The 121,896-nt window shown below is 45.5% G+C and overlaps 2 protein-coding genes across 2 annotated transcripts; one reads left to right on the top strand and one right to left on the bottom strand.

Moving 5' to 3' along the window:
- Positions 1-343: 343 nt before the first annotated feature.
- On the bottom strand, positions 344-94,805 carry LOC144717142 (A disintegrin and metalloproteinase with thrombospondin motifs 7-like). Its single transcript, XM_078592452.1, has 24 exons — positions 94,004-94,805; positions 92,068-92,525; positions 77,878-78,034; positions 68,582-68,796; positions 65,350-65,433; positions 64,851-64,975; positions 60,053-60,202; positions 59,063-59,209; positions 57,108-57,258; positions 54,987-55,079; positions 53,071-53,216; positions 51,918-52,087; positions 49,370-49,503; positions 46,596-46,716; positions 43,003-43,247; positions 42,606-42,765; positions 26,765-26,891; positions 25,860-26,079; positions 22,493-24,118; positions 21,425-21,572; positions 20,318-20,502; positions 19,562-19,726; positions 18,267-18,423; positions 344-6,257 (listed from the first exon to the last, which is right to left on the bottom strand). The coding sequence occupies exons 1-24, from the start codon at positions 94,152-94,154 to the stop codon at positions 6,073-6,075; spliced, it is 5,520 nt and encodes a 1,839-aa protein (XP_078448578.1). The 5' UTR covers positions 94,155-94,805; the 3' UTR covers positions 344-6,072.
- A 20,831-nt stretch (positions 94,806-115,636) lies between these two features.
- On the top strand, positions 115,637-118,359 carry LOC144717366 (relaxin-3 receptor 1-like). The gene has a single exon (XM_078592836.1). It carries the CDS (start codon positions 115,741-115,743, stop codon positions 117,256-117,258), a length of 1,518 nt encoding a protein of 505 aa, XP_078448962.1. The 5' UTR covers positions 115,637-115,740; the 3' UTR covers positions 117,259-118,359.
- The last annotated feature ends 3,537 nt before the right edge of the window (positions 118,360-121,896 follow it).

The following is a 121,896-nucleotide window of genomic DNA, read 5'->3' as shown; positions in this document are numbered from 1 at the left end:
AACGAGGAATAAGTCGGACAATGTGACTTTTTTGTTGACTATTTTCTGGCCATTCCATTGCTGATGTCTGCCAACTCGGGTTTCAAATTGTTATGCAAATAAATAAAGAGCATGGGTGAACATGATGTCTTGGCAGCTTTGTCAGGACATCACACGCTCACATTCATAGGAATGATTAGATGATCCAGTACGTTTATTGTTTGGAAATAATATTCTTAGGGTTAGAAGGATTGCCCCGTGATTGGATTCGGTGGACTCGGGGAGATCCCAAGACACAAAGGCTGGAGATAATATCAAAGAACTGTCTATTAAGAGAGGACAATAGATGACACATACAATGTTGTAGCGTTTATTTATTTATTTTGCATGACAAGTTTTATTTCAAACAGTGCTAGCACCATGATTTTACGTAAAGTACAGTGCAAAATAGTATGTCAGGAATACAAAAAAACATCTTTAAAAGAATTGCTTTGCGGATGCAATATACGCGTGTGAATGCAAAAGATTATTGGTGTTTGATAAAACTAAAACTAAAATATCCAGAGTAGATTGATAACAAGGCCTCAAGTATGTGAACGGAAAGTTTTAAAAAATGTAAAAAATGTTTAGTTGATTAAAATGATAAATGATGGTTGACATAAAAGTTTATTTTTTTAAACATCATCACTGGCATGAATATCACCAGATTAAAGTCATTACATTTAATTTGCATGCCATAATTACTTCAAAAGTGTGCATATATGTTTTTAAATACAAACCAATTAGGCCGTTGCAGTTACATAATTTAAATAAATGAAACATTATCTGTACGGGAATTAAAGCACACGGACAGAATAATTGCATTCTGTTGAAAAACACAGATTCCAAAAAGACATGTAATTTACAACGTCCTCATAGACACTATGACCAAGCATTTAAATGGCTGAATAGCACCAAAATATAAGTGGCCCTAAGGCTGATGATATTCACCTATAGAACAGAAGTTGGGAACCTATGGCTCTGCGTATTGAATAGTACCAGTGAATGTATTTCACGTGGCCAGGCCTACCACTGCGCAAAGGCCGCACAAACAATAATTATCCACCACTCCAAGGATTTTAGCCACACTAATCGGATGCTAGAGGGGCATATTTTTGACCCGGAAAAAGCAACAAGTTTCTATGCTTAGGTTTTTTCGGTAAAGTCACGTAGGTAAAAAAAAAATTAAAATTAATAAAAGTAAAATAAAAATAAAATAAAAATCACGACGTTTCGGAGGCAACACAAGCTTCCGTCTTCATACAGCTATTGATACAGCTATCGTGCTGTGACGGTTCCACCTGAAGACGGAGGCTTGTGTTGCCTCCGATACGTCGTGATTTTTATTTTATTTTTATTTTACTTTTATTAATTTTAATTTTTTTACCTACGTGACTTTACCGAAAAAACCTAAGAATATGAATCCTTGCATTCACGAAAGCTTCAAATCTAGAACAAGTTTCTAGTTTTAGCACGTTCAGCCGCTCTGTTGTCTTTCAAGATGTACCGTGCAGACACATTCGATGCATACAGTCCCAGCTGTTTGGTGCCAACTAATGTGCGGGCCCACCAAATGAGTTTGAAAGTCCTACTCTTAGTTTTTTGGGTAAAGTCACGTAGGTAAAAAAATGAGATTAAAATTTTAATTTTAAATGAAATTAGGTAAAAAAATGAAATTAAAATTTTAATTTTAAATGAAATTAAAATTTTAATTTTCTTTTTTTTATCTACGTGACTTTACCGAAAAAAGTCACGTAGGTAAAAAAAATTAAATAAAAATTTAAATTTCATTTTTTTTACCTACGTGACTTTACCGAAAAAACCAAGAGTTTGAATCCTTGCAGTCACGAAAGCTTCAAATCTAGAATTTGAAAGTCCTATTCGGCTCGCAGTAAGGACACGGTTCCACAATTCTCTGCTATAGAATGATTCTTGTTTAGGATATATAATTCCACTTGATCAGTGCTGGCCTGCCAGCGTCTTGCACAGCACACATCACATTCATGTCTACAAACGAAACAGTACCTTTGTACTATTTGTGCAATAGATGAACCTTCCCCCCCCCCGCGCCCACCAAAATAACAACCCCAAAACAGTAGCACAACGAATTATACATTATGTGCATAGCTTTTGCATTGACATATTTGAAAAGATTAAAGCGATTATAAGGTAATTAAAATGGTGACGAACAGAAAAACAAACGTGATGAGCAAAATAAAACAAATGTCAGTCATACTCTGCATGAAAGGCATTTGTTCACATATTTTACAAATTGCTATATTTTAGTTTCTCCTCACTTGGCAGTATTATGGTCCCTGCAATGTATGCATACATGCCCTAAGTATGAGCATGTTGTGTGTCTTGCATAGGTGCTAGCTAACAACACTTGCTCCAAGTCTCTGTAGCCCACACGGGGGATCTTTGTATGGGTGGATCAGTGGCGTCGTGGTGATTGCACTACGCTACGTACTCGGCAACCCGAGTTTGATTCCAGTCCATGGCCAGTATCAGTGGTGAATATCTAAAGCAATCCCCCCCCCCCCCTTAGTACATGAGCATATGACGTGATGCGCAAACATCACAGGGGGAGACAAAGACGGGCAGGTGTTGTTCTGACCACACAATCCTCCATTGCACTAACAGCACTTGCCCCAAATAGCCTATGTACGCTGTGTGAGGAACCTTTGTTTGTTTGTGGACGAGTGTATACACAGACACGTGTGCACGTCACTTATCTCCTTCAAGGCCACAAATGTTACCGCAGTCTTGACATCAACGCCTCCGGTCTGTGCTTCCCAGCAAAACAAATTGAGTAACCGCCACCAATGGGCCTGAAGAGAAAGCGACAATATTAAGGTGCAGCAAAAACGACAGAGCACTCAGCTCGGCACCCACCTCGGAAATCAAACGTCCCTGAGACCACACGGGAGAACTTTGACCTTCGAGAACAGTGAAGCGGCTCGGGAAGAGCGATCGTGTCTGTGTTTCGGATTTGGTGGTGGCGAATCGTGGGCTCCGGCCTTCGAGCAGGGAAACAAACTCAGCCCCAGGTGGTGTCAACTCGATACTCTGAATCGCAAAATGGTCAACATTCGTCAATCAGGCTGTGTGGCCTTAAATGGGAACTCTATAATAGGGCGATGTTTTGGACAATGGACCTTCGTCATAGCGCGTAAAACATGGCACAGGTTCTATGAAGAAGGACCATCGCCTGAAGCATTACCCATTATTTATTTGTTCCTTTTAGGGCAACAGTGTTATTGACGAATGTGTTTAGGTTTTTTTTTATTGCATTTGTGCTTCTATACCACCAAATAATTTTGTTAATTCAATAATTGGAATTTGTAGGAAGTGGCCTCAGAGCGTTTTCCCCAGCAGATTGGCTCCACTAATCGATGCAGCTTCCTCAAGAGTTCCCATCTGGTGTAAATCCAGCACCGGTGCATTCTTAATCCTTGTTCCTGCTTCTAATTACTGTAGTTAATTAAACTCCTTCCTGCATTGGGGGTGTAATGAGTCGATGAATCATGCAGATTCAGGGCATGATTTGAATCAAGAAGGTATAATTTTTGTATCTCGTTTTTTACGGTCTCGTTTGTATTGTTTTTCAATTATAATTTTTATGACGTTTGTAGAGTTTTGTTCACACCATTTGCCGAATTGAGATATTAGATTATAATTTCAAGGTAATTAGCATAAACCAAATGAACATTAATTCTTATGTGCACAATTTCTCATGGAACGTGAGCCTTAGGAATCGATACTAATCTATGTAGTTTCACTCCCATAATCCACACGTTTCGCATGAGAATTATTATGCTCACAGCAAGCACCCTCTCTCCTCTCAGACTAAAGTTACAATGTCACCAGCTGTTGGATTTTTTTTAAAGCCAGACTGGTGACTGGCCAATGTCTCGGTTGTCACAGTTTTTCAGCTTCACGTTATTCATCTTGTGTTTTGACAGATTATAAACTGTTCTATTTGATGTTATCTTTCTCGTCTGGTATGCAGGATGCCGTCAGTTCAATCCCGACCCTGGCGCCTGCTGTATTTTTTTAGTTTTACGTGTTCTCACTGTGGTCGCGTGGATTTTCTTCTCTGGGTCCTCTGTTTTTTCACTCCACATTTAGAAACATGCATTTAGATTTTTTTGACTGATATAAATTTGCACATAAGCCACTTCGTTGAGCTATCATTTGGGACCAGGTTGCTTCTGAAAAAGAACAAATAGCTCAATGGGCATTACCTCGTAAAATAAAAATAGTTTATTTGCTACTTATTCATTTATTTTCAGTAATATGCTTACCTTAACGATACTTTACACTCCTAGCGGGGGTTGTTGTTGTATATGTCTGAGCCGCCCCCTACGAGACATCTATGGCAAAAAGGAGTTTCATAGCTCATCGGATTTCTCCAGGATAAATAAAGATTCTGATTATATTTTGACGGGAATAGTTAGTTTGTGTCATCGCTAAAAACAAAACCCAAATAACACCCGGTATGATATAAGGGAGCCACTGGAACTGTTTTAAAATCTGGATTTAAAATTAATTTCTCGAGAACTGCATTTTGTGTTTAGTATTGTTGTCCCGCCCCCGCACCTCCGATTAGTGCGGTCGGCTAACGTACGGTGCGAAAGAAGTTCAACGTACGTACTCACTGCTAGCACGCTCGCCGTAGTTCGTTGTTGAAATTAACAGCTAGACTGCGAGGATGCACCGTGGAGGAATGGGCTTGGCTTCTGTGGTTGTCTTAATCTGTCGGCAGAAGAGGCTGCATCGTGCATGACAAGCAGGTGGCATTGCTTTAAACCTACGAATAATATTCCGGGTGCAGTGAAATCCGCCCACACCGGGTTTTCTTTTTGCTCTATGGAAAAATTAAATGAACTCAAACGTGTATTTAGACACTGAGGAAACAATTAAATGTTACATGCTGGTGCACACTAATATTGTTTGTTTGGCCCCCTTCCATCGAGGGTCACTGTTGATTAATGTTACGAGCTTTGAGACCACAATGATATTAGGCAGATTCCGCTGAAAATTAATTAATGGTATCACTGTATGTTGTGTTTCAGCAATAAGCAGTGTTTTTTTTTAAAGCAAACCAATTTATTTCGCCTGATTGTTATAGACTTGAAAAACAAACTCAATGTGACGGTTTAAAAAAAAAGAGGTCATCGTTGTTTGAATGCAAATGAATACCTACCAAACCGTGAAATAAATATGGTGCATTGTTCCACTGCATTTATCATATAATGGATATGCAAAGCAATGTCTGGATGTGCACAAACTGTTAATAAACACTTCTGAGGTTGCTTTTATGATTGCTTACTGCTAACGCTCTTTGCAATTGACGACAATGCATCGGTGCACTTGTATAATCGTGAAGCTATAAAAAAAAAACCAATAAAACAGCTTGCCAGTACGATTAGAGTACACACCATACGGTGTGCTCTTTTGTACGCAATATGTTTGTGATGATTGCCAAATCCCGACGATGTAAATTCAAAGGTCCCCCATGTGTACAACGCGATGTGCACCCGTGTGGCGGCACTGCCTGACTGTGCGCCTTCCTTCCAGCGTGACGAGCGGCGTTCCGCAACGAGCAGCCATCCAATGGAATTGATCGACTTTTGACTAAATCGATTGATCGATTCAAACTAACATCTCAACCGGCAGCGAATAGCGAGTGCCGGTGGACTGTGAGTGAGCGGCTCGCTTGTGGAGGAGGAGGTTTGCATGCAATGTGTCCAGAGGTCTCATTTCCAATTTATCCGAACGTCCAGGAGCACTAGTAAGAAGGCCCTCTGCGGGCCAGCGATCGTTCGTTTGATAAGATTACCGAATTTGACTATCGACTGCGTTGGTAGTCACATCATCATCATCATCGAACCGATATTTAATTGCAAAAAGTCAAGTTGAAAAATTAACAACAAATTGGCCAACACTAGCTTAGGAGATGCTTGTGTACATGCTGATGGAGGACACGTAGATTTTGATACGTACACACACACTGCTCCATCATCATCACCACCACCACCACCACCGGTGTCAAACCGTGCCCATTGCCACCCTCGGGGAGGGCTCCCCGCCGGCGTCTCCGTGCGGGCCGGCGACCGCGAACCGGCGGCACGTCCTGCAGCACTCAGAGCGCCCGCCCGGCACGACGCAGCCCCCGGTGGTCGCGAGCAGCCCGCAGTACACGGGCGGCATCGTGTCCTCGTGGCACGCGGACTCTGCGCACAAAACGTCCCGTTACGCGGGGCCCGTTGAAAGTTCACATTTTTATTACGCCCTTTTATTTTTCGATTTAAAGCTTTCGTGACTGCAGGGATTCATGTTCTTGGTTCTTTCGGTAAAGTCACGTAGAAGGGAAATAATGGAAATTAAACGTTACAAAAATTCTCACGACGTTTCGGCCACAACGCAAGCAGCCGTTCTCAGGTGAAGAACAGAGCTATCGGAAAGACAGCATCCTCATGAACACTGCTAAGCTTGGCAGCGTTTTAAAAAAAAAGTATTTTTAAATATTACTTGTTTTTGAAGGACGGGAATACCGTACACACTTTCCTGGTTTTTCATTTTTGGGCTAGCCATTGAACTCTTGGGCTGGCCATCGAACAAAGGCGGTTGCCGCATCGCGCGCTTTCAGATGCGCTTCTGCGGCCGTCTGGAGCGCTCTTCCTTCCGATATTAGGAAGCCATTGCGGAGCTGTGCACTTTAAAACCTCGTTTGAAAACTAATTTCTCTAGAACTGCTTTTTGTGTTTACTTTGTTGTCCTTCCCATCCACCTACGACAAGCGTGATCGGCTACGTACGGCGCGAAAGAAGTTCAACATACATGCGTACTGTACGGACAATGGGGTTGCCACCTCGAAAAGTACAAAAGAGATGTCATGGGAAAGAGAATAACGCACGACACCGGAAGATGGAAGAACGACATGCCAGTGCATTGTCTTGAGTGGTGAATCATGATGCAACTGACAATGTGGGGACTTTCAGTGTTCTGGGAAGACTTGAGAGATTTTCGTATTAAAATCAAGCTCTGTAGATTTAAGTTATTTTTAAATTTGGAAGCAATACAAGGGACGTGATTTACACCCCTCAGCGTTGGCCTCGGTTCATCATTATTACCGTCACCAGAGAAGAAATGTAACGTGAGCAATTGATGTTTTGACACACGCCTTTGGCACCGTTTACAATACCTGTGCTGCATGCATTCACCAGAGGAAAATCTATTTTGGCTCTCTGATTTAAAGGGCGGGATGGGTGGGCACATTGCCTGAGGAATTCGACTATTGCATTCTTTTTTGGGGGAGTGTTGTTGACGAATGTGTTGGAATGTTTTTGTCATTTGTGCTCGTGCTGACGCGACATCGCACTATGATTTGTGCTGTATACGGGTCATTACAACTTCATCATAAACCATGAAAACGATGAGGGGAAGCAGATGATTTCACCTGCTTTACATTCACAAGCGGAGAAAAATAAAGGCATTACAGAGAAAGCTGTCAAAAGATAGGGATTTTGAAAGACAAAGGGGCCTTGTAAATGCGTATAATCTGTCCGTGATGACGAATTTACAAGCGGCAAATTTTTTTTTGGCAGTGTGACTCATTGCTACTCTCCAGAGCGTCTGTACCTCTCTTCGACCGTAATTTTTTCAAGAGCAATTTACTTTCTCATTATCGACTCAATTGTATTTAATGTATTACCTTTATGCAGTTTTCATGAGAAATATTGCACGCTCGGGGAACGTATATGTCATATATATATAAAATGGTTATAAAAACATCGCGTGATTTTTTTTTTTCATGAGCGTAAAACCATTAGAGAAGCAGCAGAATAACGTTTTTGCGGCTGATGTGGTTGTGCGTGCTCGGGACTCAGCTTTAACTGAGTACCTGATGTGATGTACAAATTTCGCCACTCGGGAGACAAAGGCAGCCGTGCATGGTGATGGCCACCCACCCCCTTATGTACCGTGCTGGCCTTCAGAGGTGGTCACTCACAACATTTTCCCCAACAGGCTATATCGGGGAGCTTTGTATTTATAGGTGCATGCATGCTGTGTGACTGAATTGTTTTGGACTTGCATTTGCCATATTCGTATTGTGAATCAGAAAATGATTTAACAGCTCACACGCAGAATTATATTGCAACTTTTGCAATATCCATGTGAATTTAAAAACCAAACAAGTAATTTGCATACCTAAAGTATAAACACATGATCGAATAACTTAACAAACAAGGCTGTAACTTTGGACTCAAGATAAATATAAGTTAAATAAAAATTATACACGACTAGTGTTGAGAAACAATGATTTGTTGGAGGGATACAACTGTAAAACATAGCAAATTACGTAAGCCTAGATGAAACAAAAAGAGAAACGAGTTGGATGGACAGCTTTTGGAAAATTGATTGGCAAGAGTTAGATGGATTGTGGCATCGCAGGACTGTGAGTGATGGAAATTCCTTCCTGTAGCAGTGGATAAAAATTTACCGATGATCGTGACCACGATGATGACGATGCCATCCATACATTGAGTATTTCATTGAGCTCCTGAATACAATTGGAGTTACAATACTTTTTCAAAGGGTCATGCTACATCGAAATGTTTGGCCATTTCCATTAACGAGCGGCTTTCACGTGGGAGAAACGTGGGAGTACCCAGATAAAACCCACACACATACACACGCGAGCGGATAACACTCAAACCTCCACGTAGATTGAATTAACGGACCCAATAGATGCCAATTATTTTGTGGACTGAGCCCATTGTGCCAACCTGCCATCTCATAGCCCACAGACTTGAACTTGTTTTTCTAGCAAGAAGCAATGCCTACACAGTCACCCGTATATCTATTTATTTCCCAAAAGAATGAGGCTTGGTGCTTGGACATTGTTGCATCGTACTCTTTGTTTTTTTCGTCACGTAGGTAAAAAAAACCCCAAAGAGTATGAATCCTTGCAGTCACGAATCCTTGCAGTCACGAAAACTTCAAATCTAGAATTGTTGCATCGCTTTGTTCTTCCAGGTATCCCACAAAGTATGCTGACATATGTATGTAGATTTTAAGTTTTCGTGACTGCAGGGATCCATACTCTTTGGTTCCTTCGGTAAAGTCACGTAGGTAGAAAATTAAATTAAAGAAATTAAATCACATAAAATATATTTTATTTTATACCTACGTGACTTTACTGAAAGAACCAAAGAATATGTATGTAGGTTCAACGTCTTTCTTACCATACGTAGGCCACCGTGCTCATCCGAGGTGCGGGGGCAGGGACAACAAACTAAACACAAACATTTAATAACTCGGGCCCATGCGATTGGCAATAGCCACGCCACTGGTCTCGACGGAGCGACGCGACGCGATAATCGATGCACGTCTCTCCAGAGTGCAGGTGCAGCCAGGATTGGTCTCATCGGCCGCGTGTGCGAACCCATTGACTCTCCGTTCTGTCACTTTGACCGAACTGGGCAGTCATTGTTTAGATGTTACAGCCGTCAATGCTGCCCATGGAACATGCCATTGTTGTGCTTGAGCACTCTGTGTCTATTAATACACGGTTGCTCGTATGCCAATTTTAAATCGCCTTTTGCAACTTCATTCTATTGTTCCATTTGTGCCAGGGTCCCACCGTGCACAGCTCAATCTCCAAAACACTCAAGTCAGTCAACATCTCTGCCCACTCTCACCGGTCTGAATAAAGGCCATTACACCGAAAGTTTTATTTTTTACGTATTCTTTTTGTGCGCTTGAGTGCCACTTCAAACAGTAAATGTACACGTGTTTTAATATAAATGTACGTTGGCAAATGGTGCTTAATGTCTCAGCCAAACAACTTCCCGAAAGGAAATCTGACAGTCGACAGCAGGACATTTTTTTCCTCTCGCTCTTATTAGAGCTCACGAACATACCGTTCCAATTCATCTCCCCTGCACAAATGTGCACGTTGCCGCAAAGTTCGCTGGGTCAGCCGGGTACTTTCCGACGTTGCGTGTGGTTCGGCCACCACCAAGATGAATGAACGCACGACGCGCAGAATGAGACTTGCTGCTGTCGCCTCCATCATTACCAGCTGCAACTGCAACCCAGAGGGCCCCTCCGTGAACACAGCCTGGCTTCGGACCAAGAGTAGCAGCGCTCACCGCACCACCCGTGGGAATTGTACTTATCAGTGAGTGGCCAGGAATTGCAAATGCTACGGGGCAAAGAGAGAGAGAGAGAGACCCGCTGACAACGATAGCAAATGCTGTGAGAGCTCCTCTCCGATGTGTTTCACGGTCGTGTCGCGTGTCGTTCGGCACGTGTTCTGATGATTCGCTCCACGGTTACGGGAGGCGTCTTCGAGAACTAAATCAGAACCGACTGAGTCAGGATGTGAATGGACCAACGGAGTCGTTTCGTTCCAGAGGATGCTTGCCCCGTGCGTGCAGTGACATCAAAATCTAAATCTTTATTTATCCTGGATAAATCCGATGAGCTATGAAGCTCTTTTTCACAGTAGGGGTGGGTCAAAAAGTTAAAGTAACAAACAATACAAACAAAAACGGTTGGAGTGCAACGTATAGGAAAGGTAATCAAATCACTAAAAATAAATACGGAAAATAAATAAAGTCTATGAGTACAAATTGCAAAAGCATGTCAATTCCTGACGATGTTTCAACAATAAATACAAGGATGGGCAAGGCAGCAAAACTAACAACAGTCCCAGACATCACGCCGCACAACATGCGGTGCAGCCCAAAAACACATCAGAGAGCTGTAGAGCACAACCGCACGGAAATGTACGCAGTAGCAGTAATATACAACGTTCCTAAAGTACTCATACGCCCTCCTGGAATGTTATTTCTACCTGTTATCACATTTTTTGTGCAATTTCAATTCCAGATATAGAGAATATAGTACGAAGTTCTACCGTTGCTTCGAAGTACTGCATTGAAAATGATTGCGAGTCCATTTGCCCGAGTGTAAATATTTCACAGGATTTGTGCTTTTCATGCCCACATTGATACTGACAATATGTTTTTCAAGTCATGAAAATACATTTTTTTTTGCAGTTCTGTAATCATTGCTTTTTACTGAAGCTACATTATAACAATTTCCCAAATAGAAAAAAACAGCAATTACATTTGCATGTTCTGTTATTTCCCATCCCTCTGCAGTCAGAATTGACCAAAGGCCCAATGAATTACATTTTAAAGTTAAATATGTAAGCATCGATGTTGCTATCTGTTGTATTCTTGTCATCAATACATCTTGGAGTCAATTTTGAACCATAAATCACATTTATGTTCCAACGATTTATCAATTGCATTTATAATACTTGCACACATCAGATATGCCAGAATTATTTTTTCTATGTAACTTGTGTCATATCCAAACGTTTATAATAAACTCTCATCTGCTGCTTTTGATGCAATGATTTACAGGAATTGGACAGAGAGGTCATGCTGTAGCTCACAATTAGGCAGGCAGTGAACCTCACTTTGAGGTTTGTAATTCCAGGTTATATGAGTGGGTTAGTAATTAATAGCATGAATAGAAAAGCTGTTGCAATGTTTAATTAACTAAGTATGTCTGCTGAACTTCTTTCGCACTGTACACAGCCAACCATGCTAATCGGAGGTGTTGGCCAAAAAACAAGAAACTTAACAAAAAAAGCAGTTCTGAAACAATTAGTTTTCAATCTCGTCCATAGCTCCAGTGGCTTCCTAAAATCGGAAAGGAAGAGCGTTCCAGAAAACTAGTTGGCTGCTGCCAGACCTGTGATCCTTGTGAGGCCGATTCAATTTATTCGCTGGAAAAGCCCGAGGTTCACTGCCCGCTTGGCTTGAAGCCAAGTCATCGCAGTATTAAGATGAAATGTATTTTAGTCCATTGGCTTCTCGGCCATTCATACCCGAGTTATCCAGCAGCATTTATTTTGAGCAACGTAAACCTTTGGCCGAAGTTTTGCTCTTGTGGTGCTCGTCAGCAGTCGCATGTGCTAAACAAATTCAAATGTTATTGGGAAGTGCCATCTCCGTCACAGTTTGGATACAGTAGATGCTTGTAGTCCACGGATATTAGTGGTGGGATGTGTAGGAAATCTAACCTATTGAACAAGAAATTTCATATTTGGACACTCTGTAAAATCAACTTGCACTTGTTTTATATCTCTGTAATCTGAATAGCATACGACTGATGATGTGTGCTTGTGTGTTTTGTGTGTTGGTGTGGATGCTGTTCTGGCCTCAGGAGATGCTCAATGATATCACTTGGCCCTGCAAGAGGGCACTTGTCAAAAACACCCACTAAAGAACAAACATCTTCCATTTAACCATATAGAACGTAAGGACAATTGCTGTTAACAAGCGCCTATTAAGGCTGGCACGGAGCAACACAACACCTGCCTGGCCTTGTTTCTTTCCCCGAGTGGAAATGTTAACCATACAATGCCAAGCATCGATTTTAGGCTGAGTTGACCCAGGTCACGCACAGGATTAATTAAAATCACAATTACAATGGGCATTGTGTTTGGCCACGAATCAAAAGGTGGATAAGTCATAGGAAGTTGCAGCACGACGCATACGAGCTGGCTTGGCACAACCCCCGAGGGCCTGTCCATCACACGCTGGAAAATCACCACGTGCACGCAAATGAGAAAACTGGCAGGGGACGTCCTGTAACATCCAGCAGACTCCAATCCCTCCCTGCGCTCCCCGTAACTGCACACGCCACGGACAGAGCCTTCACACTAATGATACAAATGAAGACATTTTAACGCGATAAAATTTTTTTACCTTAAATGAAATTCAACAAGGATGGGTGTGACTTTAGGCAAATCAGCCAAATGTATTTCCACTCTCCAACACTCGCACTCTTGAGAACCACAACCCAATTATTTACAATTAGGCACGGCATCCGTTCTGCTTTTGAAAATGATAACTCATTGTTTCCCCTCCATCATTACCGTGCGCGGACATCTAATCGGTCAGCTTTTATTCATGCTTGCGATGTTTTTCTCCCCATGATAGTGAAATGTGCCAGCGGTTTAAATACAGCGACGTGACAAATCGTCTGCCACCGAATAAATGTAAACCAAGTGTCAATGTTTATCAACATTTCTACAATTACCTCTTTAAGGTCAAGTCACATTCGTGGCTCTAATCAATACATCAGCGGCGCGCTGAAACTCACACTCAATCACATCGGAACGCCTTGAAGGACAATTTAGGAAGGGTTGCCAGTAACGTTGGAATTGTTCGCGCTCGGGACCCACCTTGTGAGCGAATGAAACACAGGGAGAACGTCCACCTAATGGGATGTCCGAGGTTCTACAAAGCTGTACAATGAACACCATTGGAACCTCCTTTGCCAGTAGCAAAATATGATAATTCGGTTTTTACCCTTTTATCTGGCAACAAAACGGACACCTTTTTTACAAGGAGTCTAGGCTAGTCTAGGCTCTAGAAAAAGCTGTCTTGGGTGTGGACCAATCAATTTCAAGGATATTGCATACATTATCAGAGTTGTGTTTTTTTGCATTCCGACCGCAGGTATTGTGGTCAATGCAAACACGACTCCTTGTAAAAAAAAAGGTGTCAGTTTTGTTGCCAGATAAAAGGGTAAAACCCCAATTATCTGTACAATGAAGTTATTTTAATCATCATCGTCACAATCCATGGGCAGATAGCCCCGAGGAATCCACTGCACACATTGTCGTTTGTTTCCACTTGCCTCTGACTTGTGCCAATATGCGCACCGATCTCATATGTCGTCAAGCCGTTCTCTGTTTGGTCTTCATCGCTTTTCTTGTTCCTTCCATTTTGTCCGAACAACACACTTTTCATTTCCCTGTTGTTGTCAATCCAACGTATGTGTCCACATCATCAGAGTCTTCTTCTTCTACGTGCAACCTTTTACTTCCCTCTACGGCGGTCACTCTTTGGGTCAGGTATGTTTAAAACATACATTATTTAGTGACGTGGAAAAATGAAACAACTGCAAAATAAACTCCACGAGAAGTGATGGATAATAAACATTAGGGGGGGGGGGAGGTGTGGGGTGGTGGTGGGTGGGGGGCAATGGCACGGTGGTTATCACGCTACGCTACGACCACAACACCAACGTCAGTGGCGAGTGATACCTGGACCGGGCGTGCCAACCATTACTGGCCAGGATGGTGAAGTATGGTAAAAAAACCCAAGAGCAACACTACATTGGGGAGGCTTTCATATGAGAGTAGATTGACAGAGGGCCATTTATTTAGTGCATATATTTTTAAAAAATCTTATATTAACGTATGTACATGGAGCTTCTCTCGCACCGTACATATCTAACCATGCTCATCGATTTTAACGATAAAACTGTTAAAAAGGTCATGATACCACCTCAATTCAGAGAGGTGTTTCGAGAATAAAGTATACAAAAAATGTCCTGCTCGGTCACATGACGGGTAAGAGACTGACGTTTGCAGCATTAGGTTATCTTTGCCAATTACATCGCAATGTTTGCCATCGGGATCATGTCACGATGCAATAAACATCATTTCAGAACTCCTTCAGTCAGAAGCACATCGCCTCGTGTCAGCATGAGACGACGGCGCTTGGAAGATGTCACCACGGGACGATGTCAGATCTCACTCCGTCACCAGGCATCTCTCAGGCAACACGAGAAAGCAATCCGGCGCTGTCGTGTCGGCCGAGAGATGCCTGGTGCAATCCCGTGAGTCAATGCGGCCTGCCTGTGGGCAGTAACGTTTCTGCCCACAGGCAGGTGCATTGGAATGACGTGAAGACAACACGCGATTATTCGTTTGCAGTTTTACTGACGATCAAGTTGAGGCCATCAACCTGCTGCACTTGATACTGGTAGGAACCTCCTGGTTACACCAGCCCACAGGGGATTATTGTGTCCGTCGTGCAGGGAGGGGCTGGGTGGGGAGGGAGGGGCTGGGTGGGGAGGGGAGGGTGGGAAGGGGCTGAGTGGGGCTGGGTGGGGAGGGTGGGGCTGGGTGGGGTGGGGCTGGGTGGGGGGTGGGGCTGGGTGGGGAGGAACTGGTCACCCCGTGGTGCCCTTATAAAACTCAACGTTTAACCTACTCACGCCGGCTTGTGCCCGCCCTCACAGTCGGGTATATTTGCGGAATACACCACGCCGCCGTTGACCCTGGCCATTGACCGAGCAACCCAACGTGTTCCTACCAGCAGCTCCCTCCGCAGGAATGTGTTCATGAGCGGCTGCCCCGATTTGAACCCGGCACGTGAGCAGTGCTGGCTCAGCTGTGCTCTCTCTCTCACCCGGCTATTATGATCCCACACAGCCGCCTACAGCACCTCCAGCACTGGGCTCTTACGTTAATAGAGTTTGAGACAACAATGTATCGACCAAAAGGCAGAGTATTGCGCAAAATTGTCGATGGATTTAAAATTGCGTGTAATAATTCAAAACCCCAGCAAAGTGTGTGGCAGGCAGTGGCTTCCCCTTTGCCGTCGCTGTGAATGTGCGAAAATGAGACAAATAGAGGTGAATCAAAATAAGCGTCGTCGCAATGACGAGTAAAACATTCCAAATTATATATTGCACATGCTCGTTCGATGACGTCTTTAGGTTTCGTCCAATTATCTGTCCTTTGTGAGGCGTGGGTGGAGAGGTGTGCGTGGGAAATTGTGAATATTCATGATTCTCCCAGAGAAGAGATAGTTCTCCGAGATTCTCTGTCAACATGCGACGGCAAAAAAACAAAAAAAAAACTCTGGGGCAAATCTACGCGTCTTTTAAATATGAAAACAATCATTGCATTGCATTCAATTCCGGTACGCTTACATTGGCTGCATGTTTATGTTTATGCGTCCCTTTTCAAGGGAGCGCAGCCTCTTCGTGTCTCTCATAATTAGGCAGGAATCAGCACTGATGAGCATCCAATTTTTCTCAAGATCTACAAGAGCCAAAATAACAGCTCGCAGATGAACAACCACGTGCCGTTACTTTTGTCTACACACTGGGCCTGGCAAATCCATGAATGTAAACAAAGTGTAAATACCACACGTGGCAGATTGAGATTTCAAGCACCCAATTTGTCGGAACGTTCAGTGCTGATTTGTCCTCTTTAAACGGTGATTACATAATAAAGCACAGGTGTTAACATTTCTTCCGCAGCACATTCTAATGATACAAATCACTTACGCGAGCACGCCAGTGTAGGCACTTTCCTCGAGGGGGTGGGCACACAACTGCCCAGCCACCAACTCTGCCAGCCATCTAAGCCTCAGCGTCTACAAACTATAAACTAACCTCTGTATCATTTCACCAGGTAAGTCCCACTGAGCTACGTACAGTGAGGGAAAAAAGTATTTGATCCCCTGCTGATTTTGTACGTTTGCCCACTGACAACGAAATGATCAGTCTATAATTTTAATGGTAGGTTTATTTGAACAGTGAGAGACAGAATAAAAACAAAAAAATCCAGAAAAACGCACGTCTAAAATGTTATAATTTGATTTGTATTTTAATGAGGGAAATAAGTATTTGACCCCTCTGCAAAACATGACTTAGTACTTGGTGGCAAAACCCTTGTTGGCAATCACAGAGGTCAGACGTTTCTTGTAGTTGGCCACCAGGTTTGCACACATCTCAGGAGGGATTTTATCCCACTCCTCTTTGCAGATCTTCTCCAAGTCATTAAGGTTTCGAGGCTGACGTTTGGCAACTCGAACCTTCAGCTCCCTCCGCAGATTTTCTATGGGATTAAGGTCCGGAAACTGGCTAGGCCACGCTCTTTTTCAGAAGCCACCTGACCATCACAAATGATAGCTCAACGAAGTGGCTTAGCATGTGGACATTTAGAGCAGCAGCCAAAAGGTCTAGACGCACGTTGATGATAAATGTGGAGGGAAAAACCGGAGGACCTGGATAAAAATCCATGCGACCATGGGGAGAAAATGCAAACTCCAAATATACAGGCGTCAGGGTCGGGATCAAACCACGCCCTTTTGTGGCAGGGGAGGTAGTTAACATCTCGCCACCGTGGCGAAAATGTTAACTGCGTGTGTACTGTGTGTACTGAACACAGTGTGAGGCTTTCCCCCCACAGAACAAACAAATTATTTATACATCAGAACGCTGCCACACCCGTCGCTGTCGTGCAAGAGTTGTAAGTTGACCGTTTCGTCACAGGGAGCTGCACTCTTAAGATGACCACAGTTCACCATCAGAGAGCGATTTGCGGCTACATGGAGCTGCCATAAATTGTGATCAATTTGCTCATGCGTCAATGCATCCCTGTCCTTCACTGACAATTGTCAGTCGTCAGTCGTGCAACGAGACGGCTTTCTCGGTCACCATTTATAAAGATGTAATTGTCGAGTCATTTAAGATGAATTCAGGACATTGGATTGTCACTGTGAAATGTGCAAGATACATATATGTTGAAGCTTTCGTGACTGCAGGAATCCATACCCTTTGGTTCTTTCGGTAAAGTCACGTAGGTAGAAAAATAATAGATCTATTATTCTATCCACGTGACTTTACCGAAAGAACCAAAGAGTATACATATATGCATGTATGTTGAACGTCTTCCGCACCGTACGTAGCCAACCGTGCCTAAGCCTCATCTTAAGCCTCATCTTAGGGTTATTTTTAAATGGTGTAGGTATCACGTGTGCAGGCGGTGCAACTGCCCCAGGGCTGCCCACAGGCTCGACAGGCCTATGAGCTAGGCTACAAAGAGCGGCAAAGGTGAACAAAGAGGGGGCACGCTTTCATTCCTTCCATCTGAGGGCCATGCCGTGTGTTTAGTTTCCCCTGCACCACCGATTAGCATGGTTGGCGGTGCACAGTGTGAAACAATTTCAACATTCATACATGCTACACCACAAGTGTATACATCTAAACTAATACAGTCGATGTACAATTGTGGCTCGTACAAGTTGACAAAAAAAGAATCTGCACTCATTGGTCTTTTGGGTTTGCAAATCTTATTTCCCTTAAGAGAACACAGGCCAGCTTCATTGCAACACTTTACAGTGCACTTTTGATACTTTCAATGATATCATCTCCTCCCAGATGGCCGCAACAATGAACTGAATAATTCACTTTTTTCATACACTTAATAAGCCCATGTTCAACAAAAGCCTATTTTCGGGGCAAATGAGATTCTGTCAGTGATTGAGCTTATCCAGGACACCACCTCATTTCATTAGAGGGGGGGGAGTGCAATTTATCTAACACACAAAATATATCCCACTGACCAGGTATCGTGTCGCAGGCGTGCGTGCCGCAGGCTCGGATCGTCTCCGGACGCGGCAGAGTTCCGCACCGCGTCCCGTTTCCTCCTTGCTGCTGCGTCGCCACAATCACACACTGCACCATCCGCTGCTGAACCCCTCCATCGCAGGAGACGCTGCACTGCAATAAAAAAAAAACATAAAACATAAACGAATCAGGAACGCTGCTTGGTTCTTTCGGTAAAGTCACGTAGAAGGGAAATAATAAAATAATAAAATAAAACATAATAAAATAATTCTCATAACGTTTCGGCCACAACGCAAGCAGCTGTCCTCAGGTGAAGAACAGGGCTGTCGGAAAGACAGCGTCTGAATGGTGTCTTTCCGACAGACCTCTACTTACGAACTAACATGTACGTATGTCCAGTTGCAGCTGTTCAGGCCGAGAGTTCGTAAGTTCAACCGCCGCACAATATATGGTGGTTGTGGCATCTACATTTGCAGAACATGAAGAGCCAGTGGCATCTACATCTACAGGAGATTATACAACTTTTAAAGACATTCTCCGTGTTTAGTGTATATGCCCGCACAACATGATTGGAATCGACAGGAGTAAAGATGGACTTACGAACAAATTCACTTCCGAAAAGACCTCTGGAACGTAACCCGTTCATAAGTAGAGGAGTCCCTGTATTGTATAGTATTTAACCAACATCATAACCCATATCCCACATACATTATTTAATGCATATTTACAATCTGTGCCAATACATTTTTAATACTTCGATTTGCCTTTCAGCTTGGATGGGAAATTTAGCAGATTACATTTGTGAACGCGTAACCCCGCGTGTAAATGTGTGCTGCTGTGTGGACCGGGCAAAACGACCCCAACGGCTCTCGGCAAAACTCAAAAGAGAAACTCATCCAGTTAACCATCTACTGCACACGCGCAAAAAAAACTCAACACATCCGTCAATAGCACTCCGCACTCAGGCTCTCTTGACAAAACGCTCGCGGGTCTCTCAACAGACGGATGCCTCAAGCGCCAACGACACGGCACCGGCATCTCTCGCAGCGCAATCGAGAAAATCGAGTCAGCATGGCGAAGAGGGCAGATGAAGCACAGAAGCATTTACAGCCACCACATATCGTTGCTCCATGAACCGCCTTCAAGTGCCATTTGTCTTCTGCACTTAGCGACCTCTCTTAACCACTTTGGTTAAACTCACGCGGTTGGATGGCCAATGCCCTTTGACGTGCGAAGATTGATCCGAGACACCCTATATATATATATTTTACTCCCCTGCGCCAGAGCTCACCTCTCCCCACCGCCCGACCATCCACTCGAGACACGGTTGCGGATTGCAGGGGCGGAGGGCATTGGGGGGGAGCTTGGGCCTTGCGTCGCCGTCATCGTCACACCGACGTCCCGGGGGGCACGTCACCGACCTGTGCTGCCATCCTCCGCCGCACTCCCGCGAGCACTGGGCCACGGGAGCGGAGAAAAGCGAGGGAAGGCGTAGCGTTGCTTAAGCAAAAGAAGACACGGGTGCTAAAAAAAAAATTAATCACGTCCTTCGGCAACAGACCCGCCGAGATAATGCATCAGCTTTGTAAAGTGAGATCGTAAGAGACGAAACAAGCAAGCTTGGGATCGAACACAAGAGGTAAGAAAAAACAAAGCAGTGACCACAATAAACTAATGTACGTTTCATAGGATACACCCACTTCAAATTCAATATCCACCGACACAAGAATAATTCCTCTTCCCAAACAATTCCGGCGCAACCGCAGGGTGCCGCTTGATCAGTACACAGTACACAGTTAACATCTCGGCAAGATGGCGAGATGTCGGGATTGAACCCACAAGGTCCTGTATACTAGGTGAGATAGTTAACATCTCGCCACTGTGGCACCCCAAACAAACCACTGTGCCCCTGTTAAACCCCTGCACAGCTTTTACTAATACAGCATCCACAGGATGACAGGCAGATGGACAGACAGACAAAAACAACAGAAACAGCAAAGACAAAACTCGTTAAAAAAAATCAATGGTGGAAAATCCAAATCCATACTTGGCTCCAATTGCCGGTGCTCCACTCGGGGCAGGGATGTGAGTTGCAGGCGAGGCTGATGGGTGGCGTGTATCCCCGTGAGTGGCAGTGGAACGGACGCAAGGCCCGGCCGGGCTTGTGCGCATCCACGCACTGCACCACACGCATCTTCACCCCGCCGTCGCCGCACTCCTCCGAGCACTGCGCTTCGATCGAGACCAAGATACCGTCAAGACCAAAGCGGTTGATGCCACCGCACCGCACCTCGCCGAAGCTTTCTACCCCATGCCATATGCCGCCGTGGCTTAAGACTCCCCGCAGAATAGATTTAAGAATCCATCGCCACGTGACCATGTCATCAGTTCACGTGCAGGCACTGCATAGATTTTTGCATTGCAACCATTGTAAAAAGGCGGCGGTGGCTCAGAGAAGGCCTTCATCCAGCAGTGGATTGATCATGGATGATGATGATGATGATTTTCATTTCTTGGCCACCTCGCAGCCCAACTCTACAATACCTGCTTTTCTCAGAAAGTCTCCCATCTAAGTACTAAACTAGGCTCAATCTTTTACGTGTGTGTATATATATATTGAACTTCTATGGCGCCGTACGTAGCCAACCATGCTAATCGGAGGTGCGGGAAATGTCGATTAGCCTCCAAGACCGGATGAGACTTTCCACCACTGGGGCTCAAGGCTGCCAATTTCATTGAGCACCAAGCAAAAAACACCATGCGCATGCGGATATATTAAAAAAAATCAGAGCTGCACAAAATGACCCATGCTTTGGGCATCTTGGCACACTGTGACACATTTTCCTCTCCACAAACCCTTATGAGAGCACCGCGTTTGTTACGACATTTGTTTTGCTCGTGAATAACTGTGCTGAGACAGTAAACTCACATCACTTTAGGACCTTGTTAAACCTTGGGTGGCCGCCCACATTCATAGCCATGATCTCAGTGGTGCTGGCTCAAGAGTCTCTAATGAGAAGGATTGTAACAATTCACCACCACCCCCCACCCCAAAGATTAGATGAATTGTAACTCTTCACGGTCGTGATTCGATTTGATAACTGACTGTTCTGTTCCATCCTTTTATCATGTCGTTTTGCACGACTCGCCTTGCTCCAGTTGCCCGCGATCCAAACGGCACAGGGGCGAACGTGGCAGCGGCGTGCCGGCTCCGGCCGCTTGGCAGCGTCGCAATCGTCGAGCCGGCCAGAGCTGCACCGCACGGCTCTCCACATGGCTCCCAGCCCGCAGCTCACGGAGCACTGAGCGAGACGCAGGGAAGCAGCAGCAGCAACAGCAATAGGCCTTTGCAATGTAGGCTCCACAAACACAGCTTCATTCAGCAATATAGTATACAAGATAACTGGAGATTTGGGGGATCTTAACACTTTAAAATAAAAATGTATATCGTTTATGCATTCGATCCATCTGTCTGTTGTACGACGGCAAAATCAACTCTTGTAAACGTGATCCAATATGAACAAAACATTACTGTAGCGTTATATTTCTATGAGGGCACTGAAATCTGGCCAGAATTATCAAAGGATTTTCTTAAACTTGGAGATATAAACTGGAGCACAAAGGACATTTTCCATATGTGCAAACGCAATTTGCCCTAACAGATGCTCTATCAGCTTTCGTACCATTGATTAAGTATTTTTGAGGACAAATGCATATTGGAAAGCATAAACCGTGCATGATTTTTCTGAACTTGTTTTAATGTCAATATAATGAACTATAATAAAACTACTGTGCTTTTCAGGCTGCTGTTTAACTGCTACCAATTATCTAGGAATAGAAATTGTCACTCTCACTAATCTCACGCTATTGCACAAATAACTACACTCAACATATTATTTAGTGGAGTTTGTTGTCAAATATATTGGAAGTCTGAAATGAATGTAACAAAAATAAATGATCTAAAAGCCCCTAAAGTCCTTGAAATGAATTTTAAAAATACTCGTGCAAAAATTAAATTTGAAAAATATGGAAATACGTTATTCCTTTGAGATGTAATGTGTTTCTTATCTTGTACTCTGGAAACGCATACTTAAAATTGTGTTTTTTCCCCTCTACACCAATTGCATAAAAGCCAATATCTTTTTCACTAGTTGCGGGAAATATTTCACTCTTGACAATATAGTTCGTAACAAAAAAACACACACGCGCGTGTTGTTTTTACCTCACTCCAGACACCAACGAACCAGTGTCCAGGCAAACCAGGACTTTCGTTTGCACGATTGGACATCTCAAACGAGGAGGTAGCAGAATGTTGCTTGGTGGCCAAGGGCGACGTTGTGGATGTGATAAATTCATCCGAGTCCATTTCCATCCACCAGTCTCTTTCTGGAGGACTAGAATCACCATCAATTTGATCAATGTCAGTGCCATCACCACCACCACCCTCATCATCATCATAGCCAATGATGTCATCAAATATACTTTTTTGGTTTAAAGAATCTTTAGTTGCACCAACATCCACACTTGCGTTAGTGAGCGTGACTTTATCGAAGTCTTCCGCTGGTTCCTTGGGCCCCACTGCGAGACGTGAATTTGACCTTTCTGTTGTGGGGGTTTCATCTGTGCTCTCATCGTCCACGCTCTCTGCCATCGGCATGGCGCCCGGTGCTTCGATTTGTCCGGGGATTTGTGATGCAGCTGACCTGAAACTGTTGCCGTCAGGCGCCGATGTGGCCACATCGTGCAGCCCTGCCACTGTCGTGGCTTCTTTCCCTGTACTCTTAACGGCAACGCTTCGAGAAACGTCAAGGGCTGGTAGCCGTTTACTTCTGGCTATCGGTGTGCCGTTCGGTAACGCCATCTCAAAGGTGTGTGCGCCTGAGCTTTTCTCTGCCGTGGTTTGAGTGGGCGATGCTGGAAGGTAACCATGGGAATGCATGCGGCTGGGGCTCTCTAATAAAGTCTTCGCAGTGGCAGAGTCACTGAATTGGGACTGAGCGGTATATTCATCGTTAATAATACGGACGGTAGAGCTTGTTTTTTGGGATTTTCGCGCTACATTTGTCACTATGTCGGGCGGCGCAGTTCCAGATGCTCCGAGCCTTTCTTCCAAGATGAACATATCATCCGGAGTGCTGCTGATAATGAACTGCTCCTGAAAACCATTTCTCTGGTTTCGCTCTAAGTGGTCTGGCTTGGGAACAGGACCAGAATCCCCAGTGGGTGATACGGCTTCATCTCTCAACAGCATTAATGGCGCATCTGACTGGAAGCCTTTCAACGGTGTCAACTGCAAGGCCGTGCCGGCCCCGGGTCCGTTCTTATAAAAGTCTTTGATGAGCAGATCTTCGTGAAAACCAATGAAGTTGTAGTCATAATCGAAGAGGTCCACCAGCATGTTGTTCTTAAACTTGTTTTTCCCAATTCCCTTTTGATGCTGGTGGTAAAGCCTTCCTTTGATGGAGTTGTCGCCCTTGTCTCCCGAAGACTCCGGTTCGGCAGAAGGCAGCTGGTTCCTCTCGTGAATTTCCCCCGACCCATGACCCTGGCCGGTGCTCACCGGTTTGCCGAAACTATCGAGGGGTCCGCCGTTGCCACTGGGCAGCAGCTGGTCTAGTGGTGGGACAAAATGTGGGCGCGGTTGCAGCTCGTTGGACATGTCCCGATGACGCCCTTTGACGCCATGCTTTGGCACGCTTTGGTGCCTGTCACTGGCGGGTGGGCACTCGGTGAGATTGCATTCTTCCATAGCGGCAGGCCGGGCCTTGCCCTCGCAGGCTGTCCTGTTTCGGCGATTGTCGCAGTAGATGGCACGTGTCCTGTGGCCCCCACCGCAGGACACGGAGCACTGGGGGGAGACAAACACAGAGGTTGGCGTCACCGATTTTTCACCTTTGTTAAAAATGGGTCATGTGACCTTTTGTGCCATTTATCACTTTTCGTTTACAGAAAATAAATGTGTCGATGAAAGTAACAATGATAACCCTGGTGTATATGCAGTGTCGTTGATAAAGGAGGAATCTTTCGGTGAAATGTAACAATTTGGGTTTCTGAATACAACTAAAAATATTTAACAAATTCGCACGTTTATGGCACCAGGAACAATTTAGAGTTATTTTAATAATAACCATTGTGGTTGGAAGTAAAAATGAATTTTAATCAAGAGAGATTAACGTTTTTATAAATGCGTACATGATTAAAAATGGTTATTAAAAATGGCACATTCCCTCTCAGAGATTTCATCAGCATTCATTAGCACAGTCAATAATTATATTTGCCTCCCTATTTGCCTCCCCGGCGTACACATTCACAGTTCAGTGAGAGATTGGGAGAGGCAGAGGCTGGGTAGCTCATGGAGCTCAGCCTAGAGCACAGAGCCCTGCATCTTCATCTGAACATAGCTGACCTAATAAAAACATCCACCTCGAAGATGGAGCGATGAAATCAGTTCGTCTGCATGCCCTGGGTGGGTTGATGCATCGCATGTTCATTAGAGGTGGTGGCAGCTTGGGCAGGCTTTCATCCTGCAGTGGATATGATCATGGCTGATGATGATAATGATGATCTTTCTTACGCCGTAACTTGCCACATTAAACACATCCCACGTTAAACGCTAAAAAATTCGCCGCTATTGGTTTTGAAACACAGTGGCACATTGCCGAGCCCGTTGAACTCAATCGTGCCCCATGTCTATAATCATTAATTAGGTAAAGGTTGAGAACCCCAGACCCCATCCTCCACGCTTGCCTGAGCAAACCGGCTGAGCGTGTCTGGCACGGGATATAGGAAAGGAAAGGTGCATGCTTGGCCTATGAATAAAAAAAAAATCGAGACATTTTAAACAAGTAATTAAGGTGCAAAGAAGACAATATAAGGATCATAAATGTGGTGGTCTGCTCAAATTATACAGAAAGATTGTTTCTATTTAATTTTTAAATATCTACAAGCTTTGTATTGCTGCTGGGGTCCACATGAACAAATTACATGCAACATGTAAGCGTTGAAAATTATGTAATCTTACATGCACAGTTGGAAGAACATATTGCAAGCATAAGAATCGAAATTGATCTATGCATCGATGAATTGTCACACGCCTCATGTTTAACCTGGAGAGAAGATGTCACCAATAGGAAACATCTTAAAATTAAATAACTCCAAAATTAACAATTAAGCGCTGGAACATTCCAATTCCTGTACATGAAGTTTGCATGCATTTAGTAAGGCAATATAAAACCAGGCCAGGTATTCAATTTTTTGATACAGCGAGCGTGCTGTGACGGTTCCACCTGAAGACGGAGGCTTGTGTTGCCTCCGAAACGTCGTGATTTTTATTTTATTTTAATTTAATTTTTTTTACCTACGTGACTTTACCGAAAAAACCCAAGATAGAGGAAAGGAAAGGTGCCTGAATCCTTGCAGTCACAAAAGCTTCAAATCTAGAATCAAGGTTAAGGTTGGGTTATAAGGTCAAGGCATTATTACTGAGCCACAGTAATGTATCCAACCAGGGACATGATTCTCATAAAATTACTAAAACCACTTCTACTTCTCCATCAAATTTTGTTAAATCGCTGCAATATTTCCAGCACCTGGGACCAGTCGCCGACGAGCCAGCGGGCAGGGCAGGGCATCCCTCGGTTGCAAGGCGTGCGCGTCTTCGGCTTGGGCCTTTGGTAGCAGTGGGAGTCTGGGAGGCTGGGCTCGTGGGGCCCAGCCGCCCTGCCGCCACGCTCACACCGCACGCTCCGCTTGCTGAGGCCCAGCTCCCCGCAGCTGGTCGAACACTCCTGCCACTCTCCCGTCCACCAGCTGTGCTCCTCGTGGAGGGGGGGGGAAAAAAACCGCCCACGATTCAAATTCAAAAGTTGCAGAGGTCAGCCGCTGATTGTCTGCAAGATGTGCTCTTTTAAACTTTTTTGACACGATGAAACGTGTCAGTTTTGTGACGGAAACAAAGGCTAACCAGAGAATGTTGTAGATTTCCCCCCCAGAACCATTATTACGAAGTAAAAGGTCGGTAATTGGGGCCAATACGTGTTATTTGCAGTCTTCGTTGGCCAATGGGGAATTCGATAATAAAATAAAATAAAACAATTAAATTACCGCGTAATCATTCTGGTCTCCCCCCCCCCCCCCATTGCATGGTCTAAAAGCTTTACTTTAGTACTTTAGATATTTTTCCACAAATGAGAGAAGTAAAAAAAAACAAAGATGCACGAATCCAGTAAACAATTTTGTGAAGTAGCTCCTAATTGTAAAACCAATTTGGTCAACCGAATTGATTGCTTTACGTCAAACAAAGCACAGCACTCAGTTGTATAAATTGAAAAATTACGTGAAAAAACAAATGAGCATTAATCGTCAATTAAAAAATTTCGGTACCTCCTGATAAATGGCTTTATGCAAACACTATGATTGATGCAAAGCGAGCACGCGCGCTTGTAATATTTGGCAAAGGCACGAAAAAATCATTCAATGCCACGCAGAGCCTCACCGTGCCGGGCAGTCCTGCGTGTTGCATTCCTTCCGCGTGTCATTGGGCAACGTGGCGGGGTCACAGAACCTTTTCTCGACAATTCCCAGCGACGCCTCCGTGCAGTGCGGCTCCCTGTACTGCACACCTACAAAGACAAAGACCCATATAGCCTCAACAGACCGCTGGGGCAAGTGGCGTTAGCGAGTAAGTTACCTATGAAGGCCCGACACGGCACACGTGGGGGTTGGGTGGCGAGCACCACGCCCGGCCGCCTTTGTCTCCCCAGCGGCGATGTTTACACACCGCACCAAGTACTCATTTGAGCCTGAGTCAACCTAGGGGAGGCCCAGGACCGGTTCAGATAATCGTCACTGGTGTTGGTCGTGAGCGGGTATCGATTTCTTTGCGCAGCGTGCTAACCGTTACACAACCACTCCCCACTACGGGTTTGCACACACACACACAAACACGCGCACGCACATACGTACGAGTCCAAATACAAGGCGTAGGTCATCAAGGGCAAAGTGTCTCGTCAAACATGTGTCTTGTATAGGTAAGTGAATTCAGTTTCTCTTTAGGAAATAACTTCAGTTCCTCAAGAAGCTCCCAGCATGTGGAGAGAAACGTCGGACATCATGCTGAACACGAGGGCACAACCCAGAAAAAACCCACACTGGATAGCTCTACAGCACAATCGTGAAAACCTACGCACGTATGTTGAACTTCTTTTGCAGCCTAAGTAGCCAACCATGCTCATCGGATGTGCAGTAGTAGCAACGTGTCTCGTCTTTGATCGGTGGTGTAGCATAGTTGTCATGTGCCCTGGCATATGGAATGAAATGTGGTCCCCTGTCAAATTCCCTCCCTATTCATTGCCTGCCACTTGCAAATGGCCCGTGATCCCCTGATGCAGTCGCATCGTCTACGCACTCGATGGCTACACCGCTGACTTTGATTCTGCTCGGGGAAGATTACCACCACATCCTGCTATCGGAATACTGAACTGTGTTGTGCCCCGCGCAGATGTCGTTTGTCTGGTTGCAAGAGCTCGAGACCAGAGCCTACCACCACGCTTACGGATGTGTGCGATTGCACAGCATCAGGTGTGTGCAGTCTTCCATTGCCTTACTTTGCACATACATGTATACGGGGTGCTTAACATTTTTTTTAACACTTCTAAGAATTTGCAACAATACCACGAGAAATGTGCCTCCGGGCTTTGGAGACCACCTGGAAAAGATTCCAGGCGCGTGTTGACAACGATGGCGAACAAGTGGAGACTCTTTGACTTTTTGAAGCTATTAACATAGCCACCGCTGCTTCCTTTTGCCTCGATGTAACGGTAGAATAGGCTGCATGTCTCACTGGCACGGCCACCGTTAAGGTCGTTCTCTTGCGTTGATACTCTGGCCTCTCAACGCCACAGCTTGTGTTGCCCACGAGGTGGCGGTATGCCCGGTCCTCCGACACAGACACGCTATCTTCTCATTAAACTTGTTTACATTGACATGCCAATCTCTCTCCCTTTGACGCAGCTGATGTGCGTGCGTGCGACGACGGGACTCCTTTCCATCTCTGACCCCGCCTACTTTCCCTTGGGTGACACCCACCTCAATCCTATATATATATGTAACCTCTTGTTGCAGCAGCCCTTTCTTGTTCAGCAGTTCTACTGCTGTATCTTTCCACCTGATGACGATTGTTTGTGTTGCGATCGAAACGTCGTGATTTATTATTAACTTTTCCTACCTACGTGACTTTTCCTGAAAGAACCAAAGAGTATGGATTCTTGCAGTCACGAAAACTTCAAATCAAGATTTAACATACATTTGTTATTCGGTTACAGTGTATTGTCCGTTCTTTTTCCATTAAAAACGATAGTCCCATGTAAGTTGGGTTGAGCTCACCATTAGGTTGAGCCCACCAAAATCCGATATAAACTCTTGTTGCAGCAGCTCTTTCTCCAATGTCAGCAGTTCTCCCGCTGTGTCTGTTCCACCTGATGACGGTTGCTTGTGTTGCGATCGAAACGTCGTGATTTATTATTATTTTTCCTACCTACGTGACTTTACCGAAAGAACCAAAGAGTATGGATCCCATGTAAGTGTTAGCATTTTTTTGAAGCACCCTGTATAACAAGTGGTTGCCCGCGAGGACTGGAGTTGAGACTGCTCTCTGGTCTAGCTGTGGGCATCACGTGTGTTCTCTTGCACGTGTCTTGATATGCCGGGGCAGTTGACTCTGGTGAGATGTTCTTTTATTAGTTTTGGTTGCTGGCTGCTTTGCATTATAGACTCGCGGGCTCGGGATTAGCAACTGACGTTCAAAAATGTTTTAAAGTAAAAAGCAAACAGAATGCACGCAACATGTCAAGAGCCACGAGCTTGTGTTCTTCAGCCAGGCAATGTTGGCAGAAGGAAACGTGAATGTGTTTATCGGTGCAATTCTGAATTCAATTATGATTATCTACAATACTTTGTCACTCCACTGCTGGATGAATGCCTTGCTATGCTGTTACAGGTCAAGGGGGGCCGTTACCTGACCATACTTGACCGCACTGGTCAGTGCAGGCTGCTAAAGAGGTGGTCCGGAATCTGGTTGAAATTTCACTCGCCAATGAAAATATCCCTGGCCTTGATAATTGGTTCTTTACCCTTCTATCTGGCAACAAAACTGACACCTTTTTTTTGTTTTGTTGCCAGATAGAAGGGTAAAGAACCAATTATCATATTTTTTACTGGCAAATGAGGTTCCCATAGTGTAGATCCCTGGCCTTGATTCTGATGTCACTGGATTTATAGCGCAGTGCGCTCACCACCGTGCCACACGAAGGAAGTGAAACGGAGGGAGGGCAATGAAAGGATAGAGGTTAAAGAGGCGCATAATGGTTCCATCAATCAAGCAATCAAAGTTCTTCATTTAAACAGGTGAAAAATCATTAAACTGCATTCAAGGCAAACACGGGTAGCTATAATCATGTAGGGTTATCTATTAACTCCTGCACTTTTGGTTATGACGTTGGCCCATGTACAATGATTAATTTCCAATTACACCATGCCTCTCTAATGAGTGCACTTTATTCCAGTAATGTTTTTTTTAATGTTTCAGATGAATTCATTTGCGTCCTAAACTAAAATAGATTATGCTATAAATTAAAATATCATTATCATCATTAGCCACGATGTACCTACGCCTGCATGAAGGCTTCCTTTCCGCAAGCCGTCACCGTCTCTCAGGGTCTCGCGATGCAACAATACATCCAGGTCGCTGTGCGATTATGAAAGCCATGCAAAATGCTGCGAAAAGGATTTTAGAAGATTAATTTCCTGGGTTTCCAATTGTAAGTGGGGTTAAGCATGTTACTAATATAAATATACAGTATATATTAAAATGTATTACATTTTTTTTCAGTGCCATAATCTCTGGACTAACTATAAGATGCACTTCCCCCCCGTGTGTTTTAAAATAAAAGTTTGGCTGCCTCTTATGATCCAGCTGCTGTGTGTGACAATATCTGTATAACTTTTTTGACAATAGGCACACATTTGGAATGAGTCTTACTTTCCGGAGCATGCTATAACCTGGAGGATGTGGTACTCTTATTCATGTCAGGTAGAGTAATTCACTCTCTCTCATTGATTCCTCCAACCCATACTGAGGACTACCAGGCAGACTTACTCTCTTTGTCTCATCCACACTGCTGTGGAGGTCACACCGGAACATGCCAGGATCGATTCACCGCAATCAACCACCACACTGCAGGGGCAGAACACTTCTCTCTTTGGGCTTCTTCCATCACACTGGCTCCACTTTGGAATTCCCACCCACAATCTCGTTTTTTACCAAGTCCTTATAACCATTCTGAATTCAAGAAAGTAATGAAATCACCTTGTACAGATTGAATAGTGCTGTTTTTTGGCTGCCCGCTCAGCATCGTGGGCCTTTGGGCCCCTGCTCTGCTCAGCAACAGTGATTTAAAAACAAATAGATATATATAGGCTCAGTTGCACACGTGTGCTGTCCACGAGGTTGCAAGGTCACCTGTCCACGCTTTTGAACATGACAAGAGGACAGGACGGCAGTCATCGTTGGGCTGAGCACTTGGGGTTTATTCCTCCCATGGTAGTTGCTCAGCGGGGAGAAGAAAAAAAATAAACCTCAGCAGATTTGACAGGAATTCTTCTTCTTCTTACTCGTGTTGTTTTTTTTCAGCGGCGCACAATGTGAGCCACTCGTAACAAGGCTGGTGAAAACCGTCACACTCGGGCTTTGTCCGAGTGCTTCGAGAAGACGTCATTTTGCCAACGTGCGCGTCGTCCGCACTCCGAAGGCGGCGTCAAATTTTCCCTGCGCCGATGTCGTGAACGCAGCTTCTGCTTACTGGGAACGACATCGGCTGTGCTTCGTGCGATGCAAATGCAACACAGGCAGCTTGCGGAGCTTACCGAAAGGTTCCTGTGCCAGGAGATTAAATTACATTTATGCATAAATAAACGTATTAATGTTTTTCAAGAACGTCTGCGTATATTGTGAAAGTAACTCGTGTGGTTTGTTTTTACCTACAGGATGGATTAAAACAGACACCATTGTATTTCTTGTAAAAGGGTGGTCAAAATGTTTTACATATACTTAAACGCCTGTACTAGGCTACTCAGAGTGGTTCTACCGGTGTGGTTGATCATGAGGAATCATCATTCCCTTAAGCAGCAGCAGCAGCTGCCCTGTAAGAATTGGCTCAGAGGGCAGCTGGGTTGTGTGTTCACCCCTGATGAAGGTCCTTAAGTGCGGTGCTGATGAGTGAATAAACCCACGTTGTTCCACAACTGTCTGGGACTAAAAGACAATGCGACGTATGGACATGCACTTCTCCCTTCTGCTGATGTTCTGAGATATTCTATTTCCCATTTGTATGGCCTGGTTTTGTTCCTCACAGGTGGCAACCCTACATCTGAGGCCTGCAACTCTTCTTTTCTTATTTTATTATTTCCCTTCGACATGACTTTACCGAAAGAACCAATATTATGAATCCCTGCACTCACGAAAGCTTTAAATTGAAATTCACGATCATGTTTTCGAAGCTACGGATGAACCTGCGCTTTTGCAAATTTTCTTGCTGTGGATTTCACACCTGATGATGATTGCTTGTGTTGCAGTCGAAACGTCGTGAGAATTGTATTGTTTTATATTTTTATTATTTTATTGTTTCCCTTCTACGTGACTTTACCGAAAGAACCAAGAATATAATGTCATTTCCCTTAACGGCAATACTCAGCGTGGCATACGATTCACACGTACACAGATTGGCGTTCAAATCAAGCCCTCACACCATGCGAGTGCAACTTCTTAACATTTCAAAATACGCCTCAATTATATATTAATTATATGAAAATTTTATTAAATTATTACGAATGCATTTTGGCCACGTTTTTGCTAACATTGTGAATAGCCACGTATTTTGCTTCTAGATTTGAAGCTTTCGTCACTGCAAGGATTCATACTCTTAGGTTTTTTCGGTAAAGTCACGTAGATAATAAATAAAATTAAAATTAATAAAAGTAATAATAGAAATAAAATACTAAAATAATATAAAAATCACGACGTTTCGGAGGTAACATAACACAAGTCTCTGACGGTACCACCTGATGACGGAGACTTGTTTTGCCTCCGAAACGTCGTGATTTATTATTTTATTTTATTATTTTATTTATATTATTACTTTTATTAATTTTAATTTATTTTTTACCGACGTGACTTTACCGTAAAAACCTAAGAGTACGTATTTTGCCTTAGCTTGTGAAGGCACAGTGTTTACGCACCCGTGCAATTATTGACCGCCCATTAAGAGAGCTTACTGCTTAGGTCACTTGATAGAAGTGGAACAATGGCTTCTAATGACAACGCAAGGGAGCACGGCTCCTTTAAATGAATGGCCTGCTCTAGTTTACAACGCCTCTTCGCCATTCCCCCCATCCAGAGTAAAAATTGCGATGATTGAAAATGTCACTTAAAAAAAACCTTTCTGCTCTGGTTAAACAAAATGCTTGACTGTCTCTGACAGTTACCTAATTCTGATAACACATTGCGTTCATTTTTGACCCACAACTCTAGCCGGTGGCGTCACGGTGATACATTCACTCAGCACATTTCTCCATAAATACTTTACGACGTAAATGTTTTATTTAGTATACATTATTTATTTGACTGACTTTCTTTTGGTGGTGAAGTGGCATTGCAGTGGCTGGTGCACTGCACCATGAACCCAGTGACCTGAATTTTGATTTAAAGCCACGACTAACACCACTGAAAATTATATCTATACCAGCGTGGTAATGAACGGGTCAAACATCTCCTATGACCTATAACGGCATGCAGAGGCCTTCATCCTGCAGTAGATCTATCCGGGCGGTGGTTGTGGCGCGTGCCTGCAATCCAGCACTGTGGAGGCGAAGGTTTGTGGAACACACAAATGTTGGGAAACCCCATTCCTGTGGGCGTTGAGGTGCCACACCATGGCTTTTTGAGAAGGAGTACAGCAGAGTGCAGAACTGATATCATATCCCATCTGTATGGGTAGAGTGTTGCTCCCTAGCACTCGTTGATTTTCTACAGGTGCTCTAGTTTCCTCTTGCGTGTATAAACACTCATTAATTTGCTGAATATTCCTTAATCTACATGCGACTGTGTGTGTGTGCGTTACGATTTGTGTTGCGTTGTGAGATTCAGTTTGCCTACTATATAAACAAGTTTGTCATTATTATATTCACAAAGGGCTACACATAATTACGATAACTATCATCACTGTAATTTGAGTGGAGAGTGTATTTTTCTACGAGTTTGATGTATTTCCATTTCAACAAATGTCTTTTACAAATTACCGAATTGAAATTTCGCACCAAAATACAAGAATTTTTTATAGGGAGAAAAAAACACATATTACAGTTAACCTTTTAAAAATGTCATTAAAGAAACAATCAACATTCCTTGGCAGAAAGCAGGACACATTTGTATTTTGATTACTGGATAAGCACAAGCCACGCGTTTTGCTCAATTTCAGAACAATTTGTGAAACCAGTCATTGAAACTTCGAAGCCAATACTTGAAGGTCAACAACATTTACTGGCAAAAACAAAAAAAACCCAATCTCCTTCAAAAACACCTGCGCTCGCTAAAACACGAGCTGAAGCCGAATGCAATTGGCGCGTTAGTTAAAATGCAGTCCTCTGATGTTTGCGGCATACTAAACATCGGAATAACGATCAAAGCAAACTGCCAGAAGCCGCCCCCACTGCTCATGGGAGTTCATCGCGGAGGAGGCCACCAGCAAAAAGAGGGCAGCCTTTCCGGAGGAGAACCACAATCTTCCCAGCAGCCACTGCTCATCAGCCTACATTGCCGGCGGCGTTACAAAGCCCCGCGGATAATTTGACATCGATAAATAAGCATTGCTCTTGTTATTATGTTCATTTGTTTGTTTCAGCTCCTGGCCGCTGACCCCCCTTTTCGTGTGTTTCCTTGTGGGCGTGGTTTGTGTGTGGAATGGTTGGCGGAAGAGCAAGAAAGAGAGCAGTGGCTGTGGCCTTCACGGTATTGACAATCGGTCAGCCTTAGCCAAAAGCCATTTGTCCCAGACATACTGAGCTCCGACACACTTTCTTTTTACTTCTTAACAACATTCCTGTGGATAAATTGGAGTGGTGGCGCAGCGATCAGCGCATAGCGACATTAAACTGGCGACCTGAGAATATGGATAAATGGGATGGGAGCAGTTGCGCAGTGATGAGGGCACTGCATTATGAACTAGGCAACTTGAGTTAAATTCATGGCCATGGCTAATATCAGTCGCGAGTTATATCTGGTGGGCCCCTTCTTTACCAGCCCTCACTGACAAGCATGGTGAAGTATGGTCAAGCATGCCCATGATCGACAAGAAGTAGGAAGGGCTTTTATCCAGCTGGTGAATAACCATAAGGCAGGGAATTTATATTTGTGTTAGTTATTCAACATATATGACACCTGTGGTGGTAATACATGAAATCTCTGCGTGATGTTGTGAAGAAATTGAGTTCTGAATTAACACAAAAAACGTCTCACTTGGCATGGGGTGGCCAGCAGTGGATTGAGAAAAGGCTGCACACACACATCCACATTCCCTTTAGTTAGCACCGTGGGCAGGAGGCTTGGGAGATTTCTGCCCACGCTGGAATTTATTGTGTATGATGGAACATGCTGAAAATGGGATGTCTAGTTTTGATAAACCACTGAAAGAGTAAACATCTTGACTTAAAGCTTTCGTGACTGCAGGAATTCATATTCTTTGGGTCTTTTGGTAAAGTCACGTAGATAGGTTCAAAGGAAATAACAAAAAATGACAAAAAACTACGATGTTTCGATCGCAACACAAGCTTCTTAAGGTAAACTATTTATAAAGGTTTGAAATGGGCGTAGCCCAAATGTCAGCAGCCAATGTTAATGTAACACCGAAAGACCCAAAGAACACTCAAAGAGTTTAAATACAATTGGCGGCCACACGCACAAATAAATGTTGAAGATTAAGTTGGACAGGTTGATGGTGGGCTCGGCCTGGTCACCATGACATTGTAACAAAGAAAACATCACTTTTGAAAATAACATTTAAAAACAAGAATTAATTTTTAACGACTTGTAAAATGCAGTGAAGGTTCATTATTATTTTCTGTTATAAACGAAAACCGAAATTACGAAACAATGTTGCTTTATATTATTTCACAAAGAAATAATATAAAAACCAAATGTAGAGAATTCCATTTTCCCTGCCAAGAATAAAAGATCATTCCGTTATAAAAGCCAAAAATTACACGAGTAAAATATAACTGCTATGAGCCAGTATGCCAAGTCTTAAATAAATGCAAGGTTATGATGAACATTTCAATAACGTTGTTTGCAAATTGTAATGATACGCGAGAAAACTTTCCACCATTTCAGTCGCAAATACATTATACATCGCCTGTCTGCTTGCTGTCTGGTTTGGTGTCGGGGCGGGATGACAAATCGTTGATTTTTTTGTGGCCGAAGAGACTAAGAGCCATGGAAAAAAAAACATCCGGAGCGGAATTCTCCCGCAAGCCACCCGGGCAAAAAACAACAAAGAAACAAAAAAAAGAGAAAAAAAAACCCCTTCTAGCTCAATACCATGCCCCTGTCTTTTTGGAATTCTCTATCCCTGTACTCGCTAAGCATATATCAATAACCCCCTAACACTCTTGACAGGCAAGGTAATGTGAGCTAGAAGACGGCTAAAGAGTGATGATGGTCTACCCTCTAAGCGATGGGACAGTGGCAGTAGGGAGGGTGATCCACGGATGCCCACTGGGGGTGGAGGTGGGGGAAAGCGTGGGGGTGTGTAAAGTGTACAGTATAATGAGCCGGTGAATAGCGTACAGTATTTTAAGGGTTTTTCTCCTTTTTGTTGTGTTTTGTGTTTTGGGACGGCAGCCTCTCCGACCCCTAAATGGCGAGCTGCCACTGCTCGCTGCGAAGCCACCACGCAGGGGGGTCGCGCGAATTAGAAACGTGAGAGGAAAGAGAGAAGAAGGCAGCGTGGGTGCTGCACCATGTGTGAGAACACCCAGAGCCGTTACAAATATACAGGGCGCCGCAGTGGCGAGATGTTAACTGCCTCGCCTAGTATGCAGGAGGTCGTGGGTTTGATCCCGATCCCGACCCTGACGCCTGCTGTATATTTGGAGTTTGCGTGTTCTCTCTCTCCCTGTGGTCGTGTGGATTTTTCTCTGGGTTCTCTGGTTTATCCCTCTACATTTATAATCAACATCACGCCTTTAGAGTATTAGGCTGCTATACATTTCCACATGATGATGAGCCACTTGGTTGAGCTATCATTTGTGGCCAGGTTGTTTCTAAAAAAAGAGCTATATAGCTCAGTGGGCCTGACCTGGTAAAATAAATATGTGCTGGAAGAAGCCGGTTATCAATTATGAATTTGAGTTTCATGGATCTCGGGCGGCGGGTCTTAAAATTCGACATCAAAGTGGTGTTTAAAGTTGATGGGGTGACAATGCAGTGAGGAAAGGCAAGTTGGGGTGGACCTCCTCGTGTACAATTAGAAAAGGACAATTTGCGACCCTTTGTCGTCAATCTGATGCAAGATGAAGGCCCCCCCATGCCGTGTTGGTCATCGACGTCGCTTGATCAAGCGTACACAGCCAGCGGCCTGCTATTTACCCGTGGGCCACAACAGCATGGCTCGTTTGCAACCCCAGACGCGATATAGGTTTGCCAAGGAAAACACACGTGTTCGGTTGTTTTTGCGGAGTGATGTGGGTCGCATTGTGTGATAACACACGGCCGTTTGTTCATCAGCTGCTGGATGTTAGGCCTCCCCGTGTCGTTTCAATCGTGGGGGTCGTTTTGAGAGTACTTCACTACGCCGGTTGGTGCAAGCAGGTAAAGGGGAGGGGGGGCAGAAAGGTCCAGAACCTGTTCAGATATCACCTGCCACTGTCGGGAATCGAACTCAGCCCGTCGGATTCGTAGCTCAGTTGGCCAACTCTTGCGCCCCCCCAAAATTATGTTTTTAGCCGTAGAGAATTTGCATCTATAATTGAATGATATAAAGGTCAAATGCAGAAGAACTTGGGGCCTGACCCGTTGGGAACCAATGATGAGGCCCTCAGCTACTTTACATCTACATAATAATCGGCTAATCTATATGTATGTATGTTTGCATGTATGTTATAGCGGAGAATTCCTCCGAGACCACACCACCAGAGTCACGGTCATTCATGTCCGTCAAATATTGTGCACGTTATAAATAGCGTTATAATTTATTTAATGACGTGCCTTTTGAAGGCTTATAATATGTATGGCATGCGAACAAGATAAACGTAGCAACAACAAACTTAAACCTTTCACCAAATTATTCTGGCTGATTCATCTTGTTGTTCCCCAGCCCTGTTTGTGTACAGGCAGTGATGGGTGTTGCAAAGTGGTCCGTGCGTAGCGCAAGGATTCCGTTTCGAACACGGTTCAGTGCGTGGCCAATTGCGACGAGAGCGGCATTTGTTATCGGAAAGTGGTCTGCGCCTCCCCTAGATTTACTCAGTCTAAAGTAAGTACCAGGGAGTGGTTTGCCAGCATCAGCAACAGAGAGACAAAAGTAGCCAGACAAACACGGTGATTGCCCAATGCTGCCTTCCCCCCCCCCACCACGGCGCCCCCCCAGTATGTGACATACTGGTCTTAACACGCACTCGCTAACTGCATTTGTCCAAACACTTCTGTGCAACATTATTCAACGAAATTCTAATCCACAGTTTTTTTTTAATGAGAAATAAGAGACATCTGTGAAGAATTTCGCAGCAATAAACAAAATGACACACTATTCTCGAAGATTAGAGATAACACATTGGTCAGATTTATGGATAAAAAAACCCAATCACATCTGCAACTCACAGATGGGTGCTATAAGCTTCATAAATTTGTGACAGGTCTTTTCTTAGAACTAAAACAATGAAAGGGGTAAAATATATCCCAGCTGTTGCCATGATCACCAATGTTTGAAGGTAATTCAATCCCTGCTGCTACCCAGTCATTTTCCAAGGGATTAACAATGATCAGCAGTTGCTGAAGAGTGGCTGTTAACATGCTGTGGACGTAATTCACAAGATAGAGTAGAACACCGTTTGCTGGCGTCTTAGCCCACCTTCAAATTTTAACAGAAGATTTCGTGCATTTAAAAAGGTTACATTATTAAAGCATGCTATGTTACTCTGAATAACCAATACTATTTTGTAAAAAAAAATATGAAAGTAAACGGGCTTCTCCCCTTGGCTAGGGTTAAAAAAAGACATAAATCAACAACCAATTGGCAGCACCTTCTTCACATCATATTACATCCGTGTTGGCCTCCCTGCACTGGCTTCCAGTTTCACATAGAATACCGTTTAAAATCCTACTGTTAACTTACAAAGCAGTACATCATCTTGCCCCAGCCTACATCACTGACATGCTGCACCCATGTGTCCCCTCAAGGTCCCTAAGATCTGCATTCCCAAGTCGAGGTTTTAGTCTCAGGGTGACCGAAATGTTCCCCATGTCGCCCCCAGGCTTATGGAACGCTCTTCTACGAGATATCAGAGGGATCTCTGAGTCTGTGGATATTTATAAAAATGCGTCTTAAAACCTATTTATACGTTTCCGCTTGTTCAACTTTTAGTTCATTTAGTAAATGATATCTTCTTAGGTTCTTTCGGTAAAGTCACGTAGAAAGTAAAATAAAATAAAAACAAAAATCACGACGTTTCGGAGGCAACACAAGTCTCCGTCATCAGGTGGGACCGTCACAGCCAGATTAGCTGTATCAAGTGAGGCAATGATTCAAGATGTAATCCCTTAAAAGCGAGTTGAGGGGGGAGGGAGAGGGAGGGGGGGAGCTCATCAGACTATGGTAGCCAATGAAAGGAACGTATCGGGAGGGAGGGGGGGGCGAGGCCAAAAGGGTGGGCGATGGACGTGGAAGCGCTTGTGCGCAAGCGGCCAATTACTGCACACGCCAACACAATGGAGCGATTGTGCGCAAGCGGCCAGCCACTGCACCCGCCAACACAATGGGCAGAGAGGAGGAGGGGAGGTCTAATACACATGATAGACAAAAGAACGAAAATGATGATGGGTACAAACTTAGGGGGAGCTCATCAGACTATGGTAGCCAATGAATGGAACGTATCGGGAGGGAGGGGGGGGCGGGGGGGGGGGGCGAGGCCAAAAGGGTGGGCGACGGACGTGGAAGCGCTTGTGCGCAAGAGGCCAATTACTGCACACGCCAACACAATGGAGAGAGAGGGGGAGGGGGGTCTGATACACATGATAGACAAAAGAACGAAAATGCCCATGTTTATACCAATGCTGGCTGAACAATGAAGAGAGTACTGTTAAAATAACTGAGGATGTTAACACTCGGTAAAGTACAGTAAAATAGTGCCTGTCAGATAAGATGGTCCAAAAAAAAAAAATTTGTGATTAAGTCTTTTTTGCGTGGTTGATAACATCTTTCCAATGATTACTAAGTTTGTACCCATCATCACGGTTGAAATTATGTCTGTGTTTGTATATTTGTATGGCTTCGTGTACAAACCTTTGATGGTAGCCGGGAGGTTTGCAGAGAACCTTGGTCTCGGAAAAGACAATTTCATGAGAGCCCACCGAGTTGTAGCAATGATCGGCCACGGCAGAAGAATTAGTTCTGCCGTGTTTCAGATCTGACTTGTGCTCGCGGACACGATCAGAAACATGACGTTTCGTTTCTCCAATGTAGCAATCACCACAAATGCAACTCAATTTGTAGACTCCAGGATACTGTAAGTCAGGAACGACATCCTTCACAGATGGAATCAGATCACGGATTTTATGCACTGTACTGAATCGGACTTGGATCTTATGTTTGTTTAGAATTTTGGAGATCTTTTTGGTCACGCCAGCTATGTATGGTAACGTGATGGTTTTGGTCGGAGTTTCATGTGGCTGTTTCTGTGTGGTGGGAGAGACAGCTTGGCGGATAGTACGGTCAGAGTATCCGTTCATCCTGAGGGCCCGATGTACATGTCTTAATTCACCGGTCAGGTGGTGTTTGTCAGAAATGCCATGTGCTCTTTTTTTGGACCATCTTATCTGACAGGCACTATTTTACTGTACTTTACCGAGTGTTAACATCCTCAGTTATTTTAACAGTACTCTCTTCATTGTTCAGCCAGCATTGGTATAAACATGGGCATTTTCGTTCTTTTGTCTATCATGTGTATCAGACCCCCCTCCCCCTCTCTCTCCATTGTGTTGGCGTGTGCAGTAATTGGCCTCTTGCGCACAAGCGCTTCCACGTCCGTCGCCCACCCTTTTGGCCTCGCCCCCCCCCCCGCCCCCCCCCTCCCTCCCGATACGTTCCATTCATTGGCTACCATAGTCTGATGAGCTCCCCCTAAGTTTGTACCCATCATCATTTTCGTTCTTTTGTCTATCATGTGTATTAGACCTCCCCTCCTCCTCTCTGCCCATTGTGTTGGCGGGTGCAGTGGCTGGCCGCTTGCGCACAATCGCTCCATTGTGTTGGCGTGTGCAGTAATTGGCCGCTTGCGCACAAGCGCTTCCACGTCCATCGCCCACCCTTTTGGCCTCGCCCCCCCCTCCCTCCCGATACGTTCCTTTCATTGGCTACCATAGTCTGATGAGCTCCCCCCCTCCCTCTCCCTCCCCCCTCAACTCGCTTTTAAGGGATTACATCTTGAATCATTGCCTCACTTGATACAGCTAATCTGGCTGTGACGGTCCCACCTGATGACGGAGACTTGTGTTGCCTCCGAAACGTCGTGATTTTTGTTTTTATTTTATTTTACTTTCTACGTGACTTTACCGAAAGAACCTAAGAAGATGATTCCTTGCAGTCACGAAAGCTTCAAATCTAGAATTAGTAAATGATACTTAACATATATTTATTTTTATGCTGAGTGCCTGCTGCTGCTGTGTCCTGTACAGCGCTTTGAGACCCTCAATGAAAAGCGCTATATAAATGCAATAATTATTATTAATAACCGCGCAAAAGGACAAAATCCTCCCACGCATCATGTTTTAGCTCAACAACAGCGTTTGGTAAATTATTTGGATGATTTGGTCGCGATCTTCTGGAACAGATGCTGTTGTGGTACAATGGTTAGCGCACGCTGGACTTGCAATACCAAAATTCCCACTTTAATTCTATATCCTTGTACCTTTCTAGATTTGAAGCTTTCATGACTGCAAGGATTCATACTCTTAGGTTTTTTCGGTAAAGTCCCGTAGGTAAAAAATTAAAATTGAAATTAATAAAAGTAATAATAGAAATAAATAAAATAATAAATCACGACGTTTCGGAGGCAACATAAGTCTCCGTCATCAGGTGGGACCGTCGCAGCCAGATTTACTGTATCAAGTGGTACCTGCAGTATAAATAGGTTCACCACCAAAAGTCGGCCGATTAGCAGGTCATGTGTGGTGGGCTAAAGTGTGGCTCTTCGTAACCTCGTAGGCAAAACTACCTTGCCGAAGAGATCTCTATAACTGCCTGTGGAAAATAACCTTCTGCCAGCAGTGGCGTTATGAGATGCTAACTACCTCGCCTAGTATACAGGAGATCGTGGGTTCGATCCTGACCCTGACGCCTATATGTCTGGAGTTTGCATGTTCTCTATCCCCGTGGTCGCGTGGATTTTTCTTCGGTTCCTCCACATTTAGAATCAGCATGCATCTAGAGCAGCGGTCCCCAACCTTTTTGGCACCAGGGACCCGTTTCGTGGAAGCCAATTTTTTCACGGACCGGGAGGGGGGGTTCATCATTGGGTCTTTCCCCCTTTTCAAAGAAGCTCTCCAGAGACGTTTGTTTTTTACTCATTGTGGCTACTAGGGGTTAGCAGCTTGTGTTTGTTTGTTACTCATGTTGGCTAGGGGTTAGAGCTTGTGGGCTTATCAAAACTGTGACTGAGACAAGTGCGCAGTGCGGGAAAGAGGCGCGGACGGAAGTGATCAATAATAAAACAATGGGGGCGGGCCACACACAGACTCACCGCTCTCACCTCCTGCTGTGCGGCCCGGTTCCTAACAGGCCACGGACCGGTACCGGTCCACGGCCCGGGGGTTGGGGACCCCCTGATTTAGAGTATTTGACTGCTCTAAATTTCCACGTGATAAGTCACTTTATTGAGCTATCATTTGTGGCCAGGTCGCATCTGAAAAAAAAGAGTGGGTCTCACCTGGTAAAATAAAAAAAGATAGTTTACAGTGCGTAAAAAAGAAATGTGCACGGCTGCAACCCTTTTGATTGCATTGCGTCGCACATTACCTGATCCACAGGTGCTTGAGCATTCCGTCCAGGAGCCGTAGAGCCAGGAGAAGTTTGGACGCGAATTTGAGGCTCCCGCAGCGCCTCCGCCGCGCACTGCCCACGGGCTGTTTACCGTGTACTGGAAGCGAACGCCGGGGTTCCTCGCCTGGTACAGGAGCTGGCGCGGTTTGCCGTTTGGCCAGCCAGACGAGCCAGTGGGAGGGGGGGTGGGGTGGGGGGATTTTCACGGATTGCGAACGATCGGGACGAAAACACATCGACAAAGAAAAAAGAATAGTCGGGAGATCTTTTGTTCCCAAATAGGTGACACAGGTTGGGAGATAATGTCAGGTTATATTTAGGAGAAGTGGTCATGTTTTATGGTACGCCAGAGAGACAAATTGCTTCCACCCACCTGTATCCAGATGCGCTCTTGTGTCGGTCCCGGCGCGCTCAGCCTCTCGTGGTTCTGATGCCGCTGGTACGTGAAGGTGGTTCCGGCCAGCGGGTAGACGCCACTCCACTGGATGACCCAGCCGGCGTTGAGCAGCGGCCGCCCGCCCTCGGCGGTTCGCAGCGCCAGGAAGTTACCGGCCTCGGCTAGCTCCTCCACCAGCACGTCGTGCGCGCCCACGGGAATGAGGCCCACGTCCACGTACCCTGCAGCGGCGGCGGCGAGGGGGTAGAGCAGAGCCGTGTCCGTCATTGTGACCACACACGTACGTGTGTTGAACTTCTTTTGCACAGTACGTAGCCACCCGTGCTAATCGGAGGTGCGGGGGAATGACAACAAACCAAACACGAAAAGCAGACGGCTGTCGAAGCTCATCCGGAAGCGTGCGATACAGTCCCCGTCTATGTTCGATGGCTTGCCAGAAGCCGCTGTGAGAATGACCGGAGTTCGCGTGATGGATTATGCTCCTTGACGAGATCAGCAGGGTAACTGTGGTTCATTTGTGACAAGCACTTTGCAACGGTCAGCGGCCCAGACACTATATCCACAACCAGCGCGTCACATCCAGTTTGCCTCTCGCTTTGGCTATGGCTACTAGTCATGTGCCTACAACAGTTGAACACGTAGTAGGCTTTCGCGACCAATATTATTCATAATAAAGTTTTTTTGGTTTAGATCACGTAAAGCTGGTTGTAGTCACCAGTGGAACGTCGTACTCGAATTGCAAATGTTGTGGTTTTACCCTCTGAAGTAGTAACTAATTGACACGTTTTGTTTACGTGACAAACCTTACTGATTGGCTGTTGGGTGGTGGCGGGTTTAACGACACATTTATGCTTACACCATTTTACCAGCAACCCAGAAAATATGTTTTGCACACAGCACACCACATCCAGTATACTATCTTGCTATGGCTGTGGCTACTCGTCACGTATGTACTGTATGCATGTTGAACTTCTTTCGCACAGTACATAGCCAACCGTGCGAACCGGAGTGCCGCCACCTACTCCAGTTTACCAGCAACCTGGAAAATGTAAGTGAGAATACAAATGCTTTTTCATGGGTAAGAAGTGAGGGGCAGGGGTAAGAAGTGGGGGGCAGGGGGGCGAAGGACAATGCAGATATCCCCATGGATATTATCCGTGGCAAGGAATCAAACTCAGATTGAGAGTACAATGCGCTAACTACCGTGCCACCGCCAATTGAGCTAAAGTAGCTCAATTTTGAAGGTGGTGGTTGTTAAATTGATTAGAACAAACATTTGCGGGTGATTTTTCAAAGTTCCGATTTGACTTGTAAAATCACACCGGCTGACGGTCTTTAACATCCATGAAACCAAGGCTCGCTTTGGTGTTTCTCCGCAGAATTACCAAGCGGCCATGATGACAGATGAACCGTCGACCCGAAGAACACCTGCCCATTGGCAAGCATGCTCAGCAAAGGCTTTCCATCCCATTAGCTTGGGGAACATGTGCTACCGGTGTTTAGCATTTCAGACAATTTATGCTTGACCTTCGTAAATGCAGATATCCCACTGCTAAAAAAGGGGAAAAAAAACCTACCTCTGAACCCCCAAATGATAATGGACGACACATTTACCATATTTCATTTCCATTTTAACTACATTTTAAAGCAACGGCCATCTGATGGAAGGGACATAAATGTTTGTTAATTAGGGCACTGGTTCGCGTCTTTTTCAGCCACATTTTCTTTCGCAGGAGATAAAAAAAAATATATTTTCTCCACGGCTAGTTGTGGTGCCTATTTATATCACGTTCGCTTTCACGTTTTCTTTCTACTCCATTTGGATTGCAAAATCAAGAAGTGTCAATATCAGGGCAGTGAGCTCGGTGAAGCATTTTCTTTTTTACTCTTGTGTTACGTGATATCAGCTAGCGTCTGTGACAAAAACATGAACTATGTACCCAGTTTACAGATAACCTGTTTACGTGAATTAAGCGGGAAATAGTTGCATGCAATAGTGCAACGTCAACTGTGTAATTTGACAAGCTCTTCCTCTACTTTAATTGTATAGGAAACAGGAAGGGCCTTGTACATCATGATTGTACATTGCATTACCTGATAGCCAAGACCCAGAGCAAAATTATTCTGAATCTTGTCAGATTTCAGAAGCCAAGTCTTGGGTCGTAGGCTGCCTGGGGATAACCAGTTTGTTGTAGGCTTGGGGCTCCAGATTTGCCAGGTGGTGTCAATAAACGAAATTGATTCTTACATCTATCTGTGCAGCACTTCGTTATTCCTTCATACGTGTGGGCTTTCTCGAGGTGCTCTGCTTTCCTCCCCCATTCCGAAAGACTCATTAACGAGCCTCCTGAAAGAGTTTTTCAGACTCAGTGAGGCCTTCCGGTATAGACAAAGGGCCTTATTGTGATTGTCATGATTATATTTAAGGCATACCATGGACTTTCAACTGCATATCTTACTGCATTCATCACGTGATACAAACCACCTTGAGCACTCAGCTGACCCTTATTTCCTAGCAGGTTCTGCTGACTGCATATAATCATCTTCTATTACAGTTTGGGTTATGAATTTATACGTCTGATCTTAATCCGTGTCTCAAATCATGGCTCTTTCATTAAAAAAAAGTATCAACCTGGGCACAGATTATGAGAAGCGTGCGCATGTGGTGAGTGGTTAAAACGCAATACGTGAGAAATGTTGCATGACCGGCAGCTGAGGGTGTATTGGAAAATGTGTGAAGGATATGTGGCATTGTAGTGCTGCCGTGAGTGGCTTTTCAAGAAGAAGTGCGGCATAATGGTGACTCGCTCATTTTTGCTCACACTTACAGTTAACAGAGTCTACTGTTGTAAAATAAAAACGCATTCCGGCGAAACTACAGCTGTATTCACCATTTATTCGGGGCCTTGAATAGGCTCATTCGTTCGGCAAGGTCTCCTCCCACGATCCTTCTGGATTCAAGACTGATCGTTTATTCCAAGGGCTCCACTTGCCTCCACTCATTCACCGGTGGCTCATGGTTGCTTACAATGATTTAGTGCTGCACCACTAATAAAGAGAACTTCAGACCACTTTCACGGCCAATTTATATTTTCTGATGCCTGGCATTGATCTTAACTGTCTATTGATTCATGGCTGTGTTGAGGTCAATTTTCTGTAAGTGTTTGTGCCCTCTGCTTTCTGATGAAATGTAAAAAGGACTTTAAAAAAAAACACATTTATTTTCATTGTGACTTGATACTGTATTGAATAGTGTACATTATATATATACAATATTTAACGATTTGAAGTTAAGGTTTTAAATCTTTTGACATCTAGCCGAGAGCTTTGCGGGATGCAGAGTCAATTTCAGAGATGTCTCCGGGAAATTAGTACAAGCCAAGCATCGTTTATCGAACTCCCAGTAAGATTTGCACCAATAGATGAACGAAAACAAATCACATTAAAAAATGCATAATCAAAACCGTTAACTGCCAAAACAGAAAAAATTCTGACGTCGTTCGCAGGTGGCCATTAACCGTGAGCTATATGAAAGCCCCACGAATAACGGATAAAGGGTTGGAGCTTACCAAATCCCTCCTGTAGATCAAAGTTTCGCGAGATGGTTCTGCAGGTGGAGTTATCGCCTTTGCAGACGCCACAGCGGTCTTCCGTGGCCAGGGAGCTGATCACAAAGTCACATCCCAGCTTCTACAGCCAGGAACAAAAAAAAACACTCATTTGATTTCTCACCCCTTCACGTCTTATTTGAAGAGTAATACGGGCAGACAATTATTTATTTTGCATTGAAGTGACCGGCACTCAAAGCGAAAGATTTAACCAACACATTTGTGGCAAGAAGATAGGTGAATTGATGTTATTTTGCTACCAATTGACCGATAATTTTCCCCTACATTTTCATTGCGCGTCACCTTATAAAACACATGCGCCACCTTTTCAGATCGCAATTACATCGTGTGATGACACCATGTAAAAAACCGATGGCCTGTTATTACAACAATAATACAAGCTGTAATTTAAAGCTCTCAATCAATCCACCGCTGGGGGGGTTGTTGAGCTATACTAAACCTCAGCTAAACGGCGGTGGTTGGTGAAAGGGTGACCCAAGACCTGTTGAGATATCACGTGCCACTGATATAAGCGGTGCCTGGAAATGAATCTCCGACGGCTGTATGGTGCAGCGCATGAACCAAAACACCATCACTCCGTGCGTTAACAGCATTACGTGTCGTTTATCCTTCGTTACAAAAACTGGGCTTGTGTGAAGGACAAAATTAAAATGTGCAGAAAATAATCAGCATATTATTCTGAGTAGAGCGTTTGCGTGTGCGCGGCTCGCGTGGGTGTTAAGTGCAAGGGCAAAAACGGATTTGCCGAGCAGATCTCAATCCCTGCGGCACCTCAGCACAGGTTGCTCGTGCATCTTATGATGAGGAGGAGGCATATGCATAGCGTGCGTCATTGTATTAAATGCATCATGAGGGTGAATTTTAACATAGTCAAGGGTTGATTCATCCCATAGTGCCTTCAAGATTGATAAAAAAAAAACAGATTACCACCCTGTGGAAAGTCAACCGTGGTCGTCCTGGGGAGAGACGAATGACCGTTGTCACCATGGTGCTCATTTGTGCACGGAGACCCTTTCCAGTTTTCAGTGTGGGCAGCCGCTGGATATTGTGTGAATTAATAATTCCCGAGATTCTGTCTTCCAGTGTTGCAAAACGAACTGGTGCGATTTGTCAACGACGGACATGGCATACACTTGCTTTAATATTATTGTGCCAATCAAAATTATTGTAATGATTATCATACACATGATGAAAGGAAACTTCCTTGACGAATGATGCTACGAAGAATGAGCATGAGTTGGCGCTGCACTTATAACGAGTATGTGCACAACACAAAATACCATGCAGATGACCTCATGGTCCTGACTATAATCTCAGAACCTTCTTGATACCGTCTACGGATGTTCTTGTGTTGCATTGAATGGCACGCACGCGATTGCAGTTTAACTGGTCAAATTGGGCCAAATGAACGCTTGTTTCTTAAACGCCGGGAATATTGACGATCACTGAGCATACACATGAAGTCAACACGGCCCAAAAGCCTGCAATTACCCGTCAGTGGCAACGGCAATCGGACAGGCAAAGAGAGCAGAGCTCATTTGCAACCGCCAGATAGTGTATAGATAGTGTGTCTCTGTTTACCCAGGGAAAAACACGCATTATGCTGCTGCGGAGTAGTGTGGGTCCTGTTGTGATAATACACAGCCGCTTGTTTATCTACTGCTGGATGTATGCCTCCCCAGGCCCTCTCGGTCTTAGAGGTTGTTTTGACCGTAATTCACCATTCTGGTCAGTGCGGGTCAGTAAAGGTGGGGAGGAGGCCCAGGACCGGTTTAAATGTCACTGTGCCACTGATGTTGGCCGTGGCAGGAAATCAAACTCAGATAGCCAGGTTCATGGCGCAGCGTGCTGAGCAGGACTGGCACTAGAGGGCTGCTGGGATGGGTCCTGCATCACCAAAGTGTCCCTTTGGGCAACCCAAGTTCAATCTCCTTGGTGGTATATCACTGCTACGGTAGCCCACACGCAACAGCTACCATAACAGGAGTTGGAGCTGCGCTTGGCACGAACCACGATGGTGCCGCTGCCCTCCAGTGTGGGCAACAAGTGACGAAAATCTGTCTCGCTGCGTTAAAAAAAATACTCCATTCTAGTCCATCAGCCAATGGGTCTTCTGGACCGATGTTTACCCAAAAATGCATGAATGGATGTCAAAACCGTTTCAGGAGGGTCGTGCTTGAATAAATGTTTTCTTAAATAGTTTTGCATGTGGAAGGAATCTAGAGGAGACATACTGCCTGGATGTGACTCTCTGCACAGTTAGAGGAGTGCTCTCACCGACAACAGCCGCAATGCGGCAGTGTATGTGTCACGAGACTGGCTCTGCTCATCATAAGTTTCACAACCAATCCGAGGTGTGCATACTTTAAACAAATGCTGCCGGACCACATTGGTCTGGAAGACCAATTGGCTGCCAGGCTAATAAAATATATTTATTTTGCGATGAGACCAACGGAGGTGTTTTAATTTTGTTTTTCCCTTCCCCCCCCCCTATACCACCGGACTACGACATTATCAGCGTCCACTTCGGTAGCACAGAGCAGCACCATGATGTCCTACTTCGGAGAGGACATTCGCCACGCGTATAAAAACGCCAAGTGACGCACGCAAACCGAGGAATCGATATTTGGAACGTGAAAGTAAAAAAAAACATGATTTTTATATCTTAACAGCAGCGAGAGAGTGAGGACAGACGGTTGCGGACGTGGCGATACCTTACAGATACCGTTTATGCAGATGCTCAGGCCTTCCGAGGGCAGGCCGCACGGCGTGCCGTCGGCAGCCGAGTCCCTCAGCCGCTCTGAAAAGCGGCCATCTTTGGGGCGGCAGTGCAGCTCGCAGGGGTTATCTGCTCGCCATGGAGACGGTCGGCAGGGAACAAGGGGATCAAGGGGATCAAGGGGCTCCACTTTGCGCACAGCGACGGGGGATATTTCAAGCCCGACCTGAAAGCAACGGAGTCCGCCACCTCTTTGCATTTGTTTTCGCCAAGGTCAACTGGTGTCTAACCACCGGTGATAGGTGGGTGAACGATGGCTACGACTACTAACGGAGCTCGTGACACGCTCGCCGAGGAATTTTATTCCATTACTCTATGAGCGTGTGGCAGCAATGTGTTCGGGAGATGAATGCCAAATGTCGGGGTCAAGAGAGAGTGTGTGTCGTTTTGATATTCCTCCTCTGTTGAAGGAGCGCAGCTGACAGCGGTTTACTATGTGGTCCAAAGTTTGTGTTGCATGGCACTGTGGCTGAGGCGAGATGTTAACTACCTTGCCTGGTTTTCAGGAGGTCGTGGGTTTAATCCCGACCCTGACGCCTGAATATTTAGAGTTTGCATCTTCTCCCCGTGGTCGCGTAGATTTTTCTCTGGGTCCTCGAATGTTTCTCTCCACATTTAGAAACATGCAATTAGAGTATTTGGCTGTTATAAATGTCCACATGATAAGCTGCTTCTGTTGAGCTATCATTTGTGGCCAAGTCACGTCTGAAAAAGAGTTATATAGCTCAGTGGGCCTTACCTGGTAAGATATTTTTTTTAGTTTAGTCAACTTTAGAATAAAGGATAAGGATTTTAATTTATCATGCACTTAGATGCCCCAAAAACACAAAGCGTCTCACGTGGCATCTCATCTCAATTATTCCAATGCCCAGTAATTCTAGATTTGAAGCTTTCGTGACTGCAAGGATTCATACTCTTAGTTCTTTCGGTAAAGTCACGTAGGTAAAAAATGAAATTAAAATTAATAAAAAATAAAAACAATAAAATCACGACGTTTCGGAGGCAACACAAGCTGTGACAGTTTCACCTGAAGACGGAAGGTTGTGTTGCCTCCGAAACGTCGTGATTTTATTGTTTTTATTTTTATTAATTTTAATTTCATTTTTTACCTACGTGACTTTACTGAAAGAACAAACCATTGACATAATTCATAAATAAGCCATATTCCCTCAAACTATCATTATCTTCGAAATTATACCCCGTATATACTGGTCGAATGATTTTGAACTTATGAATACGAGATTTCGTCATTTGCGAAATTGACTTTGCAATTTTAGATTGCTTAATGACTGTGCACAAGTTACTACGTTACAACTCGACGAACTGATTCCTGTTCAATCATAAATACTTTTTAAGGGAGCCTGAGCTGAAAAGGAGGGTCCCATAATGGCTTTAAATCAAAGACGTCCGTAGTTTTATCCATCACTGGCTGACGGGAAGCTGGTGGGCGCATCCTATCACTGCCAAAGCCTCGCCAATAATCGTTTCTCAACGCAATTCAACGTGACTCCGTGCCAACGATTGGAAGGAACATTGCATGAATGTCGCATTTCGCGGCTCTTTCCGCTGTTAGCCACGAAACTTTATGCATTAAAAAATAAAACTTGGTAAATGTACAATTTAAATAAGCCGATTATTTGAAGTGCGACCGTAGAATTGGCTGAATCAAGGAGGGGAAACTCAAGAAGGATATAAATTGGAAATGTGCCGACTGGTTTTTTTTGTATTATCTCACTCCACATTTCGAACAAGTGGTGAAGCGGTAGCGTGTGGAGCTCGCGCTCGGGAGATTTTTTGAGTTGAAATCTCCGGGTAGTGGGAAACTCATCTCTTCGTCATCTCTCTGGAGCCAATAAAATAATGACAACTTAACTTTATGAGGAAGTCAACAGCGGATGTTATATGGAATAAATGCCCCCCCCCCCACCATGGGAATATGTAATTTCCAGCGCTGGGTTAAAGGTGTTAACAAAAGATGAGCATCGCGTGAAATCACTTATTCTACATCGTTCAGTTCCAGCAAATCTCACTTGAGGTATTCAATTATTTAAAATGCACGTGAACAGACTGCATGAGACCAGATGGAACCAAAGTGTGAAACGTAAATGACGAATTTCGGCTTGGCGAACTTTTTTGGAAGAAAAGAAAAAAACTGCCACGTGCAGTTCATTGGCAAAGATGTATGTACGTATGTTGAACTTATATTCTTGGTTCTTTCGGTAAAGTCACGTAGAAGAGAAATAAAATAATATAAAACAATAAAAATCCTCACGACGTTTCGACTGCAACACAAGCAATCGTCATCAGGTGTGAAATCCGCAGCAAGAAAATTTGAACTTCTTTCGCGCCATACGTAGACACTCGTGCTAACCGGAGTTGCGGGGGGGGGGGGGGAAGGACGACGAACTAAACACGAAGAGTAGTACCAGATTTAAAAGTGCACAGCTCCAAGTTGTCGGGAGACCGTCACGCCTTCAACATACCGGGGTACGGCACGGACAGCCAGGTGAACATCTGCCGCCTGTAGGGAACCTTGTCGAACTCGCTGCACTGCAGCTGGCGGAAGGAGGTGCCGTTGAGGGGGCAGGCCTCGGTGTTGCACACGCGGTACCTGCGCCAGTCGCCCGTGCAGTATTCTCCTCCGAACCGCGGGCTGCGTGGCACACGGCACCCACACGTCGCATTCACGACCCCCCCGCCACTGACATTATTTACTTTTTTTTTATCACGGTTGCTGAGCACAGGCCCAAAGAATCAAAATTGCCTGTTGTCAGCAACAAGCAGCCAGAAGGAGAAAATTACCCCCGTGACGCATTGACAAAGTTTCATGCCTGAATTTAGCTGGTCTATTTCGGTCGCCCGTGGCATTTCATGTATTCATCAATTTCATGGAAGTAATTAATTTCAAAAATCACTACACCGTGTTTATCCACATTCTGACAGTAAATAGCATCGTGTGTTTTTTTTTGTCCAAAGGCACAATTCTGTAACTGAGAGACAAACGGCAGCAGGCTTCAGTGAAAATTACGCCAACATTGACCATCAGTGTGGCCCCTTCAATTGATACAAATGCAGCAATGTGGTAACGCAATCGGGACAAAAACTAAAATCAACAAACGAAATCGGCTCCATTGGTGAGGGAATAAGGAGCGTTCGGAGTCAACAATCAGCGAGGCACCCAACAAACCTCGCAGTGTGTGGCATGCACTCACTCTGTCGCCTTGCTTCGCGACATCACTGTGGTGATAATTGTTTTTTTACCCTTCTATCTGGAAACAAAACTGACACCTTTTTTACAAGGAGTCATGTTTGCATAGACCACAATACCTGCAGTCATAATGCAAACAAAAAACATAACTCTGTATGCACTGTCCTTGAAGTTGATTGGTCCACACCCGAGACAGCTTTCCTTAGAGCCTAGTCTCACATGGGTTGGACCAGATGATGCCAAAAGGCGCCAGATAGAAGGGTAAAAAACCAATTATCATATTTTTTTACTGGCACATGAGGTTCCAATGGTGTAAATCTCTGTGGTGGTCACTGACTGCCGCCGGAAGCTGATGGAATCGGAGGAGTTGGGGGAGGTGGGTGGGTGGACGGGGGGGATGTGAGGGGGGGGTGAGGAGCAAATCTCACGTGGGGTTGTTGCAATGCCGCTCCATGCTCTGGGCGCCCGCGCCGCACGTTCGCGAGCACACTGACCAGGAGCTCCAGGGACCCCACGCGCCGCGCACGTGGATGGGCCACGTCCCCGCCGCCACGCACTCTCCTCCCACGCACCACTGGCATCGCACAAAGGCAAATATCCCCCCCGTATCATGTATCACGTTTGACACTGTTGGGGGCAAGTGCTGGTAGCGTGTAGCAACTATTAAGGCTGGCACCGGCACGCGAGGGGGCGGGTATCCAGCGCCACGCCGGGCTGGCTTTGACTCCCCAATGATGTTTACTAACCGCACCAGGTACTCATTTTAAGTCTGAGTCGACCTAAGGGAGGCCCAGAACCGGTTTAGATATTTGTCACCGATGCTGGCTGTGAGCGGGAATAGAACTCGGATAACCGGGTTTGTAGCGCAGTTCACTAACCACTACACCACCGCTCCCCACAAGCACACATGCACACACACACATGGACCAACACACCCACGCAACCACACACATATGGATGTACATTGGGAGTTGGAGTGGTGGTGAGAGTGGAAAGACATAAACTGTTCTGTAATATCTCATTGGCTTATAACACTGTATATTAACGGGCGTTGATTCAGGAACAACTGAGTGTTTTGGTTGGGAAGTGAGTTTTTAATTGAATGTTTCCATGTAAATAATATTGCTTAAAAAAAATGGATGAGCCCTGCGAATAATCTAGCGGAAATGTTCGCGTGAAAGGTTGCACCACGAACACGAGATGCACGCAGGCGGATTATGCTAAATAGATATCTACCGATTCTTTTTTTCCTGACAAATGTATAATGTAAGTAACTTTACGATATGATTGCTTTTGCACTATGCGCATCAATTAAATTGGAGGAACAATTGCTGAAATTCTAGCTTACTACAGTGTACGATTTTCAGTTAGGAGGCAGCAATGATAAAGTAACCTAGGGATCCGTGCTCCCCTAAGAATAGCAATCCTCCCTTCCCATTCAGAGACAGCTTCTCCTTGTGGCAGAAGAGGCCCTAAAATACGAATTACAGAGGTCATCGTGACTAATGTCATGCATGCCACCGTGCCTTGCGATCACTTCCTTCCCTCTGTCAAAACAATTTGACAGAAGCAGCAATTACACGGCCGACACCAACTTGACCTCCAAAGTCCGCTATTTTGAGTCTCGTCCTACTCACGCGGCGTTACACTGAGGGTGTGAATACAAATGCCCCTGCATATTATGAAGTGTTGATCTTACTGCCCTATTGTTCAGCCTCAGGTTGTGCTTTTGCACTGCTGCCCCTTGTCAATCCACTGCTTGATGAAGGCCTCCCCACTGAATGTCGATCATAACTATTTATTTTAAGCCATTTTTTATTTCACCACGTCAGGCCCACTGAGCTATATCACTCTTTTTCAGAAGTGACCTGGCCACAAATAAAAGCTCAATGATGTGGCTTATCATCTGGAAATTTATAGCAGCCAAATTCTCTCCACATTTAGAAACACGTGTTTCTTAATGTGGAGGGAAAAACCAGACCCGGATAAAAATCCACACGACCACGGGGATAACATGGAAACCCCAAATTTACAACAGGCGTCAGGGTCGGGATCGAGCCCACAACCTCCTGTATACCAAGTGAGGTAGTTAACATCTCACCACCGTGGCGCCCTATGGGGCTTGTTTGACCGTACTTCACCTTGCCAGTCAGTATGCGTTGGTGAATGTGTTGGCCTGGGACCAGTTCAGGTTTCCCTCGCCACCGATGTTGACTGTGGCTGGGAATCGAACTCGGACTGTGCCGCACAGCCTTTGGCGGCGCCGGTCATGTGATTATGGGGACCCGCGGCGTGCATCTCTGGGTGCCGTGCAGGGCAGCCTGCGGCCTAGCGGCTGGCACACCTTGTTGTCGCTGCACCACGTGCCGTCCACCGGGGCGTCGTACTTGGAGTAGCACGCGGTTCCCACTTCGCACCACAGCGCACGGCAGACATCCTGTCGGCGGGGGCAGGGGGAAGAGAGGGAGAGGGAGGAGATGGCGTGGGGAAAAAAAACCCAAAGGGGTGTGTGGAAGGCTCTGGAGAGGTGAACTGGAAAAGGGAAAAGCAAACAACAACGAAACTTTGGAGGCTGGGAAAATAAAATAAATGGGAAACCAAAGAGCAATTACAGCCACAAGCGTTCATTTATGGTTCGTTTGCAAAAGCTTGTTAGTGCAAATGGCAACAATTCAGGATCTCTGCGTGAATATATAGGGCCATATAAATTTGGGCCATATAAATTTGGGACAAAGCCCCCGAAGCTCTTGTGATTGAGTGTAAACAACAGTCACATACCCATCAACCACACACTGCCCTAGGTGGGCTTTCACACAGAGATATAATGCTCAGCAATCCTATATCGCTGTAGCACACGTGAGATAAAAGGGCCATTTCTCATTGTCACATTGATAGGGGAATAAGAAGAGACCAGCTCAGTCACACAGTCCATTCATGCCATCAAACCCGGTTATTGGATTATTATCTCCTAACGCCTTGCAGCCAAAAAATAGTGATCTCATTGGTCAAGGATATAAAATAATGAGCCTACGAGTAAGCCTGGTGGGTTGATTAGAAAATGATTCGAGTTCAAGAACAATAAATTAAATTTCACATATTACAATGAAAGGAAGGACTTAATCTCACAAATCGTCTTAAATATTTATTATGCACACTGCGTGTGAAAATCAGACGTTTAAATGTCAGCACTTTCGGATATGTCAGCTTTGGCAGCGTGCTGGTGACACATGTCAGGAATTGGAAATACAGCTGAGAAAACAGCAAGGGCCATATAGGGGGTAGGACACTCTGACAACTACCCAGAGCACAAGTCAGTGGAGGGGCTACGCCAAAAGTGTATTGGCATGAGAACATTTGTTTTTATAGTGCAGTGTGAGAACCACTGTGCCACTGCTATTTGGTAGATTATATTAATAGCGTAGGGCAATCACCCTTTCAAAGGGTGCTCTTTCTCAATCTAGGGCACCAGTTGCATTAACACCAGGCCAGAGAGTAAGAAGCATTAAGAGGGTTACATGTTATTTGAAAACGGTCACAAGGTGGGAGGTCAAAGGTTAGGAAGACGTGAGGTGTAAACATAAGTGTTCTGGAGGTTAAGTTGGCACTACTCTGGAATTCATTTCAGATAGGTCCGTCCGGATCTTCTTACGAGGAAGATATTTCCATACCTTGCACACCACGTCCGATATCCCTCTCCACTAGTGGCTCTGGCTACGAATCATATGCTTACTGCAGTCGGCACCTCAAATCAGCGCGGTTGGCTATGTACGGTGCAAAAGAAGTTCAACACACATACATAATGGCCGTCTGGAATGCTCTTCCTTCCTATATTAGGACGCCACTGGAGATAAGCACTTTTAAGTCTAGATTGAAAACTCTTTTCTTAACAACTGTGTTTAGTTTGTTGTCCTTCCTCCCCGCACCTCCGATTAGCGCAGTTGGCTACATACAGTGCGAAATAAATTCAACGTAAATACATGTTCTAGATTTGAAGCTTTCGTGACTGCAAGGATTCATACTCTTATTTCTTTCGGTAAAGTCACGTAGGTAAAAAATGAAATTAAAATTAATAAAAAATAAAATAATAAAATCACGACGTTTCGGAGGCAACACAAGTCTCCGTCATCAGGTGGGACCGTCACAGCAAGATTTGCTGCATCAAGTATTTCCATACGTCGTGATTTGTGATGCAGCAAATCTGGCTGTGACGGTCCCACCTGATGACGGAGACTTGTGTTGCCTCCGAAACGTCGTGATTTTATTATTTTATTTTTATTAATTTTAATTTCATTTTTTACCTACGTGACTTTACCGAAAGAACTAAGAGTATACATACATGTATACATAGAAGAAACCCTAGAAATATTAGGTAACAAATGTAAGCTCTGGCTGGCGCGGCGTTGCGGCGCGACGCCAGAGCGGGAGGCGCCCCGCCGATTAGCGAGGCGCTGCGCCGGAAACTCACCCCCATCCTGGGGCAGTGGGCCGAGGTGGTGCCGTACTGCAGGCGGCACTGGTGGCTGGCATCGTAGAGCACTCCGGGTGGCACCATGGGCATCCCCGTGGGGACGAAGTGGTGGCTCTGCCAGTCGTTCAGGCAGTTGCCCCATCCCCGGCTGGTGTCAGACAGAGGCGTGAAACAGCGAGAGATTTGATGTGTGTGGTGCACTAAGCACTGACTGTTGTGCATCTACATTTGCACCAATCCACTGCTGGTCGAGGGCTTCCCCATCACCGTACTTTACCACGCTGGTCAATGCAGGATGGTTAATGCGGGGAGCATTTATGTCGGAACATAGTCCAGAACAACAATTAATTTTGCTGATCTGCCTTTCTGCTACCCACCACGTAGACTCGCAGCCCTATGGGAACCTGTTGTGTGCATGATGAATGGCCATTGTCCAATGCGTCACCGAAACATATATTTTTTATTTTAAGGTGGTAAGGTGTTGTTGGCGGCGAGTGTATCGTTTGTTAATTGCGCTCGTGCACCACTGTCAGCAGCATCGCGGAATCAACTGTTTTTGTAGATGATGGTCACCACATGCCAAACGCTATCCAGGCTCAACCCTGGTGGTCTTCCAAGATCTGACAAGAATCGGGCGGATTCTGGGTGATGTGGTCAAAGGCAGTTCACGCTATATTATGCTTTACACTCGCTGTGGCGGTTTGGCATTCGCCCGATAAGCAGATGTGAGGGCGTTGACGGGTTAATTAGGCCCCAGAGCAATACTCTGCTAATGTATCAATGCTAATATTAGCACTAATGTGCTTTTATAATGGTCATTATTTTGGGACCGGGGAGACAGAGAGGGGAAATGAAGTGAAGTCCTTCGGGATGCTGCATAACATTTCCGTGCCACCTGTTTATTCTCCGAGCATGTCGGCCCTGTCAGTATCTACAAACACAGCACCGGTGGATTGGGTTTACTTGGAACGATTCAAGTCGGTTTATTTTTGTCCAAGGACAATTACCTTCGAGGCATAACAGCCAGCTGTCTAAATTGCCGTTGCAGCGTTGTCTATTGTCATCGGTGTTGCACGTGGCCTTCAAAATCGGCCAAAGCTGCTTCACACAACCTGTACCTCTTTTTATTTCACTGGAAATGACTGTTCACGTTCACGAAATTGTGTCTCCTTTGAAGTTTGATGCGGCGGGTCGTACGCGAGACGTTATGGCATCTGTTTTAAATGAAAAGATGAAAACCGTACCCCCCCCCTCCCCGTTTCAGGTTTAATAAACTGCTAGATTTCACTGCTCAGACCGTACGAACTTACAGTAAATGCTTTGTCTTCAAAATGTATAGTTCACTGATGATCCAGCACGCACATTGATTCACTCTGGTCAATTTCTCAGCAGTGGTCAGTCACATCCTTCTGACTCTTTTATCGCTACTACCACGGTTACCGTTTCTGTGAACTTTCCGCATTTCCAATGCCAATGTTGGGATCTCGGTCTACCAGACACTCACTGTTTAATCTCACCCACACAGTGTTCAACCACCCCACTGCAGGTCGCACCACTTCTCTTTCTGCTTCTTTCTGCGCGCCGCTCGACTCTCCGTGCTTCCATCCCATCGTCTCTTTCCCCGAATTCTTAGCACCTCGCTCAATTCATGAATGGTATTAACTTATTATCGATTGCAACTTCCACGACGCCATTTGTTGCCGTTTTCTCGTTATTTTTCGGCCTTTGGGCTTGCGCTCAGCAACCTGCGATTGACACGGTTGGCTACGTACGGTGCGAAAGAAGTCCAACAGACATACATAAATACATATATATACACACCCAGATCTCTCTTGGAAAAGAGAAGTGACATCTCAACGGCCCGGCGACCGAGGATTAAAACCCTTCGAATGATCGGAGCAGACAGAAAGTGGGCCCTGCGTGTGGCATGGGGGAGGAGGATGGGCTCTCACTCGAGGAAGCGCGTGATGTACTGCCGGCTGCAGCTCGACCAGCCCAGGGAGGCCGAGTCGTAGACGATATGCGGCGCCATGACGAGCGGGTGGCCCAGGGCCCCGGGCTCGCAATCGTTGCCCTGCCCGTCGTGGCGCATGCCCAGGCTGCACGCCGACACGACCGAGGTGGCGAGTCACCCACAACGAATATTAGCACTGGCAGCAGAATCGGAGCTGCAACGACCGCCGGACACGGTGCCGGTGCCGCTGCCGCCACCTGCGATTGCAACCGCCAGCAAGTGTCACCGAGACCGGAATCAGCACCGACCGCTACTGGCAGAATCGGTATGGCATCAAACACGGCCTCCGGCATCAAAGTTGTCACGACCGCCGCCAGAATCTGTGATATCAGCATCATCATCATCACAATCACCACCAACACCAAAAAAATCACTTAAACTACCACCACCACTACAACTTCCACAACTATAACCACCATCAGCAGCAGTCACCACCACTATAACCACCACCACCACCAGAGTTACTCGCATCACCAACAACACTAACACCAGCATCAGTGAGTGGTGGATGATGTTGGGTGATGTATGTTGTTGAGCTTCAAATGTATGTATGTTGACCTTCTTTCATGCCGTACATAGCCAACCGTGCTAATCGGGGGTACTGGGGACGGGGGACAACAAACTAAACACAAAAAAGCAGTTATAAAAAAATTAGTTTTCAATCTAACATATCTGTTGGAGGAACACAACTGTAAACAAACCAGAGTATGTATACTTGGCGCAGTTCCTTAAGGCAACGTAAGAATACAAATGATGATATACAGAGGACAGGAGGAGGTTGGAGTGTTTTTGGAAAACCAAAGTAAAGACGATGAGTGGCGGGTGGTGAGCGGAGGACGGAGGGCGGTAGGTTGAGCCCGGTAAGCGTATGCGGTGGTGCAAGATCGAGGCGCGGTGGAACCGTGTGGGTGATCGCGGCGTTTCTCACTTGTGCCCCAACTCGTGTGCCACCGTGTAGACGAGGGGCAGGCCCATGTCCTGGTTCACGTTGCAGCTGCGCTGCGGGACGCACATCCCCGAGAGGTGCGACAGACCCAGGGTCCCGCACGGTTCACCTCGTCCCGCGCACAGCTCCCTCCTTGGGGCGAAAGATCGGCACCGCATGTCACCATCGTTATTATCGTCGTCGTCATCATCATCATAATCATAGTTGTTCTTAGCATCATCATCGTCGTCGTCATCATCATCATCACTGTCATAATCCTCTTTGTCATCATCGGCGGCATCATTGTATTAACATCAGCATCAGAGAGCAGCCTTTTATTGTTTGCATCATCATCATCGTAAGTGTCATGATCATCAGCATAATGATCACAGTCATCATTGAATCATCATCATCATCATCAATCAGACACATCATTATCATCGTTGCATCATAATATTTCTCATCATAATTTTCATCAGCGTGATTATCACTGACATCTTCATAATTATTATGAACATTATCATAACTGTTAGCACTGTCATCATCAGTGTCATCATCGTGATACAATAACTATCTGTTCAAAACTCTGACAGCTAGCTGTGTACAACCACGAGTCAAAGTATGACCCAGAAAGATGATGGCAAGGACCTAATTATGAGTCACTAACATAATCCTGCACTGTGGATATACCTTTACATGCCCTGAATAGTGTTCGCTGCACGCCTGTCAACTCAGAAAGTGTAAATCTCAGAACTAGAATAATTAAAATCAAGACAGCAGTTTGTGACTGGACCAAGACACATCAAATGGCTACACTTCAGAATCCAGGTTAATCACCGATGGCTGAAAACCAGATTCATATCCACGATTTTACTGATCTTGGCTCACTTCTTTGAGATGATATACAAAATGATAGCTTCCAGAGCTACCCGTGCACCACCATTGTCATCTTTGAAATGGTATTATTATGCATTTTACAGCATTTTTCGTGTATTTGCTTTGAAGTGCTTTACATGCTGCAGGGAAACCTACTTCAAAGAAAAATAGGTTCGTCTTCTAATCTACCATTATGCATCTTCTTGGTTCTTTCGGTAAAATCACGTAGAAGGGAAGTAATAAAATAACAAAATAAAACATAATAAAATAATTATCACGACGTTTCGGCCACAACGCAAGCAGCCATCCTCAGGACGGCTGCTCCCTTCTACGTGACTTTACCGAAAGAACCAAGAAGATGAATCCCTGCAGTCACGAAAGCTTTAAATCAAAATTCTACCATTATGCGTTGTTTCTTTTTCCTTTCATATAAACAATTGTCCTCATTTCAAATATGGCAGTGACTGTGGTGGGCCGGGGAACGGAACTGTGCACCCAACAATGTGAGTTCAATTCCCAGCCACGGCTAACATTCGTAGCGAGTGATATTCGAATTGCCCCTGAACCTCCTTGGTGTGGCATCGTAAACATTCGCACTGGGGAGGCAAAGGCCGGCCAGGCGTGGTACTTGCTAGGGCTGAATGATTAATCGATTTCAAATCGAAATCACAATTTGAAACAATGCGATTAGCAAATCTCGAAGGCTGCGATTTTTTGCGATTTGAAAAGTCCTATTACTTTCTTATTGGAATTGTATTTTTTTTGTTATTAATAACTTTATTTATTTAACTTAACAATCGTTCTATCTTTGATTGTTTTATCATAATAAATATGCTTACTACATGTTGGAAGTAATTCATACCGTTTAAGTTCTCATCCTTGCATTAGCATATATAGAGCAGTTCATATTTTGATGGTATCACGTGGTAATGCTCCATCACATGTTTTTAAATCTATTACACAGTGAATATTGAACTGAAGCTTGACTTAAAAAAATGTAATCGCAAATCGCAATCGCAATATCTGTCAGAAAATCAGCTTCCCAGCCCCGCTTGCTTCCCCGCCCCCACCTCCGCTCCTGCAGTTGCCGTTCTCCCTCCCGTCCCCCTTTGTTATCCTTTCCCCCGTACGCGAGCAGCCTCACCATCCCCCCCCACCTCTGCCTCCCCTCCCTGCCTCCCACCCCCCCGCTCATATATAACCTCTAGTTTTGCAGCAGCTCTCTTGACCATTTCAGCAATTGTTTCTTGCTGTGGTTGTCCCACCTGATGACGGGCGCTTGTGTTGCGCCCGAAACGTCGTGATTTTTATTTTTTATTTTATTTTTTTATCACCTACGTGACTTTACCAAAAGAACCAAAGAGTATAGATATTTTCCCCAAAACGTTCAGGCCTAGTACTTGCCACACTCCATCCTCGAGCGCCATGCCGGCCTTGCAAAGGAACACTTGCGCCAACACTCAACGTAGGCTATGAGAGGATTCTTTGCCGCCTTTGTACTCGTGTGCATCTCTGTGTAAAAGCTATCGCATACGCATCTCTGGTGTGGTAGTGAGAAGATCCACACAATGATCCTGTGGGGTTGAGTTCAGTTTTCTGAGCATGCAAACATCTCGACCGCGCTCAAATTATTGTTGGATGAAGACCTCGCCAATGGTCACTATCTCTCATGGTACTGCCACGTAACAGGTGGATACGAAACCTGCTTGGGCCTCTCAGGAGTTCACCCAGCCAAAAATGCGTACCTTGTCCAGTGGCGTGCGCGATTATGAGCACTGGGTGACAGAGGAAAGCAATGTTCAGTGAGGTTGTTTTTTTGTGCCATGTCGCTCTGCACAACAGGCATTGCTCAGCCTCCGCTACGCAATATGTGCTGCACTAAAGTACTGTAGCTCCAGTGAAGTATCTCGAGTCAAGCACCTCCAGCAAAAAGAAAATATCTTGATTTGCTTGCCGGGATATCAGTGCCCTTCACTGCAAATAATCCCATTGCCATGGGAGTGAGTGACTTGTACAAATAAATAGGTCTGCATGAAGGTGTCAGAGAACATACATTGCAACCCGTAATCTGATCCAGAACGGTCCTGACAACCCGTCCACATGTATATGTTGCATGAGGAAATTTGCCGCATATATTATAAGAAGAACATTTTTCAAAAAACACTTTTTGTTTTAAGGAGTACGTTTGCGGCGGTAATCTGGGCAAGAACACACTATTTGGATTGGGAATGAATCGTGAGGCGCCTCTTTGCACAGAGCTGAATGATGTAGTTTGGTCGTATCTATAACTTTGTTTTCAACGAGCACACTGCGTACAGATGTCTGAACATAACCATACACTTTCTGTCCTCTTCTCTTCAGGTTCTCGTTCATAACTGATCCTTGGGCTAGGCCACGCAAATGATCTGACCAAACCTGTGTCATTAGAAACCCTCCACCCGACACAGCCAAACAAATTCATTAGCACGTTGAACAAGCATTGAACGCGACAATTGTTATTGTTTCCGCTTAGTCGAAAAACAATCTTGACAACTGAATGCATCACTCAAATATAATGTGTGTATTTCATTTATCAAAATATGTATCAGTGGGTGAGAAGCGGTGGCATGGTGTGTAGAGCTGCAAGCTGTGAACCCAGCAACCTCAGTTCGATTACTCTTTGGTTCTTTCTGTAAAGTCACGTATAAAGATAAAATAATAAATTAAATACTAGCATATGACGTTTTGATTGCAACACAAGCAATCGTCATCAGGTATAAATGAAATAGAAACACAAATCTAGTATACTTAGAAATGGAATGTAATACAACAGAGAGTCGGATAACATAACAGTCAACACCCTACCTGGTTGTTTACGTTCTTCCTGAGAATGCTAAATTTGAGAGAGAGATAGAACACAGGACCAGAGACATATAGACAGACATATAAGTAGAGACAGATATCACAGAGATACATAGAGAGAGAGAGAACAAACATAGGCACAGAGAGAAAGCCACGCCTCTGTGTCGAGGCCTTGGCTAGCATCAGTGGTGAGGGATATCTGAATAGATCTATGGTCCCGCATTTTACCAACCCGTATTGACCAGCGTGGTCGGTACAGTTAAAGCAACTCCACTGGCTGATGTGGCATGGGGAGGCCTTCATCCTGCAGTGGATTTTCAAGGATTGTAACTTCGTGAAATCATAATCGTTAACAACCCTTGCACCTAACAACCTACGTCTTTGATGTTGGTGTACCTTGCTTTTATGTGCGCATATGTACGTCACACGCGCACACGCGCGGATTATAAAACACACTCCCACAACTTTTGCTTTAAAATACCGAGGGAGGTGGAGGGAAGCGTGTCGTATAATTCCGAGAACACGGAATACAATTCGTTTCATTGCTTACGTATTGCAATACTCTACACTTGAGCTCACACAATCATTTGTCCCATAGCCACTGCATAGTAAACTAACAACGACGGTCACATTGACCCACGCTGACCACATTTTTGGGGGTTTTTTGTTACGAGCCCCTCACGAGCGTGTGTTTGTGCGTGTGCAGTGATGGCCCGATGCTTTGTGCCACTGCGCTATGAACCCGGCAAACCGAGTACCAATTTCCCAGTGTCGGCTAACATCAGTGTTGAGGGATATCTAAACCAGTCGTGGGCCTCCCCTAGGTCCATTCAGCTTTAAATAAGTATCTGGCGCAGCAATTTGGCAACACAGGTCAGGCATGACGATGGTTACATGACTCCATCATGCAACGTGCAGCCCTTAATAGGTGCTCGCAAACAGTAATCATCTTCATCGATGCAATGTACCGGGGATATTGGGCTTGTGTGTGTATGTGAGTATACTGCCATTAACAAGTGGTCGCAAGCAGTGCTTGCTCCAACAGTGTGTTAAAGGCTACATGGGGAAATATTTGTCTTTGTACCTGGTGAGAAGAATGGCCACATCGTGATGGTTTGGGTGTGAATCATCTCCGACATTAATGTTTTTCTGCCACTTGCAAAAGCTGGCCAGAGTTTTCTCAGCATTCGTGACGATCTTCAGGTCTTGCTAATTGCACACAAACGAGAGGCATGGGAAATACAGGGGGATAAAAAAACACCAACCAGTAAAATACATATTTTTTTGTTCAACCGGTATTACCAAACTGCATGATAATAAATTAAAGAGTGGCCAATTAATTATTATTATTTTAATACAGAGCACGCGCCCACTTTCACGTCCGTTCAGATTTGCAAACGTGAAACAGGAAGGAATTAAATAAATAAAAGCATGTAATTGGGTGGTGGCGAGAGAGAGAGAAAAAAAGGGATGGGGGGGGTGGAATTTCCTCTGGGAAATCCGAGTGCCGTCGTCTTTGGTGCGAAGAGAAGAATATTTCCCCTCCTCTTGCCTCCACTGGTCACACTGCGTCCGGGCCTCACCTCCTCTTGCTCAAGAAGGATCACTCGCACCAGGACCACCTTGATGAGGTTCCCGATGCTCGGTTCACGAAACAATCCGGCGACCTGCGGGGGCAGCCCCAGCTCCGCTCAATCACCGGTCTCATTAAAACTCTCTCTCTCTCCTCCCGTGCCGTATGCCAGCCGTCACTATAGGCACGCCCGGCAGAAGACAAATGGCGAGAGAGCGGTTCTGCTACACGCTCTCAAGGAGTCACAATTTCTGAGGGCAGCTGAAATTTAAAGGCTTGACTTTGATTAAAATGATTTTTTACAATGACATGTTCCCTGGGATGGAGTCTCAGCTAAGGTGAGGTAGGGATTCCAACCGTGTCGTAAAATATGCGATTGAAACTGGCAGCAAAAGGCATCAGCTGGGGTGACGACAGATCATAACACTAAATATTATTTTTTTGGCATCCTCCAATATTTAAGTGAAATCCCTGCGTCTGTAATTTTTTGTAAGCATCGCTGATATAAAATACCGCTTCAGTGTCGTGCCTGAAAGGATTATTAAATCACTCCACCGCAGTTTAATACTATCGGTGGAAATAGCACTTGATGAAACATTCACTCACGTCGGTGTAATTGGGGGTGCGATTTAGATATGACATCTATGGATTTGCCCGGGCAATGACCCAAAAAGTTTCACGCAAACGGCGACCATGAACGCGTAATTAAAAGTGCCATATCAGGGCCAAAAAAGGCACGTAAAGCGGAATTTTAATTAAATCCATCTTATTCAGATTGCGGCGCACTGATGAAAATTGAAAATCCATCTCAGAATTCCGATCAGGGTTGCTCGCTTGCAGATTCACCGCCTTCATTCGAGCGGCTGCACTCCATCAATGGTGTTCGAGCTACCCCTCGATGGCACGCCCCCCCCCCCCCCGACTTAGACCCACGCCCGCATTTTAACCGCAAAACACCTTAAGGTCCTTACATACCTCAATTGATAGAATCGAATGGCAAGATAAGTTAATATCAGGTTATAAGAACAAGTAATAGTGTGCAGTTTATGGACTAAGCCAAAATTACTATTAGGGCTAGTGATATTAATTCTGCCATTGAGCCTACAAAGGGATCTTACCAGGCCTTTGACGGAATGTAATGGGTGGTTAATCTTGCCCCTCAAGCTGTACAACTGTTAGTCTGTAGAAACGTTGGCCAATTTAAACAACTCTGTCAGGATCCAAATCACTGCTCTGGCAGTTTCCATCAATCCGAGGCAATCTGTTGCTTTCTCTGTATGGTTGACAATAATCTGGGCACTTGACCATCAGGTGGCTCTATGTGATGTTTTTCTCTACGAGAAATACAACACATCAGAACTCTATATACCCATGAAGGTCATTGTTCAGTACGATTTGAGCAACTTTTAATGAAATTCATGGAATATGTTCTCGCGGTTTTCCCTCACAGGGTTGATCCGATTGTGAGCACTCCATGACCCCCGTAATCGTTCAAAGAATGTATATGAAAGAGTGGGAGGAAAAACAGCCTTTTAAACCTTTTTTTTTGCAACAAAGCACCGCCACGTGTGACCCATTGTATGTTTGCACAGGTGCAGCGTAAATGACGAGGCCTGTGGTGTTTCTTGTGTTGTTTTAAGTGCTTGTGAAATGAACCAAACCTTCGCTACGATACCACCCACGGAGCGAGCTATGGATCACTAAGATTCGATCAGTGGTCCAGCAGGGATTTAAAATAAATGCTTTCAAAATGCAGAGGCTTAATATTTAACGGTGATTGGTTTGAGTTATGCTGGGGGATGAGTGTATCAGTTTTTCTTGAGGTGAGGGTTAAGAACAGTGGTTCTCAACCTGTTTGGTCTGGCAATTCCCCAAAAAGGACCACTTACCTCCACACCTAAAAAAAACACAACTAAGGCTACTTTGTCCACAGTACAGCAAGATCCCTTGTGCACCCCTCCAGTCGGGGTGGTGTTAGCAAGGCAGGCAATTGTTTCAGTTGTGTATTAGTGTGGTTGTCGTCACAACGTGGTGTTGACGTTCGTGTTGACGTTCCCCACGAACATTGCAATGTTCTCTCGCACAGTATCAATGGCGCAGCCTGCAGGCGCCGTTTGCTTCTGTCGTAGAAAAATAGCACCAGCAGATAAGGGAAACCTTTCGTTACTTCCAAATTTGCCTTTGACCCCGACTCCTCGCGGGTGATTTTTTTAAACATGGTCTTGGCATTCGACCAAGGCTCCTGATTTTCAAGTTAAGTTTTCGTTGTTAGCGCCTTTGATTCACCAATGCACCTGCTCAGCTGACTGAGTGAATGCATTCCACGCCCATATGAAATTTTGTGTGACTTATGAGAAAACGTGGAGGAGCGATCAAAACATGTTGAGAGTTAGTTTATATTACGTATACTTTATCTATTTACAATGTAGCGAGCCCCAAATTCAATTCCCTTGTTCCATCGCATTCGTAAAAACAAAAATGTTAGGCTTTTATGTATGTCGGCGTTCATGTTTATTACTGTTTTTCTGTCTCTTAAATGTAAATTCCTCATTAAATTGGCAAAAATCCTTTGAAATCTTTCTCAAAGTCGAATTTGGCAGCGCATCATAACTTATGCACAACTGCAGAGCAGTGATTAAAAAAATATCTAAAAACAACAATGGAAATTCTTCTCAAGCAGGGAGTGAGGTGTGATGAAAGGCAGGGAAATATAAAACACTGATGCCCCATTTAGAGACGGAGAGGGGAAAGTGCTCTTATAAAGCACCTATTAAGGCAGTATGGCACACAAGGGAGTGGTGTATGAAACAAAAAGACAGAGATCCCTATAGACCTTAATAGACTCTTGGGGCAATTATCTGAGTAAGCATTTATTTAGGGCAAAATGGCAGCTGCCTCTAACTAGCCACTAGTGTCATTTATAAGCCTTCTCCACAGAGGCCTATCTTGACACCGCTGGTACCAATCATCAGCAAGTCCACCCAGCTCCACATCCTCCTGTACTACATCAGCCCATCTCGTTCCCTGCCCATGTCGTGCCTATTTAGCCCCCTCTATCCAGCCAGAAATTGCTCGGGCATGTGGAGATCGCACATGCGGTTCATATGACCCAGATAACGCAACCTCATCTGCCCGGATGTATCTCACACGCACATACACACAAGACACACTAACACGACCTCCACTTGCCAAACAAAAACAAAACACTCAGATCAGCACTGCCCTTGCTCCTGGCGCCGCACCATATTCATGACGGTGAAGACGTAGGCCTCGGTGCTGCCCTTACGGTGGTAGTCCACCATTTTGTCATCGGCGACGACGAGCGCCTCTACCCAGCGCTCGTGGCTGACCTCACGCGAGCGCCCAACGATCTTCCTCCCCGGCACCATCGCCCGCCTCCGCCGCTCCTCCCAGCGCTCGCGTTGCAGCTCCACCCGGCTCGCCTCCACTGGTGAGTCTGGCGGACGAGGACAACGTGGCGAGATGTTAACTCCCTCGCCTGGTATGCAGGAGCTCGTGGGTTCGATCCAGATCCATGACGCCTGCTGTATAATTGGAGTTTGCGTGTCTCTCTCTTCTCGTGGTCGTGTGGATTATTCTCCGGGTCCTCCACATTTAGAATCAACGTCTGTTTAAAGTAGGTGGCCACTCTAAATTACACGTGATAAGCCACTTTGTTGAGCTATCATTTTTGGCCATATCTCAGTAGGCATTACCTGGTAAAAAAAATGTTTAGTTGTAATAGTTTAGTTTTAATAGCTGCGCGCGAATCCTGAGTGTGGAAGATTGTGCTGAGATTTCTTATGTGTGCTTGTGTACCATTGCCAATGCAGTATCACAGTTGTTATGTTTTATGGATAGTGGACAACCATCCAAACAATAGCCAGGCTCAAACCTGCTTAGCTTCCAAGGTTTGATCAGATGATTTGGTCAAACACAGACATCTACATAAGCACAACATTTTGATGCATCCTAATCCGTCTCCGTTTACGTCTTTAGATATTTTGTTTAAAGCGACATTCATTCACTTTCACTAAAAATATATACATTTAAAGTGAAAGCCACGTTAAATTGCTTATTTCTATTATAAGTTATGTTAAAGTAACTATCATTCACTGTTGTTAAAGAGAATGCCATTTACTCTCATAGAAATCTTCTCAATTAAAAGCGAAAACCGTTCACTTCCATAGAGATGTATTTAAATGAAGTCTGTAGCTATCTACTCCGGTGACGTGACCTCCACAGCGTCGCATTGCATTGTGGTGTGGCCATGACACTACAGTAATCCCTCGACACTTCGCGGTTCAAGTTTCGCGGCCTCAGTGCATCGCGGATTTTTCGAACTGATTTAAAGGCCTCATTATACCTGTGCAGTAACACCACCATCATCATCATCATTCATCATCACATTCATCGAACTGCACAGGTCTGTCATCATCGTCATTGTCATCGTCATTGTCATCGTCATTACTGGAGTCAAGTCTCAAGATACTACTGTCATTGGTGAGTGTAGAACACCATAATACGTATCGTATGAGAGAGAGAGAGTGAATGTATAATATTAAGGTTTTAAAATTAAATAGATTTAAGTAAAATATATATATATAAAGTATAAATATACATATTTTAAACATTATGGTACCCACACACACATATACGGAAATTCCTAGGGGGCCAATCCTACTTCGCGGATTTTCACCTATCGCGACGGGGTTCCGGTCCCCATTAACCACGATAAACGAGGGATCACTGTAATCCAAAGGTGAAGATGGCTTCGGACTGCAAAATATAGACCGATATGGCAGCTGCTGTAATCAATCTGTATGAAAGCAGATAAGAGATCGGTAAAAAGCAACAGAAGTGTTGATTTTGCACATTTGTTTTGTCCCACGGTGTCATTACCAGACGGGGATTCCCAGCGGTGGTTCTTGTCTCGTGGGGAGATCTGATCCCCTCAGAAACTCACTCAACCTCTGGCTGTTTCCAATGTTCGGTCTTGACACCCCCTCCTTTTCCTCATCCCTCCCCCCTCCCCATACTTTTCCCCCTACAAAATGGTAAGTTGGTATCGCAGGTGATGATATGGGAGGAACCAAACTGAAAGCTCGATTTCCCGCCAACATGTATTTTTTTCTTCTTGGTTCTTTCGGTAAAGTCACGTAGAAGGGAAATAATAAAATAATAAAAATAAAACAGAATTATTTGATTGTTTTATTTTTTATTATTTTATTACATCCCTTCTACGTGACTTTACCGAAAGAACCAATAAGATGAATCCCTGCCGTCACGAAAGCTTTAAATCGAAATGTATTTTTTTACTGGTTCAGGTCTCTTGTTTTCTTGGGGGGCTCAGTCCACGTCGGCCATCTTATTGCCACCCCAGCGTGCCCACACACACTGAGAAGTGCTTCTTCCACTCTCGCTTGCGCAACTCTCCTTCATTTTGGTTGGAAATGTTGATGAATAACTCATATTTTCACGGAGCGCCAGCACTCATTTTCAGTGAGGCATAACCTAAAAGAGTGGGGTTATTTTTTTTGTCTTCTTGGCTCTTTCGGTAAAGTCACGTAAAAGGGAAATAATAAAATAATACAAATAAAACAATAAAATACAATTCTCACGACGTTTCGGCCACAACGCAAGCAGCCGTCCTCAGGTGAAGAACAGGTCTGTCGGAAAGACAGCGTCTGAATGAACACCACCAAGATTGGCAGCGTATAATATACGTATTGTATTTTATTATGTTTTATTTTTATTATTTTATTGTTTTCCTTCTACGTGACTTTACCGAAAGAACCAAGAAGATGAATCCCTGCAGTCACGAAAACTTTAAATCGAAAAATGTTTTTTTTGGTTGTTGCTGCTGCAAATATTAAACTTGTATAGCCCGCGTAGCTGTGTCTGCGCGGAATGGTGGCACAAGTGGAGTCACGAACCCGGTGACTTGCGTTAAATTTCAAGACATGGCTACTATCCAGTGGCCGACAACGAGTACTTGGAGCGGTGCATAGTACAGTATGTTAGCGTCAGCACTGGCTGGCCACATCACCGCCTCGTGCGAACGTGATGGCCTCAATATGTGTTCGCGAACAGCACTTGCCTCAACAGCGTATATGGGTAATGTGGGAGGACCTCTGTAATTGTGTTTATGTGCAGCACATTACCAATAAGGTGGGGGGGGGTGCCTTGCGTGCCACAAAATAAACACCGGACCTGAAGGAAACTGACAAAAGGAGGCTGGAAGTGGGGGGGGGTTCAACAGCTGACTTGATCAAATTCCACCTAAATTACCCCAATTACAGCCACCGGGTTTTATTTTTTAATTCCCCTGGGTAAAGTGGCCACTTTATTACACCCAACAAGCGAGTGGGAAATGACTTGATTGTTATTGAAGTCCACGCTAACATCTCCGGTGTTGTTTTGAGTGGCGCAGTTTTCATGGAAGTCGACCGGCGACACACGATGCCCGCAGATATGAACACCAACAGTGCGTGACGCTTCCAACACCGCTTGGCAGTTATGAAATCCGTGGCTAAACATGCAACGTTATTTTTGGTTTGTCCAGAAACTTCACCCCGATTGTGATATCGCCATTGCGTCATACGAGAAAGAACCCATTTGGCACTCTCGCAGGGCAGTTCATCTGTCTCACGTTAAGAGAACGCTCCACGGAAGCAGACATCAGAGAACTACTTCTAGATCTCATAAAGGTGGCCTTTCATCCAGACGAGGTTTGATTTTAAATGCTTGACAACAGAAAACAGCAGTGCAGGGCCTGTGCATGTACAATTGTATACTGTTCATAAGGTCTGTATGTATGTTGAACTTCTTTCACACTGTATGTAGCTAACCGTGCTAATCGGAGGTGCGGGGGGAACGACAACAAACTGAGCACAAAAGCTGTTCTTAAGAAATGAGTTTTCAATCTAGATGATTTAAAAGCGCATAGCTCCAGTGACTTCCTAATATCGGAAGAGCGTTCCAGAACGCCACAGAAGCGCATCTGAAAGCAACCGATAACGATGTACGACCCTTTTGTAAATCCACTGCTGGTTTGGGCATGAAATTCTGTTTGACCTTTCTTGTGAATCATTGGAGGCACCGGTTCAGATTGAACTCTCTACCCGTCATTGACATCAGGTCACCAGGTTTGCAGCTGAGTGTGATCTTATTTCATTGTCATTTATTCATTCATGCTTGTTTACCCAGGAAAACAGCACGGGGTTTCACGTTCCAGAGGTTCACGGTTCAAATTCAGTGGCCGCCGCCAGCTATTACTTGGTCATTTCTGCGATTTTTTTTTTATTGGAAAATTTGGAACATGAGGCTGGCACACAATGGCCTACACTTGGCGAAGGACGTCACGGGATGTTTAACGTCCACTGGGAAGCAGACAGAGCATAGCATTTTTACAGTTAATTACGCCGCAGTGATAACCAGGACAGCCACTGGATTCGAACTGTGAATCTCTGCAACAAGCAGCTACCGCTAGCCATGTCTCATGTGCGTAATACAAAGAAGTTTTCCCATTTAACGTCGATGAAATGGACACAGGCTTGCACAGCGAGTGCTCTTTCTCAGCCAATCATAACAAGTTTGAATTCAATGGATAATAGTAATTTGTTTGCAATTTCACGAGGAATGGGGCCCAGACATTGTGATAGTGACACAACAAATTTATATTGACAAGTAAATTATTGTCACACTAAAAAAGCCACACACACCCTATCAATGGTGCCTCACACTCGACCATACAATGTAAAAATAATTTATCCGGGGTGCACAACAAAGCTTTCTTGGATGATCGATATAAAAAATATATTTTCCAGGCAAAATAACAACCTTGTCGTGAATTTTGATTTAAAGCTTTCGTGACTGCAGGGATTCATCTTCTTGGTTCTTTCGGTAAAGTCACGTAGAAGGGAAGTAATAAAACAATAAAAACAAAACATAATAAAATAGTTCTCACGACGTTTCGGCCACAACGCAAGCAGCCGTCCTCAGGTGAAGAATGAATGGTGGTGTTTCATTCTTCACCTGAGGACGGCTGCTTGCGTTGTGGCCGAAACGTCGTGAGAATTATTTTATTATGTTTTGTTTTTATTATTTTATTACTTCCCTTCTACGTGACTTTACCGAAAGAACCAAGAAGATGAACCTTGTCGTGTTCTTATAAAAAAAACGTCCTGAAACTGAGGCTTATATTTTTCTCTTAATTGATAGCAACTCATAAGCACTGTTTATACAAAGATAATGAGACCTTATGCGGGGTGTCTGATGGGTTTCATATGAAGCAAATCATAATTGTGACAATTGTTTTCGGAGACTCGCAAAATGAAACATGTCTATTCTTAATTTTAGAACTTTCGTGACTGCAGGAATTATTATTTGTTTCTTTCGGTTAAGTCACGTCTAAAGATAAAATAATAAATTAAATTAAATAATAGAATACGACGTTTCGATTGCAACACAAGCAATCATCATCAGGTATAATGAAATAGCGACATAAAATCTAACCAGAAAACTATAGACAGACATATTAGCAGACAGATATCACCAAGATACATAGCGAGAGCAACACAGGTAACAGAGAGGGGTGATCGTCTCTGTGGGGTGGCCTTAAATAGACAGAGGGGGGGGCGGAGGCAGAGAGAGGGAGGAGGGTTAGAGAAAAAATTAGCATATCAATGAGTGGTCAACAGACGTGGTGCTGCGAATGCGATGGCACGGCAAAGCAAGCCTGAAAATCAGGAGAAGGACACACTAAAATTAAATAACCTAGTAAAATATCGAAATGTAATGTAATACAACACAGAGGGTCGGTCAACACACAATTAACGCATAGCCTGGTTGATTACGTATTTCAAAGATTGCTAAGTTAGAATTTAAGTGTGAACAATCTAAAGAGAGGACACAGGCAGAGAAAACAAGTTGCCAGAGAGAGAGAAAAAAGATAAGCTTAAAACTTCCCCGTAGAAATGGTTCAATCTTAATTTTAGAACTTTCGTGACTGCAGGAATTATTATTTGTTTCTTTCGGTTAAGTCACGTCTAAAGATAAAATAATAAATTAAATTAAATAATAGAATACGACGTTTCGATTGCAACACAAGCAATCATCATCAGGTATAATGAAATAGCGACATAAAATCGACTCTTTAGATTGTTCACACTTAAATTCTAACTTAGCAATCTTTGAAATACGTAATCAACCAGGCTATGCGTTAATTGTGTGTTGACCGACCCTCTGTGTTGTATTACATTACATTTCGATATTTTACTAGGTTATTTAATTTTAGTGTGTCCTTCTCCTGATTTTCAGGCTTGCTTTGCCGTGCCATCGCATTCGCAGCACCACGTCTGTTGACCACTCATTGATATGCTAATTTTTTCTCTAACCCTCCTCCCTCTCTCTGCCTCCGCCCCCCTCTGTCTATTTAAGGCCACCCCACAGAGACGATCACCCCTCTCTGTTACCTGTGTTGCTCTCGCTATGTATCTTGGTGATATTTGTCTGCTAATATGTCTGTCTATAGTTTTCTGGTTAGATTTTATGTCGCTATTTCATTATACCTGATGATGATTGCTTGTGTTGCAATCGAAACGTCGTATTCTATTATTTAATTTAATTTATTATTTTATCTTTAGACGTGACTTAACCGAAAGAAACAAATAATAATTCCTGCAGTCACGAAAGTTCTAAAATTAAGATTGAACCACTTCTACGGGGAAGTTTTAAGCTTATCTTTTTTCTCTCTCTCTGGCGACTTGTTTTCTCTGCCTGTGTCCTCTCTTTAGATTGTTCACACTTAAATTCTAACTTAGCAATCTTTGAAATACGTAATCAACCAGGCTATGCGTTAATTGTGTGTTGACCGACCCTCTGTGTTGTATTACATTACATTACGATATTTTACTAGGTTATTTAATTTTAGTGTGTCCTTCTCCTGATTTTCAGGCTTGCTTTGCCGTGCCATCGCATTCGCAGCACCACGTCTGTTGACCACTCATTGATATGCTAATTTTTTCTCTAACCCTCCTCCCTCTCTCTGCCTCCGCCCCCCCCTCTGTCTATTTAAGGCCACCCCACAGAGACGATCACCCCTCTCTGTTACCTGTGTTGCTCTCGCTATGTATCTTGGTGATATCTGTCTGCTAATATGTCTGTCTATAGTTTTCTGGTTAGATTTTATGTCGCTATTTCATTATACCTGATGATGATTGCTTGTGTTGCAATCGAAACGTCGTATTCTATTATTTAATTTATTATTTTATCTTTAGACGTGACTTAACCGAAAGAAACAAATAATAATGTCTATTCTTAGGTTTTTTCGGTAAAGTCACGTAGGTAAAACATCAAAATTAATGAAAATAAAATAAAATAAAACAAAAATCACGACGTTTCGGAGGCAACACAAGTCTCCGTCATCAGGTGGGACCGTCACAGCCGAATTAGCTGCATCGTGATTTTTGTTTTATTTTATTTTATTTTCATTAATTTTGATGTTTTACCTACGTGACTTTACCGAAAAAACCTAAGAATTTGATTCCTTGCAGTCACGAAAGCTTCAAATCTAGAATGAAACATGTCTCTGAACAAGAACATCCTGTGCTATTTAGCACGGCTGTGGTGATTATTTATGCACTTACAAATCTACATGTTTATCTAATAACGTGACGTGACGTAGTGCCTGTTAGGCAACCCGACAGATGTTTACAGTGGGGCCAAGTGTGTTTTGGGGAGCGTGTCATCGTATCAACCGGCGGTTGTTGTTGTTGTTGTTTTCAGTAAAACCCTAGCACCAAACGGTTGCTCGATCGAACAACACGATGGGATACAACTTGCCGGAGGTTTTTTTGCGGTCGTGCTGAATAGCTCTCTCGTGTGTTTCTCGGGTTGTAATCTGCACGATGTCACCAGAAGCAGCCGCGGTGGCGAAATGTTCATTACCTCGCCTGGAATACAGGAGATCGTGGGTTCGATCCCTACCCAAACGCCTGTATATTTGGAATTTGCATGTCTCTCTCCCCATGGTGGTGTGGATTTTTCTGTTATAACAGGACAAATCACTGTTGGCTACGCTTCCCCAAATGGTGCGACCTCAACAGGCATTCCTCATTTTGTCATAACAATAACAATATGAATGTCCTTTAATGAGCAAGGGCCAGACTGGGTTCTCAAGACCCAGTTTCAGGAGAGTCTTGCAATGGGATGTTTGGCCAAGTTCTATTTGTAAGAGTTTTGGCATGTCGGAGGGAAATGAGACAACTGAAGAAATGTCACGGATATGAAAGGATAAGGTTCAATGCTCGGCACAGATAGATTTAAGAATGTATTGCTGTACTGCCATCTCATGGCCACCTCACAGCCGAAGCCTACATCACCAACTTCTTTGGGATAATGATGATGGGTTGTGCTATCCCCTGGGCAGGAATCGATCCTGCTGCTCAAACCAAAGGACACGAATGGTGGCGAGATGTTAACTAACTCGCTTGGTATACAGGAGGCCGTGGGTTCAATCCTAACCATGACGCCTGTATATTTGGAGTGTGCATGTTCTCCCCGTGGTTGTAAGGATTTTTTTTGTGGGAGGCTTTGTAGAGTATTGTTTGTTTGACAATTTTTATAAGTTATCTATGTGTTTGTGTGTCTCTCTATTAGCCCACTCCCACCATAATCCGGACACAGAATGATCACTCGTAGCCTGAGCTGCAACTTCCTGTAATTCACTGGGTCAATGTCACCATTACTCTTGGCCGAGGAATGTTTATTAATTTCCTTTCCGAGGGCAAGCAGTGTTTGTCCCGTGGCTGCTGGGCTTTAGTTTCTTTGTCTCGGACACCCATGTGGGCTGCGATGTTGGCTCCCGGTCCTGATTAGGAGTTGTTGACGCGCCGCCTGGGTTATTAAACGGAGATACGGAGTACCCTCACACTCCTCCACATCATTAAACAGCGATGCTGAAAGATGCAAAACCCTTGACAAAGCAATGTCTGGAAAAAATCAAAATGTTTAAGAGAGTAAAAACAACCACCCCCGCAGTTTACACGATTGGGACACAAAATTTCTAAATTCAAAGCTCATCATCATAAAATAGACATGTGCATAAACAACAACATTATTCAACATGTTCACGTGAGAAGTTACATCGCTTCTAAATTACACAAAAACTGTTCTGATACTGCGTTGACAGCGGTGCATAAGCACAATTAACGAAAACTCAACACAACCGTCTTTCAACGATTGTGCGCGTAAACCGGCGATGCCGCGGCTCGCCTGCTACGCAGAGCGACGAGATCACGTGGCGTGTGCCACGGCAGCCCAGCAGACACACGTCTCAAGAGCTCACTTGGCGCGCGCTTTGACAACCCATCCGTTATGCGGTGACATGACGGCTCACCTGCCACAACAGTGTGGGCAGCTTGCGAGCGGAGGACCAGCATGGCCGGCGGTGGTCACGGTGTGAGGAGCTCACCCGATGACAACAGCTACAGCTGCGGTGCAGTGGATGTACAAATCTCCACATTTAGGATGTCACCTGGCACGGCGCACGTCCCGTTGGCGCGCGGGCGGCTGCTGGCCCCGGCGTGCCGGCGGTAGACGGCGTGCGGCCGCCCTTGGCCGGTCCCTTGGCCGGGAGGCTCCGTGAGAGGCTCGATGAAGTAGTCGCCCCGAGGCAGCCGGATCAGCCCCGTCTGGTGGGGGACAACAGCACGAGGATGTAAGGGACAGGGGAGAGCTGGGTGGCGTGGCTAAGAGGCCCCGACGCATGCCAACTTGCAGAAACAAAGCGCTGGGTAAAGGCAAAGGTGCAGGTCCGCACATTTTTGTTCACCCCACCACTGACAGAAAGGCCTTCACTTTAGGGAGCTCTGGAGAGCCCCTCTAGAGGGTATTTGACATCTTGGAAGAAGTGAGAGTACCCACACTGTACCCCTACGTGCTTAGTTTTGTTGTCCTTCCTCCGTACCTCCGATTAGCATGGTTGGCTACGTACGGTGCGAAAGAAGTTCAACATACATAGGTACAATGGATGAACTGCGGTGCACCCATTTATACTGCTCGTTGGACAGAGAGAGGGCATTTAAGAAACTGTGTTTTAACTGCTTCACGGAGAGATCGAATCTTTGGATTGAAATCCACAATATTTTTTTTGGTGAGATCGCGTAAATATAAATGTCTCGTTATATTTAGGCAATCTAACCCAAAAAACCTATATTGTGGATGATATTGGTCGCGAAAGCCTACGTCGTGTTAAACTATGGTTTGAAAGTCCACCATGCTAATCCTTATGTAAGGGATGCCGAGAGGCAAAACTCTATTAGGAGACAAATAAATGTACACCCAAAGCGTCTAACGGTTCGTGAGTTCAAAGAGCGTGCTCGATTCTTATTGGTGACGAGCTATCACAGGTGGAGCCGACGTCGGGCATGTCCAATTGGATTTGAATGTGGAGAACATTCAAATCGGATTGGTCGTCAGGGAAAACTAAGTGGAAATGAGGAGTCGGCTGGGAGAACGTGAAGAGAAAACGAAGGAGATTGGTGGAGAGGCAGAATTTAGAAAAATTGGATAGTCTTATTTGAACAGATTCTGGTCAACCCCCTCCCCGTTCCCCAATTCACTAAAATCCACATTGACGGGCGTGGTGAAGTATGGTCAAACGAGTCACATGACCACGGTGTGGAGAGGCCTTCATCGCCGAAGGGGAATTACATTTGGAAGCAAATGTGAAATATTTATTCACTTAAAAATAAAAGTAAAAATAGCGTGCAAAACATGCTTCTTCAAGTTTTAAAAGGCTCATGTGGCCTTTAGCGCACTGTGCATCAGTTATTTATACTGAACCTAAATGCATGTGATGTTTGCGACTGAAGACTGTATAAAAATGATGTGCATGGCGTTTACAGTGCCTCGTCTAAGATGAGGTTCATGGTTTAAACAACAGCTGAGCTGTGGTGGCTACTGTGGCGGTAGTGGCTACGCACTGGGCAGGCAAAGGTCGGTGGATCGCACAAATGTTGTGAAACTCCCTTCCCGTGGGTGGAGAGGTGCCGCACCCTGCATTGCTTGCCAGGATAATTGGGTAAAGCGAAAACGTGGAATAATATCAGAATCAGAATCTGTATTTATCCAGGAGGAATCCAACGAGCTATGACGCTCTTTTTCATAGTTGTCCATTTGGGGCGGGTCAGCAAGTCACAATAACAAACGATACAAAAAACTATAGGAGTGCAAAGTGGACAAAAGTCAAGCATGTCACAAAAACATAACTTCATATTATCTGTCTCTTCTGTATGGGAAATATTGCTGTCCCATCACATGCGTGGATTTTCTCGGTGTGCTCCTCCCACATGTATAATTACTCATTCATTGGCTGAAAGCATCTTAATATATTTAGAGGAACACAGAGCTTGGAAAATGTTAGCATTAATATCATATCATTTTGGAAATGCGGTTTTGTGATGCGCACATGTTTTGTTTTTTCTTCCAGAGAAAATTGATATTTGATCCTGGCCAATGTCACTATTGGTTGAGCGAACTGATCGGTTGTACTGTGCGGCACGTCGTTCGGCACGATGTTCGACGTTTCGCTTCAGTACCCGAAGTTCTCGAAGATGTTTGCGCGCACGTCGAGAGAGACATCCAGACAACGCGCCCAACAACATGCAGCACAACTCGAAGAAGAAAAATACACATCGGAAGTGATGCTGTTAAAATTGCCCATCGCTTTGAACGCAAATGAATTCTCATGAGGACAAAATGTGTCCTCGTGTCTGATTTTCACACCTTAATGGATGGCTTGCTAAACAGGGCCCGCTCAGACATTCTACGGCGTGAAATTAAATACGCGCAAACACCCCCTGCATTACCTAGATAACAACTATCAAGCTTTACTGAAGTTAATTCGTACTTTGAAATGCGTGGACCGCGAAAGAAATTTAATTATATAAGTGGGACAATTAACTTTACACTGTTAATATTCCCTCGTTAGAAAACATTACATAAACATTATATAAATTGCATTTCCCTTTACTTTGTTTGAATATATTATGAAATTCGATTTATCGCATTAATGTAAAACATCGTCTGCTCTGCTTAATATGTATCATTCCTCACTTAATGGCTACATAAATCATTATGTGAATAAAAATTTTGCGCATAAAACAAGTTACATGTTGCAGACGTGCATTGTTGTTGTTTCAAATTGCACAGATTAGCGAATGTAAAGAACCTTCATTATAACCACTTTCAGGATGGACAGGCAGTCCTCGTTATAAGTTACATAACACACCTGAAAATGTGTGACGTGGGCTGCTGTAGCGTAGCGGCTAACGTGCTGCTCTACCACCTGAGTTCGATCCCCGCTCACGGCCACCAACACCAGTGACGAATATCTGAACCAAAACCTGGACATCAACGAGGTCAACCCAGCAGTAAATATAGACCGAGTGCGGAGTGTTGAAAATCATCACTGGGGAGATAACAGCGGCCGGGCGTGTGCCGGTGGTGACCTTCATAGATGCTCCACGTTAAAAACACTTGCCCCAATTATCTGTTCAGGCTACAGCGGGGGAATATTTGCCTTTGTGAGTGTATGAATGGTAAGCAGTAGTGTAGTTGTTAGCACACCGCACTATGAACACAGCAATCTGGAAATGTTTTTCACAGCCTTGGCTAACACGAGTAGCTAGTGGTATCATAATTAGTGCTGGGCCTGCACTAAGTTGACTCAACCATAACTATCTGGTGCGGGATGTGAATGAACATCAAGTATAGTGCTGGCCACATTACCCTCTCGTGTGCTCACAGAATTTGCCCCAGCAATCTGAATTCCTAATACCGTGCAGGAAATCTTCATTTTAATCTTTTTTTTTATTTGCGGGGTAGTGATATAGCGGCAATTGAGTGCGCTGCACTCGGGATTCCAGAAACCAGGGTAAAGTTTCTACTCATTCGTAACACAACTCGCAAATCGACATTTAAACCCAGCCTGGGAATTTCCCCGAGACATCTCAGCCTAAAATTAGTACCTGCTGCTGCAGTATATGCGCATTAGTAATGGGGAGACAAAGGTAGCCTTGTGTACATGGTGAAAGGGGGTTACAGTACAACGGTGGTGGAAAGCCTTTATTGCAGGAGCTCAATGAGAGAACATTCACATCCATGACTCTGAGACCCGGGGACCTTTGTAAGTTGCCTTGACTTTGTTTATAACGCACCACTGCGGAAATTATCGCTTCGAAGGCAACCGCACGCAACGATCACCGCAACGCATTTAGTTAACACACACACACACGCGGTCTGAAATAAGCTTTGCGGAAACACACGTTGGGGACGTTACATCTCGCGCATTAAAATAGCGACATGTGTCGTTTATTGAACACAAGCACATCGTTAATCGTTTTCGTACACACTTTGCTATATTCCGATGTAAAGCTTCTTTCGTGACTGCGGGGATTCATCTTCTTGGTTCTTTCGGTAAAGTCACGTAGAAGGGAAGTAATAAAATAATAAAAAATAAAACATAATAAGATAATTCTCACGACGTTTCGGCCACAACGCAAGCAGCCGTCATCAGGTGAAGAATGAAACACCACCAAGCTTGGAGCGTATATTTAAGCTGGGTTGGAGGTGGGAAGAAGGCGCTCTTCTTCCCACCTCCCCCCCCTCCAACCCAGCTTAAATATACGCTCCAAGCTTGGTGGTGTTTCATTCTTCACCTGAGGACGGCTGCTTGCGTTGTGGCCGAAACGTCGTGAGAATTATTTTATTATGTTTTATTTTTATTATTTTATTACTTCCCTTCTACGTGACTTTACCGAAAGAACCAAGAAGATTTGCTATATTCATTCACTTTGGCCGAAACTTTGCTTCCCTCGGTATTACCATCGTTAGCGTTATCACAAACCGCTGTACTCTTGCGCTCGGTCTAAAATAGAGCGATATCCCACAGACGGGGGTGCGGGTAAACGCGCGCCTGGCATAACGTGCCAACAACTGTGGCCTAAAATTGATGGAAGGCAAAAGTGGAAGGTCTCCCGTAGCGGTTTATATGCCCGCGGGCGCTTCGCATATCTCACACGCGCCTATTTTTATCCGCAGTATTTTCCGCAAAGCCAAACTCCGCGAGTGCCGAGCGTTGCCACGGCCAAGGGGGGCCCTGCAAAACCGCCAGCTGCCGTGGCGTACCAAGTGCTCTTCATCACGAACAACGACGGGAAACGCAGCACACGCACAACACACGCGGCACAATAAACCGGTCGGATATATTTTTCCAAAAACTAATAAAATCGGATTTTTTTTCTTTTCGGAAGATAAATAAAAGTATGTACCCCCGTAGTCTAAACAATGTGTGTGTGTGTGGTGGGTGGGGTGTTTAGAAGCCTACAAAACAAATTGCAAAAGGAACTTCAGGTTCATAACATGTTTAACAGCGAGCCACAAAAATTGAGTGCGGCCGTTTCGTTGGGGTAGGGATTGGTTTTTCTTCTTCCTCTAAACGTGGCTATAAATATGCGCGATGTTAAAGCGTCACGTGTTTTAACCGTCGTGCTTTTCGTCGCGCTTAAAGAAAACACTCATTGCCCCGGTTACTTGAATTGTAAAGGGAGGGAACAATATACGGAGACTCCATAAGAGTAGCACGGTTGGCTACGTGCGGCGCGAAAGACGTTCAACGTACATACATGCAGAGTAAAAGCTCTAATGCAAGAAGATGGTTTTGCTTAACATTTGGGCCATTCCAAAAATGTATCTGCCATAAAAAAATTTTTCAAAGGGAACTGCAGCCCGCACTCATTCAACTTGTTGTTCCCGCGAAGGCAACACAATGACCTCATTGAGAGTGAACTCGGGGCGCAATGAGCTTTGATTCTTAATTAACGCAGACCCTCTAACCTCACGATACGCACATCGAACGGTATGCAATCGAGTTTACATCGCCCCTGCAGCCGCTAGAGGCTGCTACATGAATTGATTTTTCTTTTTTCTTCTTGGTTCTTTCGGTACAGTCACGTAGAATGGAAACAATAAAAATAATAAAATAAAACATAATAGACCTGGTCTTCACCTGATGACGGCTGCTTGCGTTGTGGCCGAAACGTCGTGAGAATTATTTTATTGTTTTATTTTATTATTTTTATTGTTTCCATTCTACGTGACTTTACCGAAAGAACCAAGAAGATGAATCCCTGCAGTCACGAAAGCTTTAAATCGTGATTTTTCTTTATGAATCACAACCCTGAATTGCAGTAATTAGCTGAATTGGAACACGGGACTCTCTCACAGAGCGTGAAAGTTCACTCTCCAGTGCTGGATGATAGAGGTCTATTGCAAAGCAATTGTTCTTATTGTCATCTTTGCGGCGCTCTACCCTTGTTAATAGGCGATGCTCTGGAGTTACACAAGTATGTTTATTTGCCTTGTGCCCCAGTAGCGCTCTGTGACTCCTCTACTTACGATTATTCGACTTACGAATTTACGGAGATACGAACAAACCTGTTTGTATGTCATGTAGATGCCACATGAAGAACCATTGGCATCTACATCTGCAAAACATGAAGAAGCAGTGGCATCTACATCTGCAGAACATGAAGAAGTAGTGGAATCCACATCTACAGCAGATTATACAACTTTTAAAGCCGTTCTCCGTGCTTAATGCACACGCCGTACAACATGTTTGTAATCGACAGACGTAAAGTTGGACTTACGAACAAATCGGCTTATGAACAGACCTCTAGAACCGAACGCGTTCGTAAGTAGAGGAGTCACTGAGTAATTAAAAACAAACGGATTCACAGTCGTGAATACAAGACAAAGATCCCCCGTATAGCCTTCATCGACTTTGTTGGTACAAGTGTTGTTAGCGAGCAACTATGAAGGTTGCCACGGCACATGACGGAGTGGGTGGCCAGCACCACGCCCGTCCGCCTTTGTCTCCCGAGCGGCGATGTGTATACACACCGCACCGGGTACTGATTTATGGCTGAGTCGACTTACAAGATGCCCATGACCGGTTCAGATAATCGTCCCTGGTGTTGGGCATGAGCGGGAAACGAACTTGGGTCGCCGGATTCGTAGCGCAGCGTAGCGCTAACCGCTCCTCACCATGAGTGCACAGAGCTAGTTGTCCCACCTTTGTGTTGAAAAGCAAAAAACTCTTTGTTGCAAGGCGGCTTGCTCAACCGCTGCTCCCCGCAACCTTGGCGCCGGCCCAAGTAGGCGTCCACGTGGTTAGGAGGAAATATACTTTAACATAACAAAGGGGAAGAAGGAAGAAGAAGAAAGGAGAAACACGTTGCCCAAATTTGGATATTACCAAATCTGCAACCAGTGCAGGATTTATTGTGGGTTGATCACGGCTATAGACTGCAACCCATCTCATAGCTATACTCCTGTGGGCCCCATCGTCAACGGTAGCCTCTCACAGTACACCAAGACCAATTCAGCAGCAAAGGTTGTAAAAAGAGCGACGACGTCAATTTGTTTTTATATTCCCCCTCCCCCCTGGGGTTGCTTGCCTCTCGCTTGGAAATGGGCCTGCTCCGGAACATTTTTGGAGAAAATAAAAATGCGACTTTTGTGCCACTGGAAAATGAAGGAAACGGCGTGCGGGAGCGCCGTTTCGAAACGTGTGCGAAGTTTAATAATTTGTAAGAGGGAACGACAAAACGTGTTAACTGAAGGCGCTTTTCTGGCCCGAAAATGCATTCATCGCCTGTTTTGATTCTGCGGGATCCTGCCGTGGTGTGATGGTTACCACGCTTGTTGCTCGTCCGATCTCCTGCCGCTCATATCCACCCAGCGGTATTAAACTAAACTATATTTATTTTACCAGGTAAGGCTCACTGAGCTATATAGCTCTTTTTAAGCGACCTGGCCGCAAAATGATAGTTAAACGAAGTGGCTTATCACGTGGAAATGTATAGCATCCAAATACTCTAAAAAGCATGTTGATTCTAAACGTGGAGGGAAAAACCGGAGGACCTTGAGAAAAATCCATGCAACCACAGGGAAATAGACATGCAAACTCCAAAGATATAGGCGTCAGGGTCGGGACAAACCCACGACCTCCTGTATACTAGTCGAGGTAGTTAACATCACGCCACCGTTTAAATGGGGACACAGTCAGTCTATGATCGGGCAGGCCACGTGTGGTGGGGTGAATTGTGTGGACTCCCACCTCAAGATATCTGATCAGCATGGAAGGGAAGGCCAGAATAACCTTTAGAGGGGCTCTCTGGGGCTTCCGCGAGTGGAGGCTCTTCCAGTCAGCAGTTGTACGAGCAAGACATTTCACGGCTGCACCTTTAACGCTTCATATTTTTGCTAAGTCATGTATATGCATAAAGAAAAGTATGGACCTAGTTTTGGAGAAAAATATTAACCGAAAACATTGCTAATTGTTGTCGTAAGACATATCTCAAATGCTTGCTGTTTTAAATCTGCCCATGCTCTCAAATCTTTGGCTATAAAACTGGGTCATAAACCAGACGCATCATCATCATCATTATTTTTCGCGTGTTTTTATCATTGTGCGGTTGCAAATGCTACAGTATTTCTTTGTCTAGCAGCCCAAGGGTGCTTCTCGTAACAGTGATCTTATCGTGCTATGCGCATTAGACCTTAAAACGTGTTCTTTCTTTCAACTACAAATCACGTGGAATAATTTCCCGCAGAACTTTTTTGGAACACTCGCACAATACGGAAATACATATTTTGTTAAGCCCGCGGACACGGTTGTTTAAAAATGAAACGTGTTTGCATGGAAAAAAAGGCGAAAAAAATGCTTTCCTCCCTGTTCTGGAAATATATAAACAGGCGAGACCAAACAGAAGTGCTCTTTAACGTAAACACACGGTGGCTGCATGGCGGCAGAATGAGGACTGGGGTGTTCGTGGCGGTCGTGGTGGCGGCGGTGATGGTGGTGAGTGATGGTGGAGAGGGGAGCCTGATGTGGCCAGCTGCACACGCCTGGAAATCTTTTCTTCACCCCCCCCTCTCCGCCTCCGCTCATGATCGTAAGCCACGTTCTATCCGCTGCTGATGAAGGCCTCCCCAAGCCTTCCACCATCTCTCTTCTCGCATTTGAACGCGCTGCGAACTGTTCCCATCACTTCACTTGCACTCCATCGTTAGCCTCGACTGGTGTGGGATGCAAAAAACTCGAGCCAGTGCGGACTGCAGCCTTGTCACCAACTCCTTGGTTTCCATAACCAATGGGAACTGCGAAGCTACTGGGTCTACATAGCAGCCCCTTTTGGCTGGTACGGATCACGATGGATTGTAGAAACCTGGTCATCGGGCTTCCTGCTCAAGCCCAACCACTCACCTTTATATCTGGGCCAGTCCGCAACCGTTTGCGACATCACGCGGCGTGGAAAAACCCGCCTCGTGCACCGCCGCAAATTTACAGCGTCACCGATTTGACGTTTGTTACGGTTTTTTGGGTGCGTAACGGGGAAGAGCGTGAGAACGTTGTCCTATACATTGCCACCACACACACGCGCGCGCGCGCTTTTGCAGGAGGTAGAATTGGAATCCACCTGGCAATCCCGTATATCGCTGAATGGCTTCAAACTCAACACACAGTTAGAATTTCAGTAAAAAAATGGCTTTTCAAACTCCGTGCAAAAAAAAAGACAGCCTTCCCAGCTGAGTTCATAAAAAAAAACACGGACAAAATAGTTTTCAAAAATAACTTAAAATGCAGCAGTTTATAATCGAACTCATGCCTATGATGAAAGTGCAATTGATAATTTTTTCGTCGATCAGCTCATTATGCATCGCCATGGAGAATTACGAGTAATAACGTATAAACAGACCTCCATTCTGTGTCCACGTACAAATTAAATGTTTTAGTCCATCGGCCTATTGACTTCCTATTGGCTTACCTATAATGTACCATAATAACACATAATGAGTTTGTATCCAAAATTGCTTTTGGCGTTGAACAGAGCCACGTCGTATTACACTAAATGCTCTTGTCAATAACACCTGAAACCCAACACCATCTGTTTAGCAAGCCTGATGATCAGACCCTGAAGGCTGAAACTGGTCCAGCGTTTGCTTGCTTCAACAGATGCTGCTGGATAGCGTTTGTCTGGAGAGCCAATAAGCGGACGACTACAACGTATTTTATATTATATACATTTAAAATTTTCTTGCTGTGGATTTCACACCTGATGATGATTGCTTGTGTTGCAGTCGAAACGTCGTGAGAATGTTTATTGTTTTATGTTTGTAAATTATTTTTTTTTTTATAAATTTTCTTGCTGTGGATTTCACACCTGACGATGATTGCTTGTGTTGCAGTCGAAACGTCGTGGGAATTTTTATTGTTTTATATTTGTATTATTTTATTATTCCCCTTCTACGTGACTTTACCGAAAGAACCAAGAATATGAATCCCTGCAGTCACGAACGCTTTAAATCAAAAGTATTTTATATTGTACGTGGAGACATAAAATAGGGGTCTGAATAAATACGTTATTAACCGTGTGTTTAGAATTGATTTACAGTCATGACTCAACCGTGGAGGGTTTGGAGAGGGACGGATGAAGAGCACGTGATGGAACAGAAAGAATGGGCCTCATTGCTCGATCTCTAAATGATTCTCCACCCCCGTGATTGAATTGTCATGGTTCAGGGTCACTATTTGATTCAAGAATCAATTACTTATGTTATGACTGTGGTGAATGTGGCCTGTGGCTTCAAAGAGCTGTGTAATTGAAGCATAAGATACCGTTTCACTCAATGAATCGATGTATTTGTTACATGCCTGTGCATTTCCGTGTCGAGTGTAGAGACCCGGGCCTTGGCCAAGTTGCTCTGCGTCATTTCTGGCCTCTTCGTGGGACAATAGAGCTCGCTCCCAGATTGCCGTGGAAACGAGGCAAACGGGAAGCTCTGGACACATTGGCTTTGAGAAACACAGAACCACAACACACGTCATGTGACCACCAAAATTGCATGCACAGTGCTCTCACCCTTGCAATGTGGTGGTCACGTAACGGGAATGCAGCACGTGATGGGAGTTGTGTCTCCGTGCCGTTTGCGAATACACTCCATGAGATGCACCGGAGTGATTCACGCGATATAAAAAAAAATGTATCTATATTGTTATTGTCATCACACGTTTGTGCGCATGTTGTTAAATCTGTTTGTTTCCATCCTGCATGCAGTTTCCTGTCGTGATGGGTTCTCTCATCATTTAGAGAAAGTGTTGGATTTGAAGAACCGCACAGGGGCAGCAAGGGGCAGCAGTCTGAACGAGGACCCATTGGGACATCAGCAAAGACTGTTATGGCTTTCTGTGAACAAAAAGTGTCGTACATAGAAAGCCCCATTCTGCTGGGAAAAGCAAGAGTGACATTAAACATGACCGAGGAAAGTTGCTCTATGTAACTAAAGGATCTCCTGGGACCAGGGTAGTGGCTGTTGAGACAGCCAGGCCTGAGATCAAGACATGTGGCACTATACAGACCAACACAGCTGACACGCTGTATCAGGGATTGACCCAGATATTTGCGGCTTGGCAGTGAGGTTGGGGGTGAGGAGCGGGTGGCGGTCTACAAAGATCCCCCCCCCACCCCTTGTTCATTCTGGCACAATGCCTATCTTTTCTCTCCCCGTGGCACTGCATTTTCAAGAAATTTAAATAAACATGAGGAAAACAATCATACGTGTTTTTTTTCTTTTGGTCAAACGGTGCGGTCTGGCACACTTCAGGAATATATAACATGCAAATTTAAATTAGATGCATTCGAGATATGTGGAAGCAATAGAAAAGTTTAATTTCAAACTCCGCTTTCAGCCCTATATATATTAACAGGACCTGTCAATAGTCAGCAGCGCACTGTGCTTGGCAAAAGGAGCGTTCTGATATGTATCAGGCCAGTCAGAGTAAGATTGTGCCGTCATTCCTGGAGGCTTCAAAATGCTGCTTGTGGACAATACACAAAGCCCATCAGGTTAATGGAGCAATAGCCAGGGTGGAGCATATCTGGAACCATTGAAGCAAAGTACACAAAGGCACAGATACAAAATAAATAAACGTCCTACGTGAAGCAAAACGAGAAAAATGTGATTCCTGCTATCAAAAGATGCCCCCCTCCTCGTGCGAACACATCTGAAGTTCGGGAATCAAAGTCAAACAAGCCCCTCCTCATTTCTGAGCCTCGATCCAAAGGGCTGCACGCATTGGCTGTGCCTCTACATCTCTCTCGTTATTGCCAGACCAACACAGACCTCCTCCTGATGCCCTCGGCTCAGTGGGCGGTCACCCCCCCCCTCCTTTCTGATGAACATGAAACGAGTGCCGTAGCCCCTTGTTTAGACCGACCCAGGAGAGGAAATGCCACTCCTGCCGAAAATTAATCCTTGAGAGAGTTCCGCCTCAGTCGGGGGGGGTCTGGGTCTTTTAAGCTTTGATTCGTAGGCGTAAATTGCACCCTTCAAAACCCTTATTAACTCAGCCATTGGCGGTCGTGCCAACCACATTGGTCGCGGAAAATAAAATCACTGTGAATGCGCCCGAGCTCATCGGATCTAGAAAGCTAAGCAGGTTGTAGGGCCTGGTGAGTACTTGTGTGTGGTCGACTGCCCGGGGAATACCACGTCTCGTACGTACCCTTGGGCGGATACGTAATCAGGAGTAGGCGATGCAGCAATGGATTCTTAAATCTATCTGTGCAAGGCATTGAGTGCTACCTCCTAATATGTGTGATGTTTCTCCGGGTACTCCGGTTTCCTCCCACAAGCCAATTACAGTACTCACAAATGGAATTGGCCAAGCATCAAAATTCAGTGTCCACCTAAGACTCAGTGAAACTTTCCGGGATCAATAAATAGTGTTTGATATACATGCTCTACCATGGAACCAATCTCTTATTAAATCCTTTATATTAAGTTCGCTTGCTTGCTTAGGACCGTGCAAATTTTTTGGTTGTTTTTTAACCCACTTCCCGTGATTCAATCGAGCTGACATTTTGCACACAGACTCGTTGTGCGTGACAATGCATTTTCGTGAAAAAATATTTCCAAAATTTTACACTGTTTAGGGAATTTTTTTTTTATATTTAATTACCAATTGTTTAATGCTGCCAGACAATCATCTGACCCATAGGTGGCAACCATCTCAAGCCAGAGGACGAGAGGACTCTAGCCGCCACGCATATAAAGGATTTATAGTGAAAAACTTTGTTTTTACGGGTTATACTTGTTTGAGCTCAATTTCCAACTAACGGTGACAGGAGATATCAGAATCGGTTCTGGTCACCTCTCCTCCTCCTTCCTTCACCAGCCCACACTGACCAGCTTGGGTGAAGCACGGTCAAAAACTTCAGAGACCAACACGGCACCTCCGATTCGCATGGTTGGCTACGCGCGGTGCGAAAGAATTTGGACGTCCATACTTTGCAGCAGATTTGCAAAGGGCTGTGGATTTATGTTGTTGCTGCCGTTATTCTGATTACATAGCAACGTGTTTTGACCATCGTTTACACAAAATCCCTCTGCTCTACACATCCCGTTAACGTGAAGAGAACATCTGTTACATTTTCCCGGTCGCACGGTCACCCACCTCCCCTTGACCTGTCGCTCCGCTCTCTGTCGCATAGCATCCTCGAGATGCAATTGCACTTTGATTCTTTATAAATCCACGGTGTATTGAGTGGTGCCCTGCTACAGTCTGCGGATCAGATCGTTGTGCTGTCTGGCCCCGCAAACCAATTAAACTCATCCGCTGTCTAGAGCCAAATTAGAATTTCCTCTGCTCGAAGGCATCACTGGCCATGTGAAATGCCAGCTTGGGCAAACCTCTCCCCATTGATAACTCAATAATAAATCATTCATATGGAAATTATGTTGTGTGTTTTGCATTAAATAAAGGGACCGAGCTTACCGTTTAGCTACTTTAAGTATAAAGGATCAAAGAGCATTGATATGTTTGCTTGGATTAACCTATATTGTACAAGGTAATGAATAAACATCACGTAGAGGCGGGGGATTCATTAACGGAGTGATGAGATGATAATAATATGACTGCTTAATCCAGAAAAACCTCACGGAGCCTTCCAGGGGTTTTTTTTCAAGTGGGTCCCGTTTTCAGATTTCTAAACGATAATATTGTTTTTGCATGTGGAACAAAACTAACGAGGTCAGAGAAAACCGCGGCATTACGCTAACAGAATATGTATAAGTCATAAGGCTATTTAATGCAACTGGACGAATAAACGATACTGTGTTTTACCACGTAAATATTTAATCAAACAACATTTAACTCCATTGGAAAATGAACCTTGCATACAAAAATTTTCCAGCAGCATTTGTTTAAGCAGGGAACGATGAAATCGCCTTGTGTGCAGGAGCGAGGTAGATAGTTGCATCATGGCTGATTATGATGATGGGAAGAAACCGGAGTAGCTAAAGCAAACCCCCACCACGCTCTGTTTAACGCGTAGGCCAGTAATTACAACTAGCTTCATCAGGCGACAGCCAGATTGTAATGTTGTGGCTTGGCTCTCCAACACACCGGTGTGCTGTACTAGTGACGAATTGGCCACGTTCTGCTTACGTGACAACCCTTACTAGTTGGCCGTGTCGGGTGGTGGCGGGTTTTTACGACACATTTATACATTTACGCAATCTAACCCAAAAAACCTCTATTATGGATTAATTGCTCTGCACATACAGATTCAAGTATGCACTTAACACGCCACGTTACCAGGCCAGTGCAGGTGCTGATGGCGGCGTGGCCCAATTCCTTGCCTCCCTCCAGCACCCGGCCTAAGAAGTGGCACGTGTTCCCCTTGCGGGGCCGCTCCAGGCTGACCCTCGCAGACCGGTTCGTCATGACGCCAGCCGGGCCCCCCGTTCTCCCGTCCAGCCGGCGCTCCAGCAGGAACCCGGGCGCAAGCAGGCCTTGGTTAAGCTCCAGACGCAGGTGGAGGTGCTGCCCGCCCACGCTCAGGTTGTAGAAGACCGACGGAGGCTCCGGGGGTTTCGGCAGGCTCGGCGGGTTTGGGAGGTCCGTGCCGGCTGGCTGATCGCCGGAGGGCGCGTGCCGGCGCTGCGGGCTGCGGTTGTGGGGTGGCCGGGCGTGGTGGCTCACGCGGCGGGACAGGAAGGAGCCCGAGGCGGCAACGCGGACAGGGTGGACGATCTCGTAGTCGCCCAGCGCCGCTGAAGGAGAAATGAGAGCGGGCGAAGGGGAAATGTTGCGCTGTGATTAACGATGTCAACAACAGGCAAAGAACAAAGACGATTGCCGCATCGCGCACTTTCAGATGCGCTTCTGCGGCCGTCTGGAACGCTGTTTCTTCCGATATTAGGAAGCCACTGGAGCTATGCACTGTTAAATAATCGAGATTGAAAACTAATTTCTTGATAACTGTTTTTTGTGTTTAGATTGTTGACCTTGCACCGTACCTCCGATTAGTGAGGTTGGCTATGTACGGTGTGAAAGAAGTTCAACATACATATCATGATGCAGCACGGCACCAGTGCTGGCCAATGCCTATTCATAATTCTGGCAACGATAGAGGATACTTGCAATGTTGTTTAATTATTGTAATTTTGTTGATAAAATGCTTTTATGTTATTTGAAGTATGCAGTGGTTATTTTACAGATAAAAAAAATCTACTTTTTCATTATTTATTGTTAAGGTTACGTGAGTTGGCTCTACGTTTATTTATGTTTCCATGCGTTTTGTAGTTGTTGTCTCAAATAGCTGGTTCTCAATAACAGGAAACCTCATGACATTCCAACTCTCGGCATTTTTCTATATTTAAAACCACATTTTAAAGTCTCAAAAACATTCCCCGTTGACACAATTCCAGCAGTCCCCTGATTTAACGTTTTCCCACATCTAACAATTTGACTTGTCGCTTGACAAACGTGACAGATATTTCACTCTATGTCCATGACTGACCAGTAAGTAATACAAAACATACACAGCAGAAAACTAAACACATATAGCAATGCCAATATACGTAAATCTGTACTACCTGGTAATTTGGCATTCCAAAGTTCATATACACCTTGTAAACTTTTACCCTCAGAGCCAGAAACAATTCGTGTGCTTTCTTTGCAGTGGCAGCACTGAGACTTGTCAACGCACTTGAGAGCCAGGCTAATCACACAGGTGGCTGCCCGGATTAGATATCCAGCATCTCAGTGTCCCGTGATGCTCGGTGCTATCGGAGTGCCATGACAAGTCCATTATTAACTCCCCACAGCCGCCTCGTGAGGAGTCGCTCCCACATCCTAAGTAAAAACTAACAGAGAAACAAGGGAACTGCTATCACAGTACAAGAAAAGCACGCATACATATTTGTTATTTCACCAGGTAAGACCCCCACTGAGCTACACAGCTCTTTTTTCAGAAGCGACCTGGCCACAAATGATAGCTCAACGAAGTGGGCTCATCACGTGGACATTAACAGCAGTAGCAAGACACTCTAATTGATTCTAAGTGCGGAGGGGAAAAACCGGTGGGACCCGGAGAAAAAAAAAAATCCACGCGACCACGGGGAGAGAAGACACGCAAACTCCACACATACTGCAGGCGGTCAGCTCGCACGCAACGCACGCACGCACCTCAATCCAGAACGCACACGGAGTTTCCGCGAGGGTCAAAGGTGGGTGGGGGGGGGCACACCTGCTCCTGGGCTCGAGGTCGCGTCGGCCGAGTCCCAGGGGTGGCTGTCGGGGAGGTCACCTGCAGCGAACGCCCCGACACCCAGGGCGACCAGAAGGGCCACGACCAGCGGCATGACGGTCTCGTGAGCTCGGGGACCCGCGGGCCGCATGCCTGCGGGTGCGCGTGACCCTCCCTCGGGTGTCCTTTCGCCGGTCACGGTTCTCCTTTTGACCGTCCGTCCGTCCGTCCGCTCGGTCGGTCGGCCCGGAAACAAAACAGCTGCCGCCGGTCGGTCTCTCGATGCAACGAGGGAAAGTGTGTGTGTGGGTGTGGGGGGGGGGGCAATGTTAGATGAGCAGTGGTGTGGGGTTTCGGGTGGCTGGGTTTGCGGAGCGGAGCGGGGTGGTGGATGGCGTGAGCAGTCTTTGTTTTCAAAAGTTCAACAACGACCGCCGCCGCTGCTGCTCCTGCTGCTGCTGCCTCCTCTTCTTCTCCGCCTTCCCGGCGGCTCTGATGAATCTCCTGTTTGAGACGGTCTGCACACACAGAGGCTTGACGGGCGCAACCCCCAAACCGAACTCCCAGACTAATTAAGTGAGCTCCGTGAATCAGGTCTCTTGCCAGACCACAATTTTTTCACGCAGCGAACTTAAAATAACCCAGACGAGCCAGACTTGCTTGGAGGTGGGGTGGTGAATGTCGGGGGTGGTGGCTCTCTCTCTCTCTGCGAGACTCTGAAAAGCAGTTATGCACGTCGCCCCGAGACCCACAGAGTAAAAGTTTAATAAGTGTGGCTGTCTGAAGGGCGTCAGTCAGTCGGGACCCGGGGGTTGGGGGGAGGAGAAGACCAAGGGGTGTGTGCCGAGAACAGAGTTGCGGCTGGACAAATCAAGAGAGCGAGCGCTGTTTGTGAGTGGGTTGAGCTTGCGTGGCCGTTTGTGTGGGAGGGGAGGAGGTAGGGGAGAGGGGTTTGCGTGCCCTTTATGTTTTGGGAGGCTCGGAGCCTCAATGTGCCGCTTTGTGAAACGGAGCAATCCGCAGCTGGTGTGTGTTTGTTTGGAAGGGAAGAACAGGGCTGGGCTTGGGGAAGGGCTTTGGCTGTGTGTGTGTGCAGTCTGCGGTTCGAGTTGGCCCAACTTAACAAGCCAGACGTCATGTAATACCGACGGATGGGAGGTGGGGGTCGAGAAAAAAAACACAGCGGCAGAATCCGATCTGAATATTTTCATTCCCTTTGGAGTGTTTTTTTTAGCACAAGTGTTATTTTTTTCCGTTTCTCGTGAGCTGCTTTGCAGCAAAGCTCAGTGGTTGTTACCACTGCTGAATACAACAACAACAAGCATCTTCCATGAGTGCAATATTTTGTTTACTTTTTACTAATAAACAAAACATTTGCACGGTTTTGGTGAGGTTTTCGTGCAGCAGTGGGTTGACCGTGGCTGATGATGACGACGACAATGATGAATATATACAGATGTATTGGTATACAGTTTTCTTAACTGAACATATGTATGTGTGTTGAACTTCTTTCTCACCGTACGTAGCCAACCGTGCTCATGGGAGGTGCGGGTGATGAACAACAAACTTAACACAAAAAGCAGTTCTAAAGAAATGAGTTTTCAATCTAACATATCTGTTGGAGGAACACAACTGGAAACAAATGAGAGTATGTATACTTTGCGCAATTCCTTAAGGCAACTTAGAATTTAAAAAATGATGATGTACAGAGGACAGAGTTGGAGTGCTTTTGGAAAACTGCAGATAATGAAACGCAACACCCCAACGTGGCCAAAGAACGTGTCCATTTGGTGCGTACGACCTGGTGTGACGTGGATTAGAAACATGGACATTCACAGACAAATCGGAACATAAGCTGAAAAATATGAAATGCGCGTGCAGAGATCAGAGGTCGCAAACGGGTTTTGATTCCTTACCCGTACCCGGCCGCACCAGGGTCGCAAACGGGTACCCGTACCCTACCCGTACCCGGCCGGGTACGGTTAGGGTACGGGTATCGGGTACCTGATTGCGTCCTCTGGGATGAAGCCATGTTGCAGGCGCAGGTGGGTTGATTCTAGGAACTTGAATTGTGAGAAGAGACAAGACGTTGGGAAATGAGTGACAAACAGTTACTCGCCAGTGACTCACGGCCTACCCGTACCCGGCCGCACCAGGGTCGCAAACGGGTACCCGTACCCGGCCGGGTACAGGTAGCCGGGTATCGGGTAGGGTACGGGTATCGGGTACCCGGTTGCGACCTCTGGCAGAGATGCATGCTTGGGATTACATTGAGAGACATAAAACGTACACCAGTTACATATATCATACTGACTGCTTAAAAATAGAACCAGTTGCTAAAACAAACAATAGCCAGTGTTTGCGACGAACAATGGAGTTTTCTATTTATTTACATATTTAAACTGGAAAATCACACGAGGTGGAAAATCATTTGCAAGGGCATCCAGGGTAGCGGCAGTCGAAGGAGGAGGGTACAGTTTCTTAGAGAATGCGCACCAGAGAGACGGAGCGATGAGATCGGCTCATGTGCAGGAGATAAATGGATTGCTGCATCGCAACACCACCATGAGTGATGGCGACAGCTTTCTTCCAGCCATGGATAAATCATGCCTGATGATAATGATGATGATTATTATTTAAATAACATTCTCTTAGACATTGAGGGAACTGAGTATTAGCAAAAAAAAACGATTACTTACAGCTCTTATGTCAATGCACTGCTGGATAAAGGTCTTTCCATGCCCCTGTCAGTAATAGATTATTGCGGGTTGGATGGAAGGCAAGCCTATGGCCAATTAAGATTTCCCTTGCAACGAATGTTAGTCATGGCTGACAATAAGGGTGCCATGGTAGCGAGACGATTACTACCTTGCCTGGTATACATCAGGTCGTGGGTTCGATTCCAATTCTGACACCTGAATATTTGGAGTTTGCATGCTCTCCCCGTGGTTGCGTGGATTTTTCTCTGAGTCCTCCCGTTGTTCCCTCTACATTTAGAATAAACATGCGTTTAGAGTATTTGGCCGCGAAACATTTCTGTGATAAGCCACTTCGTTGAGCTATCAATTGGGGCTAGGTTGCTTCTGAAAAAGAGGATACATAGCTCAGCAGGCCTTACCTGGTAAAATAAGAAGTAATTTATAGTTTCAGTTGATAAACTTGTGTCGCTATGTTGTCGGCACGATGTGCTTATTACTGCATCACCCCTGTCCTTCATATGAAAAATGTATTAACCTCGAATTGAGCTTCCAGATACACGCCTCCATAAATCAACGTACGACTGCCATTGCTTGACAAATGAAATGGCTCCGAGAAAATGTTGCACTTTTAGGAGAAAAACGATTTCTTATATCGATGGATCAGGAAATTGCTCACCAAGATAGTTGACCTAAATCCTGAATTAAATTGATTCATCAATGCCGCCAGATGTGGCAGTTGCACACGTAAAACACTGACAACGTACCAGCGTTAATTGGGGTTTTGCCCGGGTATTGAGTCTCTGCATTGACAGCTCAGATTAAGTGGCAGGAACAGAATCCAGGCCCCGTGGACACCGAGGATTTTAACCTCGCTGGAGCCGTGGAGGTTTCTCTGGCGAGCGGGTGTCACAGATAACCCCCGCGAACGACTCCCATTAATTTTTTTGATTTAAAGCTTTCGTGACTGCAGGGATTCATATTCTTGGTTCTTTCGGTAAAGTCACGTAGAAGGGAAACAATAAAATAATAAAAGTATAAAACAATACAATTCTCACGACGTTCCGACTGCAACACAAGCAATCATCATCAGGTGTGAAAAACAGCAAGAAAATTTTCTTGCTGTGTTTTTCACACCTGATGATGATTATTATTTTATTGTTTCCCTTCTACGTGACTTAACCGAACGAACCAAGAACATGACTCCCATTCAGTTTTTGTTTTTGAATGCCGACACAATGGGTGCATTTGTGCCCCGTTGCTGCCTGTTGTACTGTATTTACACAAACCTTCGCTTGGAATTCCGTGAGTTGCGGGCTGGCCTTTGGAGAGGAATTCCGCTCCTATTAGGGTACTGACATTTCTGGCTGCCTCTCGGGACGGTCGAGTGCAAAACAATATATTCTGCATAGATGTAGACGATAGCCAATGACGAGGGCTACGATTCGATTTTGGAATGTTGATATTTAGTGGAATTCACAGCTGAGGTACGGGATACAAGTAACCTTTCACCGGTGGGGGGGGGGGGGTCATCTCCTTGCCCCCCCCCCATTCCACCCCCCACCCTTCCCCACAACGTACGGAATTTATTTAAAGGAAATAAAGGAAGTTTGGAATCCAATGTGTGTCTACAGTGATTTCCAAGATTGTACGGGCCTTAGTTAAAAGCACAATTTCCGTAACCGCCGTGCCAAGATTGAAGTCTTTCCGATGACCACTCAGTCAAAAGTCAGTATCCTGGGTAGTACGGTCCTGAATTGAGCAAGCAGTATTAAATTTCACAGTTCTACAGTTCCATTCATTTATTTCGTATCCATCATACAGACTTAGATCAATGATGCCCATTCGTGGCCACAACAGGTCTGAGCACGGATAATAATGGAGCTAAAATCATCAGCTCTGAACCGGTCCCCTTGCGGCTGACATTGGAGCAGATGAGTGAGGCATCATCTACTCTTGACCGCAGACGTTCGTGTTCTGGTCACGATCGACACAGCCGCACTTCCTACGGCTTGCTATGCCCCAGCCAACGTATGTCCCTCTGTCCCTAATGTAAGTATTCACCACTCACAAGTCTACGCTACTTGCGGTCTCATCTCAGAAGCTGCCGATGTTGCCCGCCCGCAGTGGCGCGTTCCACAGTTCGAGCCGCGTGCTCTCCGGAGATGAGCTGAGAGGTTCCGTGGCGTTTGGTAAAACCCTTCCACGATTTGTGTCGACTGACAGCAGGAAGTGCATATGCCGGTATCGTGATCCCGCAGTGGCGTGACCGTTCTGCATGGCTGGTGACCGTTCTTATGCTGTTTGAGGATGCCGATAGCAGCCAAGGGGTTAAGGCTGTCTACATTGGTCGGCTTGAGACAGCCGGTAATGCTCCTGCAGCTTTCGTTTAACACCGGGTCGATTTTCTTTGCATGTACGGACCTCTCCCGTGCAGTGCACGCGTACCCTGCTGCTTAGTAGCAGGGAGCCAGCGCAGGTGACCTGAGTGCAGATGCATTTGCTCTCCGCTTAGTGTTGACCAATTTTCGGAAGATGTTACATCGCGAGCTCACCTCTTCGCCCTGGCTATTTCGACGTGCGCCTCGCGTATCAGAAACCGGTTGAGTGTTACGCCCAGCCAGAGAGGATTTGAGCGACGAGGCTATTTTGCGCCGTTCCATGTGACCTATATATTGTGTGTATTTCGCGAACTTCTTTCGCACCGCACGTAGCCAACCGTGCAAATCGGAGGTGCGTGACGTTGACATCTCACTTAGCATCCCTATTCCTTAATTGCAAGGTGGGTTTAAATTAGGTTGGCTCGTAGTTGATTTCTGTTGGCTGAGAACAGTCAATCCCTTGGATTAACAGAGGTAATTGACTTCCCTCCAAGTGGGGCAGCCTCTTGAGACGGTGGTGTCCATATTACTGGTCTTGGAGGAATAATAATTATTGCTATGATACTTCGGTATTGCGTCGTTCACGAAAATTGCATCTCACAATCGCTGGGGAACCACAAACAAGCGAGAAAGTAGTGGCCAGGTGGTGCGAGCCAGTGCCAACCTTTTCCCAAGTTCTGTAGTCCTATATGTAACGATGTTTTTTTGGCAATTTGTGAGTGTTGATACATGATAGATCAAGCTGCGCCTGGATGGAACATGAACTCACGGACTCATGATTGGGAGCCCTACTAACTAAGAAACGGAGCTGAATTCCAGGCGAGGTATATATTTGTTACAATGGACAGAAATTGATTATAATTTAATACATTTGTATGGAGCTTTGAGAGCTATCCACTCTGGTGTGTGTGTGGGATTACTCGGGCGTCCATCCACACACACACAAAATACCCATTAATAGAATTTGCCAAACACTAAAATGCAGTAACTTCTTGCAAATAAACGTATTGAAAATAAATGTAGGTACTCTGTGAGATCCACTTACACATGAAACAGCAGGTAAAATAAGAATAATAGGGGTTTACACTTTAACTGAGAGGAGATCTCAGTCACAGTAAAACAAACCAGTTTTTTTATTCTCTTTGGTTCTTTAGGTAAAGTCACGTAGGTAGAAAAATAATAATAAATCACGACGTTTCGATCGCCACACAAGCAACCACCTGAAGACGGTTGCTTGTGTGGCGATCGAAACGTCGTGATCTATTATTATTTTATACCCACGTGACTTTACCGAAAGAACCAAAGAGTATGGATTCCAGCAGTCACGAAAGCTTCAAATCAAGACTGTGTTTTTTATATTAATTAATCTATTATTATACTTACTGCTATGCATATTATGCACCAGCCCAACAGATAGTGCACAATTCAATACGTGCGAATCATAAGACACGTTGAATTTGGAAATTGGTCTAATAATTAGATTTGCTCATCCAAAGTATGGGTTAACTGCATAGGGTACTGATTAAAATAAAAACGAATGCGCGTCTATGAGTATATATATTATTCTGATTCACCCACTGTTTCTAGTTTGCATTATATCTCTCAAAGGGTATTCTTAACCCGTGCCCTGTTCCACTAAGGTGGTATTTAAAAGCCAAAGACGGTATGAAATCTCCGGCACTTTGCGAGCATATTATGAGCCTGCTGGAAATTGCTCTCCATACATCACTGTCAGTGTTGTCGTGAACATTGCATTCATATGCGCAATGTACTCCGATGAGCCCTTTGGAATGAGTCCCATTACCTGTGTCAAGTTTGATCACAGTAGCCATCAATCTGCAATCTTCAATCGGGTGATGCTAGCCACGGCTTCAGTCGCGGCGTATGGCTTTGGACGTGGCACTGTTGCTACGGTTGGGGACAGCGCTGTTTGTCGAGCATCCCGCCGAGGCTGGCACAGCACAAAGTCAAAATCAGAATATTTATATTTCCTCTTTTTCACGATGTCCAGTAAGGGGCGGGTAAAAACGTTTCAGCAACAAACAGGACAAAAACACGATAGCAGTTCAAAGTATCGGAAAGGTGAACAAATGACTTTAAAATATACAAAATACAAATCTATTGTTTTTTTCATCTTACCAGGTAAAGCCCACTGAGGTATTAACTTATTTTTCAGAAGTTGACAGTAAGCACGTCTGCCATGGTCTCCTCAGCGCCGAAGTTTAAACACATCACCCAGGGACGTGCGGTCAGGGGAGGCACGGGGAGGCACAGCCTCACCTGCTATACTCCAATGAAAATAACCGAAAGAACCAAGAAGATGAATCCCTGCAGTCACGAAAGCTTTAAATCGAAACAAATTTTTTTATATTTTTTTATTTGAATTTTAATTTTTTTCCACTGATCTGTGTTATATCATGTATGTATGATTCCACTCATTTTCATAGTCAAAATCGCCGAATTTACGGAGCTCCGCTGCAAATGCAGGGAGAGACGGGAGGCGAGGAGGCAGCAGCGGCGTGCTAAGCCTCCCCTGTGATTGCGCAACCCCTCAGACACTGGATGTAGCGCGGGCAACAAAGACGCGTGCCTGTTCCTATCTCTCTGCAATGATTGAAATCATACAGAAATGACATTTATAACACAGACCAGTGGAAGAATCTTAATTCATCATGTTTTTCGTAACAGCTATTTTCATTGGAGTATGACAGGTGAGGCTCTGCTTGCCCGATACCCAACGTCCCTGACGCCACCACTTGGCCGCAGAGATGACCAGGATAGGTTCACGTAAGAGCCGCTCAGTGCGGGCAGAAGAATCCTGGCTAATGGACTACTGCATTGTACTCCTGGCGATCTGGATTCAATTGCTGGCCACCTGCAGCAACAACAACAACAACAAGCGCACATCGTGATCCACGGAAGCTGCTCAAAGCCCAATCTTCATGTCTCCTACACTGAGTCTCAATCCGCCAATCCCGAAAAGGTGAGCGCTACACAAGATTAACAGAGACGGGAGGCTTTAGGCGTTAAGCCATTGATCGCAACCCGTTCCTCCCAAGCTTTCATCGCCGCCGTCGCAGGCAAGTAAAACCAAAAAACGACGAACGCGTGTAAATTGGTTACGGATTTTGTGGAGGTTTTCGTGCAAAGAAAAAAACAAAGCCAGCGTGGCGGGCATTTAAAAACAACACCACTCGTCCTGATTTTGGCGTCGCAGCAAAGTCAGATGTCATTTCCTCGCTGATCGATTCGCTTAAGTAGCTCCGCAATCAGAGCTCGTCGATGACTCGGTCAACACACAACCCCCCCCCACCCCGCCCCCATCACCGTATTTGCGAATCACCGATGGTAGACTGGACATTTTTTTGTTTGCACAATGCCTTCAAGAATACTAACATTTAAAATATATCGGTGACACTACACAGTTGTCAACTGTGTAGCTCTGAGATGCAGTTGCTGTGAAGGGCAATGCAAACCCCCCACGTGATGTCCAGACCCCCAGAGTATTTCGAGGTGATTTGACCCTTCTCGGTTTACTAATTTTTCGAAGGACCTTTTTTTTTCAATAAGTTACGCTTTTTTCCTGACTATTTCCCAATTGTGCTCATTAGCATCACATAATGGAAACGTTTCCATGCGTAACTCGGAGAGGAAGCATCACCCCACGTTAAAGAGAGGTCTAAGAGGGCTTCACGTTGAACAACTTACTTCTCAGATTCCTTCAATTGCCTCTTAGCCACACGTTTCTGACTTCTTCACATATCCCACCATTGAGATGTTCATTGTGTGGTAGTCAAACTGATATACGTTGTAGTCCTCAGAGTTGGCACTTCGCCACATTAATGATTCAAAGTAGGCAACAATAATTTGGCACACAGGACAATGGCCAACGAAGTGGTGTCTATAATAGAGCTGTTTTTAGATTAGATCGCGTAAAGATAGAAATGTGTCGTTAAACCCACCACCACCCGACACAGCCAACTAGTAAGGGTTGTCACGTTAACAGAACGTGCCAACTCGTCACGAGTACAGCACACCGGTGTGTTGGTGAGCCAAGCCACAACATTTACAATCTGAGTAATTACAACTAGCTTCATCAGGCGACAGCCAGATTTCCGGAGAAGTGGGGCGGCGGGGGGGGGGATTAATGAATCAATGTACATTATGCATGCGCATTATGTGAGCCCAATGTCTCGTTCGTCACCCGAGCACAAGGGGGCTGCTACGCAAGCCTCTTGAGCAGGGCTGACCTCACAGCTACGATGCACTTGCGCTGAAGAACACAGAGTGTTTTGGAGGAGGGCAAAGCACGACCAAACATTGCTTCAACTGTTGGTTAACGTGCGATAGATATACAGAGACCACCGAAAAATAATTACAACGTAACGTCGTTGACTGCAAGTAAGCCTTTGATCCTGCTTAGCGGTAAGGGGCTACGGGAAATAATGAGAACACGCAACTCAAACTCAAGGATTGTAATGACAAACACAATCGTTCTGCATGGTGTTCGTGTATTAGCATGCATATAAACTGACTAACAACAAAAACTCAACACATTATTCACTAGCACTATGGCCTTAAATATAAATATATAATAGGCAACGTTTCGGGCACTGAACCTTCTTCATAGCACATCAAAGGAATAGGGGAAGAACAAGCAGAGCAATCGTCAAAGATTTCAAAAGGACGGCGGCATCTCACGATCAGGAAATACGCGCACAAGAGAGCAAGGTGACGATAATAGAAGAAGCTGGAAACGCACACCTGTGCAGGTGTGCAGACGATGCAATGGGGGCGGCCGTCACGGATGATGGGAGATGAGCATCGTTGGTGAAAAAAAAGGACTTCTGCAATGCTTTTGGACACATGACGCAGAAAGGAGGGAATATCCAACACGATCTTACAGGGCATGGGAAGAAGGAAAAAAAGAGAGAGGATGACCCAAGATCAATTGGATGACAAATGTGATGACATGAATTGATAAGCCAGCGCCACACCTGACAAAGGCTGTGAAGGAGTTGAGAGTTGACAGTGACCTCCCCAAGGCCGCTGCGCTTAAGGGACGAAGACGAATAAATAAATAATGATCCGCGGCCTTTTCGTCAATGTACCTCTCCATGAAGGGCCTCTCCATGCACACTGCCAGTCGTAGGGGATATTGCCCATACTTCAATGCAAGGTTGGTGAAGGCGGAGTGCATGACCGATTTTGATATCACTCGCCTCTACTGATGTTAGCCGTGGCCGGGAATGGAAATCAGCTTTGCAGATTCATAGCGCGGTGCACAAACCACTGGACTACCGCTCCATCACAGCCGCGTTAAGTAAGATACCACATTTAGCGGGATGGGTTATTTTTTCGTGCAATAATTGGTGATTTGGACTGATTACATCAACGGACTACACCGGAGAACCTGGTTTGGTCATGGGCGACTGAAACACCACATTTGAACTCGGGATTTCAGTGGTACCAGCTCAGAGTGTTCCGGACAAAGTATTGGCCCCCTGAGCCTCCAGACTACCTCGGAGTGCCACACTTTGATGATCCATTTTTCATTTGGGTCTACTGACAAATGCCTGACATTCGCTACGGATGACACTTCGCTGCATCGACAACCCCTGGTAGCTTAATTGTTTTGCGGTGCATTCATTGTAATATTTTTTTTGCCGTGGGTTAACTTGGCAAGCCGGTTGCCTATTCATAGCACTGACCCTACGCAGACCATTGTACCAAATACAAGGACACCGATTGATTGAACAAACAACCCCTGAGTGTTACAAATGTACGGCAAATATTAATGCTCCGCAATGTAATCACCGTGTTAGTAGCTTAGCGGCGTGTCTGTCACCGATACTAAGGCAGCAGCCCAAAGACCTGCACAGGCTCACACAACACTAGCCTCTCGGGAACAAATATTAGAAAAAACCTGAGCGAGAGAAAGCCGTTGTGAATCGCGCGTGTCCTTTAAAACGCAATACGAGCTGACTCGAATGTGTCCGTATCCATTTATTACATCGCACATGAGACCCCACTGCATTACAGCACTCTGATCGTGAAGGTTACAATTATGGGGATAAATTGAGATATAACGGCTGACATCCTAAACCCATTCATCGGCTTGCATTTGAAACAAACGATCCCGGCATTCCTGGGAGACGTCCCTCGATAGTATTGTTTCGTGAGAGAAAGAGAGAAAAAAATCATCCCGTAACATTATCTTGCATTGGTTAAGCGTCCCAGAGTGTCCACCACGCGCACCGTCTCAACATCATTATTATGCGTGCGTGTATGTATATCAACGGGGCTTCCTCTACGGCGGTCCGTTCAGTTTAAAGGGGCCCCTTTGCAGGCTCGAATCGCGTGCATAACGCAGGAGGCCACCTGCTGGACAGGCACGTGGGACATATTGCAATCCTGCGCACGCGAATGTCATAACTTCACCAGAAAAAAAGACAAAGACAAAGGATCCCCCCGGTTTAGCCTTCACAGACAGTTGGGGCAAGTGCTGTTTGCGAGCACCTGTGAAGGCCGGCACGGCACACGAGGGGGTGGATGTCCAGCACCACGCCCGACCGCCCTTGTCACCGGGTGCTCATTTGAGGCTGGGTCGACCTCGGGGGAGGCCCAGGGCTGGTTCCGATATTAATCATTGGTGTTGGTGGACGTGAGCGAGAATCTAACTCGGGTGGCCGGGTTCGCAGCGCAACGTAGCAGCTAACCCGCCTGAGCTACCGCTCCCCATCCCTCACCCCACGTCCCTCCGACCAACAGCCGCTAACGCACGCACGGAGCGCGCACATACCCGACGTGCGGTGTCACAAGGTTAGCGCAGCGCGCGTCTGGTGGCATTGCAGTGGGGACCCGGTGATTGACTGCCCCCCCCTCTCCTCTTTGGCCACCTGGAAAATATCCTGCTCTCCAAGACCCCCCCACCACCAAACTCCCCGACCCCGCCACAACCCCCACAAAGCCACGGGAGATATGGTGCGGCGGTGTTTTGCGACGAGATATTTGGAGAGGTTGTGAGCCCCTTTCGCGTTGGGTTCATATCCTCCTCCACCGCTGCTCCTACAAATGTGATTACCCAGGCTGAGCCATTGCTGGGCGGACGTGGTGGTGGTGGTGCATTTTGCAGGGGGGAGTGGGGGTGGAAACCTCGTCGGTCAATTAGTCGCTGACCTATTACACAATGACGCAATCACGCGCCATGGCCTGTCTGCGTATTTTGCTGGCGGCGAGACATGCGGCTGCGTTTGTTCGAACGTTTCACCAATGCGGGCCTTCAATGACGTTTGGTGGACCTTCAGAGTGTCTAAACGAGACATTAGCCAGACCGAAATCGCACGTTAACAACGAGGCACACAGCAACTTCAGCCACGACAAAGACCGCCCCCCCCCCTCCCCCCCGTATAGCCTTAACTACTTTGGGGCAAGTTCTGTTAGCGTTGCATCTATGGAGGCTGGAACAGCACACAACGGAATGGGTGGTCAGTACCACGCCCGGCCGCCTTTGTCTGCCTCGTGGCGATGTTTACACACCGCACCAGGTACTCGATCTCGGGCTAGGCCCAGGACCGGCTCAGATGATCGACACTGGTGCTGGTGGCCATGAGCGGGATTCGAACTCGGATCGCCGGGTTCGTAGCGCAGCGCGCTAATCGCTTACAGTCTGACACCTCTGCACATCCGATTAGCACGGTTGGCTACGTACGGTGCGAAAAAAGTTCAACATACATGGGCGCGTGACGAGCTTGCAGACCACGGAAGAGATAAACGCCAGGCGTTTTAAGCATCTTGAGATATGCACGCACTAATAGAATTGCTGGGGCACTTTTAATAAACAGCGTGCGTCAAACAGTTTTGAGTGGGCTGATTGGGCCGTGGGGATTATGGTAAACAATTTCACTTGAAGCGTTCGTGAATGAGAGAACATTCGAAAGGTCACGCAATTTACCCATTGTACCAATTTCACGTCGTTTGAGCCAAGCGTAGATTTTATTAACCAAAGACAATGATCCCCGTATAGCCTTAACAGACTGTTTAACAGACTGTTGAACAGACTGTTGAACAGACTGTTGAACAGACTGTTGAACAGACTGTTGAACAGACTGTTGAACAGACTGTTGAACAGACTGTTGAACAGACTGTTGAACAGACTGTTGAACAGACTGTTGAACAGACTGTTGAACAGACTGTTTAACAGACTGTTGGGGCAAGCGCTGTTAGCGAGCACCTATGAAGGCCGGCATGGCACACGCCCGGCCACTTTTACCTCCCCAGAGGTGATGTTTACACACCACACCAGGTACTAATTTGAGGCTGAGTCGACCTAGAGGCTGCTTAGGACTGGTGCAGATAATCGTCACTGGGTGTTGGCCGTGAGCGAAATTCGACCTCGGGTCACCGGGGTCGTAGCGCAGGGCGCTAACCACTACACTATCGCTCACGACTATTTTACTTAACAAAGACAAATGCACGTGCTTTGGTGGGTTTAGTAAAATAGCCAGTGGTGGGCCCGATTGTCAAGGAAGTTTTTCTTCTTCGATTTGTGTTAAAGAAATAATGAATTGCATAAAGATAATTGGTTATTAATGCATACACGGAAATGTACGGGAGTATATAATGCATCTAATGTACTGTCCTAGAGGTGTAACGATGCATTTTTCATAAACGTATATCTACTCTTAAGCTCACGATACACATATCAAATGCCGTGTGTAACAAATTATGTGTATTTATGTTGAGAAAAATAAAATAATATCGATCATGAAATCGAATCGTGACCCCCGAACCACGATGATTAATCAAATCAGCAGGTGCATTGCAGGCCGCTTGAAGTGTCGAAGGCTCTCCGATAGCAGGGGGTCATGGGACAGACCCAGCGGTTAAGGTTTTCCCGACTTAGATAACCAGCGTATACGAAAACGAGACAAAGATCCCCCGTATAGCCTTAACTGACTGTTGGGGGTGCTGTTTAGCGAGCACCAGCGTATACATAAATCCCCACACCTTCATAAATCACTTAATACTGTGGATCAGAATTTTTTTACGATCATCAAAGCCATCTTCTATCCAACATCATTGCATAAAAACCCACCTCTTGGATATCTCATTAAAACACAGAAATTAATTTTCCTGCAGCGGCCAACGAAGACAGAGATCCCCCATATAGCCTTAACAGACTGTAGGGACAATTGTAGTTAGCGAGCACATATGAAGGCCAGAACGGTACACGAGGGGGTGGGTGGCCAGCACCACGTCCGACCGCCTTTGTCTCCCTAGTGGCGATGTTTACACACCGCACCAGGTACTAATTTGAGGCTGAGTCGACCTATGGGGAGGCTCAGGACCGGTTCAGAAAATCGTCACCGGTGTTGGCCGTGAGCAGGAATCGAACCCGTGTCGCCAGGTTTATAGTGCAGCGTAGCGCTAACCGCTACAGCACCACTCCCCAGAGCGACCAACATCCACAAATACACGTCCCTCGGGCTCACCCAAACTTGCATCGGTATCTGCGTCTATTCCTGGGAGAGGGAGCGAGGGAGGCAGTGATGGGAGCGAGCGTTGAGAGTGTGATAGCACGAATGACATTTGTGCCCGAACGGTTCCCGGGAATTCTCATCGTCTTTTTTGTCACGGCACGCTCGCGCGCCATTGTACAAATCCGTAGCCAGAGGGGGGTTCACCCCGTCATCCAAACCCCGAACCACCATGTTCCCGCAAAATGAAAAGCTAAGCGGTGCCGAAATCTCAGCGAGACCCATACACACACACACACCTCCACTCTTGATGAAAGAAAGGGGTGACCCCGTTACCCGCGCGCGTAGCGCGAGCAACCTTCAGCTGATCTTCTTGGTTCTTTCGGTAAAGTCACGTAGAAGGAAAATAATAAAAGAATAAAAATAAAACATAACATTCAGACTCTGTCTACTTGACAGACCTGTTCTCCACCTGAAGACGGCTGCTTGCGTTGTGGCCGAAACGTCGTGAGAATTATTTTATTATGTTTTATTTTTATTATTTTATTATTTCCCTTCTACGTGACTTTACCGAAAGAACCAAGAAGATGAATCCGTGCAGTCACGAAAAAAGCTTTAAATCGAAATTTAACCTTCAGCTGAGCCCGCGTGCTCTACACACGGTTTGTCTCTCATTGGGGAAGGATCGGACGACTTGAGATCGCAAGGGTCTATGGGTTCAAATCCAGTCCCAGGGTACGATCTGCCTTTCGTCCCACCTGGGTCTATGTGACCGGCAACGCACGGTAAACTAGACATCTTGGTGCGTGATCAGCAGCTATACTTTGCTAACGATGCATTGATTCGAAGGTTGACATTGATTCCTATTCTCGCAAATGCATTGTTCGAATTGTGCTCGAGAGAATCGATTTTAAAAAGACCTTTTTACGGGTGACGACATTGCGCAACTTACATTTAGGCAGTTGGAGCTCATGGAAAAAACAAAACACTGCCGAGATGCGAATCAGGCCATTGCCATACACTCGTGTTCCAGTGTGCTTGCTTAGAACGTGGCTGCGTGTAACCATGAAGCAGTGCGGCGGAAACACTTTACAGACATTCACCTGATTAAATAAAGGACGATGATCTACAACCTTGCCTCTATAGTAATATAATCCAATGTGTATGTATGACCGTGCGCTCGAGGTGAAGCCTCCGTTCTGCGATGTCGTTGTCTGCGAGATAACGGAGCCGGTGTGTGGACCTGGTTGGTGGAACCACAGATCCCAGATTACCCCCTTTTCGTGCGAGCTGCCACGTGGGTACAGCCCAAGGGTGGCACAGTCGGGTTTTTTTACAATCGGGTTTAATTGTCTTTTTATATTAAACCCGATCATTTGAGATTGGGAGAAATCCGGTTTAATTGGTTCTAATTGCAGAACCGCACTTCTCAATGATGGGCTTCATCCATTCCAAGCTAAGGAACTCACTGGCGCCCACGATTGTGGAGGAGAAGCTCGTGTTCATCACGACCAACCTGCCCGCCGCATTCTACGACTACCCCGTGCCCGACGGCCCCCCCGAGTACGATAGCAGCACCGACGAGGAAGCAGCCTGAGCCTTGGATCAGAGTTTCGTATTCATTAAACCAGGTTTTAATTCCCCGAAATCGGGTTAAATTGTATTAAAGAAAAAACCCGATGCCTGCCGCTGGAAAAATCGGGGTTTTTTCCACCCATGGTACAGCCAAATAGATTCGAGAACGAGAAAGCCGGCCGCCCCGATTCGCGAAGGACACAGGTTAAAACTGGGGAGGGTGATTTCACACTGACTTGCCTGGCCATGTTTCGCGAACAGTGACCCATTCCATTTGATTCAAGTGTCGTGTTGTTGTTGTTATGAATACACTTCTACATTCGTACCTGTACGGCTCTTTGTGGATCCACTGCTGGATGATGGCCTCCCCACACCGTGCGGTTTGTGGGGGTGATTTGACCATACTTCACCATGCTAGATGAGGGCTTTCCCATGCAGCGAGGCCTGTTATGTGACTATACTTCCCCACGCTGGTCAGTGTGAGCTGTTGAAAGCAGGAAGCGTAGAAGTTGGAGCACAGAAGCAGAGTAGAGCAGTGGATTTTGCTGCACTGCCGACTGCAGCCTGCCACGTAGCTACCGTGTACAGCATATGCATACGTACATCGTTCCAACGGGTTTTCAAATGTGAGTTTACCAATGACTGAGGGCTACTTAAGAATCAATCCAAACTAAAACCCACTCCATCATGAGACCTCCTCTGCCAGTACCAAAATATTAGAATAGGTTTTCCCCCTTTCTTTCTGGCAACAAAACTGAAACCTTTTTACAAGGAATCATGTCTACATTAACCACGGTACTTGAGGTCAGAATGCAAACAAAAAACACTGATAATATATGTATTGTCTTTTTAAACTGATTGGTCCACACCAGAGACAGCTTTCTTTGGAGCCTAGTCTCAAAGGTCTTACACCATTTGAGACTAGGCTTTGGTGTGGACCAATCAGTTTCAAAGACAATGCCAATATATTATCAGAGTATGTGTTTTGTTTGCATTCTGACCACAAGTATTGTGGTTAATGCAGACATGATTCCTTGTAAAAAGGTTTCAATTGTGATGCCATCAAAAAGCGGGAAAACCCTATTCTTATAAAAGCCACTCCTTTCCAACGGACGAAGCACACTGTGGCGATCTTATGATTGATCATTACTCGGTTTTACTTTCATGGCCATCTTGACCGGGTTGACCTTGTAAAATTGCCTATGTAGGCCTATAATTGGCCATGTAGGGAAGTTTTTACCAGCCAAAAAATTTACTCTGATTAAACGGAAGGTCATTTTGGAGGAGTCTTTTGGAGAGAACCTCCTCCAATCCCTCCACGTCTATCCACCCCACCGCAGAGAGTTGATCGCAGGTATCGGGGTAAGGTCTGGATACTTCAGTCTCTCCCAAGATATATTTCCAGCGTAGATTTAATGTCTGAGAAGGAGTTCTCTTAGATCTCACACAAGTATAAGCCCGTTTGCTGCAATTTGCGAAAGCATGCAAATGCAGGACTACACCTTCACCTTTTGAAAGTAAAATGAGTCTGCCGGTCAATTTATTTTAAGATGTACAGCCTTTTTGTCAATCCACTGCTTGATAAGAAATTCCACACACCTTGTGGGCCGTGGAGAATATATAATCATACTTCATCCACGCTGGATGAGCCTGATGGCAACAGACAAGGGGGAGAAAAAACATCGATGAAACTTGCCTTTAATCAACTAAATTAAATCAGAAAAACTGTAGGATTCAAATTTCAAGGAATAAAAAAAAATCACCAACTGAGTTGACATAATTTTCAAAAGTGTGGGCGTGAAAAAAAAAAAACCCCAATTATAATTTGCATGAAGACGACAGAAATCGGCGTAACTGGCCGGTCAGAATAAATGAACAGAACGCGCGTGCACTCTGATGCAGCAGCGCAGCGCGTTTGGGAACTTCAGTTCGGACACACCGAGAGCAACGGGGGCGTCAGAGGCACGCTGGCCGCCTATAAAGGCACGCGAAGCGCCAAGCGCGGCTCCACAGCAACCGAGGCGACGAGCGAGAGATCGGCTCCCCGAGCCCCCCCCGCCCCACCCGCCGCCCCCCTTTCTCTCTCCGCCTTCCGAGCGACGCGAGGCAACGAGGGATGAACGCGCGACAGAGTCGCCACGGGAGCTGAATGATTACGCGAAGCCTTCCTTCCGCCGCTTTTGTTGGAAAAAACTGCGCGTCCGAATTTACAGACCCCCGACGCCCTTTAGAATATTGCGAAGAAATCGGAATTGTTGCGAATGTTTGAGTGGCCAGGCATGCATTTTTCAGTTGCGTTTACCAATTACTGCAAAAACAGATCCCTCCGCTGCTCAAATCCGTGGTATTCGCGTGCCTAATTGTTCTGGTTGCTAAGCCTCGGGGTGTTATCGGTTTCTTTTTTTCGCTCAAGGAAGTGTTTGTGAAAGCCCTTTGCTGTCCGTACCGGCGACGTGTTGATCTGAAGGGAAGCCACCGCATCGATCACCGACGCGAGGTGAGTGGTGTTTTTGGTGTGACCGTTACGAGACAAGTTTTTGGCCGATCTCTATAATTTGTGCTTTACCTGTCAAACTATAAATTGATGTTATTGTTTTTCTTTGCAGACAGCCAGATCTCAAGGAGTAGATTTTTTTTTGTTAAATAGCCATTTCTACGAATGAGTTAATCGTGAAATAGTGTACCCATTTTTGAATGACGGCTCTCATTTTTGAGTCATTTTTCACATGCATCGGATTTGATTTACTGTCTCTGCAGCTGATCTGTATGTTCTTTATAAACGTAGATGCGTGCTGACACACGTATGGTATATATATATTTACAGACTCAACAAAAAATTAACCCGTGAGCAGAACGATATTTTTCATCGCGTGAAATTATTTTATATATTTCAGCGATATACGCGGTTCAAATGTGCTTGCGTAATTTAATTGGGGCAAGCCAGATGGTCAACAGATACAAACGGAGCAAGGATAAAACACTACCAAGTTTAAATGATAACAAAATGTGTACACGTCCAGCCTGTTTTTGTTTATGTCAGTCCACTGCTGGATGAATGCATCCCCACACATTGTGGGCTGTTAGCATTATATGATCATACTTCACCATGCTGGTCAGTGCGAGGTGAGGTAGGTGGGGGGCAGGGCAGAAAAAAACTGCCCTCTGCTGCCCATGACACCTATATAACGCCTGCCTTTGGGACATGTTGGTCACCCATCCAAGCACTAGATCCACGCTCAACCCTGCTTAGCTATTGAGATCTGATGAGATTGAACGTATTTCAGGTGATTTGGTCAACGTTGACAAGCAGATAAGATCAGCGATAAAGGGCAATACTTTGAAAAAATACCATCTGAGGGTAAAGGCCCTCTGAATGCTTTGGCAAGCATTAATTTATCCATTCATGGTTTGCTGAAGAAATGTCCAAATCCACCTCTTCCTTAGCCACTGCTGGGAATGTAGGAATGAAGACAGCTTGCCTGTACCCACGCACTGTTTGGGGTTCTCTGCTGATAAGGCTGCAATATACAGTACCTATATGAAAGAAAAAAAACTGTGGTATTTTACTCCACACTTGCAGAATATTTTTTTTCGCGAACCCTTTGTTACGTCTCACCAAGTGTAGACATTTGAGATGCCTGGCATAATCCATAAAATTGTGGTTTTTCACGTCGAGGAAAGAACATTTCCATAAAAATATTTTGTGCGTGTTGGTTTTTAATGGGAGAATATTGAATCTTGATTTAAAGCTTTCGTGACTGCAGGAATTCATACTCTTTGGGTATTTCGGTAAAGTCATGGAGATTATCCACGTGACTTTATCGAAAGACCCAACGAGTATGGGAGAATATTGGTTTACACATTGTGTGTCCGGTCATCCTCACAGCAGCAGCTTCTGCGACCGTCTGGAACGCTCTTCCTTCCGATATTAGGAAACCACTGGAGCTATGCACTTTCAAATTTAGATTGAAAACAAATTTCTTTCGAACTACTTTTTGTGTTTAGTTTCTGATCCTTCCCTCGCACCTCCGATTATATATGTATGTTGCATTTTGAACTTCTTTCGCACCGTACGTAGCCAACCGTGTTAATTGGAGGTGCAACCTCTATGTATGGTACAAAATAAGTTCAACATACATACATTCTGAGTAATTTTTATTTGATTTACATTCAGCATTGAAAATGCATCGAAAATGTTGAATGTATATCAAAATAAGAGAAATATCTGGCCGTGGACGAGAATTATATTTTGCTGCGATAGACGGCAAAGATTTGTGAAGCATTTGATGCACAGCTGCCGATGGATTCACAAGATTATAGGTAAAGGAGCGACCCTGCAATTGCTTGCTCAAACCACTGCTGGTGGAGGGGCTCCACGAGAGGGAGCTCTAGAGGGTATTTGGCCTACTCTTCCATGCTAGTCATAATTTCTGTAAAACGTGGGAATACTCACGCTTTACCCCACCACAAGCGACCTTACCGATCATCATTGCTGTGCACCCATTTACACTCACGGATACACAGAGTCCCGGGGGAATTCTGGGAAATTTAACTATCGTTTCAAATAAACGACAAAATAAACTAGTTTTTATTTTACCAGGTAAGGCCAAATGAATAATATAGCTCTTTTTCAGAAGCGACCTGGCCACAATTGATAGCCCAATAAAGTGGCTTATCATGTGGAAATTTATAGCAGCCAAATACTCTAAACGCATGTTTCTAAATGTGGAGGGCAAATCCGGAGGACCCGGAGAAAAATCCACGCGACCATGGGAAGAGAGATACGCAAACTCCAAATGTAGAGGCGTCATGGTCGGGATCGAACCCACGACCTCCTGTATATCAGGCGAGGTGATGAACATCTCCTAGCCACCGTGGCCCCCACGCTGCGGGAATGGAACCAAACCGGCCACCTCTAAATTGCAATTTCAGTGCTGCTAAATATTACAAGGTGGCATGTCTCAGAAAAATTTCGGAACAAATTGTCAACTGCAATGTGAGGGAGCTGGAATTAAAGCTTTTCATCAGCAATTATACTTTAAGTTCTTACTATTGTGATGTATAGTTGTTATTAATATGGTTAAAATCCGCTACAGACTGCAATAAGCTTTCGAAGATTTAAGAAAGCGATTAAAATATTACATTAAAATGTAGCTGTCTATTGTGTATGTGTAATATAACAAGAACAAAAAAACCCCAGCAAGGCACAGAAGATTAAGCAGATGCTGGATGAACATACAGCTCGCATGGGGAATGTCACATCTCGTTCAGATCATGGTCTGTTTTTTTTCTGCCAGGCAAAAACATTCGTCATATACTCCGAAGGACGTACCAGAACACATAATCTGTTACCAAACAAATCTCACGCTCCAAAAACAATATCGCACAAAGCAAAAGCAAAAAAAAACATTTTGGGGATACTCTCAGGGCCCGCATGATATGTCTCTGTTGCTCAACCATTCCCTCTCGTGCCGTTCCACAGGCGACCGCTGCCAGGGCTGTCTCTTGCCAGTCGCGTGGGGGAGGGGGGATATTCCCGTCCCTGATTGCATGAAAGCTGCTCCGCGTGCTCCAATTAAAGCACCGGCGCGGGGAGGGCGGAGAGGATGAGCGTGACCTCAGGGCCCGAGATGAGCGCAGTCACCGAACCCCCGCTGCCAAGGTCCCTGCTCATCTCCCTGTGCCGGGAGCTTCTCTGGGCGACCCTCGACGGCGCCAACGGCAGCAACGCGTCGCTCGGACACCGCCCGCCCGACAACTGCAGCGACGAGTTCGAGTCCGAGGTGCCCGTCGACGGGTCGCCGGCTCTGCGCATCATCATCTCGCTCGTCTACTCCGTCGTGTGCGCCGTGGGGCTCGTGGGCAACCTGCTCGTCTTCTACGTGATGCGCAACAAGCAGGCGCGCAAGAAGTCCACGATCAACTACTTCGTCGTCAACCTGGCCATCACCGACTTTCAGTTTGTGCTCGTGCTGCCCTTCTGGGCCGTCGAGACGGCGCTCGACTTCAACTGGCCCTTCGGCGACGCGCTCTGCCGCCTCGTGTCCTCGCTCACAGTGCTCAACATGTACGCCAGCGTCTCATTCCTCACGGCCATGAGCGTCGTGCGCTACTGGGCCATCGCCTCGGCGGTGCACTCGCGGCCGCGTCCCACCGGCTGCTCCCCGCGCTGGATCAGCCTCGTCGTGTGGCTGGCGGCCACCGCGGCCAGCGTGCCCACCGCCGTGTTCTCCACGGCCCCCACGGTGTCGGGCGTGCCGCTCTGCCTGCTGCGCTTCCCCGAGGGCCAGTTCTGGCTGGGCGTATACCACGTGCAGAAGATCCTGCTCGGCTTCCTGCTGCCCCTGGTCATCATCTCGGCGTGCTACCTGCAGCTGCTGAGATTTCTGCGCCACAAAAACCCCGCGGGGGCCCAGCGGACCGGCCGGCGGTCGCGCGTCACGCGCTCCGTCACCGTCGTGGTGCTGTCCTTCTTCGTGTGCTGGCTGCCCAACCACGCCATCACGCTGTGGGGCATCTTCGTCAAGCTGGGCGCCGTGCCCTTCGGAGACGCCTTCTACACGGCGCACGTGTACGTGTTCCCCGTCACCGTGTGCCTGGCGCACGCCAACAGCTGCCTCAACCCGCTGCTCTACTGCCTGCTCCGGCGCGACTACCGCCAGGCGCTCCGCCAGGTCTTCTGGCGGGCCCCTTCCTCGCCGCCCACCGCCACCACGCACACCTGCCACCTGCGACCCTTCTCGGGCACCTGCCGGCCCGAGCCCGAAGTCGACGACCTGCAGGCCGTCATCCAGCTTCAGCCCATGGACGGGGACGAGAAGGGGCAGCGGCGGCAGCAGCAGCAGCGCAGCGTTGGAGTGGCGTGCACGTCACGCCGCAACCTGCACCCGCAGCACCTCCACCCCAACCGTCATCATGTCCAGCAGCAGCAGCTGCAGCTGGGGAGTAGGACTCAGTCGCAGCTCGCGCGCACTCACACGCGCCCGGGGGTGTACGTGGGCTGCCGGGACGTGGCCGTGTCGGCCTGCTCCACCACCACGTACCTGACCGGGAGCTACCGGTCCTGCGCGGAACGCGCCGAGCCACTGCCGGCCGTGGCATCGGTGGGAAACACGATTTACTGAAGGTGGCCTGGAGTGCACGGCACCGTTTGGTCCGACAAAAGTGGGTCCGGCCGGACGGCTGGCCGACCGTCACACGGGGCTGTGGAGGTGGAGGTCCAATGTCCCTGCGGTGTACTGCGTGTAGCTGGCGTTCAGTGTAACGCTGGGTGATGATGGACTTTGAAGAGGGGCCATACGCAGAGCACCGCTCCTTCACCTTGGGCCACGAAATGGAATTTCTTGTGTCTTACGGCCGATTTCCAAGCGTTCACAGCAGGTGATAACTTGGGGAACGATCGGGGTGATAGATTTTAGGAAAACGTGTGACGGTCTGATGTAGCTGTTTTGGCTATCCCGGAGATTGTACTGTATAGACAGGTTTTGGCATAACAAGAACGTATTCGGCATACCTGTGTATCTTTTTCCTGGAATTTAGTGGTAACCCGCTGCACTGCAGGTGAAAATTCTTCACCTTTTAAGGGCGTGTCCGTGCGTGCGTGCGTGCTTGTGCGTGTGGGGAGTGGTTGTGCAGCGGTTAGCGCGCTGCGCTACGAAGCTGACGACCCCAGTTCGATTCCCACTCACGGCCAACGCCAGTGGTGATTATCTGAAGCAGTCCTGGGCCTCCCCTCAGTCGACTCAGCCTCAAATGAGTACGTTGGCGCGGTGTGTAAAAACATTGCCAATGGGAAGAAAAAGGCGGTCGGGCGTGGTGCTGGCCACCCACCCCCTCGTGTACCGTTACGGCCTTCATAGGTGAACGTGAACAGCACTTGCCCAAACAGCCTGTTAAGGTTAGACGGGGGATCTTCGTCTTTTTGCGCGTCCGTATCGGAGCTGAAACTGCAACATTGCGATTCGGGTCACATCATTCGAGCATAATGGATGCGCATGACGTTATACCACGGCCGCCCACAAGTGGTTAGCAGACATACATTTGACATGCTCTACATTCACGCGTGCGCGGACTCAATATGTGGCCAAAACTAATTGTGGCTTGGTCACTGGCTGCTTGCTTTCAATTACCATTCATGCGGTGGAGCAAGTCTTGCGCAGATATGAAGGAATTTCCCTAATATATGACGGGCTGTGGTATTAATGAGATACAATGCCTAGCCACACCACGCGAGACTGCCGTACGGTACTCGGGGTGAGGGGGGGATGTGGGATGTAGTTTTTCTTCTTCTCCAAAATATATCACGATGCACTTTAACGACGTGGTGTTTGATCTTTGTTTCTGATCAGAAAAGCACCGCAGCGTCTGACGCAGTCACCTAATGTAATGTATGTTAGTAAGTATGAATATTGCCCATAGGCTATTTATGTAATACGAGCATCATTGTGCGAATGACATGTTTTGCAAAATAACAGATGTTTTGCACATGGCCTTATTTATGACCCCCAATCAAAATACAATTCATTATTAAATCATTATATATACACATATCGGTGGAGGTGGGGAAGGGGGAGGGGGGGTGGGTGCAGTGGGTTAGCACATTGTGCTAATAGCCCAGCGGCCTGAGCTTTATTCCTGCCTTTGGACAATATCAGTGGTGAGTGATGTCTGATCAGGTCTTGGGGTGCCCTCCTTCGCAAGCCCACACTAACCAGAATGGGGAAGTATGGTAAATAAAAACCTCCATGACTTATACGGTCACTATGGGAACCTCATTTGCCAGTAAAAATATGATAATTGGTTCTTTACCCTTCTATCTGGCAACAAAACTGATGGTGCATTGTCGTTGAGTTGTGCGCCTTTTGGCGTCATCTGGTCCAACCCATGTGAGACTCGGCTCTAAGGAAAGCTGTCTCGGGTGTGGACCAATCAACTTCAAGGACAGTGCACATTATCAGAGTTATGTTCTTTTGTTTGTATTATGACTGCAGGTATTGCGGTCTATTCAAACATGACTCCTTGTAAAAAGGTGTCAGTTTTGTTGCCAGATAAAAGGGTAAACGACTTATACGGTGTAGGGATATTTTCACCCAGCAGCGGATTGACAAAGGGCTGTAAATTAATATAATTAATATTTATTCACATATCTAGAACATTATAAATCTTGTACAACTTTAAGGAATAATTTTGTCTGGCCGAAAACAACGTGGGAAATTTCGAGTATTTTGTACAATATTTAATTTCATATGTTTCAATAATAAAGGTCGCGGCTGGCAGAAATGTGTGGCCAGTGGCTGCGTGAAGCGATGTGAAAGAGTTCGGCACGAGTTCTATCCCCGCAATAATTACACAACCACTGAGCTTTAAAGATGTGAGCGCTTCATCAATTGGGCAGACCAACAATTGTATCAAATCATTGTCTTGTCATGTGCAACAGGTTTCGGGGGCCATTTTATACTCGCTTAAATCGTACTGCTACTTGTCTTTAGCCATTGCATTGTTCCGCGCCATGAGGCAGCTGCTAACGCTGACCTGACCTTTTCCCAACGGTGCCGAAAATTGCACAGCCCCTGAAATTTTTCGCTGCTCAGCTCTTTAAAAAAAAAAAACTACCGATGTGATAGCATGCGAGCGTGTTTGGTCGGAATGTTATTGAAGTGACTTGTCACGGCCGACATTAGCCGCCGAGACAGCGGAGCGATACGTCGGGGGCATCTTGCGACCGCCGGTCAATTTCGTTTATAAAGTTGGGAATTAAAATATACGTGCAGGTTTATCGATAACGTTTCGGTTATTATTTTTGTTGAAGTAGTTGTTTCTGTGCGTTCCACCTTTGTGATTCCATTCAAGTGGTATGGATGTAATGTGGCAGCAGTGCATGATGTCTACTGCACAAATCACAGTGTGTGGCAATGAGAGAGGCCAACACTTTATTTTGCAGCCGAGGCTATTATTAGTACATTATCTTGTTCCCAAAATGTTTTGACTGTCCAATGTAGATGTGCCTGTAAGCACACGCGCCTGTCTGCGTGTATGAATGTACATGTACACTCCGTGCTTGGCAGCTCGGACATAAACAAACACGTGGTTTAAAGTTACTTTTGCAAGGCTGCATTTTTATTTTGAAAATATTTACTATTATTTTTTTTTCACGAGGCAGATATTGGTAAATAGCGTACTTCTGCAGTGAAAAACAATTTTAAAAATGTAGACGTGCAATAAATGCAGTGATTAATGGATTAAAATGCATTCTTAGGTCCTCGTTATATGCATTAAATTAGGAAATTACATATCACGCAAATTACATGTTAATTGTATGGTAATGTTGCATTTAGGCTAATAGAACTAATGAAGGACTGTGCAAACAAGTTTTTTTTTCAATAAAAATTGAAACCACATGGCAAAAAAAACTTGGGCAAAAAAAGAAATTATTGAAATGAATAGTCACCCAAAATCACCGAGGAGGCAAATCGTTACACGCCCACTACTTGTCAAGGTTAAAGATCCAGCAGATGCATGTGAAAATGCTCATTATCCGATTTCGTGGGGAGCGCTAGCGTAGCGTTTAGCGCGCTGCGCTACGAACCCGGCGACCACAGTTTGATTCCCACTCGCGGCCAACACCAGTGACGATTATCTGAACCGGTCATGGGCCTCCCCTAGGTCGACTCAGCCTCAAATGAGTACACAGTGTGGTGTGTAAACTCCCCCACTGGGGAGACTTCCCCCGGTCGGGCGTGGCGTTGGCCACCCGCCCACCCCTCGTGCGCCACGCCGGCCTTCATAGGTGCTCCGCTTTAAAAGTGAGCCCTGACAATTGGTTGATGTAGAAACACGGGCCGAGAAGATCCGCAAGCTCCGAAGTTCACCCTTCCCGAACAAATGGAAGTGACGAGTCACACTGACGGACAACGGGTCAGAATCACATCACACGAGGTTGTGTAAAATTAACCACGGGTGCCTGTTGTACGCAACTCGCAGTCAAGTGCCGTGGCCCCCCCAGGCTACAAAAGGTGACAGGCAGCCTTTAAATGCTACACGAGAGTCGTCAGGGTCTGAATGTTGAGTGGAAATGCCAACTGCAACAAATTGAAACATTTTTTTGTTGATTCTCTGAGAGTTCAGAATATTTCTCTGCAGTGCCTCGACATGCTCTGGCATTTGGTGCCATTTGAATAAAAATCATAGTCTATTATTGCGCTGGCCTACAATGCCAAAGTGGCTTACATAACCAAACCGGTGCAAGCATAGCCTTACAAATTTTGCCCCAATTTGAAGCATTTACGCCATTTTTTCGAATTGGTGGTAATCAACAAATATCGATGGGTTTGTGCTGCTCAGAAAAAAAAATCGTCATGTCCAATGCAAACCGTAACATGTGTAAATATGTTGTATATTTATATAGTAAATGACAGTGTTTCTGCCCCATCTAATAAATGCGTTTCTTAATAAATAAATAAAGCACCTCATTTCTCTCTTGGCCCGGCTTGGCTCTGCAACAAAATCAACGCAGATTTGTCAATGTCTCATTTCCTCTTTACAAGGCAGAACAATGCCATTCTACGGTACAGTATTTTTTTATGTTTTTATTCACTCACAGAGCGTGCACGCACGCACATACACACATATATAACTGACGTAAAGCTTTGCTGTGTTAATATTGTGGCCAAATTGTGAGCAGTTTTTTTTTTCTCGTGGCAGTCGCGTGATGTGGCAGTGTTGCAGGGGAACTGGTCTCTTGGCCAGTGATGATGCTCGGCTTG

Source organism: Lampetra planeri, chromosome 3 (genome assembly GCF_965212315.1).
Source record: "Lampetra planeri chromosome 3, kcLamPlan1.2.h2, whole genome shotgun sequence".
Taxonomy (NCBI): Eukaryota; Metazoa; Chordata; class Hyperoartia; order Petromyzontiformes; family Petromyzontidae; genus Lampetra; species Lampetra planeri.
This window is presented reverse-complemented; position numbering and strand designations above follow the sequence as displayed.

What these genes read in the sequence shown, in the direction of transcription:
- LOC144717142 (XM_078592452.1), bottom strand. Translation starts at nt 94,154, where the DNA reads ATGCGGCCCGCGGGTCCCCGAGCTCACGAGACCGTCATGCCGCTGGTC. An exon ending in TACATCACGCGCTTCCTCGA is followed by an intron (nt 57,259 to 59,062) that starts GTGAGAGCCCAT and finishes GTCTGACACCAG; the next exon opens with CCGGGGATGGGGCAACTGCC. An exon ending in GCATAAACGGTATCTGTAAG is followed by an intron (nt 46,717 to 49,369) that starts GTATCGCCACGT and finishes TCCTGGCTGTAG; the next exon opens with AAGCTGGGATGTGACTTTGT.
- LOC144717366 (XM_078592836.1), top strand. Translation starts at nt 115,741, where the DNA reads ATGAGCGTGACCTCAGGGCCCGAGATGAGCGCAGTCACCGAACCCCCG.